Source organism: Leopardus geoffroyi, chromosome D2 (assembly GCF_018350155.1).
Source record: "Leopardus geoffroyi isolate Oge1 chromosome D2, O.geoffroyi_Oge1_pat1.0, whole genome shotgun sequence".
Taxonomy (NCBI): domain Eukaryota; kingdom Metazoa; phylum Chordata; class Mammalia; order Carnivora; family Felidae; genus Leopardus; species Leopardus geoffroyi.
This window is the reverse complement of record NC_059334.1, coordinates 32,031,630-32,173,604: the sequence shown is the minus strand read 5'-3', so window position 1 is coordinate 32,173,604 and position 141,975 is coordinate 32,031,630. Positions and strand designations below refer to the sequence as shown.

The following is a 141,975-nucleotide window of genomic DNA, read 5'->3' as shown; positions in this document are numbered from 1 at the left end:
GAAGTAAAGAGACTTGGAAGCCAAGAGAGAGATAAATGTGGTGTCATCGCTCACTACTTGTCTGTAACCCTTAACAGGCATCCCGTCTATCCTGCCCTGCCCAGCACCCAGAACGCAGTGACCCAGGGCAGGCCCAGTGAATGTTCGTTACATGAAGGGAGGAGAAAAACCATAAAGCAAAGAAAGAACGAGAGGAAGAGGCAAGTAGCGGGGTAGCAGGTCCAGGGAGGGGGTGAATGGAGCTGGGTCCCTCACCCTCCCATGTTATGCTCGTGTGTTTTTGGTGACAGCAGAGGCCGAATTATGCGACCGGCCTGGCCCTTCTAACCCAGGACATCAGGCGTCTCTGGTCAAAGGGAAGCCGGGTGCTGAGCTCCTTGCTCCCCCCCTCCCCAGCCACCCAGGCCACCCCAGCACCCACAGCTCCAGCCACCCTCCGCCCAGTCAGGGAGCCAGGCCGGGAGGCCAGTTCCTCTGGGTGACTCTCCACCAAACACCCATGTGCAGAGCAAACAAAGCATCCACGTGGGCGTGTATGACTTATGGCTTTAATCTCCCTGATAGAAGGCCTTTAAAGATTATTTCAGGGATGAAAAAAAATAATCCTGGGTAATGAATCACGGCCTTAAGAAGCTGATAAGCAGCAGGGAAGCTGGCGGGGCCTGAGTTCCTGATTTAATTAAAGTCTTACGGATGCTCCCTGAAACAAAATCCATTGTAGCCATCAAGGTGATAAAAAGACTGCAGGTTACTTTAAACTAACTCACCTGCCTTGTGAATCTTCTTCCCAGTGAAGAGGACAGATGAGGAGGCGGTGTCCTCAGGACCCAGGGCTGCATTGCTGCAGAAGGCCCCGTCTGGGGCTGCCAGGGACACCTGGGGGATAGCAGGTGAGTGACGGAGCCCAAGAGCTAAAGCTGATCTTTAGGTCTTTAGAGCCTGGAGGACGTAGGATAATAAGCTCAGACAGGGAGTAGGACCCTGTGAGTCCTTAGGTCACCCGCTGGCCCTCTCTGGGACTCAGGTTCCAATCTAACAGCGGGGGAATGAGTCCAGTTGGTCTCTGAGAGGCATCCCCAAGCTGCCTTTCAGGGTCCTAAGCCCCATGTTCCCCAAGGAGGGGAAGAGACACGGGTGGTACCTTCACATGGGAAGGCCCTTTTCTCTGGACCCTGCCCGCAGCGCCAGCCTCCTGCCGCCCTCGTTCCCCCTTCCCTTCCCTGCCTTTCCTGGTCCCCCCCCCCCCCCCCCACCACACGCACATGACGACCTGGTAAAAGTTCAGTTGCCAAAGCTCCTGGTCCGGTGAGGGAGTGAGTGGGGTATATGTGTCCAGCCAGAATGCACCATGGAAAGCAGGACCCTCAAGGCAGGCAGGAGCCGTGGATTCTTTCCAGCTCCTGGTGGGCTGGACCTAGAAGGACAGAAATAGAGCCCATGAGACTGTGAAAACAGCGGCCAGTGGTCTGTACGTCCTCAGACACTAGCCAGTCCACAGGGAGTGAAAGAGACAGGGGGGTGGGCGAGCTCATGGGTGGATGGTTGGATGGGTAAAGAATGGATGATGGATGGATAGACAGGTAAGTGGATCGGTGAGTGAGTAGATGGACGGACAGATGGGCAGATGGACAGACAGATGAACAGCATCCGGGGGAGGCGACCGTGAGCCGAAATCGGGTTTGGTCCCCTTGTGCCAGCTCCCTCTCTGATGGCCCTCAGTCCTGGCAGCCTCTGCCAGTGCCCTGTGCTCAGTGCAGATGTGCGAGTGACCCGCGTTGTCCCCGATGATGGCCAATGCCACAGGGTCAGGGTTGCCGGATAAATTTGAATTTTAGTTTAATTATGAACAATTCTTAGCAAAATCTTGTCCCAGATGCCGTATTTGGTGGCTACCTGTGGCAACCCTACAAAAGAGTGTCCTCTCGGCCCCGTGCCTGGCAAAGAGCTGCTCCGGAGAGAGGCCCCCACGCAGGCAGTGTGCACGGTGACTTTCTCATTCGTGGCCTTCCTCCAGGCCCCAAGGCCCCAGAAGACTCTGGCCAATGAGTGGGTAAGGAGAGAAGATTCCAGCGGGAAACTGCAGGCTGGGATGCGGCAGTGCTAAGCCGGGTACCCTCACCAGGGAAGTCCTCCCCGCCTAGCCTGGGACTACAGGTGGGGCTCCCGGGGACCGGCTGCCACCTAGCGGCCAGCATCAGAAAGGCAGGCCGCGGCTCCCAGAGAAGATGGGCAGGTAAATCAATGCCCCCACGAAACAACATCCTCATACACACTTGACAGAAAAGGAAACTGAAGTCCAACTTCCCCCCAAACCCAAACTCGTGTCCAGACCCTAGTATGAAAGCAGCGCCCCTTCTATTCACAGCCACGAAGTGGGTCCCCAAGGCCCGCCCTGTCAGATACATCTTTCGCTCACCAGCCTTCTCGGTAGCTCTCTGTTGTCGGTGGAGTAAGTCACCCCACCATGCAGGGGCACAGAGCCAAGGGCAGGGGAGGCTCCTGTGCCCACCTGGACCCCTGCACAGACCCCCCGCCCCCCCGCCCCCGCGGGCTGGCTTCCGCACTTCCTCACTCATTGTCTCCTGCAGTCTCATCTCACTGTTCGTTCATTCGTTCACGTAGTCACTCATTCATTCATTCACTGATTCACTCAAGGACAGACAAGACCCCCGCAGTCATGAAGCTTCCACAAGGTGAAGGCAGGGGATAGGGCGGTGGTACAGAAGACAGATGTTAAACAGCCAATGAGACACAGCTCATTATTTCTCTGCAATCAAGATCATTGCTAAGCAGAAGTGGAAGGGGTCACAAAAGCAAAGAGCGGGTGGAACCCACGTGGCCTGAAGCAGGGAAAAGCCTTCCCTGAGGAGGGGCATTAAATCTGGGCTGTCAACAACGGTCTGTGATATGTAGATGAAGAGTGGGGTGGGGCAGGGTGGAGAGAAAAGATGCCAGAGAGGTAGGAGGGAGGCAGAGGCAGGAGGAAGTAGGCCCACAGGTGGGGGTGTGTGTACCCACTGAGGCTGGAGGCCCAACAGCAATTCGACCCTTCTGACCTGTGGGCCTCGGAGGCACTCGGGGTTTTATTCTCGGGGTGGGGGTTCCAGACCCATCCTTCAGGATCCTGGACCCCTCCATACAGGATTGCCCCAGCACCCCCGATTCTGGCCAAATGGGCAATGAGGGGTTAGTGAGACACCAGGAGCAGAAGCACTATGCCGGGCTGGTGACGGAAATCCTGAAGTCTCCTTGTAAGCCCGAGGCCCAGAGTCTTCCTCCCCAGGGTCCCTGGGTGCCTCCCTGTCCCACGCACTTGGTGAGTGCAGAGGCCCCTATGCCAGCCCCAGCTGGTCCAGACGACACGGGCAAAGGGCCCTTGCTGTGGCCTTGATGGCTGTGCTCGCCTTCCTAGAGGCAGGGGTAGACTAAAGGGCGTCAGCTGTCCTGCCGGTTGGGGGTGTTCTCAGGTGCACCCCTTTGGGGGAGGGATCTGGGGTTGCCACAAGAGTGCCCAGGGAGTAAGGAAACCCTTTTCAAGGGGCCTGGGCATACCCACCCCCCCCCCCCCGGGGCTCGCAGGCTGACCTACAGGCACCTGTGTGGGGAGTCAGGGAAGAGTCCCCGGAGGAGGAGACGGGAGAGTCTTGCACGTGGAGGGAGTGGCAGGAGCAGAGCCCAGCGGAATTCAGGAGCAGCAAGTTGCAGGGTCTTGGCACCTGCTGGGCCAGCCGGAGAGAGAGTCGTCCCTGTCACTTGTGCCCCGCGGGTGCGTCACACTATGCTAGACGATGCAGCGACAAGGGCATCACGGCCCCATCCCCATGGGGAAGGTCAGTGCTGACCTGGGGTGCGCAGCACCCTCTCGGGAAGGGCTCAGGAACTAGGGGTGGAAGGATGGACGGAGCGAGCCGGGTCTGGCTGTCAGGGGTGGAGGGAGGTAGGAAGGACATACGTGGCCAGGTGGGGAAGACAGCTGAGGACCGAACCTAATTGAGGGTGTGGGTAGCAGTTCGAGGTCAGCACTGAACTTCCCCGTGGGGATGGGGCAGTGATGCCCTTGTCACTGCATCGTCTAGCATAGCGTGGCCACACCCGCGGGGCACAAGTGACAGGGACGACTCTCTCCCCGGCTGGCCCAGCAGGTGCCAAGAAACCAGGCTCTTGGTCTGGGGCAGAGTGGATGTTCCCAGGGGCCAGGAGCAACGGGGGAGACAGTAATTCTTGCCAAGGCGCCTCTGGGGAGGGACCGATGATGGAGCAAGGACAGAGGGTAGGCTCCTGGACGGGGATTCCGACAGGTGACATGCAGTCTCGGAAGCCCGGGCGTCAGAGCTAGGGGCACCTGCGATTCCAGCCTGGCTCCTCACCTGCCAACTGGACGGATGATCCTCCTTCCGCCAAAACCATGGGTGGATGGGGGTGACACCGCCAGGCACAGAGCTGTGCACGAATGCCAGGCTTTCTTGAGGGGGCTCTTGGCGAAGCTGGGGTGGAGCTGAGACTCACTTGAGGTCCCTGACTTCCTTCTGCAGGAAGAATCAGGAAGGACGGGGAGCTCTCCTATTGTCTGGCCTCCTCCCCAGAACCCACAATGACCCCTTTGTCCCTCACCTGCCCAGCCCAGCCCCGCCTGCCCTGGGCAAGAGCTGGCCGTGTCCTCCTCCACCCCCACGAGCTCAGGGGGAGGCTGGCTCCGGACTCCTGAGGCTGTCCCGGGTGCTTGCTCCTGGAGGAACCCCAAGCTCTTTGGTACTGGTTGTTCTCATCAGAAGGAAAACAGGACAGCTTCCCCACCACTGAAGAACTGAGAGCACTAGGACCAGAGCTCTCTTCCTGGTCCTTATCTCTAGGACAGAGAGAGGCAGCTCCCCCAGATCTTGCAACTTAGCCTGGAACAGGTGCCTAGAGTAGCCCAGAACCTGCAAGCCATCTCTGAACATGTAGCTTAGCCCAGCCTAGCCTGGAACTAGCTCGCAGGCTAGCCCAGCCCCACACATTCGTGCGGGACACACACGTTATCCCAGGTTAGCCCAGAGACACATGCTATCCTAGAACACCCGGGTGGGTTTGGAGCACCTGTGGGCCCAGGATAGCCCAGGACTCAGGGGTCAGCCCAGCACACGCAAGTTAGGCCAGGTTAGTCCCCGACACGTAGGCTTCCTTGGCACACCCAGGATAGATGACGACAAATAAGTTGGTCCAAGAGAACAATTCTTCAAAAAATTTTAAAGCAGTGGAGCTTTCCTTCAAATGAAACCTTCTCACCTAGAGCCCAGTGGTAAAACCGACAAAGTGGGGCTGGCGTGGGTTGGGTCGGGGTGCGGTGGGGGGCTGGGGGGGGGGGAAGGAGGCAGCGGTGCTGGGGGGGTGGGGAGGCCGGCACCGGTGCTCGGAAATACACAACACTCAGCGGCCAGGGAAAGGCCCTGCCTTGGAGCATTTGCTGATGCAAAGGGCTGGTTTGCAGGCTTCCAGGCTCTCGTTAGTGAACTCAGAGCCGGGAAGAGATGCCCATAGTTAACTCCACAAGCCTGTGGACCGGCACCAGCACCCAGAGCTACGCACCGAACCTCCTGGGCTCTTCCCTGGACACCCCAGGACTCAGAGGATCTCAACGCTGGGCAGCCCAGGTCCAAGAAACAGAGGTCGGCCCAAGCCTGAGGGTTTGCTAGGCAGTTTCGGGCTTTCGACGCCTGAGGGCAACCCAGAAAAGCATTTCCGATCCCTGGCAAGGATAGTGGGAGGTGAAGTCAGTGGGGGAGACGTGGCCGCCAAGAATTTCCCGCATGACTTTGACCAAGTCCTCTCTGCTTTCTGGGTCCCGGACTCCCCATCTGTACAGAGGAGAGACCCGAGGGCTGTGACCTCTAAGGGGCCCCACTCCGGCCTCTGCGAGTCAGCGGAGTTTGCCTCTGTGACTTCCGGCCTCTGCTCCCTCCCCGGGTCTGGCCCCCCGCCCCCTGCAGAGCCCCAGGCACTGGGTCACCCTCCCTCCACGCCTCGCACACCTGTCCTCAGCTGGCTGGCATCCAAGGGTGTGTGTCCTCCTCTGTGAGAGGCGACTCCTACGTGCGGTGCTCGCGGCGGCCTTGCATGGGCCAGCCTGATCGACATGTGGTACCTGACGGAGCGACAGGCGGGTGGCGTCTCGGCAGCAGCCCAGGGCACTGGCAGAGCCCAATCTGGGCTTTTGTTTTTCCATTGAAAGATAACGTAAATTATGAAATAGTTTGAACATTCTAAATGTGTGGACACATTTAGCCACGTCTCAGATTTCGATGTCGGTATTAACAAGGGACATGTGTCTCCAGCTCAGAGCACACCCAGCACCCCTCCCGGCTGCAGTGGGGCGGGTGTGCCTGACGCCTCCCTCACAAGCAGGGGCTCCCGTAGGACAGGGGTGGCTTCTCTGTGCCTCTGCACTGGGTTGTGTCACACGCACGCTCCTCTGACATCTCCTTTACCCTCATAACCACCTGGTGAGGCACGGGTGAAGAAAGATGTATTCCCTCCGTTTCACAGAAGAGGAAACTGAGGCACAGAGGGTGAGGCAGCTACCCGAGAGCACGCAGTCCACGGTGGCAGGTCAGCACTAGACCCAGGTCTGTCCCTGAGACGAATGTTCTTTCCCCCCATCAGCCCCTTGGTGCCCTCATCTGCTCCCCCCGCCTCGGAGCCTCCAGGAGGGACTATTAATGCCGTCGTGCTGTGTCCAGGCAAACTGGGCCATGCCTCAACCCTACCTTTGAACACATACCGCAAAAGTGGGTTGGGAACCAGCATTGTGCGAGGTACAGAGCAGCTGTGACAAAGAGAAGGCACCGTCCTGCCCCAGAGGCACACACGGATGCCCAGATGCACCCCCAGCGTACGTGTATTGTATCCAAGGGGCTCCACACTGATGCACACAAAGCACAGGGCTGTGAACCGCGGAGCAGGAAGCAGGAAGGGGCTGACTTCATAGAGGAAGTGGAGTTTGATTCGGGTCTTGGAAAGCAAACGTGGTGAGGAGGAGAAGAGGGGGGAGATCCCACCCGGCAGAGGGCCCCCCACATTCAAACGCTCTGTGGTGGGACAGTGTACTGCCCAAGAAGGCAAAGCGAGGGGTCGTGAGAGGGTGAGAAAGCAGGTGGGAAAGATCGAGAAGCACATCGCCTACACACAGATCCACAGGCAAATCAAATCCGGACCACGTTAAAAAAAAAAAAAAAAAAAAAAAAAAAAAAAAGGAGAAAACCTCCAAATCAAGGGCAAAAAGCAGCCCAGTAAAAAGAGCATCGGCCAAGGACCTGAACGGGCACTGTTCAGGGAGCACGTGTCCAGCTGCCCAGGGAGCATGTGAAAAGCTCCCAACCCCATCAATCACGGGGGCAAAGCAAATTGAAACCACAATGGGATCCCATTATACTCCCACCACCGTGGCTACAATTAAGAAGGAATGCGAGCTTCCAGTGTGGACAAGAATGTGGAGCCACCAGAACTCTCACACGCTGCTCGTGGGCACGTTAATTACCCACTTGGCAGTATTTACGGAAACTAAACACATACCTGGGTTATGATCTGGCAATTCCACTCGCAAGTATTCACCCGAGAGACGCAAAAGCGGATGAGTGCCAAAGGACACGAACAAAATGGTCACCCCAGATTTACCCACGATAGCCGGGAACTGAAAACCAGCCTCAGGCCCATCGGCCGTGGGGTGGTTCAATACGCAAAGGCACATCCGTTCGATGAACTACTACGCAGCTGTGAAAAAGGACAGATTAGGACACACTGAACTGCGCGGATGGATCCCACAGACATAAGGCGGAGTGAAAGAAAGCCGACGGAAACGCATGTATGCTGTGTGACTCCATTTGAATAAGCTCAGGGCTATATGAAGTGAATTTGGGGGATCGAGGTCTGAAGAGGGGTTACCTCCCGGAGATTATTGACTGGAAAGGGGCCCAGGGGAACCTCCTGGGCTGTTGGAATTGTCTGTCCCTTGATCAGTGAGGCATTTACACAGAGTATACCCACGTAGAAATCCATCGAGCTACCCACTTAAGATCTGAGCACTTCGTACTACAAACTCCGCCCCCCCCCGCCCCGCCCCATAAAGCGTTTCTTAATCCCTCGAGTTAAAGTTCAAGAACAGAGTGGAGAGAGCGAGGGAAGGAAGGACGACCTCTTGGGAGACTTGTTGCAACACCGCAGGTGAGAGAGCATGAGTAAGCCAGCAGGAAACAGGTGCCAGGCGTGGGCTCAGCCAGTCATGCTCCAGGAGGCCAGAGGAAGATGTCAGCAGTGTGGGCAGCTAGGGGAGGCCCCGGAAGGAGAAAGAGGGACTCGGCCAGCTGGCAGAGGCGAGGACCCCTTGAGGCACCGACGCATGTCAACATGGCCAGGTGTCGTCTAGACCAGGCACCCCTGCTTCCCGTCTCAGAGGGGGTGAGCTCCCCACACTGGCGGGTTCAACGAGAATAATCAGCCCCCGTTTGTTGGGCCCTTCCGACGTCTGCAAGGCCCTGTGGTGAGAGCTCTCTCATCAAGCCCGGGAAGAAGGCCTTATTCTTCCTATTTCACAGATGGGCAAACTGAGGCTCCGAGGGCTGAGCGGGGGCACCACCTTGCATCCCCATCCCATTTCACAGATGAGGAGCTGGAAGGTCAGAGTGGTCAGCCAGGACACGGCAAAGGCTCCCGCCGTGCAGTCTCCAAGCCCAGCCTGTCACGTTCGCCTGTCACTCCCCGCCACCGCCCCGTGGGTCCTGGGCACCGGGAGGGTCTGGCTCCGCCCAGGGGATGGGGCAGAGATGAGCAATTCTGAGAGACCCAGAGAATGAGAGAGGAGGGCAGAAGACCAGAGACGCAAAGAAACCGAGAGAAGCAGTAGACGGAGCGGGCGGGGCCGGGTGGCGGGGAAGCAGGTGGTGCCGAGGTGGGAGACGGAGCAGATGTCGCCAGCAGCTGTGAACTCACGAGACAGACGTGAGTGCTGCTGACACAGGCTTGCGGGGCAGGTCCCTGCTCCTGCCTACCCCCACCCCCGCCCGCCCTCTGGCCACCCTGGTCCAGGCGGAAATTGGGGCGGAAACTGGGAGAGGATCGGCAGGAGGCCAGGCCAGACTCTCCCAGAGAGACCCCCAGCCAGACCACGTGACCCTGGGCCTCAGCGATCTCATCTGGGCAATGGGCCCCAAAGACCGTGCCAGCGCTGTCAGGCTCTGAGCCACCAAGGCATTTCCCCTGCCCCCTGCCCCCAGCCTCACTCCTGCAGAGATGACACCCTGAAGCTCTCCACCCCCTGTCACCCCCCATCACAGGGAGCCTCCTGGCTCCCTGTGAAGTGTAGCCAACTCAGCACTACCAGCCTGGAGCCCCAGCTTCCTTTCCGAAGGACGGGGTGTGCTCTCTTCGGCAGCACATACACTAACGTTGAACAATATGGACATTAGCACGGCCCAAGGAGGACACACAAAGTCTTGAAGCGTCCCATATAAAAAAGATGAGGCAGGGGCGCCTGGGTGGCCCAGTCAGTTAAGCATCTGACTTCAGCTCAGGTCATGATCTCATGGTTCGTGAGTTCGAGCCCTGCATCGGGTTCTGGGCTGACGGCTCGGAGCCTGGAGCCTGCTTCGGATACTGGGTCTCCCTCTCTCTCTGCCCCTCCCCCACTCATGCTCTGTCTTTCTCTCTCAAAAATAAATAAACATTAAAAAAAAAAAAAAAAAAGATGAGACCAAAGGCTGACTGCAGCACCTCCGTCTCCCCCGTTCCCCCCAGGCAGACCCTTTTCTCATGCTCTGGAGGGAGGGAGGTGCCTTGCGGCTGACTGGAGGGGCCGATGGACAGTAGGGTGTGAGGATGCCAGGGGAAATCCATCAACATCATTGTCACCCCTCCTAGAACTGCCTGGGCTCAAAGCAAGCTTTGCCACCTAACAACTGTGTGACCACAGGCCGGTAACTCAACCTCTCTGAGTTGCTCTCAATAACGTGCAGATGAGGTTGCCCACTTTACAGAGCTGGAGTGAAGACTGACTGACCCTGGAGCTGTGGGAGGCCCCCACCCAGTGCCCAGCACTCCGTGGCATAAGGACATCTCCCAGGCACGGGAGCAAAGACGACCATGGAGTTAGAAGGGACTTCAGACAATGCTGACCCCAATCCTCACTCACATCTAGAGAAGGCAGCTGGGAAGCAGGCACAGAGTCCAAGGTTCTGGCTCCCAGGCCAGTGCTCCCTGGTCTAGAAGGAGGCAGGTCGCCTGAAATCACTCCTCCCTCTTCTATAGACACAGCAAATGCTTGCTCCGTGATGGCATCTGGAGACGCCAGGCAAGTGTGGGCCCTGGAACCGCCGTTCCGTGGCTGAGGACTAAAGAACAGCTTTCCCCGGGGCCCCGAGCAGGGCACCTGCCGGAGAAGAGGTGGCCCAGGTGGGATCCGGGCTGCTGGGGCCGGGCTCCCTCTGTCTGGCTGTCTCCTGGGCCCCCTTTTCCCCGGCTGAGGCTCCGGGCTTGGTTAAGCTGTCACTGCCACTTGCACTGTCCCTCTAGGTAGAGTCCAAAAGGGACAAAGGTTACAGGAATCACAGGTCCTCGAAACAGGCTGCCCCTGACGTCAGCGGCCTCCTTGGCTTTTTCATGCCTGCCAGCTGCCCTGCGGATCCTCGGCCCAGCCTCTGCCCAACCTCACACGGAGGAGGGGCGCTGTTTACAGCCCCCGATTAATTAAACCAATAAACCACCAATGCAAATCTGGCCAAGGGCCAGCTCTTTCGTGCTCCATGCTGAGGGGAGTGCTGCAGGGACTGCTGCAGCAGGAGAACAAGAAACGGGGAGAGAGAGCGGAGGAAAAGAAGGAAGGAGAGAAAGGCCAGAGAGGAAGGGAGCTCGGAAGCAGGTCGAGTGTCCTGGCCCCCAGACCTCCTCTCTGGACCACATCATGACCCATATCTGCAGTATCCCTCCAGGGTCTTGTTCTCGCCTTCAGGCTCTCCTTCCCACTTGCCACCAACATGGCCTCAGGGAAAGTCTGCTATCAGTCATTTACACCATAGTAAGAATTTGAAGCTGGACAAGACCGCAGAGATGCCCTGATGCCACATCATTTGGGTGATGGAGGAGCTGAGGCTAGGAGGGCTAAATGCCCTAGGGCATCGGTGGCCAGGCTGAAAACTTCTGAGCACCAGGCCTGTACCATGGTCGTCATGCTGCACAGCATCCCCACGTCAAGGTCTTTGGTGGGAAGTCAAAGTGTCTGACTTGGGGGAAAATAAAGGCATATACTAGTGCTAACCAAGGCTGGCTACCACAGCAGGAGTCCTGCAGGGTCCCTTGCTTCAGCGTCTCTGGGTCTGGGCATGTGGGACCCTGGCAAAGGCCCGGGCGAGCAGCCCTGCTCACCCTATATTCTGATTTCTCAAGGGACTCGATTGTCAGGAAGCCTGTCTATGAGGGGAGGCCGTGTGGCCTGGGACCAGCCCTGGTCCTCTCTAGGTCTCATTTTCTCCTTCTGGTCACAGGGAACTCGGAATTGACAATCTGTAAGTGACCCTCGAGCTCAGACACTCTTCATCAGGGTCTGTAAGGGGAGAACAACGTCTTTGACGAGCCGGGGGCCTGGCCTGAAAAGAGAGCTTCTGTTTGCAGCCAGAATCACTTTAGACACCACCAAACTGCTGGGTGGGCCCTGGGGTTCAGCCATGAACTCTGAGCGCCCTTCATTTTCCCATCTATAAAATGGGGAAATGACAGGTGTGGATCTCACATGTGGGAGGCCGTGCACTAATGAATGCTTTCAGAGCCTCAGAAGAGAAAAGGGGGAGCCTCTGTGGAGACCAGGGTACATAAGGCAGCAGCCTGGGGGACGCTGACGCCAGGCTGGACGCTGGGCCCTGCCCCACTGGTCCAAGAAACACCAGCAACCCAGCAACCTCCAATCTACTAGAGATTTTCCCAGCATTCATTTCCTCCGGGACCTTGAGGAACATCTTCCCCGCTTTGTGCCCCCTACAGCCCTCCTCTGTAAATGGCTCTGAAGCCTTATGACCCAGGTTCCCAACTCCAGGGAAAGTGACAGCATTTTACTCATGCCCCTCGATCTGACCGTGGTCTGTCGTGTCTTCACACATGCCTACCACTCTGAGGGACCCAGGGGATTCAAAGGGAAAGTGCCAGCCATCAAAAGGCTATGTCTCCCCTGGGTAGACAGAAAGTTACAAAAAAAAAAAAAAAAAAACGAGAGAGGTTTAATGTCAACGCGTGTGAAAATGTTAAAATAAACGGCCACCTGGCCCAGATGCCTCGGCACGGAAAGCAAACAGAAGGCCCTGCAGTCTTCTATTTCCTGACCCTGGCAGACATCACGAATAGATCCCACAACTCTTCCCCGCTGAGCCAGGTTGCAGCCTCCTGGCCCTTCCTTTCTGGTGCTCCAGGCCGCCCCCAGCCTCCTCACTGGAGTTAGCAAGCGAAACAGGGTTCAGCTCTCCCCAGAGGTCTCAGGGTTATAGCTGGGCTAGCTACGGGAGGCTTCCTGGAGGCGGAAGTCTTCCCTAGGCCTTGAAAGAAGACTCTGGAGAGTTGAAGAGAGCAGAGAGGGTGTTCTAGGAGGCAGGAGCCGTGTCAGTCGGGATCTGGAGAGAAAAACCTGCACAGCATATTCAAGGACGGTGGGATCAGCTGCCGGAGGGGAGAGACATCCAGGAGAGGAGAGGGAGGCAGGGAGGGAGGGGGATGGGGCGGCCAAAGTCAGGTCCTCGGCCTGCTTGATTGAACCTGAAGCCTCGTCACCTTCCGTATCCACTCCCAGCCCGGGGAGGCCCTGGAGGAGCCTAGGGTGAGCGACGTGGCGCTGGTCGTGGCTGTCAACCTCCCGGGTGACAAGGAAATTTACAAGCTCATTGGAATGACATGTCGCTGCCCATTCTGAGTTACAGGATAGGTGCCTGAGATGTATAAACCATCTCCTCTAGCTCTGCCCCATGGCTGAGTTGCAGCCACGTCCAGCCCAGTCCAGCCCCTGGTCCAGGGAGAGCGCACCCCACAGGGAGAGCTGTCCTCCATCACTGCACACCAGGGACTGAGTGCAGAACGGCCGCCTCAGACACCAGGGCTTCTAGGGCCAAGGACAGGTGCGCAATGCAACCCCTTCCCCTTCCCCTCCCCCTGGGGCCCCTCCCTAGAAGACCATCCTCTACCCATGCTTTCCTTTAGAACCTATCTTAGCTCTCACCTCCAACAGGGAGCCCACCAGGATTTGTCCGCAAGACCTGCCAACTGCACAGAACAACGGGAAACCTGTTTATAGGTCCGACCCAATGCTAACCTGCTCAGGGTCTCAGGCAAGCCATCCCTCTACCCAGGACTCAGTTTCTCCATCTGTCACCAAGGAAGTCAGACAAGAGAGCCTCTGGGCCTCCAGCAGTGAGACCTCTCCTATCATGTGTGGAGGGGGTCAGGTGCCTGGCTGGCCGAGGGCCACGGGGCCATGTGTAGCCCATGCCCCGTGTCCCGCTGCACCCAGAGCTCGCCCAGGTATGGCCCAGCAACCTGAGAAGGATCAGAGGCCCAGGACCTCGGGTTTCTGTAGCTGGAGGAGACTTCAAGGACACTATGGTCCAAACTCTGCCTTTCCCAGATGGGCAATGGCGGCCCAGAGAGGGCAATGACTTGCCCGAGGCTGCACAGCAAGCCAGCCACAGCCAGGACTCATGCCTTAGTTGAGAACTTGCTTCGTATGTGGCTCATGGGTGCAAAGGCTATGCTTACTGTCCCATCCTTGCCACTCACAGAGAGTCCCCTGGGGTGATGGGGGGTCACTGGACCCTGATTCGGGGGCAGGGAGGTCCACAGAAAAAAGCAGAAGAGATAGCTCCCATCGGCCAAGAACCTACAATTAAGACATAAAGAAGAGATTTTAGTGGAGAGTGTACTCTCTCATCTAAGGCTCTCCCATCAGCTTCCCCTTGCCTGTCATTCCACCGAAAGTGAAGTGTCGCCTTGGGTTAAAAACTGCCCTCTTTACAGAGGAAGTTAGGAAGTAATTTTCTAGCATCTCAGTATAAATGCATTTGTCAGAAGTCCTTCCCTGGGGCAATAGAGGCCCAAGAGCGAATAAAGGACCCGAAGAGAAAGACCTCTGCTTCCTCTTGGGGCGCGGACAAAAGTTCCTAGAATTCTCTCCCTGCCAGTAATCCTGTAGCATCATATGCTGGTTTACAGCTCACCCCAGTGCAGACACACACACACACACACACACACACATACACACCCTACGGCCAACGCCAGAGTGAAAGCATCAACCTAGCAAAGACCTTCTCGGTGTCAGAGCAAGCTTTCTCTGATCAGAGCAGGGGTGGGGAGCTGCCTGACGCTGGAGGCATCCAAGCCGCGGCAGTGGAATGAGGGGACCTTTCCATCCCAGAGATACCCGGACATCTGGTCACTCACGCTCCTTCTCTTCCTCCTCCATGAGCCCTCAAGTCCTACCAGCCTCACCACAAGTCCACAACTGTCCTTCCTGCCCCTCCTCTGCCCTGCCACCGGGGCCCCTGCAGTCCGGGTGTTCCCTGAGTGGGCAGTGCAGGGGTGGCCCCTCCCAGGGGCTGCTCACAACGCTCCCGGGCCCCCAGAGCCCCTACTAATCAGGTCGCCGCCCACTCCTCAGTTGGGCTTCAGGACCCCTCATCAGCACTCACGGGGGCATAAAAAGCCGTGGCCTTTGCCCAGGAAAACGACAGCCCCCAGAAACCCTCACTCGCATGTCAACCTCCCACGTGCCCTGTGGGGAGTCACCCACACGGGGCACAGGGGGGCTGGCCTGCGGCTCTCCTGCACCTACTTCTCTCCACGCGGTGCCTCTCTACACCTTTGTGCCTTCACGTCCTTCTCTGCCAGCCTCCCTCCAGCTCCCCTACCGTGTGTCCCATCTCCTCTCTTTCAGTCTCTCTCCCTCCTTGTCTCTGTGCCTTCTGCCCTTCATCCCCCGCCTCCTGCTCTCCCTGTCTCCCAGCCGGCCCCTGCCCCACGGAGCCTCACACTGGAGCCAGTGCAGCAACGGTGTTTCTGAGCCCTCCGGGGCCGGGATAGCCCTCGAACCGCCCAGCAGAGCCCGCCCGCGGCCTCCTCCCGCCACCTCCCCTCCCCTCCCCACCTCCTGGGTGCCAGGCCCTGAGCCAGGCCTGAAGGCAAGCAGGGGAGGGGAGAGGCGGCCACCGGCCGGCCCAGGCACTCCCCAGACGTTCTTAGGGTCGCCCTTTCCCCGTTTTACATACAAGGAAACTGAAGCCCAGAGACATGAAGAGACCAAGCTGCGGGTCTGCCCGACTCCAAAGCCCATGGACTTTCTTCTCTCCGTTTCAATGAGCCCAGACAGCTGGGCTAATGGTGCAGCCAGGATTTGAACCCCTAGCCCTCACGGCACACAGGGACTCATTCTGAGCCATGAGACGCTCACAAGGGGGTAAAGTACCACAAGGCCCACTGCTGTGGGCCACATGGAGCTGGGGCCCCAAACAAGAAGTCAAGGCTGAGGGCCCGGAGAGGCCCGGAGGCGGGATCCTTGGGCTGGGGCCAGAGAAGCCTTCTCAGAAGTGGCTGTGTTCCAGCAGGGGAGAGAGCCCTGGGGCAGGAGGAAGGCAGGGAGTAAAGGCTGGAGGTGACCCCAGGAGCCGGCAGGGCCAGCTGGGGCTGGGCCGGGGGGTCCCCCACAGCGGCAGACAGGAGAGTCCGGGGCCGTGGGTTGGAGAGGCATGCCGGGCCGCACTGTCCTCCCCAGCTCCGGTCCCCCCAGTGCTGGGCCATTAACGGGGGCAGGAGGGGGCTCCCTGGCTGGGGAGACTGCAGCAGATTCTTAGGGGCAACGGCTGGGAGCCAGTGGCCAGCTGCGTCTCTTGGGGCAGCTTCTCTGGAAGGGAGGCCCGAGTATGGACCTCTACAGTCGCCACACTGACTTCCAGATACGCCCCACACATAGGAAGGGGTCCCCCGCCCTCACCCCAGCCCCTCCCGGGGCAGCCCCAGCCCACGCTCCACACCCCCCTCTCTTTCCCAGGGACGGGACAGCGGTGTTGGCCCAAGAGCAGTGCGGCTGGCTGGGGCTGGGACAGCCGGGTGACCCCAGCCCCACCTTCCCAGGCCTGCCCCGAGCCTCAGGCCGGTGTTCCCACAGGTCCTCGCAGGGGGCCTCGGCCTCCCAGATGCTGTGGGCCACAAGATGGGCTCTAGTCTCTGCCCGCACACCCCCCCCCTCCCCGGTGTGGCTTCCTGCGGTGCACCTGAAGACAGCCTCCTACCTGGGGGGCAGCCACCCGGGGTGGGGGTAGGGATGGGCACTGAGAGTGCCCCGGTTGAATCAAGGTGCTCAGCTGCGGGCTTGGAGATCTGCCCTCTCCTTCTATCGCATGGTTCCCTTTTCCTCCCTGCTGACCTCTTCCTCAGGCGGGTCTTCCCTGACATGGGCCACAGGCCCCGGGCAGCTCTGAGTGGACGTCACGCCTTCCTCCCACCAAGCGGAAAGACCCTCTTTCCTAATCCAGCAAAATGCCCATGGCCTGAAGCCAGGAGGGGGACGGGGCCCACAAGGGCAATAAGGACTGAGGTGAGGTGGGTGGGTGAGGGGGGGGGGGACTCAGGAAAATCCACGGGCTGGAAGCCAAAGACGGTGGAGGGGCGCCCGGAAGTCGTCCCCGCAGCCGCCTGACTCGCTGGCCGACACCAGCAGCCGGTGGCGGGGACGGAGTGGCACCCAGAGGCTCGTCTAGCAAGGTGGGAGGAGAGACCAGAACGAAGTCAGCTTTGCAGCAGGAGGACGTGGTCACCGGGTCAGCTGTGGCCACAAAGCGTCCACAAGATGGGCCACCAGCGGTCACAAGTGACTGACCTGCTGCCATTGAGGGGATGCCATCCTGGACAGGGGTGGGGCCGGGGGTCGGGGGGAGGACTGGGAGGAGGCAGCGGGAGGAGGGGGGCACCATGACGGAGAGCGGGAGGCAGGGAGAGGATGAGTGGAGCCGAGGAGGAAGGACGGCAGGACAGGATGGGGAGGCAGGGGGAGCTGGGGGAGGGCCCAGGGAGCAGAGAGGACCCAGGAGCAAAAGACGAAGGAAAGGAGAGAGGAGAAACCGCTGCCACGGAGCCCTTCCTCCCCTCCCCCAACGCTGAAAGTTAAAAATAGGTTGTGTGGTGCAAGAGAGACAGAATGAGAGCAGGCAGCTGAAGCAGGCCGTCCGGAGCCGGACCAGGAGGAGTGTCCCCGCAGGCCTCAGCCAAGATGAGGCCGTGGCTGCCCACCTCCCGCCCAGGTCCTGACCCAGGGCTCTGGGCGTCCTTCCGCGCAGGTATAACCCACCCGTGCCGCCGCTCGGTTGGCCCGGAGCCAGGGACTGGGCACCCAGGCCTGGCAGGGTGGTAGTTCCAACCCCACTGTACAGATGGGGAAACTGAGACTCAAGAGGCCCATCTCGCAGGCCTGACTCCTGGGCACCACTGAGAGGACCCGGCCCCAGAGAGGACAGACGCCCTGTGGGAGTCCCCAGGCTCGGAATTAAAGATGCGGGGCCCCCCTCCGGCCGAGTGCCCTCCCTGTGGCAGCGCCCAGCTTCAAGGAGGGCAGAGAGACGAGTCGAAGGCGATCTGGCCTTTCTGCACCGGCAGCTCCGGGGGGCAAAACTGAGGCCCGGAAAGGGCCAGCCGTCTGCCCTGGTGCTCACCGCAGCAGCAGAAGCAGGCGCTGAGAACCGGGAGATCTTTCTGTTCCCGGCCCGCCCTGCCCCTGAGCAGCTGGGTGGCCGGGCTGGACCCCCCCGCCCCTTCCCAGAGCTCAAGTTCCCTCCCAGCCCCATGCCCTTCCTGCCTACCTCCTGGGCACGCCCGTGGAGGAACTAATTAGCGGCTGGTTCGCAGAGGCAAAGCCCCACATGAACACAGAGGGTTATTAGCGCTCAGAGCCTGAGAGGAAGACCAGCGAGGAGCTGCTGTGCTGACAGGGCTGGTTTCTCTGCCCAACTTTAGGGCGTCATTACTTTTGTTAGCAGACAGCGTGATTATTGGATGTTGTTAATAATCTCTTAGGTTTATAAACAGTCTTTCTTCCAAGGATCCTCAAGCTCTTCCGCATTTAGCTTCGCCTGTTGCCAGGAGGTCGATACCACAGCGTGGAGAAGCATAGATCGCCGTGCTCTTCTGCGGAGGCACAGAGAGGTTAGGCCACCTGCCTAGGGCCACACAGCAAATCAGCGACAGAGCTAGAATCAGCGCTCCCAGTCTTCTGGGGCCCAGAAAGAACCCACCTTCTGTATACTCACTGATTCTCTCGGTGTCCCTCTAGCCATCTCAGAACAAGCCCACCCCTAATACTTGTCTAGTGTTTCTCCCTGTTCATCTTCCTCCACTTGATCAAGGCAGTGGAATTAATGCTACCATCGTGCAGGGGAGGCTCAGAGAAGCGAAGCAACTTACTAAAGATCACACAGCAATGGGCAGGGAGAGGACTCGAATCCAGGTCTCTGGCCTCCCCATCCAGCACCCTAACCAGGGCGGGAGCTGAGTTGGGGGGGCTCCGGGGGAACAACGAGGTGGGTCCTACGACAGAGAGGGAGACTTGGTCCTGTTAGTTCCTCAGGGCGCAGGGGGGGAGGGCTGTCCAGCCCTCTCCCTTCCTTGGCCCACAGTTGCTTCTGAAGGAGGAAAAGGAAGAGGAATGAGAGGGCCCGGACGGAAGGGGAGCTCCCCAGTGGCCTGACTGAAGGCAGGTAGCTGCCCTCTTTGTGCCTCCATTTCCACAATTGCCATTTGAGGTTGGGGCTGGACAAGGTGAGCCCCCAGGTTCCCTCTGGTTCTGAGGTCTTGAGGAGCCTGAGGTCAGGCGCCAGAGTCGTGCCGGCCAGAGCCCCTCCGGGATGTTTGGGTGGGGGCGGGGCAAGCCTGGCCTGGCCCCAACATGTCTGGGGGGGGGGGTGCCACTGCAGAGGGGAGAACCCAACCAGTGACGCAGGACCCCTGGCTTTCTATCACAGCTGGCAGTGACCTTGGGCAAGTCCCTTACTCTCTGGTCATCTATCTTCTCATCTATCAAATAAGGGACCACACTGCTGCCCCTTCTGGCCCTGGGGAGGCCACGCCTGAGGCTCCCCGGGAAAGCAGCTCGTAGTTGGCTGATTTGGGCATGCAGGAGTCTGAATCAGACATCGATAAACATCGGTCACCCAGCTTTCCTGGGTCACCAGGCAACAGACACAAATGAGGCCCTGTTCATCTTCCTCCAAAGCCACTGTCCCCAGAGCTCTGGCCCAGGGTGCCCAGGCCTTGAAGGCTCCTCCCAGGACCCAGCTCCCCACAGCACTAGTGGCCAAAATCCCTGGTTATTGAAGACAGACGGGCTCATCTGGGCCGCAGGGGAGGTAGGTGTGCAGGGCCGGGACTGTGGCAGCTGTCAGATGGGCAGGGGCTGGAGGGGAGAAGTGATTCACGATCCAGAAAGATGAGGAGAGGGACTAAGGCGGGCAGGACGGTCCCCGGGCCTCCTCCAGAGAAACTGCCCCTGGGGCACGCAGGGCTGCAGCTTTGTAGGCTCTCAGGGTGGGAGGGGCCGCACCCCCTGACTTTGGGGAGGGAAGGAACAGCAGAAATGATCTCAGCCACAAGGTCCAGAAGCGACGGGGAACAAAACTGGCCATGACGCCCTCTTCACCAGGCACAGTCCTTCGGTTTGCCAGAATTCCCCGAGACGGTCTCCTGGAGTCTCCATGAGACAAGACGCTTCATTTCACAGCTGAGACACGGAGGCCCAGGAAGGGCCGGAGACCCCTACCGCGTCACCCAGCATGGGCCTGAACTTGGCTGTGGACTTGCTCCCACCACCTCGGGGCTCCCAATCTGAGCAAGCAGGAGGTCTGTGCTTACCTGCCCCGGACAAAAGGCCGCCCCTCCCCCTGGCTGCTGGCCCTGGGAAGAGGGATGCTTCCCAGAAGAGAAGTGGACAGCCCTCCGTCCCCCGTGTCGATTACAGACGGGAGATTCCGTGGGGTGAAGAATGGGGGGCGGGGAGCACAATCTTCTTCTAAGGATGTGTTACAAGGACAATCAAAAGGGACTCTGTCAGCCCCGGCTTGACCACAGTGTTAAGTTGGATTCTGAGAGATGAGGCCGCCCCCCTCGCCTCATTCACATGGAGAATGGGGATCAGCAGTCCGCTTGGGGGACCGGGAGAGGAAAGCAGGGAAAGGGCAGAGTGGGTTGGGATGCGTGGCGTGTCATTGGTACAGGTCAGCAAAGGGGACCCTTCACCCACCACCAGCACCCGGGCTCTCCACAGGCACCCGTGGGAATTGGAAAAGAGACAGCTCCCTCCCCCACCCCTCACCTGCCAGAGGCTCCGCTGACACCCCTGCACCTGAGCGCCCCCCCACCCCCGGTTCTGTGGCCCCCCACGCCGCAGGAAGGCATTGCCTCCGAGGTGAGGAACCAAGGCTTCGGGAATGATGCTCTCCAATTCAGTCCATCCGAGCCATGGTCTCCAACCTGCAAACGGGAGATAACAAGACGTCCCTCGTGGGCTTTGTGAGGATTAACACGACACGCGTAGCGTCTGGCAGCCGGTAAGCTCTCCACGGCTCCTACCTTTACGGCCTCGCCTTAGCCAAGTTCACGCGCTCATTGCTTTACCCCGGTCTCTCATAAAAGTCTCCTGGCTGATGCCTCGACACCAGCCCCTCGTCCCCCCATTTCGTCCCGCACTCTCCGCCATGGCGAGGATCCTGACACGCTAACCCAAGTCTGGCCATTTCTGGGCTTAAAATTCTGTCAGTCCTGGATAAGGGACGAAATTAAAGAATGACTGGAAACTTTGCTACAGTAGTGCGGTTACGTTTTTGCTTTTAGAGAGTTCTTAACTTTTAGAGATACATACTGAAATATTGGTATATGAACTGATAGTGTGATTTGTCTCAAAATAATCTGAGGGTGTGGGTAGAGCTGAAACGAGCTTGGCAAATCATTCATTGTTGAGCCAGGCAGGTGGTGGTCTATGGGGGTTATTACACCAGCTCCTAGCTTTTCTGTGTATTTGAAATTTCCTACAATAAGAAGCTTTTATTTATTTTTTTTTTTTAATTTATTTTTGAGACAGAGAGAGACCGAGTGTGAGCAGGAGAGGGGCAGAGAGAAAGGGAGACACAGAATCCGAAGCAGGCTCCAGGCTCCGAGCTGTCAGCACAGAGCCCGATGTGGGGCTCGAACTCGCGAAACGCGAGATCATGACCTGGGCCGAAGTCGGACGCTCAACCGACTGAGCCACCCAGGCGCCCCAGGAAGCTTTTAAAACGTGGAGGGAGAGTAGATGAAAACGTGGCAGGATGTGATCATTGGCGGTGGGCACAGGGGAGTCATTATACTACATACTTTGGGGTGTATTTGTACATTTTCACGACGAAAAGTTGTTTTCGATCTTGTGTTCTGAAAGGAAATTCTGTCTGCTCCTCCTTGCTGCCCCAGGACGGGGCTCCTTAGCGCGGCTCCAGGGTCCTTCACGAGCTGTCCCTTCAGCCGCACCTGCCACTGTCCCAGCTCTCTGGCCCCTGTGCCTACCTGTACCTCATGCTCTGGGGTCCAGGATTGCAGTCAGCAGCCAGGCACTCCAGTCTGTGTCTCACCCCCAATGCACCGGGCTCTGTCCCCTCGGTGGCACATCGTGAAACCCTGTGTGCCAAGAGGTCTTGGTTGAGCCAAAGAGTGGCCTTCTCTAGGGAGCAGTTCCTACCTCTCCTCTGGCCTCTACCCTGATGGAACTGATCACTGCTTCCCTGCAGCCCCTACAAGCCCTCAGGGACACGGGCTGCAAGGGGCAGGGTTTGTCTTCGTGCGCCCAGAGCCTAGCACCAAGCCTGAAGCTCGGTAATTGTCCACTGAGTACGGAGAGGTCTCACCTAACGCGGGTCTTCGTCTGGCTGCCCAAAGCCCGAAGAATGGGGATCATTTCCTGAGGTCGCCCTGCCCCCTGTTGGTGGAAAGTAGCTTTGCAAGGATGGCTGGAAGCAAAATTGGATTCCCCAGGCCCTCAAAGCCTAGGGCTGCCGTTCCACAGAGCTCTGAACCAGGCTCGGAGATGGGGAAGCCCGCCACGGAAGCATGCACAGCCCATCACCGTCAGCCTCTCCTAACGCCTCGGGGATCCCAGGTCAGCTCACTGAGGACTCACCTGAGGAACAGGCCATGCCCTCCCTCAGGCCAGCTGACGTTTGCCAGCCACCCCCCCCCCCCACCCCCAACACATACCTTGTCTCTGCCTGGCCAGCTCCCGGGGAATCTTCAAGACCTGCGCCAGTCATGCCTCCATGTGGACGCTACGCTGTCACCCACTTGTAGAGTTACGCTGTGTCACTCTACTACGGCCCCACCACATCCCTCTAGGATAGCACTTGTCACGTGTATTACCGGTATAACTGTCTCCTTCCCTAGACCGGAGGGTCCTTGAGAGAGGACACTGGTCTCAGCATGGCAGAGACCCACTAAGAACTGAATTTGTGGAGCCGCCTGGGTGGCTCGGTCGGTTGAGCTTCCGACTCTTGATTTTGGCTCAGGTCATGATCTCACAGTTCATGGGATCAAGCCCCGCGTCGGGCTCTGTGCTGACAGTGCAGAGCCTGCTTGGGATTTCTCTCTCCGCCCCACGCCCCCACCCCGCCCCGCCCCTGCCCCGCTTGCACACATGTATTCTCTCTCTCAAAACAAATTTAAAAATAGTAATAAACTTAAAAAAAAAAAAAAAACTGAACTGGTGATTTTGGCTTCTACCGCTGTTGCCAAAGCTCCCTGCTGTCCTTTGGAAGGAAGGCTGACTCATCAGCCAGGAGAATGTGGTGGTTTTTCCCTCCCTCAGGGAGAAACTAAGACTTTCTATTTCTGATGTCTAGACCTATGCTGTCCAGGATGGCTGCCACCAGTCCCCAGTCACACGTGGCCTTCAGACAGCGGAAAGCACCTGACCTATGCCTCCCCCATCAGCAAGGACTTCTGCCCAGATGGCTGGAGCCATCCCAGAATGGAGTACGTCTAAGACAGTGAGTGTCCCGTGACTGGAGGCATTGAGCAACCCTAGGGACATCTCTTCTTAAACACCAGTGGCCAACTCCAAGTGTCTCAGGACTCTTGGATGGCTCCTAAGCTGTCTTTCAGACCTCATTTCATTCGACAACATTTAGTGAGTGCCTATCAGAGCCGGGTGCCAAGCTGAGCATCAGACATGTGATGGGGAGGGACCAAATGATCTCGGCGGCGGGGGGGGGGGGGGGGGCGGGGAGGGCAAAATCATCACCGTCACCACCACCCTGATTGAGAACCACTGTTCCAGACCCTTCTGATAGGTAAGCATGCTCCCTGTGAGAGATGAGTGGGAAAGAGCCATTTGTGTTGGGGGTGGAGGCGGGGAGCAGCTGCCCCGCGGGTGGCTCCGTGGGCCTAGGACAGGGCGCAAAGGTGACCGGGTTCAGGATTCCAGCGGGCAGACCGCCGGCAGACCCTGCCGTCCTTGCCTACTGGCTCTGAGGCTCTGCACCCCTGGAGAACTGCTGAGAGAGTCCCTGAGGAGCAGCCTCGTTTGCTGAGAAAGGGGACACCCCCACTTAGGCCTCAGGGAAGGCCAGTTACCGGAACAGAGGCACAGGCAACAGAGCAGGGTCCAGGATGGGACGGCAGCACCCCCTGAGGCAAACGTTGAGGTTCAAAGCCCGGAAGAGGAAGCAAGATTCTTCGCTCATGTGAAAACAGGCACGGCGACCAGAATTATAAACTCAGAGAAGCTTAGAACTGGAAGCGATCTAGAGACCATGAATGGAAAGTTTTGCCCCGGGCAGCCCCACAGGGGTCAGTGCATCCAACCAGGTACAACAGAGACCTCCGCTTTGGAGGGGGGCCTGTCCCATGTGGCACAGGCACGGCTGGTTGAGAGTTGTGCTAACCCACAGGAAAACACTAAAACTAAATAGTGCATTGGTGTGGCTGCAGACAAGCTACTATCAAAATTCACACCCACCTGCACACCCAACCATGGCCAATTAGAAATGTAATGGGAAAAATATCCTATGCACAATGGCCAACCGAGACTATAAAATACCTAAGAGTAAACTTAATGAGAAATGTCCAAGTCCCGTACAAGGAACACAATAAAACTTTACTGAAGGACGTAAAGAAGGCCTGTATAAATGGAGTGGTATATCATACTCTGGACAGGAAGCCTCAATAATATGAAGATGTCAATTCTTCCCAAATTAAATCTATAAATTCAACGCATTTCCAATCAGAACCCTCAGGGGATTTTTATAGAACTTGACAGAGGCTGGTTTTCAAGCTCATCTGGACGAGTAACATTTTGAAAAAAGAAAAAAAAAAAAAAGTGAGATGAGACTCGACCTACCAAATATCAAAACGCGCTGTAAAGCTAGAGTAATTAAAACAGGGCAGAGTTGCTGCATCAAAGGAATTGAACAAAGACTCCAGAAGCCATGCTACGGGGATTATGGGAACTCGGGGAAAATGCGAGAGCAGCATCCAGATTGGGGGAGGGGGGCCGGGAAATAGACTAGTTGAGGTCTGAACAAATAGGGTGGGGTTCTTCCTTATCCATTTGGACAACAAACTGGTAAGTATCGCTGTTTTTGTTGATTTCGTTACTAGTATTATTTATTATGTCTCACACGCCACCCGAAAGTAAATTCCAGAGAGATTAATAATCTGAACACTTTACCAGCTGTCAAATATTTGTTCATCTTGGCGCGAGGAAGCCCTTTCTAAGCTAGACATGAGACCCTGCAACCACAAGGGAAGAGTCAGACAGACTTGACCCTCTAAAAATTTAACATTTCACTGTACCACTAAGCTAAAAGGCAAATGAGATTCCGAGAAAATATTTACAGCCTCTGTAACAAACGAGGGGCTGTTATCCTACAAATCAACAGGAAAAGGACCATCTTGAATTAAGAAAAACAAAAGAGAGCAGGCGGGAAGGTGGGGGAGGAAGGAGAATCAAGGGCATGTGCATTGAAGAGCAGGACAGCACTGAGGGCAATGGGTTGAATCCGCTGGGGACCCTGAGAGACCCTGTAGAACATGCCAGGATTGCTCCCCCAAGGGGCAAGGAAGCGACTGTACCATGTCCTGGTCCACGTTGGTGGGGAACAGGGTATTACCCTCCCTCTACATCTGTCTATACGGAGCTTGTTCTAGGGGCCGAGAATGTCCTCAGGCAGAGGGAGGCAGATAACCTCAGTGGGCAGACGGTGCAGGTGACCTTCGTGTGGGGTTAACAGGACACAGGCACAATGCCAGGCACTTGTCATGGAATAGCCCATTTAGTCGTTGCAAAAACCCTATAAGGCAGCTAATTTTTTTTTTAATGTTGTATTTATTTTTGAGAGAGAGAGAGAGAACAAGGAAGGGGCAGAGAGAGGGAGACAGAGGATCCAAAGCAGGCTCTGAGCTGACAGCAGAGAGCCCAATGCGGGGCTTGAACCCATGAACTACAAGATCATGACCTGAGCTGAGGTCAAGTCAGACGCTTAACTGACTGAGCCACCCAGGTGCCCCTACAAGGCAACTATTATTATTATTATCATTATCATCATCATCATCATCATCATCCCCATTTTACAGTTGAGTACACTGAGGCTCCAAAAGGTTAAGTAACTTGCTCAAGATCCCACAATTAGGCTGGGGGGAGGAGCCAGACCTCAGCACAGATGCCAGCCCAGTTCCTGCGGTTGCCTCTGCGTGGTGACCCTGGGTGGGTACAAAGCAACGCGGAAAGACGGTTTTCACCCAGTTGTAATATCCACAATCTTTTTGTGATTTTTTGTCGTGTTGTTTGTTTTCTTACTATCAGTATGTGTTCCTTCTATAACTTTAAAAAAAAAAAAAAAAAGGCTGTGTGACTTGTTCAATCACCATGTGTACGACCTGAAATTAATGTGGCGTCACCAAATGGCAAGTCTACCTCAGTAAAATTTAAAAAAAAAATTTTTTTCAAAGGTTGTGTGGGTTTGCGTTTGTTTTTTGTTTTAACTTCTAGATCCTTAGCCTCGGATCTGGCAAAAAAAAAAAAAAAAAAAAAATTAGCGGTACGTAAATGTTGGTGACAGAGATGTCACTCCGAGACAGCCCTTCTAGAATAGCTTATATGCTGTTCGGCGGCCATCTCAACCAGCATACGAACAGTACGTGAGCGCGGATCTGGGAAACATTTGTTGAGAGGGTATTAAGTACAGGACGTAGGGTCAGACACCGTGGGGAATTCAGAGATGCCATTTTTCATCCCTCAGAGCAGGGGAAAGAAAGAAAGAAGAAAGAGACCAAATAAAGCTCAGTCCGGAAGTGGGTGAAGTCCGTGGGGAAGGCCACCTGGCAGGGCTGCATTTACTGGAGCAAACAGATTCTGAGTCTCGGGGCCTTCCCCTCCATGGGACCCATCCAAGGACCAACCCAGATGACGTACGTGTTTTTGTGAAAGTTGCAAAAGAAAGGTATTTGGGGGAGCGCCTGGGTAGCTCAGTTGGTTAAGCATCAGACTCTTGATTTTGGCTCAGGTCATGATCTCAAGTTTCACAGGTTCGGGCCCCACGTCGGGCTCTGCGCTACGGTTCCGAGACTGCTTGGGATTCTCTCTCTCTCTCTGCCCCCCCCCCACACACACACCTGCATGCTCTCTCTCTCGCTCGCTCACTCTCTCTCGCTCTCTCTCTCAAAATATATAAATAAACCTTGAATAAAATGTATAAGAAAGATATTTTGGTAGTTTAAACCCAATAGGCTAAGCCCCCTTGTCTTTGGTCTCTCGGACTTTCCCACTTTCCTGGTGTTGCTCACCTCAGGTAGGGTTGTGTTAGACTAGATGTTGCTGTGTTTGCGGATCTGGCTACGGGCAAGCTGAGTTAGGAACGCACTTAATTTGGGTTCAGAGGGATAGATACACGTAAGTAATTCTCAGTCACTGCCGTGTCTGCATTAGCTATTGCTGGCCATTCTCGTTGTAGGAACAGCTTCCAGAAATATTCCCGCCTCCTGCTATGCTAACACATCTGGCCAGGAACAGAAAGGTGCGGGGCAGACACTGCATGTGACCTGCATGTGTCTCTTGGACCCTGGCAAAAGGCAGGTGGGCCATATAGGAGGAAAAAGCCTCCCTAGGTACAGAGCCAGCACCGAACCTCTGGAAAATTCTTCCAGTTGTCAGTTGTGTAACATTTGTAGAACGCGTGTTTTCATTTTCATCAACACCTGGTCAAACAAGACATCTTCTCCTTTGTTAGGGAAATCCTCAATAATGTAACATATTGAGTTATTAATTATTAATTAATTAATATTAACATATTCACTGCTGGTTTTTTTCCGTTTGTAGTGCACAGACAGAATGTATCAGCATTCCATCGTCAGATCCAGATTGCACTGGCAAGCACGTATGTGTGAAGTCAGTTTATGCCTCGAAATTCTCAACAAAATAATCCCTTCTTTCTTCTAGCGTAGTTATCGTAACGAATCTTCCTAGGCTCTCTTTACAAAAGGCTAATGAAAAACTACCATCATAGGAAGAGGTGATCAAAACGTAGATGAAATCGTAGGAAATAAATACTATTATAGGTGGCATGTCAGGCCCCCAATTAAAATATTATATTATTTCTCTGAACTCTGTGATGTTTGTAGCAGTTCGTTTAAATTTGCAATTTGTTGCAACTGCCTTTCTCCTTCTGAGTAAATATTCACGTTTGAGTTTAAATTTGAGGGAGGAGCCTTTTTCTGTACTTTGTGTTCTTTTTCTTAAAGAAAAGAGGGCCGCCCCTGGGGGGGCCTGGGTGGCTCAGTGGGTTAATCCACTGACCCTTGATTTGGGCTCATGTCATGATCTCGCGGCTCATGGGATCAAGCCCCACATCGGGCTCTGTGCTGACAGCATGCGGAGCCTGCCTAGGGTTCTTTCTCTCCCTCTCTCTCTCTTTCTCTGTCTCTGCCCCTCGCCTGCTGCGTGCAGGCTTGTGCATGTGCGCGTGCTCTCTCAAAATAAACCCTAAAAAAAATACATTAGGCTTATACAAAAATTCTGGATCTGTACTTGCTCCTTGGAAGAGGTCATTATTAAGTCATTTAATGGAGGGTGACATTTTAGGGGTAGAATGGGATAATCAGAAGAAGATGGCCCAAACAAATCCAGACATTATGAACCTCTAGACTCACCTAGGGGCCTCCGAAGTTTCCCTTGGGCAGACCGTGCCCCTGGGGCTATGCACATGCCTGACGCCCAGTCCCATGCTGTGCGGCCTAAAGGACAGCCTCTCTTTCCACCGGGGCCGGAATCCAACTTCTCCAGGGGCTCCGTCATAGGGGGACTGGACCCTATGGTCCTTCATGTAACTCATCAGATATTTCCAGCATCCTTTCCCAGGCACGTGGTAGAATTGGGCCCTCTGAATCTGGGCACAGCCCTGTGAGCTAAAACTTAAGATACAACCCTAATCCAGACGCCTGAGTGGCTCAGTCGGTTAAGCCTCCGACTTCCGCCCGCGTCATGATCTCGCGGTTCACGAGTTCGAGCCCCACGTCGGGCTCTGTGCTCACGGCTCAGAGCCTGGAGCCTGCCTCGGATTCGGTGTCTCCCTCTCTCTCTGCCCCTCCCCCCACCTCAAAAATAAAGAAACATTTAAAAAAAATTCTTTGAAAAAAGATCCAATGTTCATCTACCACATCCCCATCCCAGCTTTGTAGTGATTGTGGAAACATGTAGAAGACATGGAATGTCCATTGGCCTAGGTCCCTGTGCAACAACAGTGGGTAGAATTCACCTGTCAACCTGCATTGGAGATGTTGTGAGAAAAAGAAACTCTCGTTATGTTGAGCCACTGAGGTTTGGGGGGTTACTTGTTTCTGCAGCGTAACCCCATCCTGACAGACAGAGGCATTAAATGGAGGAATTGAGGCCGCTTAGCCCGACGTGAGGCCCCCAGACCCCTGGTTAGTTCATCTGTTCATACTCCACCACAGAGAACATGGCTCATGAGTCAAAGCTTGCCCCACTGGGGAGAAAGGGGTGACAGGGAAATGACGCTTCCTATAGGAAGATGATAAGTCCTTTTCCCTTTCACCAGAATATGGTTCTGCTTCAAACTTGCCCTCTTAACACCAGGGTTGTGGGATCGAGCCCCGCATCGGTCTCCACACTGAGCGTGGAGCCTGCTTGAGATTCTGTCTCCCTCTGCCCCTCTCCACTGCTCATGCTCACTTGCGCTCTCTCTCTCTCTCTCTCTCTCTCTCTTTCTCTCTCTCTAAAAATGGTGGTGGTGGGGGAGGGACAGAGAAGGGGCACGTGGTAGTCAGGGGGCCTTAGCAATTCTGAAATCCATCACGGTATGATCATAGATCACATGATCCTGGATCCAGTCCTGCCCCTGGGAGTAAACCTTCATATCTATTGGCGTAGAACACTGAGTTCTTCTCTCTGAAATGAGGCTTTTTCTTCTTGATAAGAAATGCTCCTGTTTGAAGTGCAATAGCTTTTTGTGTCTGAACCCTACTCCTACAAGGTAGGAAGTACAGTAGACTCTTTTCCTTGTGAATTGTCTCTATCTTTTCATTCCAAGTTGGTAGTGCTATTACCAATACAATTCTTTTAAAAAAAATTTTTTTGAGGTTCCTATGAATCTTATGGAGGTTTATTCTATTAGACAAAAATTCCAGCCACAAATGTCCTCGAGAGAGGCCCATCTCTACCTTGGCTGTGAGTCAGGGAACTGCAGAATAATGTCCTTAAGATTGTTAACAGCTCTCCTGCTTGGTAAAGTTGTTCTAAGAGCCACATCCTAAAGATTTTTCTAGAAGACCTGTTGTCTACCTGAAAGTATCTATGAGACGCAGCCCAAATCTAAGGTCATAACAGAGAGTCTTACAATGACAGCCCTGACTTGATCTTTACTGTGAAGGCATTTCTTACTTTGAGAACCTTTTGCTAACTGGAAAGACTGTCCCGACTCCTCTCTGTTTCATCTAAATTCTGCTCAAAAAAACAAACAGCTCAGTGTGCCCGGCTGCCTCAGTTGGTAGAGCACGTGACCCTTGATCTCAGGGTCGTGAGTTCAAGCCCCACACTGGGTGGAGAGATTTCTTAAAACAAACCAACAACCCAACAGCTCACTGCCAGCTCACCATTCCCTCTTTTCTCAATGTCATCATAGACAGCTAGGAGCTAAGCACAAGTTCATTAGGTAGCCCCTTCTCTCTTGCAGGTGACTTGAAGAGACAATCTTCCTAATTGTTCTTGAGTCCTCTTTTTTTTCCAATAAGAATCTCATCACTGTCTTTTAGACGTTTTTTACTGAAGTATAATATACATCTAAAACAGTTTGTAATTCATAGATGTACAGCTTGATGACTTTTCACCGACATACCCACAAAGCCAACACGCAGACTAAGACACAAAGCATTACCAGAAGCCCACTCGCCATCTTTTTGAACCTAACTTTCCAATGGTTATGACTGTCCTGAGACTTCATACCCTAAATTTGTTTTTTAATTCAAGGTTACTGAGTTATAATTTACATTTTCATACTTTTTGGCGAAGGCATCCAGTCATTTGACACATCACAATCAGAATTCAAAATATTTTAATTGCCACCCCCAAAATTCCCTTGCACCCCTCTGGAGCCAGGTCCTTCCCCTCCAGCCTCTTGTAGTCAATCACTAATCTTTTCTCTGCGTAGAATAATGTATTTTTCAGAATATTATATAAATAATAATACAGTACAATTGACATTTGGGCTGCTGTCACTTAGCATAATGGATTTGGGATTCAGCCGTTACATTGAATGAGCCCACAGCCCATTTTTTTACATTGCGGAGTAGTATTCCAATGTATGAATGCATATGTGTTTATTCACTCATCTGTTGAGAGACATTTGGATTATTTCCAGATATAGCTGCTATGCACATTTGCACATAGGTTTTTGCATGGACCTATTTTCATTTCTCTTGGAGTGAGATTGCCGATCTATAAGGCAAGTGTATGTGTAACTTCATAAAAAGTTGCCAAATTGCTTTCCAAAGTGGCTGAATTATTTTGGATTTCCACCGGCAATGTGTGAGAGCTCCAGCGGGCCCACATCCTCATCAACAGGTAGCTGACGTCTAAAAGTGTTGCTATAGGATCTGGGCTCGGAACAGTTTCCTGCACCAAACCTGAGGGGCAGAGGGATTTTTTTTTTTCTCCTACTGGAAATAAAGCCACGGTGGGTCTTTATCTGGGCTCTGGAAGTGAGAGTGTGTGGGTCCTCTCCGAGTGACTGAGGCTTTTGCTCCTTTGGACCAGGGTCTGGAGGAGGGCGGGGTTTGGCACTTTCCCCGCAGTAGCAGCCAATCCCCTCCGGTCCCTGCCCTGCTGAGGGGTCTCCCTCCCATCTTTCACCTCTGTACCTGCTGGAGTTCGGAAGGCAAACTGTCCCCGAGTCTGTGGCCCCAGCTCTTCTGGGCTGCTGTTCCAGCATGCGCCCTGGCTCCCAACTACTCGTTAAGGTTTTAGCCGATTTCTTCTTACCCACTGTTAGGGAAGCTGTGTGTGTCCCCCCTCCCTCCCCGAGTGCCAGAGCCAGTCTGCATTCCTCCCTTGGACTTCAGGCTCCTCGCCCCGAGAGCTCAGCTTCATGGCCAACAGAAGAAAAGTGATGATTTTGTAGTATATCCAGCCTTCCCCATGTTAGTGTGGGAGCAACACTCTTTGTAGCTTTCTACCTCCTGAGTGCGAGGGCACCTTCCTTACTGTCTTTGCAGCCTTCCTTCTGCCTTCTCCCCACCCACCATTCCCAGGCAGCTTGTTTTGAGCACTCCACTTCCAGGTACTAAGTTTTGTTCGGGAATCTATGTGTCCTGTTCCCTGTATTGCTGGATGGCAAGCCACCCCCAAATCTGGTGGCTTAAAATGAAAACGTACTACTAGTTTTCATAATTCCATGCGTTGACTGGTCTCTGCTGGGCAGTGTTCTTACTTGGGGTCTCACCTGGGACTGCAGGCAGATGTCTGCTGGGGCTGAAGTCATCTGAAGGTCTGGACGGCCACGGAGCCCCAGTCCCACACTGGCAGATGATGAGCAGAAGCCACGAGGCATGAACACGGACAGTCAAGGTCCATTGGATGTGGTCTTTGGAGACTAGCTAACATCCTGCCTAACACTGCATATAAAAGGGGACCCTTTACATTTAGGTCTTACATTTATCTAACCATAGAGTTAACAAAAGAAAAGGAAGAATATTGTCATGGCAGAGAAATTATCAGATAAATCTTCAAAGGCACAAAGTTATAAGGCAGAGAAAAAAAAAAGAGATAAGCCTAGTACACCAAAACACAAAATTTCTCCCAACAAAGGACACCACGGAATAAGTTAGTATGCCGATGGCCAAACGGGAGGACATATTTGCAATATCGAAAGTGGACAAAGCGATTAGTGTCTAGATATAAACTCTTGCAAATCAACTTAAAAAAAAAAGAGAGAGAGAGAACACTGTAAACTCTTTTAAAAATGGGAAGACTATTAAAAGGTAATTCCGGGGCGGGGGGGGGGGGGAGCCTGGCTGGCTCAGTCTGTGGAGCATGCGACTCTTGATCTCCGGGTTGTGAGTTCGAGATCCACGTTGGTGTAGAGATTACTTAAAGATAAAAAAAAATCTTTAAAATTAAAAAAAGGTAATTGACAAGCCATAAGCCCCAAGTGGTAACAAACATATGAAGAGGGGCTCAGAATCCTTAGTAATCAGAAAAACACAAAGTAAAGCAGTGAGCTATCAGCTTATACTGATTCACTTGGCAGAAATTAAAAAGCTGGAGAGTGTCCAGTGTAGCCTTAGGTGTGATAGGAACCCTCACACGATGCGTGTGACATAAGGACCAGCATGGCCATTGTCCAGAGCATCGGAAGCTATTTTGCGATACATACCCATGAGGGAATTGCTGGATTTATAGGCTACGTATTTATATATTTGTATTTATATATGTATATATATTTACATATTTATATATTGACATTGATATTTAAGTTGCCTGACTAACTCCCCAGAAGCCGGGGAGCCATAGGGTTGGAAGAGGTGCCGACTGCGACATCATTCTTTGTTGTTTTGCTATGTGTGTGTTGCACACTGACATTCCGGGGGGGGGGGGCGTTGGTAGTGGTGGTGGTGGGAGCAGGGAGCCGGAAGCTACCTGCGTGTCCCTCCCTGGAGGAAGGATAACTTGGGACACTCAGTAGCAGTTAGAAGCTACAGACCAAGTACACAGATAGCAGACATGGGTGAAAGAAACCGAATGAGATATGGCACAGCGATCCATTTACAAAAATTAAAAATACCTACAGTTGGGGGCACCTGGGTGGCTCAGTCGGTTGAGCGTCCGACTGCGGCTCAGGTCACGATCTCACTGTTCGTGGGTTCAAGCCCCGCGTCGGGCTCTGTGCTGACAGCTCAGAGCCTGGAGCCAGCTGCGGATTCTGTGTCTCCCTCTCTCTCTGTTCCTCTCCCACACATACTCAGTGTCTCTGTCTCTCAAAAACGAATAAATGTTAAAAAAAAAAATCATTTTTTTAAAAGATGGACAAACAGATCAATGGAACAGGATAGAGTCCACACGTATAGGTCAGTTATAAGTAAACCACACATATACCTTCAACTGAGTTTTTACAAAGGTATAAAAGCAATTCCGTGGAGAAAGGAAGAATTGAATATTCATATGCAAAAAGTGAATTCGGATTTATAACTCAAAGCACAGGAAAAATCAACTCGAAACGGATCATAGACCTAAATGCAAAACCAAAAACTATAAAACATGGGAGAAAACATCACAAAAAGGAAACATAACAGAAAAATCTTTGTGACATTGGGTTAGGTAAAGATTTCTTAGTTGCAGCACCAAAAAAACTAATCCATAAGAGAAACATTTGATAAATTGGAATTCATCATAATTAAGAGCATTTTCTCTTTGAAAGACAGTGTGGAGCACAAACTAAAAACTGGCATATCCGCAAAACATTCAATATGATTCATCACATCAACAGAGAGGACAAGAACCACACGATCCTTTCAGTAGATGCAGAGAAAGCATTTGACAAAATATAGCATCCCTTCTTGATAAAAACCCTCAAGAAAGTAGGGATAGAAAGATCATACCTCAAGATCATAAAAGTCATATATGAAAGACCCAATGTTAATGTCATCCTCAAAGGAGAAAAACCTGAGAGCTTTCCCCCTAAGGTCAGGAACACGACAGGGATGTCCACTCTCGTCACTGTTATTCAACGTAGTATTGGAAGTCCTAGCCTCAGTAATCAGACAACACAAAGGAATAAAAGGCATCCAAATCGACCAGAAGGAAGTCAGACTTTCACTCTTCACAGATGACATGATACTCTATATGGAAAACCCAAAAAATTCCACCAAAAAACTGCTAGAACTGATCCATGATTTCAGCAAAGTCGCAGGATATAAACTCAATGCACAGAAATTGGTTGCATTCCTATACACCAATAATGAAGCAACAGAAAGAGAAATCAAGGAATCTATCCCATTTACAATTGCACCAAAACCTATCAAATACCTAGGAATAAATCTAACCAACGAGGTGAAAAAATCTATACACTGAAAACTATAGAAAGCTTATGAAAGAATGGAAAAACATTCCATGCTCCTGGATAGGAAGAAGAAATATTGTTAAAATATCAATACTATCCAAAGCAATCTACATATTCAATGCAACACCTATCACAATAACACCAGCATTCTTCACATAACTAGAACAATCCTAAAATTTGTATGGGAACAGAAAAGATCCTGAATAGCCAAAGCAACCTTGAAAAAGAAAACCAAAGCTGGAAGCATCACAATCCCAGACTTCAAGCTGTATTACAAAGCTGTATTCATCAAGACAGTACGGTACTGGCACAAGAACAGCCGCTCAGATCAATGGAACAGAATAGAGAACCCAGAAATGGACCCACAAACGTATGGCCAACTAATCTTTGACAAAGCAGAAAAGAATATTCAGTGGAATAAAGACAGTCTCTTCAGCAAATGGTGCTGGGAAAACTGGACAGCGACATGCAGAAAAATGAACCTGGACCATTTACTTGCACCAGACACAAAAATAAACTCAAAATGGATGAAAGACCTCAATGTAAGACAGGAAGCCATCAAAATCCTCGAGGAGAAAGCAGGCAAAAACCTCTTTGACCTTGGCTGCAGCAACTTCTTACTCAACACGTTTCTGGAGGCAAGGGAAACAAAAGCAAAAATGAACTATTGGGACCTCATCAAGATAAAAAGCTTCTGCACAGCGAAGGAAACAATCAACAAAACTAAAAGGCAACCTACAGAATGGGAGAAGATATTTGCAAATGACATATCAGATAAAGTGTTAGTATCCAAAATCTATAAAGAACTTATCAAACTCAACACCCAAAAAACAAATAATACAGTGAAGAAATGGACAAAAGACATGAATAGACACTTCTCCAAAGAAGACATCCAGATGGCCAACTGACACATGAAAAAATGTTCAACGTCACTCATCATCATGGAAACACAAATCAAAACTACAATGAGATACAACCTCACACCTGTCAGAATGGCTAACCTGAACAACTCAGGCAACAACAGATGTTGGTGAGGATGCAGAGAAAGAGGATCTCTTCTGCACTGCTGATGGGAATGCAAACTGGTGCAGCCACTCTGGAAAACAGTACGGAGGTTCCTCAAAAAATTAAAAATAGAACTACCCTACGACCTGGCAATTGCCCTCCTAGCTATTTACCCAAGAGATACAGGCATGCTGTTTCGAAGGGGCACATGCACCCCAATGTTTATAGCAGCACTATCAACAATAGCCAAAGTATGAAAAAAGCCCAAATGTCCATTGACAGATGAATGGATAAAGAAGATGTGGTATATATATATATACAATGGAGTATTACTCGGCAATTAAAAAGAATGAAATCTTGCCATTTGCAATTATGTGGATGGAACTGGAGGGTATTATGCTAAGTGAAATTAGAGAAAGACAAATATCATATGACTTCACTCATAGGATGACTTTAAGATACAAAACAGATGAACATAAGGGAAGGGAAGCAAAAAGAATACAAAAACAGGGAGGGGGACAAAACATAAGAAACTCTTAAATATGGAGGACAGAGGGTTACTGGAGGGGTCGTGGGAGGGGGGATGGGCTAAATGGGTAGGGGGCATTAAGGAATCTACTCCTGAAATCATTGGTGCACTATATGCTAACATGGATGTAAATTTAAAAATAAATAATTTTTTAAAAAAATATGGTTAGTATATTAGACTGGGCATTTAAAATAATTGAATACACACTATGTTCCCTTAGAAAAAAATTAAAAAGAAAGCACAAAAGTAGGTAGATTAAAATAGTTGTCGTTAGTTCTGGGAACTGGCATATGAACATATACTTGTATTAGTACCATCTCCGTGTTTACATAACATGTTTGTATTATATATATAATAAAAACATATATAACATTTTTAAAAAATGGCAAGGCAGATCTCTGATAAAGTGTTCGTATCCAGAATAAAGAACCCTCAAAACCCAGTAAGAAAACAAACAGCTCAAAAACAAACAAACAAACAAAAAGGGCAAGAAATTTGAACAGGCAATTCACCAGATTTACCAATGGCAAATAAACACATGAAAAGGTGTTCAATATCATTAGCCATTACAGAAACTCAAAGGAAAACCACAATGAGATACCATTACACACCAATTAGAATGACTAAAATTAACAACAATGACCACTGGGGCTCCTGCGTGGCTCAGTCAGTTAAGTGCCTGACTCTTGATGTCGACTCGGGTCAGGATCTTGCAGTCCTGAGGTCGAGCCTCGGGATAGGCTCCACGCTGAGCTTGGGGCCTGCCTGGAATTCTCTCTCTCTCTTTCTCTGCCCCTCCCCCGCTCATGAGTGTGCAAATGCTCTCTCTCCCTCTGTCTCTCTGTAAAAATGAATAAATAAACTTAAAAAAAAAAATGACCATAATAAGCATTGGTGCATCTGCGAGGGTTTGTGAGCAAACAGCTAAGAAAGAATTCTTGAGACATCTTTGGTGCAAAAAGGTGATTTTATTACAGCACAGGGACAGGACCGACAGGACCCGGGGGGCAGAAAGAGCTGCACTGGGGTTGTGAGGAGTGACTGCTTATATACTCTTAGGTTAGTGGGGGTTAGGGATAGTGTAAGTCTCTAAGGAATTTGGAAGCAAGGCTTTCAGGCCCTTGAGGGGCTGGCTGCTATTAAGATAAGGTTACTTTTGGTCTTTAATAAAACAACATCAATGCAGTAAGGCAGCCATGAGTGCCTTGAGCAACGTCACACTCTGCATGTTTCAGGTGTCTATCCGTGGGCTGCAAGCTGTACGCAGATGTAATTTAAGCTGCATTTCTCTTGCCTTTGTTTTCCTCATCATAAGGAAACTAGAACTCTCAGACACTGCTGGTGGGACGTAAAACAGTACAACCGCTTTGGAAAGCAGTCTGGCAGTTTCCTAACAAGCTTATGAACACGTCTGCCATATGACCTAGTCATTCCACTCCTGGACATTTACTCAAGAAAAATGAAAGCATGCACGTATACAGACTTGGATGGAAATGTTCACAGCAGCTTTATTTGTTATAGTGAAAAACTGCCCACAACCCAAATCCCATCAACAAGAGAACGGATGAACAAATTGTGGTATATCCATACGATATCATACGATAAAATAAATTTTACTTGGCCATAGAAAGGAAGAAACTATTGATACACGCAACCACATGGGTGAACCTCAAAGTAATTATGCTGAGAGATAAGAAGCCAGACACAAGTGTATGTAGTGTATGATTTCCATTCACATGAAATTCTAGGAAATGCAACCTAACATATTGTGACCAGAAGCAGATCAATGGCTGAGAAAGGGGGAAACTTGTAGGCATGATGTATATATGTTCATGAACTTGGTTGCAGCGATGCTTGCACGAGAGCACACATACCTCAAAACGCAGCAAACTGTACCCTTTGGTTACGTGCAGTTTCTTGTAGGTCAATACCTCAATCAGTTGTCTTTAAAAAAGGAAAAGGTAATCTCGCGCCCAGAGTGACAGGGCTGGTTAAGTGGCACAGAGCGATCCAAACGCAGAAGTCCGCACCTGGAGCCCCACGTTCTCAGTCCCTGAGCTCCCGGTGACTAGAGCCCTGAAGAAAGTGCTGGAACGGGGCAGAGGCCCAGCGCGGATCTCGGCCGGCCGAGTTAACGATTACCGGTGGGCGGGCCCTCGCGGGCCCGCCCCGCCCGCTGCCCCGAGCACCCGGCGCCGCCCTGTCGCCCCGCCGCCACCTGCCGCTCGGCCGCGTCCGCACCTGCGTCGCGCCCGCCATGGTGAGGGGGTCGCGCGCCCGCCGCCCGTGGGGGCCGGGGCGCGCGGGAGGGCGGAGGAGAGGAAAGGGTCCGACCGCGGGGGCGTGGCGGGGGGCGACGAGGGTGGAGTACGGTGCCTGCTAGCTCTTCGCCCGCTGGCCGCGCGCGGGCTCGGAGAGCCGGGGTCTCCGCCCCGCGGCCACCCGCACCCCTGGTAGTATCCCAGGGTGAGCCGAGACCGGGAGAGGGGCGGTGGCGGGTCCGTGTGACAGCGAGGCGGGAGCCCAGGCCTGGTCCTGCTCCCAGGCCTCTTATAACCCGGCCCCCTCGCTGCCGCGGGCGGGGCGTGGGCGGTGGGCCCAGGGCGGTCGGTGGGGAGTGGGGAGAGGCATCTAGTGAGCCCGCAGACCTCTTCCCCCTCGGTCGCCAGTCCTCTTCCGTACTGAGGGAAGGGGGGCGTCTGAGTGTCTGAGTGTGAGAAGGAGGGAGGCTGGTTCTGTGTTCTGCGCGCCTGTCTACCCCCTTTCTCTCGTGCACTTTTGGCACAGGGTCCGGCCAAGCCCTCTGTGCACCCTGTGCTGCCCCCTGGCCTCAGAGCCAGCCCCTGGTGCCTAGCTCCAGGACTGTGCTCAGCAATAGGAACCTGATTGCTCAGGATCAGCCCTCCTCCAGGCTGGGTTTCCCCCCCAGGAGGGCCCTGGCCCTGTGCTCAGCTCTGCCTCAACACCTCCACCCTTGGGCAGGTGAAGGTGGGCCTAGCCTGGGGAAGCTTTACTAAACAGCCCCTTTGTGGTCCCAAAGCCTCCGGAGCAGGGGGGGCTGTGGTAACAGCTGAGAGGGCATTTGGAAAGCTGTGGCTTGGAGGGAGGGGCGGTGGGGAGTGAGGCTGATTGTGTGGTGCACTGAGGCCCCAAAGATGCAGGGCAGGGCGGGTAATCAGTAACCCGACAGCACACTCCCCCACAAGGCAGAGGCCAGGCCTGACCTGTGATTTACCGAGCAAACACTGCCCCTTCCCCCCACCCGATCCCAGATCTGGGAGGAGCTTGTCATTTCAGCCCCAGGCTGTGACACTTGGGGGTCCCCAGAAGACTCCTCCCAGGGGACAAGGGTACCCATCCACTTATTTCTGGGCCAAAGAACTAAGCAGTGGGTTCTGATGCCTGGGCTGACATCAGTTAATCCAGTTGCCTGGATACGTGGACCAGGCTTATCAGCCACTGAGAAAGGGCCAGCTCTGGGAAGGGAGCAGGGGTGGGGCGCTGGATGCAGATCTCTCAGAGCTGAGGAAAGGAGCCTGACGAAGCCAGGTCAGTCCAGAGAAAACAAGTGTTTTCAGGAGGCAGAGAAAGATGGACCTTGAGGAGGCTGCAATCCTTTTCCGGATCTACCCCCACACCGGAGAGGCCCATCAGGCCTGCCAGCCCCAGGAGCCTCCTTTTGTAAATGCAGGTGCCGTCCCACTGGCTCCTCTTGCCGATCTGACAGTGGAAGTTCTTGGCCCCTTCTGCCCTTGAAGCCAAGGGAGGTGAGGGCCACAGGGTCGCCTGGCTGGAGGATGGCAGGACTGGGGCTTGAACCGGCCCTGCCAACTCGGCCCATGCCTACCGGCTGCTGGCTGCCTCAGGAAAGCTAAACTAACCTCCCTCACGTTCTCTCTCCCCTGATCTCATTGATTCACTTCTCCTTTAGCACTCTGTATTCTGTCCTGGGGGAGTGCTTTTCAGAAGTCTCGATTCTGGGATCCCTGGTGCCAGGCCTGGATCCTCCTAGGGAGTGGAACTGACCTTGGCTTCCTTCTGTCTCTGAGGGTTCCACCCATGGCTGTGCCAGTTTGGGCTGCCTTGAGGGCACTTTGCACAATAGATAAATAGGATGAGGCCCAAGGTTTGCCAGTCGCCCATGGCCAAGTTACTTCCACTTTGGGACTGAGCTCTGTTGGCTCGGGCTCCCCAAGCTGACAGAATAGAAAAGAAGGTGGGAGTCTGAAACCCCTAGGCCCGGCAGCCGGTACTCAGAGGCCACGTGGGACCATGATGAATACTCACTGGGAGGTAGGGCCAGTGGATGTCAACTGTGCTGTGGCTAAGAGTCATCTGGAAGGTGTTTTAGGTGCTGGCTCCTCTGCCCAGCCCCAGGAGGCAGAGTCAGAACCCCTTTGAGAACAATGCCTGTGTTCTCTTGGACTGAGGGGAAAGTAGGGGGAGGAGCACAGTGGTCATTTTGCCTTTCTAGGCCTCAGTTTCCTTGAGTAACAACAGCACTGGCATAGGGTGAACTGGATGAAGTCCAGAACAGAAAAAGGTTGGAGAATCCTGGGTACTCTTTTTCTGAAAGGTGGTGTACATTCGAATCTGGGCTTGATCTGTCTCATTAACTTAAGAGACCTAATGGTGTGTGTGTGGGGGGGGGGAGGGGGGGAATCTGTCAGGCTTTGGGGTGGGGTGAGGGGTACTATTGCTCAACCCTAGGGACTTGCATCACACCTCAGGATTTTCTGTTCTTAGAGAGAAGTGTCCAAATCTAAGAAACAATCAGTGCCTGAGCCAGGGCCCCACCTCCAGGGCAGGGCGCCACCCTCAACACCTCCCTGTCAATTGCTTTAGAACAGCCCTCCCAGGCTGACTACATTTATTTCCCCAGGGATGGGGCACTCTCCTGGATCGCAAAAAGAAATGCCCTTGGGCCTCTGTTGATTTTCTCTCCTAGGCTGGCAAAGCACACAGGCTAAGTGCCGAGGAGAGGGACCAGCTGCTGCCAAACCTGAGGGCCGTGGGGTGGAATGAGCTGGAAGGCCGCGATGCTATCTTCAAGCAGTTCCATTTCAAAGACTTCAATCGGGTATGGCACCGGGTGGGACAGAGTGTCTGAGACTGGGGCGATGGGGTCCCATTCCAGGACTTGTTCTCTCCCTTAAAGCCCTCCTGCCCGGGACCCTCAGACACTACCCTGGTCCGGATGACTTGGGAGTGTCATCCTTGGGGACTGGAGAGGGGGGAGATGGGCCCTCCATACCTGGAACTTTTAGAAACAATCCTTAGAGGAAACGGGTCAAGTAGGAAACAAGACATCTCAGTAGATAACCAAAAGACTGGCCAGGACTAAACATCTCTGTGGTGTTTCCACCTAGTTAGGTAGGGGCCCTAGGAACAAGACTTTCTTCCCACTTCGGAAGGACCGCCTCAAACTCCGGCACAGAACCAGCCGCAGGGTGCCAGGGGGGTGACTAAAGCTGGACGGGTCTCCTTGTGGGGAGCGGGTCCATCCTGCACCTAGGTCTCACGCCAGCTCGAAAAGGGGCCTAGCAGCCCTCTGTCTCTCAGAGCACTAACTCGGGTCTCACTTCACTACATAGGCTTTTGGCTTCATGACGAGGGTGGCCCTACAGGCGGAGAAACTGGACCACCACCCCGAATGGTTTAACGTGTACAACAAGGTGAGCGATGCCTGCCTGCTGGGTCCAGCCCAGCCTGTTCTGAAGGCCCTTCCCTGGGCTTCCCTAGGGGCCTCACCACCCAGGGGCTGCCTGTCCACTCCTCCTGGTCCTTTCAGCTCGTTGCTGGAATCAACGTGAACACCCCTGCAAAACAGTCAGTCTCACTACAAATTAAAGAAGGTGCAAATTAAAACACTCGTGAGAGAACTTGCGGTTGAGGTAGAGAGTAAGGAGACATGAAGGCGGCAAAACCCACAAAAGGCAAGACTGTGGGAATTGGGCGTATTCATTGCTAATAGCTCCAAATGACTTAAATCCTCCTGGAGGTGTGGAGGAATGAAAAAGTAGTAACTCGAGCTAAGAATACCCACGCACAGCAAACAGATCGGCCTGCCTGCGGAACAAATGCTGTCATTCAATGCCGTCCTTGTGCGAGTGGCGGGTTTACACTGTTGCTAGAGACTCTCAGGCAGGCAAGGCAGCCCCCAGGAGAGATTGTAGTGCCTGGCTGCTATTCTGGAATCCTTGGTGTGGCTGAGCCCCGTAGCCGTGACCCTCTCCTGCTCTTGGCGAAGGCAGCGGATGAGCTGGGCCCTAATCGCTGGTTTTGTTTCAGGTCCACATCACCCTGAGCACCCATGAGTGTGCAGGCCTTTCAGAACGGGACATAAACCTGGCCAGCTTCATCGAACAAGTGGCAGTGTCCATGACATAGGCCCTGCCCTTCCTCGTGAAAATCTTTGGGGGAAGTGGAGGGACTGATTTGGGAATCCAGGGAGGGAACCGGGGAGCCCTGAGATGTTCTACAGCCAGAATTGCCAAGTGGACTCCGCTGCCTCCGTTTAGGGGAGAGTCCTTGCTGTGGTAAGAGGAGACGCCAGCCTCACTGCCGACCACTCTTTATCCCCAGCGCTCTGGCACACGTATGCTAATCGAGTACGATCTTCCCCTTCTGTAGGACTTCCCAACAACAGTAATGGTCTTCTTGCCAGGCTGTGTCTTGCTCCTTTCCTGATTCATTTCCCAAGAAGTTGTGTCTAAGATGCACAGTCTTAACTTAGAAGCCAGGACCCTAAAGTCAACCCCATCGTATGTGACAGAAACACGTGTGCTTTTATGCCTCAAATAAAACTACTGTTTCACTCGGCCTCAAGCTCTGGAACATGGTTTTCCACAGGTCAGTCCAAACTGGAGTCAAGAGGCATTTAGAGCACTTATTCAATGAAGGCACCGGAGGAAAAGTAGGACCAAGCCACCCTGTCTGCATGGAGTTCACGGTCACGTAGGGGAATTAAGCAGGAAGCAGTTAATTATCACTAGGCAGGAGGAATGAAGTCAGTGCTAGAGGAGAGGATAAGAAATGAGCTAAGGAGGGGTGCCTGGGTGGCGCAGTCGGTTAAGCGTCCGACTTCAGCCAGGTCACGATCTCGCGGTCCGGGAGTTCGAGCCCCGCGTCGGGCTCTGGGCTGATGGCTCAGAGCCTGGAGCCTGTTTCCCATTCTGTGTCTCCCTCTCTCTCTGCCCCTCCCCCGTTCATGCTCTGTCTCTCTCTGTCCCAAAAATAAATAAACGTTGAAAAAAAAAAAAAAAAAAGAAATGAGCTAAGGAAACATGAGGCGATTGACAAGGGTGACTCTGGAGGCTTCATTTAAATTATGCTTCGAAGACCTGAATGGAGCTCTTGAGGCAGAGATGGCTGAGGGGGCACCATGAATAAAAGTAAAGGTGTATAGGACACTGTATTTATCCGTGGTGGGACCTGTGACTAGGAAGGCAGTCTGCGTGGGGCGCCTGGGTGGCTCAGTTGGTTAAGTGTCCAACTCTTGATCCTGGCTCAGGTCATGCTCTCACCATTTGTGGGATCAAGCCCCATGTCGGGCTCTGTGCTGACCTGAGGCTGCTTGGGATTCTCTCTTTCTCTCTCTCTCTCTCTCTCTCTGCCCCTCCCCCACTCACACTTGCACTAAAATTAAAAAAAAAAAAAAGGTAGTCTTAGGCTGTATGATCTGTCTGGTCTACATCCCATGGGGAGATTTTTTTAAAATATTTTTAATGTTTATTTTTGAGAGCAAGCATGAATGGGGCGGTAGGGGAGAGGGAGGGAGGGAGAGAGAGAGAGAGAGAGAGAGAGAGAGAGAGAAACAGAATCTGGAGCAGGTTCCAGGCTCTGAGCTGTCAGCACAGAGCCCGACACGGGGCTCAAACTCACGAACCGCTAGATCATGACTTGAGCCAAAGTCAGACGCTTAATGAAGCCACCCATGTGCCCCATCCCATGGGGAGATTTCTAATCCTCAAGGATTACTTGCTTTTACTACATAAGGGAGAGGACAAAAATCCTAGCTGAAGGAGGTGATGGGCTATTTTACCACCTGAGCAGCTAAGGAGCCAATTCCTACAGACCAGTCCTCCAACCTAGTGACTCTAGGGTAGAATATTCCCATAATGTGCTGTGTCTGGGAGAAGTGGGAGCCACAGAGCACAGTATCCTCTCTCCCCAGCGCATGCCACATGGGTGTCCTTTTGTGGATGCCATTATGCAAGATCTGGGGAAGCCCTTCTCCCTCACCTATGACCCCCTAGCCTGAAGGTGCCGGCATACTAAGCTGACTTGCAAATGCACAGTCCCTTGGAACAGGGTGTCACAACCCAGTTACCCTGGATGAGTTGGTCCTGCAACAAGGGCCAGAAAAGAGACAGAGGTTGGTGGCTGAGAAATCAGCATACTGTTGGTAAGAGGTACTAGCAGGATCTAAAGATAACAATACCTAGGTCAAGAGCACGTTCTTAGCAAAGCTTAATATCAAAACCAATGAGATTCAGATGCTCTCCCGTCTGCCCCACTTCTGACTTAACTTTTCCTAAGTGGGCTCTGATCTGATGACTGCGGATTAGGGGACAGAAGCCACCAGACATGGAAGTATGGAGCACACGTTACGTCACCTTCCTGCCTCTGCTTACTCAGGGGTCAGGGGTTGAAAACACCATCCTGGAGGACACTACAGTCATATGAAGGACTTTTCTGTGGGACAAAGACCTATAAGCAATACTTTTTCCGAAATAAATGTTTGTTCTAAAATTCATGCAAATAACTGAAGTTATATGGGAAGATGTTAAGGAGAGATTAGGAAAAAGCAAGGCCAAGAAAAAGGCAATTAAGACTCACAACTCAAGAAAGGTTCTCAAACAGCTGACTCTTGCTTACCCAGGCTGTAGCTGGTGGCTATCAAAACCGGCCTCCATCATCACTTCTGTCACTGCCAGGTCTAGTGAAAAGTGGCTCGTTGCTACCAAGAACCCACAGGGAAGGCAAAAGGGTTCAGAGTAAGTAGCAGGAGTAAGCATTCAAACAGCAACTCTTGGATGGGCCAGGTCCCCTAACCAAGCATATCCTGGCCTCTTATTCTCTAGGGTTTACCCAGAGCAAGTAGGTGCTCAGGAAACCAAGTCATTTAGCAGAAAACTGTAGCAAAGACCGCATTCCTTGGCTTGATTCTGACAAAGTCCAAATGGAATCGAGAAACTGGGTTACCTGAAGGACAGCCTCCAAGACCCGAATAACCCTTTGGAAAGACTGCTCACTTGTTATTTGTAACGGAACAAGGTGTCCAGTGGTTACATGTGCAGAGCTATTCTGAGGGGTTCCACCAACTCCCAAATCAAATGCGGGCCTCGAAGCCAGTGCCCAGCTGGCTGGGGCCCACCTCAGAGGGCTCAATCCGTCATTAAGGTATCAGCAGAAGTAATGATGAAGATGATAGAAAACACAAGGCAGGGCCCAGGTCCTGGGGAGCTAAAGACCTAAGTTCTAGAACTCCTTAAAACCGGTATGACCACCACTCTTGGAGAAGCTACCCGCAAAGGTGCTCTCGCCCAGGGCTACGGCCCTGAGTATCAGCGGCCACACACAACCGTTTCACCACAAGGGGGCGATGTCCCACCAGCAGCCAGTTCTAGAACTGCCCCAGCCCGACCCCCTCCCCCTGGGTCAACCACCTGCATCCAAATCATTGAATACAACCATCCACATTAGTTAAGATTTGGGACATTTAATTAATTGCTTTTTAAGATATTATTGCTGCAGTTAGGAAGGGAGCACTGAGATGGGAAGAAGGAGGTTAAATACAGAAAAGATTTAGAAGAGGCAAGTACCATTTTCCAAGTATAAAACTGGTAATATTAAAAGTGACACGGCAGTATATTCACGCGAGTACTTAATGTAGAAACAAGACAGTACAGTTTCTGCAGAGGCCAATGTGACATCTGCTAGCAACATGACATCGTGAAGACTTCTGCCCACCTCTGCCAGACTAGGTGTTAGTTACTATGTGCACAGATACACAGAGAATGGAAAGCCCACAAGTGTTGAGTCAAACTAAGGCTCATGATCATAAAGTGGCTACAGTAGGTCCCTTTAAAAAATGCCACTGCCCCCGGGGCAGCAGTGCCGTCATGGAAGAGGGGGGCCTGCAGACACTGGAAGCAACAGCTTGCTCTGTAGGGCATGTGCTTCTCCAGTTTAGCAGCTAACAGACCACAGTGGTGCCTGCTGGGTGGTTTGTCCAGCGCCACGAATGCACCGGAGACCCAAGAGACAGTTCACACAGAGCTCCTCTCTTGGGGGGGTGCCCACCAGTTCGGTAACTGGAGGGAACGCGACCCCCGGGTCCAAAGGATCCTAGCCTCTCCCTCTAACACACACACACACACACACACACACACACACACACACGCCCCAACCTCTCCTGGAACCCACAATGGACAGGAGGAACACATACCACACCAGCCCTGCAGTGACACAGCCAGCTAATCACAGTTATTGTGGAGGAAGTACAGTGCTAAAGGCCTGGGGGTGGGGGAAGTCTGGTCGTCTTGGCTCTCCTGGCCAGCATTCCCAGTGAGGGAGGCCAGAGGATACCAGCCTCAAGAGGCTGAATGGTTCAGGAGTCCCTGAGAAGGGTAATGGAACAGAGAAGATTTTCTCCTGACTCATCCTAAAGTACTCCCCTACCCAAACAAAAATCTCAAAGACTGCCGCACCTCCCCCAGGGCCTGGGTCAGGAATAGCCCACCACTGCTCACTGTGAGGAAAAAGGCACACAATATGTCGTCTTCAGAGGAAGACAGTGGCTCCACCTAGATCAGGGCCCCATGCAAGGGAGAAGGGGGTAGGAAGTGGGTGCAGGGTTTGGTCCTGTCCCTGCACCACCCTGAGCAACTAGTCTTAGGAAGGAATCCCAGGCCCTAGGCCGCAACTGACGGTTGCCGTCATGCTTTCCTATCCTAACAAGTTTGTCTCATTCTAGCCAGGGCTGAGAAGTGTCCAGTACCTGAGGCTAAACTGCCATAGTACCTTTGCGAGATGAATATAGGGAAAGAGGCAGGACAAACACACTAATGGGGAGAAAATCTTCCTTGCCGTGGGGGCTCTCTCTCACACCCTACTGGCACCCACCTAGGGTAAGTCAAGGCAACTCGTGAAGGTGCTCTGAGCTGTTCCTTCAAGTGAACATACTCCTACATGATGGCTTACAACGGTGGGGGGTGGGGAGGGGAGGACCACCAACTCTGGCGACAGAGATGTGACTCTGGGCACTCATCCTGCTCTGACACTCAGAGACGCAGGGAAAGGGCCCTGGTTTCCGATCATCACCAGCCTGGGAGAGGGTACAGGTGTGCTCCGAACACTGCCAATTCAGACAGGCAGCACGAGGGCCAGAAAGTCCTGGGTTCTCTAGAAACCACGTTCTCTTCTTAATCCAGGGGAACAATAGCAAACCAATGAGAGCATGACTTCAAACACGTATCTCCAAAGACGGCAGCAACCAAGTATCAGACCAGGGACTGGAGCACGAACGAGGGTCGTTCAGAGCCTGCCTTGATAGACTGAGCAGATCTGCTTGGCCACTCCAATCCTGCAAACCAGGAACAGCGGCCTGTCCAGCTGTGTCCTGGAAAAATAAAGTGAGGTGTGCTAAAAGTGACTCTAAGAGGGACGACTCACCTACTCAAAGAGGAGGGCCGAGAAGGCCGCGTGCTTAGAGTACACCTAACACCACCCGGGGAGACGCGTGTCACACGGATGCTTCCGAGCTGCCTCGCCCATCTGCCTGAGAGAACAAAGAAAACCCTCTCGTATCGCATAAACCATACCCCAGCCTCCCTAAGGAATCAGGACAGGTCGGAGCTGTCACACAATGATGAAGTGAAGTGGAAAGCTAGAAGGTTAGAGAAGGAAATGGCTAAAACGATTCCTAGGGTAACATTTGAGAGCAAGGGCAAAATAATTAGGTAATGGACTCCTTTGGGATCTCCACATTCAAAACCACAAAAGGATGATAGGAGGAACAAGAATCCTGAGGATCAAGCCGTCTCGTCGTGATCTACGGAGCAAGACCAGATGTTCGAACTGTGCGCGGCCTGTTCCACACCCCCAGAACCTTCTGAAGGCCAGGAGCCCCTCGGGGCAACGAAGGGTCCAGACTCAGCGGGGTTTCGAAGAACCGTTCATCTGGCTGCTCGGAGTTACAGCGTCAGTGCTGAAAAGGCTGTCCAAGAAGACTGAGGTCAATTCTGCCACCAGGTTCCTGTCAACGGTCGTCTGGGCCATGCCGTAGATCGCACCCTACAAATCCAGTCAGAGATCATTACTGGCAATGAGGGGGACAGGGATGGAGATGAAGCTGTGGCTCTGATCTCCCCCTCCTCCCATCCCTGACTTCCATGTCCCTCTTCTCCCCACTCCATGCCCACCCAGACAGTTTTTCACAGGTACTTGCCAGTCTGCCTTTCTGCCCAAAGGAACCAGCCTATGGGATTTGCTGTAGAAAATTCCAGAAAAGGCAGGCTATTGCCTTTCCTGTGTCAAAACTTTCTTTTCAAAGGGACAGGACCACCACCCGCCTTTGTATGGCACTTTTAAATTTATAAGGTGCTTTCTACATAGCATACTTCATTTGAGACCAAACACCTTGGACACGGGTGAGGCAGAGATTATCAGCTTGGAGTAATAAGGTTTGTGGAGACATAACAGAGGCAGGAACAGACTCGAGGTCATTTGGTTCTTCCAACCCGCCCCCCCCCCCCCCCCCCCCCGGATACCTAAACTTCCACAGGAAGGAAAAAATCCCAAGTGTCCCTACCATTCCTGTGGTCTTTGCTTTAGGATTCTTCATGATCTGAGTGACAGACTCCCGGATGTCCTTTAGGAACTGTATGGCTACTCGCTTCCGAGTGTGTACCAGCGTGATGCAGAAATGAATACTACGGGAGAAGACAGACACAGACAGAGATGAACCTCGGGGGAGAAAAGTTCTAAAATGAAGCAGCCCCCCACACAGGAATTTATCGCTTGCTTCTTCATGTGATTTGTGACGAGTGTTCCCAGTCCTGGGAATCAGGGAGATCAAATACACGGGCTGTCGAGCTTGGGCTGACACGAGGGCTTCATGCCTCAGCATGATCGAGAACATCCTGACAGAATGAATACAGCTGCCAGCTCTGTCCCACCCCTCCCCTCCAAAACGGTCAACTGCTAGGCCTTGAGCCACGTGACCACCAAGGGGATGCTTTCATCTTAGATGATACACCTTCATGGGGACAGGGCCACAGGGCTGGGGTCTTGAAGGACTTCAAGGCAAAGAAGCAACTCTAACTCCCCCTGGAGGGAGACTGAGGAACAGAGGGATAGTGAAAAGGAATAAACTGAGTCCACACAGGACTGGCAATGGCACCACGAAGTCAAAGGGATCGGGGTACGTAGAAGACACAGGAGAGACCTCTGCCGTTGGGGTGGAGTGTTTATTTATTTATAAGCATCATGGAAGGTTAGATTACAAAGGCATATTAAAGGAGAGAGCAGCGGGCCTGAACAATTAGAGGCCCTAAGGGAGGTTTTGAGGGAAGCAGTCAGTTTGTAGGCACCATGTGATGGCAGTGCACAAGACGGGTAGAGAGAGCACAGCCTAGAAAGACGGCAGGGGCGGTGGGGAGGCGTCTCATGACCGGCCACTGGTCTCAAGAGGCTGCCACCTAATTTTGCTAGTTTTAAAGCTAATCGTCTTGTTCTGGATACAGAGTAATTCCAGATGGCAAGACGCAATCCTACAGCTACTACAGTTGCCACTGCGGTGCCCGGCCTCATAGCCGATCTCTACGCTTCGGGTCACCTTGCCACCCGAGTTCTTTGGGAGCCACGGCGCGCAGGAAGGGAAGAGGCTCCTCCAGCTTACCTGGGTGGGAACTGCAGGTGGTTCAGGTTCCATCCCTTGGCAGTCATCAGGTTAAACAGTCGGTAGATGTCAAAATCTCGGGAGCCCAGAGCTATGACTGACAACTGAGGATTCCCAAAAACAAAGATGCCTTTGATATTTTCCAGCCTGAAAACAAAAAAAGGAATAGAAAGGAAGTTCAGCCACATACACTCCTCAGGCCATCACCTCTCTAATCATTCAATGTCTCCCCTATAACACAATCTAATCTTTTAGGGCCTCAGCTCTCTCACCTTCTAAAATCAGGTGGCTAGACTGAGAGCAGTGGTCCCCAAACATTACAAGTATTCAAAGGCCCAAATCCCACCAAGCTCCAATGAGTCAGAATCATCGGCTCTTACCCTATCTGCCCAACTCCCAAATTCTGATATGCCTGAGAGGCATCTGAGGCATAAAAGATGCACATTAAGGGGCGCCTGGGTGGTTCAGTCAGTTAAGTGTCCGATAGCTCAGGTGATGATCTCGGGCCTCGTGGGTTCGAGCCCCACATCAGGCTCTGTGCTGATAGCTCAGAGCCTGGAGCCTACTTCGGATTCTGTCTCCCTCTCTCTGCCCCTCCCCCACTCGCATTTTTTTTCTCTCTCTCTCTCAACAGTAAGTAAACATTTAAAAAATTAAAAAAAAAAAAAAAAAGATGCACAGTAAAAAAAAAAAAAAAATCCTGGCAAAATCATCTATCTCCACAGTTTAAAGTCCTACATGTCATGCCTAATGCATGAAATGGTACAGCAGCTCTCAACACACAGGTCTACCAGCTGGGTATATGCAGGCTTCTTTCAAATGAGACAGGCCTAACTGGCCACTTTCATTCACCTTCAGGACTCTGCAAAAGCCTCCCCAGCCCGGGTGAGCCACAGAGACAGGCGGGTAATATGTGCACAGGTAAGTCAGCCAGCACGCAGCCTAGTTCCAGCCTTAGCTCAGCCCTGGATTTCCTCACTTGCCCCGCCCCCACTCATTCCGCCGCATCCCCAATTCTTTTCCTACACTAGCGATTCTCCACGTGTGATTCCTAGACTGGCAGCTTCAGTTCCCACTGGGAACTTCCTAGAGACGCACACCCTCAGACTCCCTTTCCAGATCTACTGAATGAGAATTCTGCATTTTAAACACATCCTCCGGATGGTTAGGACACATGCTCAAGTTCGCACTGAACTGTCTATCAGCCCTTGGTAAGAGCTGCCGGTTGCTGACACGTCCTTTGAGACACGATGGCTCAAGACGAAGCCTGGATCTGACCCTCCAAGTCACAGCAGAGCAAGGGAACTTATCCTCTCGGGCCAGCACCACACTCCTGAGCTGCTGTCCTAAACCCCTGGTCTCCAGAGGACGGTAAACGGGCTGGGAGTACGGGTGCTTGGCCAGGCAGACGCCTCGAACCTACGAGCAGACAAAGCAAGAGACAAGGCAGAATCCCGATCTTGCACACATACTCTGACTTGAGGAAGCGAGTGGTTTTGATGATCTGTTTGGTAGCTTCAACATAGCCACTCTCACCGAAGTACATCAAGGCAGCCCAACAGGCCGCGCTAATGCCTCCAGGCCGTGAGCCCGCGATGGTCGGGGAAGCGTAGATACCACCCTGCCAATCGGTAGCAACGAAGAACTGATGGCTCCTGTACTTCTTGTCACTGTACAACACCACGGACGAGCCTTTGGGGGCATAGCCATACTGAGGGGGAGAAGCACAGGTGAGTCCATGGTTCTGCCAGGCACGCCTGCCCCACAAACTCAGCCCGCAAACCTCTCTCTCATGCGCCCGCTTCTCTCTGCTTCCCGCCCACGTGAAACATTCAAAGTCAGGAGGCGCCCAGGTGGCTCAGTCGGGTGAGTGTCCGACTGCAGCTCAGGCCACCACCTCACGGTTCGGGAGTCCAAGCCCCGCCGTGGGCTCGCCGCTGTCAGTGCAGAGCCCACGTCGCAGCCTCTGTCTCCCTCTCTCTCTGCTCTCACCCTCTCTCTCAAAAATAAAGAAACTTAAAAAATTTAAAAAAAGAATTCAAAGTCAGGAGGTTAAAGGCTGGAGGGAACTCTCTTTGAGGGGAGAAGGGTGGAATTCGTGTCACTTGGAACAACTCAAATCACGAGCTGACTCCCTTCCCGTTATTTTTATTAGTATTATACTTCCTTTTAAAAAAATCACAGTGCTCAGAATCCAGAAGCTACTTGATGCAGCTGAAAAATAAACTGTGTGCTTGGTTTCCTTATAGAAAATGTGCCCTCCTAACGAACTGTCCCTGCAGCTCACGTGAAGCTAAGTTCACTCCCTGACAGACACCGGGAGAGATGGTAAGGAAGGGGGCACAGGGGTTGCTGGGGGCCGAGGTGAAATCGGATCAGATCCTGACGGAAGATCCGTACACATTATTTAGAGTCTGAGAACCAGGTCCCCACTACACTGGATATTAAAAAGAACTCTGCCAGTGCAGCCAAGACAAAGCACGCATCCCGAGGCCGCTATTCCGTCTCCACATCTGGATGCCGTTTAAAAGCGTTCCTGACCAGGGGCGCCTGGGTGGCGCAGTCGGTTAAGCGTCCGACTTCAGCCAGGTCACGATCTCGCGGTCCGTGAGTTCGAGCCCCGCGTCGGGCTCTGGGCTGATGGCTCAGAGCCTGGAGCCTGTTTCCGATTCTGTGTCTCCCTCTCTCTCTGCCCCTCCCCCGTTCATGCTCTGTCTCTCTCTGTCCCAAAAATAAATAAACGTTGAAAAAAAAAAAATTTTTAAAAAAAAGCGTTCCTGACCAACCTACACTTGGTCTCGGTCCCCCAGGGGCGGCAGCATCCGAACATTCCCAAGCACCTAAGCTCTTCCCTTTTTCCACAGGACTCTCCCGTTAGCCCGCACCGGTCGCTCAGGGCAGGAGCCCCAGCAGTGCGGCGCTACAGCACTAACATACACCCTCTTAGGAGTTCTACCATCGACCTCACCCCAAAGGATCCGAAAGCTTCAGGGAACTTTGTTCTGTAGGCCACATGCCTAGGTACTAGCATGTCCCAGCCACATGCCGTCAGCGGGCACAGAAATTCTCTTAGCCACATGCCGCCAAGATAATGGGTCTCTTTTCACTATTACTTGTCACCTGAACCAGCTACCCTGGTGAGAGCAAAGAGCCGGATTTAATTTTACATTTCTGGCAGACGCTAACGCTCTAACCAATTTATTTTGTTGATAGTAGTCGAAATAATCAAATGGCTACTTTAACATTCGGTCCTTCCCCGCCTCACCTTGTGGGTATCAGCTGAAATGCTGGTCACGCCTTTCACCCGGAAATCAAACGGCTGCTCCAGCGGGTATCCTGCTTTCTCCATAAAGACGATGAGGAAGCCCCCCAGACAAGCGTCTACATGAAGAGGTATTTTGTATCTGACAGCCAGCTAGTTCCAAAAGAGACCGCAAGAGAATTTCATTTATAGCCATATAACAGAAACTTTGTAAGACACAGGTGGAGAGTGTGCTGTAATCCCAAGGCCGTTATGCACGATGGCTTTCATGTTTTAAAAAACTGGCTAGTTTTGACGTTCCTAATAAAGCTCATCTTCCAAATGTATTTAGCCTTCAAAATAATTCATCTGAAATGTGGCATTTTATATCTAAATACTGCAGGGCCCAAACGCAATGCAAAGCCGAACAGGACACAAGCGGTGCTCTGATTTAGGGGGGGAAAGGTGCTGCTTTAGTAACGGCGGGGTGGGGAGCCTGTGGGACACCGCCCCCTGCGAGGCACACCCTTAACAAGCAGCCCATCTCCCGGCTGAATGGAAACAGCGGCGCTCTTTCAGAGCATCCAGAGTATCCAGCTTCAACAAAGGCTCTACCTTGTGTCATCCCTCCCCCACAGCAGAGGCTCCGAAGGGAGCTGGAAGGCTTCCTCTGGGGCTCCTGGGATTTGTGCACAAATCTGAACTCGCACTTGCTTCTCCTTGCCAAGTCCCGCACCATTAGATTCTATTATAAAATCTCAACCTGACTGCCCAGCAAGCGGCCCATTTCTCCCGCGTACCTTGGCCACTTCAGGGACAGGATCTAGGATACCGTGAGGAAACTGGGGGGCAGAGCAGACGAGCATGGCAGTGTTCCTGGAGATGGCTCTCCTCATCGCCTAGGGGTTAAAGTCGAAAGGAAAATGAGAAGCCACGTCAACATTACTCTCCTCTGTTGCTATTGGCTCAGGGTCTGCGCTCCTCCAGCGCCGCTGCCTCCACCTCTCCAACCCGAGACAAGACCGCCCCTGCCATGGGGGCAGCACAGAAAACCAGGCCAGAGGGGTCCATCTGGGAAAAACAGTCTGAGGCCACAATACAGCAAGTCACTGTGGGAGGAAACAGCATCGGGCAAAGATGCCGTGGAGCATGTCCCGGCCCCACTTACTAGCGCTGAAACCGGAGGTAAACTACTTAACCACCCCGGTCTGTTTCCTCACCTGTGCACTGCAAAAATACTAACAGCTTCTACAACTTCCCTGGGCTGTCATAAAGCTCAGATGCAATTTGTATAGCACTCTAGAAACTAGAAAGTTCTCCACAAAGGCAAGGCATAAAAATAAAGGACTACAATTCAGTCTTAAAAAAAGAAAGCCTGCCATTTATGACAACAGGGATGAATCTGGAAGGCATACTGCTAAGCAGGCCAGGAACAGAAAGATAAATACTGCATGATCTCACATACATGGCAGGTACAGCAGTCAATCTCAGAAGCAGAGAGTGGAATGCTGCTTGCTGGGGGCTGGGGGATGAGGGGCACCGAGTTTCAGTGATGTCTAACAGCAAGTTCTGGACGGCTAGTGGATGGCCATGTGACCACGAAACAACAATACTGCACTGTATGCTTGAAATCAGCTGGAGGTCGAAGAGGGAGTCTTAAGTATGCCAACCAAGGAGGGAAAAAAAAAAGAAAGAAAACAGTAACTATTTGAGGAGATGGGTATGTTCAATAGTATGACTGTGGGGATTATTTTGCAGTGTATACACATCTCAAAACATCAAGCTGGCACCTTAAATATATTTTTTATTTGTCAACTCATTAATTTGTCAGTTAATAAATCAGTAAAGATGGCAGGCAGAAATAACGCCAGTGCTAATAACTTGGGTAGTTTGGTTCTGAATAAATATTGTTACTATTCTGTTGGCAAGGATACCGATTCAGGCCAATAAAAACCACAAGAAGAGTCTGGGGGCAGGTGAGTCCGTGCTCATGGTACAAAGACAAAGGGGAAAGTGATGTTGCTGAAGCAAAATCAAGGTCTGCGAAGTCTCAAGTCAGGGACTAGATAGATCATCTTGCTATCAGACCTCTGAATTTATGAAAACACTCAATCACCACTACCAGCAGCAGCTCGTCGGCTCTGGCCGCTACAGTCCAAGGCCTCTGGAGCCCATGTGTGCACGACGTTGGAAAAGGTCAGCCGGTCGGGTACATTCCTGCACCTCACAGTCCCCAGCAGGAAATGGCCCTTCAGGGGAACTCACCCGAACATCCACCTCCATCATTTTGTTCAGTGGAACTCGTATAATCTTCATCCCAAAATAATTGGCTGCTTTGTCAAATGCAGCATGGGCACTCTGGGGGGCCACACTAAATGATAGAGAAGAGGAAAATAATGAAATTCAGATAAAAGCAGGGTTCAAGAGAGAGCCTCATTAGCAGCTCATCTAAATCCCCAAGAGCAAACTTCTAATTATTTTTCCTCACATTTTTACAAGTGTTGATGTTGTTTTTCTTTATAACCACAAATAAAAAGAGGTCAAATGATTTTCTATAGAAAATTTCTCCCTATGATTTAGCAAATCCGAAGCATAAATGAGGGCTGACAGGTAAAAGACGAGGGATTGGGAATTTGGATCAGACCAGCATCAGGCAGAGCCTTTTTGTGTTGGCCATCCAAAGCCGGGAGACCCTGGTGGGAACATGCTGCCTGACACAATACACAGCCAAGCAGGAACCCAAGACCGCTTGGCTGGGGTGTTCTACCAAGTCAGTGGTTCCTTCCATCTCTGAAAGCCCACAGCCTGTGAGAAACGAAAATTCCCATTGTTCCTGTAAACTTGGAAGCAGCATTTCAAATAGCACTGAAATGGGGGGCGCCTGGCTGGCTGGCTCCGTTGGTAGAGTATGTGACTCTTGATCTCACGGTCATGAGTTCAAGCCCCACGCTGGGCACAGAGCTTACTTAAAAAGAAAAAAAAAAAAAAAAAAAAGACAAATAGCACTGAAAAGGAGACTGAGCCATGGTTATGTATTTGCTTTCAGACTTCTCTCAATTACTACACTCTCAAAATCAATCGGTTCCCCTTAAGGAAGGAAAGTCTCGATTACTGAGTTAAGTACCAGGCACTAAGATTTATGTGTGAGAAAGATGGCACCGTGATTTATTCTCTCAGGCATGAGATCACCTGCAACAAAACCCTTAGTGACATTTGCAGGAAAACAGTAACCCAGAGGATGCAGTATAAACACACTGGATAAGGAGAGGGTCTAGAGAAAAAAATGCAGCCAAATATCAAAATTATGCCCATGGGGTGCCATTATGGATGAATCTCAAAAAAATTTTTTAAAGTTTTCCTCCCAAAAAACAGCCCTCAGGCTGAAATCTTCTCAGGAAGCACCCCGAGGCAGCCTATTGTATTTAAGTAACTTTCACTGAACTAGGTAATTAGAGTTTTCCTTAGGCTCCAGATTACTTATAATAAAATCACAGAATTCAAAGATGTAGTCCCGTCACTCTGTCACTTTTAGAAAAAGGATCTCATTCTTGCTATCGGGATATGCTGTGTACAAACTTGCGAGCTGGGAAAGGGAATGGCCTTTAAAATTAACTGGCTGATCCACCCAGGACGTTGCAGAATGTGAAGGGATGAGGGTCAAGCGCAAAGGAAAGGAAGAATGAGGACTGGAACTGCCAGAGGAAGAGGGAAGAGAAGAAGCAGAAAACAGATGGTCAGGCTGTTTGCAACAGCGGTACTCCAAACATCTAAAGGCCACACATACATACATTTCTGGAGTTCTGATGCCGTTCGCAAAGGCCAGGTCCCGATAAGCTTTGCAGGCCATCAGTATGCTTTCTGTCCCCCCAGAGGTCACCTGTAATAAAGAAGAGATGACATCCATGGAGTGGAGTGAGGGACAACGATCAGCAAGCACATCGATGCCACCCTGATCTTGATGGCAGTCTGATGCAGAAGCAGATAAGGTCTCGAATGCATTCTGCAGAGCAGACACTGCTATGTCTTCCAGAAGGAAATCTGGCTTTATCAGCTAAGCCCAATCTTGGTTCCCAACACTCAGAGGGCCTGTCATGAGCCCGATCTCCCTCACTGGACTACAAACTCATGAAGGTGGGGACCGATCTGCTCATGACAATATTCTGAGCACTTAGCCTAACAGCTGACACCTAATACAACCTCAACTGACACTTTTCAAAGCCTGACGTGACTCTCATAAACCATGACCAACACAGGCATGTCATAGCCATCAGGCTATCTTCTTAGATAGCATCTAAGAATGAATCATTTCAAAACAAACAAACAAACAATCAAACAAAAAGCCACAGCACTGAGCTAGGTGGTTATTTTCTTAGACTTCTCATCTCCGAAGATTCATACAAGCTTAGATAACTTCCTCATTGTACAGCTGAGAAGCCCCGAAGACTAAAATAATTCACCCAATGCCATCCATTAGTATCTGTTGCTGAGAAGTAAAACTTTCTACATTTGTTCATTTAGTACAGCTTAACAGGAGATGGAATGAGAGACGGCGATTTCTGGAATTTCCTAAAGTAACCACATATAGGACAAAAATACCACTGGCTACAAAATCCCAGTGGTCAGCAGTTACATGGAAGATTAGCTGAGAGAAGTCAGTCACATTTTGATTCAGGAAGTCTTCGTGAAACATGTGACCATCACCCACAAGGTAATGCACTGAACTTGGGCAAGGGAGACCGGTTTTCAAATCCCGGCACTTCTGTGCTGGAGACAATGAAAATGCTTACAGAGGAGGTCAGCTCTGCAAACCAGCAGCACGTCCTGTGGTCTAGCATAAAACCTTAGAATGTCACATGAGGAGCCAAACCAGCTGTGAAGAAAGTCAGGAAAGGACCAGCAACGTCCAAGTCTCCAGTGCGTCAGTCTCTTACAAAGGTCCCGTGATGACCTGAGCAAAAGTATTTCCAAACCCCTAGTCACCCAGCGGACACGCCCTATTTTTAGTCCAATAACGAATCAAATCAACATCATTATTTGTTGGGCAAACAACAGTGCACTTTGACTGTAAAGGCAGGAATATCTACATTCTACTTCTGATTTTTATTGCTGATCCCCCAATTTCTATGTTTATTTATTTTTGTTTAATTTTTATTCGGTAGGCTCCATGCCCAACATGGGGCTTGAACTCACAACCCTGAGATCAAGAGTAGCATGCTCTTCCAACTGAGCCAGTCAGGCACTCCAATTCTGCATTTAACTATGCTGCTAATCTCCCACTGTGTGGAGAGATTTGCCCTGTGTGCCCAAAGAAAAAAATGGAAATTTAATCGTGAAGTGAGAAAAGCCTCAATAACTACTTGTAATGTCAGTCAACTTCTTCCAACATTATAAAAACTCTCGCTGTTAATATGTAAGTACATCAGAGAACAAGAGTAGAACATGGCCCACTTGGAGAATTTTCTTTCAGATGCTGTTTGTAGCCAAAGGCATTTGCACAAGCCAAGACTGTTCTCCGTGGCAACAGAATTTCTTTTAGCATACGAGATAACCTCTCATCCGTTCTGAGGCAAATGAAGTTAATAAAAGGAAAAACAGCTTAAGTTGAAGAACAAAGAACAAAAAGAGCTAAGATCTTAGTTGGGAGCATGCTACAGATAGCCCAGCCATGAGGCTCTGTCGTCTTCTTTCCCATCTCTGAACCCCAAACTGTTTTCACCAAAAGCAGCAGAGACAGAGACATGTGAGAGAGAGAGAGACAGAGAGATGTGAGAGAGAGACAGAAAGATATAAGAGAGAGACAGAAATAGAGAAGGGTGAGAGAAACAGAGAAACTGAAATAATCCCAGAGGTAATTAGTTCTCTTATAAAATTTTATGGAATAGAAAAGACTGGAGATCTCAGACTCCATCCTTCTCCTGATCCCTGACACAGCCACTAAAAAAGATCAAAACGGAAGAGGCATGGTTTAACTGTAGCAATGCAAAAACAAAACACAAAACAAAAACCAAAACCAGGGCTGGACTTCTGGATTAAGATGGAAGGCTGAAACCGCTCCACAACTACCTTCTCTCCCCCAGGACCTAGAAGAAGGAAGAAAAGAAGAAACAGAAACCTGCAGTAACAATCACCAAACAAAGAAACAGATACTCGGAAGCAATATACTTCAAATAGTAGCAAGGAAAAAGGAGAAGTTTCTAAAGTATAGCAGACAGCAGAATACAGTTCCTAATCCCCCCTCCAGACCCTGAAAATTGTCCTGTGGGCTAGCAAAAGCCTGAGAATTCTCATTAAAGCCCCCAAATCTTCAGAGAAACAATGGAGGGGGTGTCCTTATCTTCAGATCAGTGAGTGGTAGCCCTGGCGGCTAAGGAGAAACCAGCAAAATGAGAAGAGAATGTGGGCATCGGCCCCTGAAGTCAGGGCTTCAGGGATATAGAACGGGTTAAAGAAACAATCAAAGCCCAAGGGTGTTATTCTCTTCCAACTAGGCAGAGTGAACTCTAAGAGATAACTCTTAACAAAATCTCAGAAGAGACCCACCGAACCTAACACAGGTGCAACAAAGCAGCCCTCAACCAAATGCTCTCACATGAGAGATCGGCCACCATGCAGCAGAACAAACTCGAATGTTCTGAGGAGCATGAGCCATGATGAAAGAAAATGGCACGGTAACCATGCAAATATTCAAAAAGAAAAAAAAAAAAAAAAAGCAGCACGCAAAACAAAAGCCAAACTCAAAAAATGGTAACAGCCTAAGGAGAAGGGAAATCCACACACCTGCTGGTCACTATAGGACAATATGATAAGAACGTGGATTCAAAAAAAAAAAAAAAGAACGTGGATTCAAGAGAACAAGCGCTGAATGACTGGACACCAAAAACAAGATCATGAGACCACAGACCCCAAAGCACAAAGTACCAAACGATCCCAACACAGAATTAAGGCACAGGAAACAGAATAAGCCCTGCTGAGAACAAAAACAATGACTTGGAGGAAAGGTTGAGGCAAGTGTAGCGAACCAGATTAGCAAAAGACAGACTGAAAGACGGACGCCGCTCCGCACGTGGAGAGCTGCGTCCTCCTGGCTAGACACGGGGAACCAAACGGGGTTCCAACAAGAAACACAGGGACGGTCGCAAATCTGGGAAATCCTATTCTCCAAGGAAGAGCTGAGCAGCCTAGGGCAAAGCGGGGAAGAGAAAATCCAGAGGGAAAGAGGCTGCGAAGTGTGCACGGTCACGTGGGAAAACAACCACCCCGGAACCCCATCTCCGGCAACACTGACCGTATAGCCGGGCCTCCCGCGAGAGACGACCAAAAGCCTGAGGAAACATAACAGTTTTTTACACCCGCCACTGAGCTAACACGAAGGAGTAAACTGAACCCGGACAAAGCGACATCGAGAATCCTACAGATACGGGAGGGCCAGAGCCGGCCTCGGCCGTGAGGGCTGCTGCCGCCCCCGGACACCAAACTCCCGTTGTGACAACTGACAGGAGATCAACTCAGGGCCTGCCCCCGGTAAGGACTCTGACAGCACACGGCTCAAGACCTGGGACCCGCACCCACATTCTCAGGGGAACAAGAAATACCCCAGTGGTGCAGAAGAGGGCAGCAAGAAAACTGCTTTCTCGGCTCTGACGGGCAGGTGAAGGAAAACAAAGAACTCTCAGGAACGGATAACGAGACCGCTTTCACATGAGTCTGTGCTGTGAACTCAGGCCACCGCCGTAGCACGAAACTGCAAGCTGAGCATCGGACGCAGATCGCTTCCCAGCGACTCCCCGGCATCTGGCAGGAGCTGCTGCACATCTTCTCTGCCAGACCTTCATTTCCATCTAGGCCTCAAAGATAGGTTCCCGGGAAGACGAGTGGCTCACAGTTGAAACAACAACAAAGTCACAAATAAGACAACACAAGACTACATGAGTGAAACCAGCACAGACAGGTTGAGGCTCAGAAGTGGTGGAATTAGACACAGAATAGAAAATAAACACGTGCAATATATTTAAAGAAACAAAATATACGCCAAGCAAAGGAACGATAAAGAACTGCCACGCAGGGGTGCCTAGCTGGCTCAGTGCGTACAGCATGTGACGCTTGACCTCAGGGTTGGGAGTTCAAGACCCACACTGGGCACAGAGCTTACTTTAAAAATTAATTCATTGATCAATTACTTGAATCAATGAAAGCTCTGTAATTATCTCCTGGCTCCAACGATTATCACCTCACAGCCCATCTTCCCTCTACCCACAGCCACCCCAGCCACTGCTGCTACGGAGAACATCGCTGCTCTAACGGCTACTCCTGTCCAAGTTCCCCATGTCTCCTGGCTAATTAACCACCTGTCGGATGTGTGTCAGCCCTTCTCACTCTAGCCTCATGGCTCTCAACCTCTTCTGTGCCTTCTATTTGTCTCTCTGGATTTTATTCTGGCTGAGTTTTTATCTGTCTTGTTCCATAAGTTTGACTCACGAACCACGTAAGTATTTTACAGAGTTCTAAATGAGACCGGGCTCTTTGGACAAGTGGCTGAATCAGGGTCTGGAAGCATGCAAGGTCAACCTGGAATATTTCATCAAATAAAATTATTTTCTCAAAAAAAGGGAAAAAGAAAGGAAGCTTTCAAAGACTACATGAGTCACACAAAAGGACCCAAGAGCCAAAACTAAGAGGCTCCCACTGGTCAAAATGGGCCAATTTGAGCATTAATCGGAGCAGCATCTCCAATGGACTGAAGCAAATTACTCTACAATGTTCCACCGCACTATTGACAGCCACTGGTTACTGCCAGTTTGCAGCTACCATGGAGTGCTGCTATGAGTATACATCCATCCCGACACACACATTACCAGTTTTCCTAGGGTACGCCCTGAGTAGTGACATTTCAGGGTCATGAGATACGTGTATCCTTGACTTGACCAGACGAGGCCAAACTATGTTCTGGTTGTCTTCACTGATGGCCTCTTAGAAGTCCACAGAGTCTGTGGCACAGGAGAATACCCACATACTCTGAGTATACTGGCCTCTCCCACCATGCCATCTGTTCATATAAATGCCATAAAGGAACCCATTGCTGGATTATGGTTGGCTCAGTTTTTAACAGCTTTGGAATTCTGGGGGGGAATGAATGCCAGGAATACCATTCTGTTAGATACAGAATATACAAATGTGTTGATTTTTCATGGTGCCAACATAAAGTAAAACAACTACTGCCTATTGGAAAAAACAAAAAACTATAAAATGTTCTTGCCTTTGGACAGGCCCTTCAATAGTTAAATTTGCAGAGGGGCGCCTGGGTGGCTCAGTCGGTTAAGTGACCGACTTCGGCTCAGGTCACGATCTCACGATCCGTGAGTTCAAGCCCCACGTCGGGCTCTGTGCTGACAGCTCGGAGCCTGGAGCCCGTTTCAGATTCTGTGTCTCCCTCTCTCTCTGCCCCTCCCCCATTCATGCTCTGTCTCTGTCTCAAAAATAAATGAACGTTAAAAAAAAATTTTTTTTTAATAAAAAAAAACAGTTAAATTTGCAGATATTATAATGATTCTAAAAGTATCTGATAGGCTTAGTGCCTCTAGGTTACCACTACAGCATGCTGAGTTAAATCTAACTACCCTGCATAAGCAGAGATTGAGAGACCTGAGTTTCTTCTAGAGAAAGCAAGTATCAGTCGGTAGGAACAAATCTAAACAGAAGTTTATCAATCACAGTTTAGGAAAATTAACAAACATCTACTAGAAAGAACAGCTGAAACAAAAAATCCTTACGTGTGTCTTTAAATATAATGATAACTTCCCCTTTCTTTATTCCTAAGCCAACTAAAAGAGATTTGATTTATAGCAAAATAATAAACTTCCAGCTCGAGTAAAATGAGAAGTATATCAAAAACACTATGATGGCTTGACAAAATTATATAGACCAATGGGTAGGCAGTGGGTGTGTCAGTGGATGGAGGAAAGAGGGAGGGAGAAAAAGAAAAGAATAGACAGAGCAGATGTGCAAAACATTTAAATTTAGCGAATCCACTGTGTTCTCTAAACTGTTATAGGAACTCATATAAAGTTTAAAATTTTTCAAAATAAAAACCTGAAAAGAAAAAAAATCTTTAAAAATGTACCATAAGGGGTGCCTGGGTAGCTCAGTCGGTTAACTGTCTGACTTTGGCTCAGGTCATGATCTCACAGTTTGTGAGTTCAATCCCCACGTCGGGCTCTGTGCTGACAGCTCAGAGCCTGGAGCCTGCTTTGGATTCTATGTCTCCCTCTCTCTCTGCCCCTTCCCTGCTCACACTCTGTCTCTCTCTCTCTCTCTCAAAAATAAATAAACATGAAAAAATTTTTTTAAAAAATGTACAATAAAATGTCGATGCTCTAAAAACTGTAAAAGTTGGGGTACCTGGGTGTCTCGGTGAGTTAAGCTCCTGACTCTTGGTTTCGGCTCAGGTCATGATCTCACAGGTTGTGAGATCGAGCCCCATGTGGGGCTCTGTGCTGACAGTGTGAAGCCAGCTTGGGAATTCTCTCCCTCCCTCTCTCTCTGCCCCTCCCCTGCTCCTGCTCTCTTTCTCTCTCAAAATAAATAAACTTAAAAACAAAGTTTTTTTTATTGCAAAAGTTAACATTTTTACATTGCTATTAATCTGGATCTTCCTACAATAATCACATATTATCTGTATAATAAAATGTTTTCAACAAACTCTTCTATTTTAAGCTAACACAATAAGATAGTTGGAGGCCCCTGCATATACTTACACATCCACAGGAATCCGGTCCCCCATTGAACAGGGAACAAGCTATTCTTACAATCTCTGCCTCGATCTTTCGCAGTCCTGGGAAGATATCTGGATGCAATGGATTACTCCACGCAAAATTTCCGTAAGCCTGCAAAGGAATGCAAGCAGATATGAAGTATGATAAATACACCGCATGGCACAAAGAACCATGCACTACACAAAAGTTTCTAAGTATCAGGCACAACACTAGAAACCGGAAAAACGGTAAGATGTGTTCTCCAACATAAAGAAGATCAACATAGAGTGGAGGAAACAGACATGCAAATAAATTATTTTACAGCATGGTGAGAAAGGAAGCGTAGATGTGGTTAAAATCACATACTAAAACACCAAACAGGAGTGCCAGGGTGGCTCAGTCGGTTAAGCGTCCGACTTCGGCTCAGGTCATGATCTCGCGGTCCGTGGGTTCGAGCCCCACGTCGGGCTCTGTGCTGACAGCTCAGAGCCTGGAGCCTGTTTCAGATTCTGTGTCCCTCTCTCTCTGCCCCTCCCCTATTCACACTCTGTCTCTCTCTGTCTCAAAAATAAATAAACGTTAAAAAAAAATTAATTAAAAAAAATAAATAAGAAATAAAATAAAACACCAAACAGACCCATTTTGCAATCTTAGCTTTGCCTGTTACCTCTAGTTGTGTAATCTTAGGTCAAATAACCTCTCTGAGGCTGTTTCCTCATATGCTCAAGGGGATAATTATGGTCCCTACCTGCTAGGGTTCTAGCGATGAGTAAATAACATAACACGCATGCAAAGCACTTAGGAGGGCATCCAGCACAAACCAGCTATTGTGGTCAGTGCAGTACCAGAAGCATGCAAGCGATGGAAGGGGCCCTAAGGAGGGAATAACAAACATCCCCAGGGGTCTGAGGTGTCTGTAGAGTGGAATCACTAGGAATGTGACAGATCAATAGGAATTCATCACTTAGAACAGGCGGAGTGAAGGGGAGGAAAACATGGTATGAGTGGGCTATGTGCCGCGAAGAGAAAAGGTGAAAGTTTTAGTTTACGTGGGAAAGTAACAAAGTGGTTAAAAATACAGGTAGGAAGCTGGCTCCTGACGGGGTTTACATCTTCTGCTACAAAAGCAGCTTGGGTTTTATCCTGTAGGTAGTGGGAAGCCACTGAAAGGTTGTTTTTTTTTTTTTTCCTGGTTTTGTTTTTGTTTTGTTTGTTTTGGGGAGAGGGAGGAAGGGAGGGAGGGAGGGAGGGAGGGAGAGAGAGAGAGAGGGAGAGAGAGAGAGAGAGAGAGAGAGAGAGGGAGAGAGAGAGAGAGAGAGAGAGAGAGACAAAATCCCGAGTAGGCTCCACATTCAGTGTGGAGCCCAAAGTAGGGCTTGGTCTCATGGTGGTGAGATCATGACCTGAGCCAAAACTAAGAGTCAGACACTTAATTGACTGAGCCACGCAGGCACCTCGCCACTGAAAGGTTTTTAAGCAGAGAATAAGATCAGAGCACTATGTCAAGACATAGCAGAGCAAAACCTGTAATATTTAGTAAGGTATGAGCAGTTTCATCGTTATTATAATCAAACACAAAGACCTTAGAGACTATAAGGCCCATGCCAATTTTACATGACAAAGTAGGGTTTAAGAAATAAATTTGATTAGAAAAGGAAGAAGCTATAGGCAACTCTAAAGTCAACAGAAAACAAGAATTATCTCAATTATGAGTGAGCCTACTGCTCATTCTCAGATCATCTGATTTGAGATGTGGGTAGTATAGGAAATGATGACCAAATTTCTGGTCCTTATCCCTTCTTAGCAAACAAAATATGTCTGGTCATTAATAACCTCAAATGATGGGGGACTACCTTCCCTAGTAATCTGCCTTCTACACAGGGCATGTATAAAGCCTAAAAACATAGGTCATATTGTACTTTTTTATAGACTGAAGAGATCTCTAACAGTACGATTCATATTCACCTATGTGTGGGTAAAGAGAGACTCTCTGAAGTTATTTTTAACAATACGCTTTCCTTAAGTAATTTTTTTATGTTTATTTTTCAGAGAGAGAGAGAGAGAGACAAACAGCATAAGCATGGGAGGGGCAGAGAGAGAGGCAGACACAGAATCCGAAGCAGGCTCCAGGCTCTGAGCTGTCAGCACAGAGCCCCAACGCAAGGCTCAAACCCACGAACCATGAGATCATAACCCGAGCGGATGTCGGATGCTTAGCCAACTGAGCCACCCAGGCGCCTCTACATAATATTTTATTTTAATTACCCAACTAAGGAGAAAAACTGACTGGCACTCACCTTCACGAGGAGTTCGGTGAGCTCTTCCTCCCCACTGTACACAGCTCCGGACGCCTTCCCTTCTTGCCAGAAGACATCTGTAGAGAAAGTTAAGACCAGTGAGTCAGTAAACAGGAACTTTCGGGAAGACACTTAGGTTCTTTTTTTTTTTTATTTAAAAAAAATTTTTTTTAATATTTATTTATTTTTGACAGAGAGAGACAGAGCACAAGCGGGGTAGGGGCAGAGAGAGAGGGAGACACAGAATCTGAAGCAGGCTCCAGGCTCTGAACAAGAGGTCAGCACAGAGCCCGACGCGGGGCTTGAACTCACAGACCACGAGATCATGACCTGAGCCGAAGTCCGATGCTCAACCGACTGAGCCACCCAGGCGCCCCTACACTTAGGTTCTAATAAGGAAGAAATAAGAAGTTAACCCCACTGGTAGAAAAGAAACCCCAAAGTCTGAGTGGAAACTCAAAGGTGTTCTTATAATAAATCAAGAAAAAGCATTCCAATAAAGAGCTATTGCAGCAAAATAAAGATGAAAGATCTTCCGTTACTATCAACAACGGTGTGAAAAGATATTCACAGCACCCAGGTATAATACAGATAGTCCAGGGGCGCCTGGGTGGCTCGGTCGGTTGAGCATCTGACTATGGCCCAGGTCATGATATCAGTTTGTGGGTTCGAGTCCTGCATCCAGCTCTGTGCTGACAGCTCAGAGTGTGGAACCTGCTTCGAGTTCTGTGTCTCCCTTCTCTTTGCCCCTCCCCTTGTGCATGCTCTCTCTTAAACATAAACAAACATTAAAAAAATATATAGTGCAACGAAGACGCTGTCATCATCCCCAACTATCTTCTAAAGGAGAAAAACTTTCCTTTACTTCTACTCATTTTCTGGTCTCTGTATGACTAACCGGACTTTTTTCTGCAAGAGGTTCCTTCTTCTCTCCCTTCCTACCCAAAGAAGTGTGAGGAGCGTTACGAGCAGAGTTGGCAGAAAGTATGAACTGGCAGTACACTCTCATCAGAGTTGGAGTCCGGGAACTGAATCCCTGACCAGACAAACCATGATGATGCACGTCCCATCGGCCCCTGGTCTCAGTGTGCCCTCCTTCGCACGAGCCTGGAACCCACTCCCCCGACAATTAGCCACATCCTTCTAGCAACACATGTAGTAGCACTCAGCATCAGGAACGCGGTCAACACTGGGATCAAGCTCAGAAGAAAGGTTCCTGACCAGAACGTGAGGTCTAACTTTCCACTTCCTGTCTGACGTGCTTCTCCAAAGGCAGTCTCCATTGTTATCAACAAATCTGCCGGCGTGGCTATCCCAGGTCCTTTCGCTACAGGACGGCTGTGCCCTACTGAAAGTGCACAGTGAGAAGGCAATTACAGAGACGCACGGACTGAAAACTGTAGCCACGGGCTCTATCAAGCCAAGATCTTCAGCTCCAACAAGAGAGAAGACTGAGCAGTGAACGTCCTCACTCTCAGCTCATCTGCCAAACGCTGGCTTGCTGCCAGTGTGACTTTCCCTCTTCCTTAAAGGACACTGGACTGACTGTATCATTCATGTCTTCAGATTAGAGGCCACCAGCCTTTCGAAAATAGGATACATGGTTTCATTTCCTGTCATTTTACCTGTGCTACAGAATATGGCAATGGACAATGAGTTAAAAATGGAAAGGAAGGAAATATAGCGGCAGCAATCTGCCCTCATAATCATGGAAACTTTTAATACAAAGGTCTCAGAGTGCCGATCCCTGCTTTCCATCACCTATAAATCCTGGACTGCATCTAATTTTATACAATCTGATGTCAAAAACTCAACACGTCAAGTAGAAAATTTTAAGTGTGTTTGTTGAAATGCAATGTGGTATCCTGGACACTAGAGGAAAAGCTGGTGAAACAGGAACAGAATTTGCAGTTTAGTTAACTACTGTTTTAACCAGTGTTAACATGGTTAGTTTAGGTGTTAACATCAGGAGAAGCAGGGTGAGGGGCGTATGGGAAATCTCTGTATGTATGACATTTGCAAGTTCTCTTCTAATCTAAAATGATGACAAACCAGAAAGCTTATTTTTTAAAATATTTGTAATATGATCTTAATCTGCAACAAACATGTATTTGTATTCCTAAGTTAACATTTATTGAGTACTTACTGTATGCCAGTTATTATACATTTACCTGTATCATCCTGTTTGATCTCTATGATTATTCAAGTAAGTTCTATTATCATGATCCCTACTGTAGAAAGACAGAGACTGAGACACAGGTCAGGTAACTCACCCAAGATCATATTTAAGTGGCCTAACCACTTAATAGTGGGAGTGGGAATACAGGCTGACTCCGTGGGCTACACTCTTAAACATTGAGCTACTCGGTATATTCATCCTTCCCTTATACACTCGTGCATGTACCTGTATGTGTACGTGTGTTTGTGTTACACAAAAACACTGACACCTCTGACTTATATGTGGATCTCATCTGTGTTTATCTTGGATGATAGAATTAGAGTCACTTTTTATTTTCTTTTGTGCCTTTGTGCAGATTTCACAATTTCTATAATGAATCCGTATTTCATTTCCATTGTTTTTTTTTTTTTTTTTTTTTTTAATTTTTTTTTCAACGTTTATTTATTTCTGGGACAGAGAGAGACAGAGTATGAACGGGGGAGGGGCAGAGAGAGAGGGAGACACAGAATCGGAAACAGGCTCCAGGCTCCGAGCCATCAGCCCAGAGCCCGACGCGGGGCTCGAACCCACGGACTGCGAGATCGTGACCTGGCTGAAGTCGGACGCTTAACCGACTGCGCCACCCAGGCGCCCCTCCATTGTTTTTTTAAAAGACAAATGTACCTATTTTATTCAGGCTTACCAAAGGAAATGGGACCAAGTTCCACTGTCTCAGGAGACTGTTTTGCTTTATGGATGAAGGATGAATTTACGTATAATTTTTTAAAAAAAGAAATTCAGGGGCACCTGGGTGGCTCAGTCAGTTGAGTGTCTGACTCCGGCTCAGGTCATGATCTCGCGGTCCGTGAGTTCGAGCCCTGCATCGGGCTCTGCGCTGACAGCTCAGAGCCTGGAGCCTGGAGCCTGCTTTGGATTCTGTGTCTCCCTCTCTCTCTCTCTACCCCTCCCCCACTCATGCTCTGTCTCTCTCTCTCTCCGTCAAAAAAAAATAAATAAACTTTAAAAAAAAAAAAAAAAGAAAGAAAGAAATTCAGCCTCTGAGACGGGATGGGCTCTCACGAGCATCTAAGTTCCAAGGGTGAACTGTTCTTAACCTGTACAATCATGAAACGATGACCAGACCAGCCACGTTAAGGAAGTCAACAGCTCGCATTTGCCGAGAATCATACCCATAGAGCTGTATTCCTTGAGTTTCTCCAGAACCGCCGACGAGCTCAGACCTTGAACGGGCAGGGCTTTCACGTATTCTTTGTCCACTTTCAGGAACGACATATTCTTGCTAATATCATCCTTGGTCTTGTTCAAGCTATCTTGGATCTCCAAAGGTAAGAGAGAAAGTTAACACGGAGATGGAAGCATACAGTGTGGTGAGCAGAGACCAAGTCAGCCGCTCAAGGCCGGGCATGACACGAGCGTGCAAAACGGGGACGACGACATCTTGTTCTTAACAAGATGTGGTGCCACTCTGACTACCTGCTGTTTTCTGGAATGTCTCTCAGAAGACTAAACGTCATCTTTCTCTCTGAAAGTCAAAGATGCATCCAGTTCCCCACACCTTTCCTCTGCCGTGCTCACCTCACCACTGCTTTATGTGGTGAGCGCGTAAACGTGAACGCTTCGCGTTTGCCAGGGTCGGCACCTCTCTGAGAGCAGTCCTTGGACCTTATTCCTGTCCTGGCAACAGCTACAATGTGTGTGCTAAAGAAACAGAGGTAGAGTCACAAACAGCCACCAGAAAATAAGCCAAGCGGTAAGAGGGATCCTAGTACTCGACGGGGTGATGAGCTCCTTGAACAGACAGACACACGTGGGGCACACCCAGAACCTGGGGGCCCTCTACAACTTCTCACGTGCGTGCACAAGACATCCCTGGTAGAATGCCAGGGGGACTGCGCTCTACCTCCTCAGGTTGTCCACTGCCTGTCCTGTTTGGCCCTCAAGTGCTAGGAGGGGCTGGGGTCCTTTCTGCTACAGTTCATCAACTATGGCTATTTTCTCTTCATCCTCACCGCAACAGCCTGTGAACTACTTTGTTGAACTACTACTATGGGCCAGGGGTACGCAGTGGACAAAATAAGGGAGGCAGTACAAGTGAAAACAACCCCTGTTCTCATGAGTCTTATCTTTAGCAGCAGAGACCGAAAATGAAGGTCAGGTAGTGAAAAGTGCTGGGGGAGTGCTGAGGGGTGGGGAGGAGAAACAGGGTTTAAAAAAACAAAACAAAACAGAGCAGGGGCTGCTATCTGTGCTAAGAGACTGTCGGGCGCTAGATCTGGAAAAAGGGCTACATGTCACAATTTGTGTCTGTGACAGCGAGAAGGTTTCAGCAACACACTGGTGAAAGTGTCAGGCCCACGATCTGACTGCAAACATTTAGATTTTCCCATCTGTAGCCTCGGATGATTCCAACACAAGAGCACCTCCTTAGACGTGGCCCCCAGTGAAACCACAGGGAAAGCCGCACCTTTGAAACACGCCTGCGACAGCCTCGCGAGCGAGCGCCGGCAGACAGCAGAGGCCACGCTCTCGGGCACGTGATGGACGCAAGGCGTGTGACGGAAGCGAAAATATTTTTGAAGATGTACGCGAAGAATTATGCCACATAAATAGAGAGCGTGCAACAGGAGCAAACTATGAAAGCTGGGCCTTGGGGGTGCTTGGGCGGCTCAGTCGGTTCCGTGTCTGACTCTTGATTTCAACTCAGGTCATGATCTCACAGCTCGTGAGTTCGAGCCCTGAGTCGGGCTCTTGTGCTGACAGCGTGGAGCCTGCCTGAGATTCTGTCTCCCTCTCTCTCTGCCCCTCCCCCACTTGTTTTCTCTAAATAAATAAATAAACATTAAAAAAAAAAAGCTGAGTTTCCACGCACAGACTATGCTGCTGTAATAAGAGACAAAAAAAATGATAATGAGTTATATCAGAAAGCACCCCCCCCCAATTCCTGCCTCAGAACCTCTATTACATTTTAATTTCTTCACAACATTTATTTCAAAATGAAATTCTTGGGGTGCCTAGCTGGCTCAGTTGGTTAAGCATCTGACTCTTGGTTTCGGCTCAGGTCGTAATGTCGAGGTTTCGTGAGCTCGAGTCCTGTGTTGGGCTCTGTGCTGACAGCATCGAGCCTGCCTGGAATCCTCTGTCTGTCTGTCTGTCTGTCTCTCTCTCTCTCTGCGCCTCCCGCACTTGCACTGTCTCTTTCAAAATAAATAAACTTTTAAAAAAAATGAAATTCTTATGTGTTTACCTATTTTCTGATTTTCCTACAAAAATATAAGCTCCACAGAGCAAGGACTTGGTCTTGCTCCCCTCTATATCCCCAGCATCCAGAGTAGTATCTGACAGAGCATGTGCTCGCTAATTGTATGTTGAGTAAGTGAATTTACGGGAGTGAATGACACAAGGATACACACGCTCACTCGAAACAAAGAACTTTTGCCTCTGAGCCTCAAAATCTGGTTCTAAAAAACGAACGGTGATTATATGGGTTTTAAGTGCCTTCCAATTGTTATTCTATGAATCTAATAATAGCGTCTGGAATTTATTTGTCTCAAAATCTGAAACTGAAGGAGAAATGTGTGAAGAAAAAGAGCAGAAAAATCCAAGGAGTGAGAAGGGAAAATGCTAGTATCCTTCGAGATCCAGTCCACCCTCCCCCTATCCCTTAACTCTAGCAGGACTCAAGGAGATTTCCTTTTAGGGCTTACGGTGATTTGGAGTCAAATCAAAGCCTATCCACTCCCATTCCCCTTTTCTACCTCCAATAACTGCTTCTACTTCCCCTATAGGAAATGCACCTGAAAATAAATACACAGTTATGGGAGAGTTAGCACAGGGGTCTGAATGAATTTTGGTCAAACGTTAAAGATGACTGACATCTTTTCTGGTTTGGTCAGGAGAGGGGAAAAGGGAAAGAGAACTGAGAGCCAAAAGTGAAAGGAAGCTTGAAGGAAAGCTGAGGGGCAGACAGGACCCTGGGAGAGATGACGACATTAGGGACTCATGTGCCTTCTTCCGAGCATGCCCAGGGCCTGCACTGTTATCTTCTTCTGTGATAAGGAGCCTGAGGGAAGGGTACAGAGGTGACAGTCTTTATCCTCAGCGTGGGTGAGGGGAGAGAGGACACAGTGAAGGGAACATACTATATCGCAGACAGGTACAAAGAGCAAGAGAACAGTGCTAAGTTTCTAACCCTGTCAGCAAATTACAGCCCAAATCTGACCCCGGCCTATTTCGTCAAGATAGTTTCAGTGGAACACAGCCAAGCTCATCCCTTTACCCATCACCCTGTCCTGCTTTCCCGCTGCAGGGGCGAACTTGAAGAGTTCGGAAAGACACGGGATGGCCTGCGAAGTCTAGACCTCTCCTATCTATCTAGTCCTTTACGGAGAAAGTCTGCCAACCCTGGTCTAAACCAAGTAAGCACCCAACCCCAGATATATACCTAAAGTCAGCACGGCCAGATATTGCTCTAAAGCCACTTCTGTCAGGTTTTCTAAGTTCAAGTTCTTCCTTAACAGACATGGCCTTTCGCCTTTGGTCAAATATGCTCGAGAAAGGGTTAAGTCGGATTTCTGAACCTTGGCACTTCTGACATTTGGAGCAGATAATTTTCTGTGGGGGACTGTAGGATATTTAGCAGCACCCCCGGCCACTATCCACTACATGCCAATAGCACTCCCCTCCAGCTGTGATAACCAGAAAGGTCTTCAAACATTGTCAGATGTTCTTTGGAGGTGGGGAACGAAATCACCCTCACCCTTGGGAATTCGCACTAGGTTCGGTAAATAGAAGAAAGAGGAAATGATTATGGGGGTGGCGGTAGGGGAGAAGATCTGTACAGATTCCACTTACCTTGCGACCAATAATAGGCATCTTCCTGATGAGCTTAAAACATCTCTTTTTAAACCTTGACCATAAACCTAAAAGATACAATTGGCTCCGTTACCCACCTAAGTTTGCATGGATACGACCCGCTAGCCATAATATATGAACTGTTCGGCGTGCCTTCTGCAATCTCACCTGCCTTCCGATTGTAAACGTAGTTTCTTTCCTTTGTAAAAAAAAAAAAAAGCTCTGACATTTAAATTTTCAAATAAGTAATATATTTTACATGGTTCAAAAAGTTATTTAAATTAACAAACACACACAGAGTTAAAAGTTTCCCTCTTATCGGTTCCCTAGACTTTCATTCTACCCTCAGGGAAACACTATTACTATTCATTTCTACAATACCTACCTAGAGTTTTTTTTCTTTTTTTTCTTTATGCTTCTACAAGCAATAATAAAAATAAAATCTTATTTGTCTCACCTTTTAAACAGAAGGTAGCACGCTCTAGTAACTGTATTAGACCTTGTTTTTCTACTTAGGAATATTCTCTTAAAGCTCAGAGCTTCCTCACTCATTTTTGTAGCTCTAAAATATTCCACCGTATGGATGCATCATAACTGATTCAACCTGCTCCTTCCTGGTGGACAGTTAGGTTATTTCTAGTGTTTCTTATTACCAACAACAGTGAAACAAGAACTTTGCAACAGGTACTGCACACGTCAGCGCGTGCCTAGAGCATAAATTCCCAGAAACAGAATGCTGGGTCGAATAACATCATTTCAGAGCTGGTGACCTTCCCGAGGTTTCAGATGCCCAAAAGCTCTCTTCCCTTCCCCAAAACAAATGACCAAGCCACGCTTTTTCTTCAGGATCTATGCTCCAGTCTCTCATTCAACATACACCCTGACAGCATTTCAACATATTTTGGACCGAAAAAGGGCTTCAGTATCACGGACACCAATCGGACTCCCTGTCAGGCAGAGTACAGGACAAATAGGGAATTCTGATCCTGTCCGTTATAATAATTGTAAGTGCATGGCATCTAAACAGACCATCATAACTTTTAATGAATTCAGATTCAATACAGAAAGCATTACGTACCATCCAAAGGCAACTAAGGATCAAGCATTAATAACTTGCTCAAGGCCACAGATCACATCAGTGATGGAGCACGGACTTCAACTGAAGCAAGGGGCATGTGGGTGGCTTAGTCGATTAAGTGTCCAACTTTGGCTCAGGTCATGATCTCACGTTTCGTGACTTCGAGCCCCACATCGGGCTCTGTGCTGACAGCTCAGAGCCTGGAGCCTGCTTCAGATTCTGGGTCTCCCTCTCTCTCTGCCCCTCCCCTGCTCACACTCTGCCTCTGTCTCTCTCTCTTTCAAAAATAAACATTAAAAAATAAATAAATACACCGAAGCCTCAATTTTCCTAGCCCTAGACACCCAGGACTCTATGCACAGCAGGAATTCTCAGTTATCCCAAATGAGTCTATAAGGAACCTAGACCTAGCTTCTGTGCAGGCAGGAAATGAATATGAACTTCTGCTACATTTCTAGATGTGGGCATTCCAACTTCCCCGGCCAGTGGAACACTCTCCGACAAGCATAGACTACATCTGTGCCTTCTGTTAGCACTGATTACAGGACACCTTGCATCTTTACTAGTTGTTTTGCTCGGGTTGCAGGCCTGTCTTTCCACCTTGCCCTCTGTGGCCCAGCACTGGAGCCAATACTCTGTCAATGCCTGGAGCAAAGCAGGTAACTGAGTCTGAGACTGAATAAGAAGACAAAGGGATTGAAATCACTTGTTTGTAGTCGCTATTTTGTTTACACTTTGGAAGACAGTAAAACCTTGGATTGCAAGTAACTTGTTCTGCGAGTGTTCCACAAGACGAGCAAACATTTCTAATCAATTTTAACTTGATAAACAAGCGATGTCTTGCAATATGAGCAGTACATGACGCCCAACGTCACATGATCACAACTGAACCAATGGTTCTTTCCTCTCTCTTTCTCTCTCTGCAGGATTGCGGGTAATCATCTCCCATGCTCGGATGCACGGTCTCAGGCCGCAGTGTTTGGCAGAAATCAGTGATTTTTCAGACCATTCAAAGGTGCCCACAACTGGCACTAGTGTATTTTTTGTCACTTCAAAGCACCTATGGACGGCCCTTTGCTTTTCCCTACAAGAGTGAGCTGAGGAATGCTCTGCTTTATTCTAGGTCATTGGATAGGTTCCTTGTTAAAATTGCACAAAAAGAAAGATTCCATTGAGTCAACAGATAGCAGTGATTCTGTTAGTGATAGTGAAAGCTGTCCTACACAGTAACCCTCCTCTCTCGTCTCCCGCACACCAGTCACAAAGGTTTTCTAACGTGCAGGCTGCTTATTTTTCTATTTTGTATTATATTACAGTACTATACTCATTTTTCTATGAATATTTTTGGATTGTGGAACGAATCATCTGAGCTTCCGTTATTTCTTATGGGGAAATTCACTTTGATATACAAGTGCTTTGGATTACAAGCATGCTTCTGGAACAAATTATGCTCGCACACCAAGGTTTTACTGTACTTCCTTCCACTCTTAAGTTCTACACACTGAAGTACACAGCTGTGATCCTAGAGCATGTACAATGCCGTGCCCTCTTCTCGATTACAGAATTTTCTACGTGAAGAACGCTTCCTAAACATAGTTTTAAATACTACCATAACAGCCCATCAAATGCATGTAATTTAGCGTTGGACGTTTAAGCTGCTTGTTATTTGATATTTCTAACTGTATTAAAGCTGTAAAAATTCAGAACAATATCCTTATTTAACAGATGAAATAAGTAACTAATGGGGCAGAAAGAGGTCTAAAACTCAGCAAGAAGGAGACCCTTGAGAAGTACAGTAATGTGGCTGGGTCGGGGAGGACAGAGTCAACTCTGCATGCGATTTAACAGTACAGGTAGAAAGAACAGAAATGTAAGATCGGAGATGGACAAATTAGAAATGAAAAGATCATGTGGTCATGACCTGAAAAGATAATCTCAAAAGTAAAAGTCCCCAGAGGTCCATAAAGAAAAGTAATTATAGTGTTTTAAGGTAATAAAATAGTAAGTGCCAATGCAAGGACAACAATGTATGGCTCCTTGCAGCTTACAGATTCCTTTCAAATTATGCCTCTCGATACTCATATTACCCTATGACTTAAGTAAGGCGGGTAGTACTTCTGCCCATTTTACTGCGAGGAAACAGGCTGAGAGAGCTTATGGGTGTTAGTTGAGGTGCCAAGGCTAGAAACTGGGAGTGTTATGACCTCCTCCCACCACATAACTCTGATTCCTATTCATGAACTATGGACAACCCCACAGTTAAATCAACATCAAGTTATAGCGATATGAGCTGATAATCACAGAGCAGAATTAGGGAAGAGATAACACCGTAGAGGGCTGCTGACCCCTGCCCACACTCCCACCCCCATCTTCCTACAGCCTCCTGTTCTTATCTGTAGCAGCGTCCATCCTGTGTTGCAGAATTATCCTCTCCTCTCAGAAGTGTATTCAGAGTTTGAAGATCAGCAGAATTTATCACTAGTCCAGACTTTAGACTCCTCTGGGGCAATATGCTAAAAATAACTCGACTGTTCAGTGGTAAGCACAATTCCCCTACGTGAGCAAGGTACTGAAAAAACGGCAATTTTATCAAGACTATCTCCAACCTCTAGAGAGAAGACATTTTGATCTGTGTCTAAAATTCAAGTTAGAAGTTACAAAATAAAAAGTGTGTTGTGTGTGAAGCTATATGAAATTGTTGACATTCAAAACTTTTGACCTACAAAAGATATTTTGTATGGTTCAACTGGATTTAAATGTAGAAAAAGACATATGTAAATAGTGGTTAGCTCTAGGTAGCAAGATTTTCATTTTGTTCTTATGGCTTATCGGTACTGCCTAGTTTTCTGCAGTGGACATGTACTACTTTCGTAATGAGAAAAACATGTTATTAAAAACGACTTATGGGGTGCCTGAGTGGCTCAGTCGGGTAAGTGTCTGACTTCAGCTCAAGTCATGATCTCATGGTCTGTGAGTTCGAGCCCCACGTCGGGCTCTGTGCTGACGGCTCAGAGCCTGGAGCCTGCTTCCATTGTGTCTCCCTCTCTCTCTGCCCCTCCCCCACTCATGCTCGCTCCCTCACTCTCTCTCTCTGTCAAAAATAAACATTAAAAAAAATTCAAATAAATAAATAAATATTAAAAAATATATAAATAAAGTTAAAAAAATGACTTAAGGGGTACCTGGGTATCTTGGTCAGTGGAGCATGTGACTCTTGATCTCAGGGTCATGAGTTCAAGCCCCACATTGCGCATGGAGCCTACTTAAATTTTTTAAAAAATAAATAATGTGGAGTTGGGCTTACAAAGATTTACATGGCACATACCACATACACGCCGCTACTGGTAGTTTTCTCACAGAGTGCACAGAAGCCAGCATATTCTGTTTGCGACATTAAAGGCAGGTAAGTACCAGGACCTAAGACGGCCATGCTTCTACCACCAGGTAAGCAAAATGCAAGCAGGCACCGTGGCCAGAAGAAGTAAAGCCAGAAGTCAATGCCCGAAGCTCATACTCATCAGAGCAAAGAAATATAAATCTCAAAGAAATATAAATCTCAAGACTTCTAACCTTATGTTGCTTTATACAAATGCACCACCTTAAAAGGAGAAGTACTGGGGCGCCTGGGTGGCGCAGTCGGTTAAGCGTCCGACTTCAGCCAGGTCACGATCTCGCGGTCTGTGAGTTCGAGCCCCGCGTCAGGCTCTGGGCTGATGGCTCAGAGCCTGGAGCCTGTTTCAGATTCTGTGTCTCCCTCTCTCTCTGCCCCTCCCCCGTTCATGCTCTGTCTCTCTCTGTCCCAAAAATAAATAAACGTTGAAAAAAAAGAAATTTAACAAAAAAAAAAAAAAAAAAAAAAAAAAAGGAGAAGTACTTAGAGTGGCGGCTGGTACGAGGTGGGGGGAAATATGCTAATGGGGGCTTATCATTTAATGGGGCCAGGGTTTCAGTTCAGGGTACTGAGAAAGTTTTGGAGATGGATGGTAGGAGCGGTTGTGCCACAAACTGAATGTACTTGAAAATGCACAGAATAGGGGCGCCTGGGTGGCGCAGTCGGTTAAGCGTCCGACTTCGGCCAGGTCACGATCTCACGGTCCGTGAGTTCGAGCCCCGCGTCGGGCTCTGGGCTGATGGCTCAGAGCCTGGAGCCTGTTTCCGATTCTGTGTCTCCCTTTCTCTCTGCCCCTCCCCCGTTCGTGCTCTGTCTCTCTCTGTCCCCAAAAAAATAAATAAACATTGAAAAAAAAAAATTTAAAAAAAGAAAATGCACAGAATAGTAAATTTTATGTTACATACATTTTAATCACAATAAAAAAGAAAGAAAGGGAAGTATATTTATTGCTACTCCTTAGAGTCCTCTGCAACAGACTGCTTCACCTGGAAGGACAAGATGGTGGGCACCACTGAACAGAATGCTTCCCTGGACAGGCTAAGCCTGAGCAGAAAGACACAGGGGCTTGTGTCTCTGTGTGTCCCCTTCCAAACCATGGAGCAGATGTGGCAGAAGGGTTAGCCAGTCCCATACATCAGAGTTTAAGGGAAGATCTTACAAGGACCAGGAGCCGAAACTGAGGGCAGGGTTTTTAAAGCTGGAGTGAACTACAATTGAGACAGGGCATCAACTCTCGTTTCCACTTTAAGTGCAATGTTTACTACGCCATAACCCTTCACTGTTACTAGAACAGCTCAGTCGCTCTCTGCAGGGTAAGCGGGTAAAACAGAATGTGGCTTCTACGTTAACTCTCCTGGGGAAAGAAGAGGAAAGCAGAAAAAGTACAGTGGAGGAGCCCCTTGAAACAGATGTTATCAGGGAAGCAAAGGGTCCTGGAAATTTTAAACAAGTGAGAAATGACAAGCAGTCCTCTTCAATGTTATTGGGTTTTTTAATCCCATTAATTCAGGCATCCGCTGCTACGGGTGGGGACGGGGTGCAGAGGAGTGTTACAGAAACACCCACCACTCCTACTTCACTCACCAAGCACAACCTGCAGGAGGAAACAATCCACAAGGAGGGAAAGTGCAACCAGGTTTGGCAGGGGAGGAAGGGTGGGTGCGACCCTGGGAAGGACGGCGGATCTGCAAACACATCACTTCTCACCTTTCCTGCACTCCCGGAGAAGGGACCTCCTCTTCACTATGTCCCTTAGGCTCCCTGAGTCACTACTCAGGAAGCTCAAAGTGTGCTGTCTGTCCCCTGACATCAGAAGTTCAACTCCAAGAGGACAGGGACCCTGTATAACCTGTGTCGCTATCCCCGGACTCTAGCACGGTGCCTGGCACACAGCAGACATTCAAATGGTCACTGCAACAGTGCTGTCCCAATTTCACACAATCTGTAGTGAAAGGATGGCCTAAAATGAAAGTAATAAATTCCTGCTTGGGGAACTCTGGGCAATACAATTATGTTCCAGGCAAGAAACTAAACATGAGAAAGGCTTAAGCCATACTTTGAGATACCTGTGGATCCTTACAGCAACTAATTTCTCAGGACTTTTTATGTAAGCTGCAGATCCAGAAAAATCAACAAAAGTAGTAATAGTTACATTCGAGTAGCTATTATAACTTTATGTAGACAACCTTATTATAATTTTACAGTCAGAAGACAATGCCCCACTTCCTATCTAAACAGATTTTAAAAATCAGAACCAAACCAAAGGCAAGAAATTAGTCCAATCCATCAGCCATGAGTTCTAAAGCTGGTGAAACTCCACGCTACCTTTCCAGACGGGAGGGGGCGGTATACTTACTCTCTGGCTGGAAGACGAAGCCATATACCCAGACTATCAGCAGGGTGCTCACGACACTGCAGGCAATCAGCTGCCAGGGCTCATACTTAGTACAATGTCCATTTACATAATTCTTGGCCTTTGTGGAATATACTTCCAAGATCTCAAGGTAGGGCTCAAAAGCCTTCTAGAAATACAAGGGAAAAAAAAGGAACATTACATTCAGAGAGAGAAGGGACTTCTGTTCTGCGGCCCTCCTTTTTCAAGGGCAAAGCCATTCGTGACCTGGCCCCACCCCGGCAATACTCTTATCATGCTCTACAGTCCTCAAAGCTCTGCTTCCGAGTCAGGTGGACTTTGACAAGGGTTTTGATCTTCTGCCTTGTCTATAAAATAAATGGTTCAGCTGCATCATTTCAGCTCTAAAGCTTCACTATGACTGCAGTGCTCATTGCCCCACTCTCTTGACTCAAACGAATCCGCTGGATACGAAGGGCTCTCTCTTCCTCTCTACTTTATTGGAATCTCTCCCATCTGCTAACGCAGGGGGTGGGCAGACCGTTCTGTAAAAGGCCAGAGAGGAAACAGTTCGGGCGTCACAGGTCAGCCAGTCTCTGTTACAACTACTCTATTCTGCCGTTGGTAGCACAGACACCACCACGGAGGGCGGGAAATGAGTGACCACGGCTGTTCCAGCAAGAGTTCGTTACAGATGCTAAAACTGGAATTGCATATCCTTTCACAGATCACAAAATATTCTTTTTGTAAAAACAATTTTAAAAATGTAAAATGTCATTCTTAGCTCACGGACTGTACCAAAACAGGTGGCAGGCCCGATTTGGCCCACAGGCCACAGTCTGCCAATCTCTGCTCTCAAGCCCAACTTGACTACAAAAGTCTCTTTTCGTAACTTTTTAAAAAAATTTTTTAAAGGTTTAGTTACTTCGAGAAAGAGATAGAGGGGGTGGGGAGGGAGAATCTCAAGCAGGCTCTGTGCTATCAGCATGGAGCCCAACGTGGGACTCGATCCGACAAACCATGAGATCATGACCTGAGCTGAAATCAAGAGTCAGACATTTAACTGACAGAGCCACCCAGGTGCCCCTTGACTACGAAACTCTTAAATTCTTATCATTATGTGTATCCCTCACAATATCTGGCACAAGCAAGAATAAAGTCCTCTCATCTGGACTCCTGAAAATTTCATGACCCACTCATGAAAATTCATCTCTCCCATTAAATTCTCCTCAGGTAGTCACTTGCGACTCCACACAGAGCTTATCACAATGTGCCCTGCAGTCAGTCTACTCATCTGTTTTTTATCTCCCTGACTACGTGGTTGGGTCCTTGAAGGCTGATCAGATCTTAATCATATTTATAAGCCCCCACAGTGCCCTGTACAAAACAAGTTCATCTGATAGTTTGTTATTCATTCACTTACTCAACATTTGCAAAGGATCATCAGTATTTAAGGCATTAAGCTGGGGAAGCATTATGGTAACCATCGCAAGGTCTTGCCCTCACTAAGCTTACAATCTAATGGGAAAGAGGTGTGTGTGTGTGTGTGTGTGTGTGTGTGTGTGCGTGTGTGTGTGTGTGTGCGTGTGTGTGTGTGCATATATATGTACACACACGCAAACATACACAGGCTGACGCATACATGAACAAATCATTCAAACTCATTAGGATCAATACTACAGAAAGGATGTAAGTAAAGTGCTAAGAGAGCCCACTAAGGAAGGCCTTTCGAACTCACCTAAGAGGAGGTGGGGAACATGTGGTTCAAAGGGTTTAAAAGATCTATCAAAGAAAATTCTCTTGGCAAAAAAGTTAAAAGGAAAAAAAAAAAAGAAGTCATACCAGGAAGAGAGAGCGACAGCTGCAAAAGCATTAAAAAAAAAGTCTAGAGATGGCAAAAAACATTCGGCATGGTCTAAGAGCAGAGATGAGGACAGGGACCCATCTGTCTTCAGCACGTCTAGGTCCGCAACACAGAGCAGAGTGCCCAGCACACAGGCCACACCACACAGCACTTGGATAGTGACTGACCGGGACCAAGTGCATGAGTGAACATGTCAGTTGGAGAACAGAGACTGGGAGAAGTACACTGGGTCCAGATTAGAAAGATTAGAAATGGTCTTAAAAACAAAAGACAAACAAACAAACAAACAAAAAACCATGTACAGTGGGAATATAAACTGACAGGCAATTTTTGTAAAGTGATTTGTCACTGCCTATTAACGTTTTAAACATACTTACTTTGACCCAGATACTCCCCTTTTTGATATCTACATATCAAAGAGACAGGTTCAAGGACATTCACTTCAGTATTCTTTATAACAATGAAATTTAATATCCCAAATGTCCATTCATGGAGGAATGTTTAAATAATCTATAATACACACACTTTATGTATTCATAGTATGCAGTATTTAAAAAAAAGATCTGAATAAACCACATTAAAAATTTTCCAGAACATAATGTTGAGTGTAAAAAAAAGGCAAATTGCAGAACAGCAGCAAACAAAAGGCATGGGTTGGTAATCAGGAGAGCAATTTTTTTTTTTTTTTTTTAAACAACCTGATGGGAGACGAGGAGAAGGAAGCCAGAGGTCAGAGACACAAATTTTCGTTAAGATGAGCTGAAGCAGTCTAGGGGAGAAATAAACTGAGTTTGCAGTCATGACATTGGGGCTAAAAAGCAGCACAAATTTAAAAATGCTTTTTGGAGGTAGTACAAACAGGGTTTTCTAATTTCACAGATACAGGAAGTAAGTAGGGCATATAGAAGTAAGGAGTGGGAAGAATATAGGTAATTCCAATTTTTCAAGTTCATGTTTGAGAGACTGGGCAAGTGGTGTCACCATTAAACCATGGTAGACTAGAAGAGAAAGGGAAGCTGAAGAAGGTAAAGGAGATTTTGAGATAAAGATAATGATACTAGTTTGAGTTACGCGCCTGTTAGAGATCTACATGCAATGTTCTAGTAGGAGTGTGAAAGCTTAGGAGGAGGACAAATGTTTACTGAAAACACTTCTATCCTTGGCAATTAGATTTCGGTATAAGGTCATTAACATCAGGCAAGTGCTGGCTTCCCTAGAGGGCTATCCATGGAAACACAGCTTATCTGCAACTCCTTCATAGCTCCTGGCCATTCCCCAGAGCCCACTGTTGCTATCAACAACCTCAATCCTGCACAGCAGTGACCGTGCTGGTCAGGACCTGAGGAGGACCAGAGGACTCTACCATCATCAAAGATGTATCGTGATTTCCATCATCATAAAGAATCTTCTGGTGTTAAGGCTATGATCTAACCAGATGGCTAAATAGTTATATGGGACACCTGGCTGGCTTATGCGGAAGTGCCTGCAACTGTTTTAGGGTCAGGAGTTCAAGCCCCACATTGGGCATGGGTCCTACTCAAAAAATAAAAAATAAATAGAGTGATAGATAGTGTGTATGAATGGGATGATGGAAGAAATAATCATACAGATCAGCTTTTCCTCTGGTGATACTAGTTCCTAATTAACCCAGAAAATAGAGGTTACCCATGTCAAAAGATGCCCGTAGATATTCTCAACTTTTCTTAGCACTGAACAAAGAGTAATATAATTAGCATTAGGGAGAGAGCAAAGAATCAGCAAATACAAACTATGTCAATTTTTAAAAAGCCTATTAAGATATGAAGGCATTCCTCGCTAATATTTATAAAATTACTTTCAGCAAGAATGTATGTTCTTGCCAACTGCTAGAAGAAGATAATGGGAGTCCTTAGATTCCAAGTCCTTAAACACATCTCCTTAAGGAGAGATATATTTCTATATTCTCCTACTCCAAAGACAGAATGATACTGTATTTGGATAGGTCCTAGTGAGCTTTTTGAGTAGGCAACTAGTTGGTCACGGAAATTACATCTCCTGGCCTCGGTCCCAGGTCCTTCTAGGTTACTACAAACAACCTAGGCTCAGTCCCCAACGAATAAGCACCTCACAGCACTAATGGCTCACTGCTCTATAGGGCTCTGTGGGCTAAGGTGTGCTATCTCCTTGGAAAAAAGGATGAGGCAGTCCCTTGGGGCCTTGCAAACAGCACAAACCCCAGGCTGGATCCTGATGCAATACTCCAGCCCTAGGGAAGAATACAATCTAAATGCTGAAGGGAACTTTAGAGATAAAGCCTACAATTGCACTTTATAAAACAGAAGCCCCCAAGTGAAACAGCATGCCCAGGCCCATCCAGACAGGCTTGTCAGAACCCAAGCCTCCTGACTCAGTGTTCAGTATTCCTTCAATTCCTCATTCTAAGTGTTCACGGACAGAGGATCTCTTAACACATTACCCTCCAGTGCTATCCCTAGGGTTTCCTTCTCCTAATTTATGTTCTTGGCAGAATCTACCTTGGATGTACTGCACAGATCATAACAAACTAAAATTGTATGCATGGGTCATGACTACAGGTAAACAGGTCTACATAGAAACAGCACAGAAACTTAATATAGTTATAATTACTATTTCCCACCGTGTCTTTTTGCTTACAGAAGTACATTTTTTTGTCTATATACACCTGCATATATATTAATGATTACAATACTCAAGCTTTTGTTTATGTCAATTTAACCTACACACTGTCTCTGGAAACACAAGAACTCTGAATGGTCATCCACGAAGGCCACTAGCTTGCTGTGCAACGCCAGGCAAATTATTTCACCAAGCTGTGCCTCTACTCTTTATCTAGAAAAAGGGACACAGAATAACAGTCACAGAATAAATAAATTGTGTTTGTGTCTATGCGTATCTGTGGGGGTGTGTGGGGGGGTGTGGGCATTTATCTCCGACCCCTAAGAGAACGGTGGTTTTGGTAAAAACTCCCCAAGTACGGTACTCCTTCCTTTCCAGTCTGTCATCAAATTGGGAATGTATTCCTCTAGAGGATAAAAACAAACAGAACACTTTGCCCACCGAATATATGTAAAATGGTGACAAAGAATACCGTAAATTTTTGTAAAGCATAATATTAAAGAAGAAAAGACAAACCTTCGTGGTAGGAGGATTCAAAATATTAACTCTTTTAAGAAGCTACTGTCAAATAAGGACGAGTAAACTACACGGCCTTTCTCATCTTACTCATTCCATGTCTAATCAAATGGTTTAGGTTTTAGCTGATGCGTGGAAGACATCGAAATAGTACTCAATCATCCTAGTCATTGTTAGACAAAAGGCAGCTGCAAGAATTCATGGGAGCTTGGTGGCGTGCTATTCCCAATCATGTGTGAACTCTTTCAACCCCCAAATCACTTCAAGGGAGCAAGACACTTTCCTAAAAGTAACACAGCAATGGAAGTCTACAAATTCTGAAAATCTGAGACATGTTATTTGTTAGACCATGGGGTTTCAAACTTTTCCAATACAGACACACAGAAACCATTTTACAACCATCTACACACATAGCAACAGAAAGATATGGAACCAAAACAAAAGTTTCCAGAATACTGTACCTAACACCTTATTACTTGTGATGCACTTTTTTTTTCCTATGTCTACTTTCTTTTTTTTAGATGTTTGACCCATTGAATTGATTCTGCATCCCTCTAAATGGATCCTGACATTCAGGTTTAAAAGCAGTGCCTCAGCGATGGTATTCCCGGCATCTTTAATTAGAGAAGGCGGTTGTGTAATGCAGTGAAGGCTGTTAACACAGAGGTATTGTGCAGCGCACAAGGTCTCAGCGCTTTTTACACTTAAGATTTATTCTCTTCACATTTCTGTGAGGCCAGGATTATGATATGATGAAACAAGTCAGTCAAAGAGATGCAGAAGTTTCTTCCTTACTGGTACCAGCCCAAGGTGATTCCCAACAACTGCTAACTCTTCCCGTCCCTAAATGACTTCAAGAGCACAAGATTCCACAAGCAAGTTCCCACCGTGGCACTACCCACACCTCTTCCCCCAAAAAACTCCTTCGAGAACTAGCACTGAACTTGATCAACTGCCAATGAGGCAGGGGTATTTTTTCCACGTCGAATTTCTTCATTGCCGATTTATACCAGAAGAAACACTGAATAGGACCAAGAGAGAAAAACCATCTGGCAGACGTTTCCAGGCCCACAGCGGACGGTGCTTCCCTCCTCGCAGCTAACACAAATAACAACAATCCTCTCTCCAGCACCTCCCAGGGCAGACCGTCTGTACTCGTTTTATTCACGAGCAATGGCATCTGGGCGGCTGCGGCGGCCCCAGGGCTGCCTCCCACACCCCCACCCGTAAGAGGAGGTCTCTCGGCAGCACATGCCCACGGCTACTGAAGCTCCCCGCCACTCGACAATGATTTTCCGAGCACCTACTGTACACGTGGTGCTATTTTATAAGGATCAGAGATCACTTGTTTGCTTCACTTAGAACTTTCTCTCCCCTGCCAAACTCAAAGATTACGTGACCACCTGATCACAGAGGGACTAAAATTGAGAGAAGGCTAGAGGGGCCATGACATACATGCAGAAGAAAGAGCGAAGCACTCAGGAGCATTAATTTACTTGTAGAGAATACTTAGTAATATTTATGTAACTTAAAGTTTTCAATGGCTTTCATATTATTTTATTCATACTTTATAATCTCACATGGTCCTCAGGTTAAGAATGAACAGTTTCGGGGCTCCTGGGCGGCTCAGTCCGTGAAATGCCCGACTCTTGATTTCGGCTCAGGTCACGATCTCACGGGTCCATGAGACCAAACCCCGCACAGGGCTCTGCGCTGACAGCGTGTAGCCTGCTTGGGATTCTCTCTCTCCCTGCCCCTCCCCAACTCACGCGTGTGTGTGTGTGAGTGCATGCTTTCTCACTCTCTCAAAAATAAACATTCAAAAAAATAATAAATGTAAAATAAATAAAATAGCAATAAAAACTTTAAAAACAATAGAATAAACAGTTTCACTTCCTAGGTGGTGCAAAGTGAAATCAGAAAGGTTAAGTTTGCTCTACAGCAAAGTATTCAGTAGCAGAGTCAGAACTAAAACACAGGACTTCACGAGCAGAGTTGAATTCCAAGATGTCTGGAACCATCTCTCAGGGCTCCACAATATTACACACGTCTAAACATTTGCTGGAGGAGTCAGACCTAAAAGAAGAGAACTCAAGAAAACGAAATGCTGTGAGGCCCAGCAGAGGAAGCAACAAGTTATTCCAACATAGGTTCCCCTTCCTGCCCCTCCCACCTCAAAGAAAAGCAGGTTAAAGATCAAAGAAAAACATTCCCACTGTCAGGCTGACGGACTCTACTAATAATTTCCGAACTGCCACAGCGACACAGATTCCTTGCCAAAGAAAATGTGGCAACCGTGTTCAGTTGATTATTACCCAGCACAGAGTCGGCTAAGGTTTTCTGGTCAAAATCAAAGCGCCCGGGAGCTAGTTTCCCCAGCTTCCTTTGGCTCCAGTAACACCCTGCGCCACTCGAAATGCTCGCTTGTGCAAATGAGGGCTGCTGGCCACACGCAGACCTGAGTCCAAGCGTTGAGTCCGTCTCTCACGGGAGGAGAAAGGAGAAACTCACAACAGTGACGCCTCACGGTATCACCGTGGAGTCACTGTGAAATTGGGATTCTGGGAAAGCCACTTTTCTGCTAAAGGTTCACCTTCCTATCACAGCACAATGACTTCTTTGCATTTCTACTATGCCAGATATCCAGTATGCCTCCATTCGGGCTATTTCTCAAGAGTCAGTCAGGGCCAAACTGCACTGGCCAACTGCACTGTGAGTTCATCTGTCCCAGCAGCAAAGCATTCAACCCTGGTGGGGGAGAATAGCCAAGTAACTGTTTTCACACATGACCTCTCGTATGGTACCAAGTGCGGATTAGAATACAAACAACACAATTTTTGTATGTCCTACACTACTTTTAATGTGGTAAGAACCCAACGATTACTCAACTGAAAGGAAGTAATTACAGCACCGCATCTACTCAGCACTGCTCTGTAAGACCCCAGGGAGGATTCGGCCTCCCCTCTCCCGCATCTCTCCCACCGACCTGAACCTGCGGAGCAGAATCGCTGGTATTTGTAACCAGACTGCACACACCAGCACCGTTCTGATGAGCTCACAAGATACATCATCTCACAGCCACCAGGGCCGACAGGTTAAAGACCAGTACATGACCACTCTCCATCCCTCACAGAGGAAGACGCTGAAACCCAAAGGTCACACAGCCTCCCCACCCCTTCTTTTGTAGAAGACTCGCTCAATAATTGACTTAACATTTTACGAAGACTCAGTCACCAAACTCGGCGGCTATCCATCTTTTAGATGAGGGTAAAAAGACGTCCCCAAGCATCCCTGGAAGTGTGAGGGCCCAGCCATGTCAATCCATAAGACCGCTTCACTGCTCCTGGCTAATAACTATTCTTAAGCCAAACACTAATGAAAATCAAAACTTGCCACCCTGCAATGCTGCAGAGAAAAAGGGACTTGTTTTTCCTCTTCCGTCCACTTTCTTTATGTCTAGTACAACTACACACTTCACCACTCAATAGTTCTTCCAGAAGAGCCAGAAATCCAAGCTTTAAAGCAGGAATGGGCTGCTAAGGAAAAGAAAAACCTGTTTTACCCAGTTCACCCACTGTCTTAATGTCTTGCGATCAGATGGTACTCTAAAGCCCGGGACTAAGGTTAAGGAGTAAAGTTCAAGGACAGGAGACCCCGAAGAGTTAGTGTAGTCATTCTTACTTCCCTTCTGCCCTAAAAACACAGAAAACAAAGCTAATTAAATGGTTCTCTTTCATATCACATTCTGCAGAATTTCAAAGCGCAAACAGGTAAGAAAACACTATTGTTTTTAGAGCCTTCAAAGGCATTAATGTTTATCAGCAAAACCAGATCACAAGCCCGAAGAAAAAACTCCCTTGGGTCATTAAAGAAGTAAGAACCGAGCAATGAAACCAAATACAGAAATGTTTGAAGGGACTGAATCATCATTTCTTAGGAGGTAAAGAGCAAACCATATACTTCCTCCAAAACTCCACTATGTGAAACAAGAGATCCGGTATCTGAGAAGTTCACCTCAACAAGCTTAACAGTCCACGTTTTCCCTTCCAGCCATGCCTCAAGAGTCAGAGGTACACGCTTGGTACTATTCCACAAACATTTACCAAGTCTAATTGCCCTACACTTAGCCCTAGATTATTCAGGCAAAGCACCTTACCATCACGGAGACACAATCTTGGCCTCAGAAAAGAGACTGACATGCCATGTTCTCAAGTCATTAGAAGCGTACTCATGGATGGGGCACCTGGGTGGCTCAGTCGGTTGAGCGTCCGACTTCAGCTCAGGTCATGATCTCACAGTCTGTGAATTCAAGCCCCGCATCAGGCTCTGTGCTGACAGCTCAGAGCCTGGAGCCTGCTTCAGACTCTGTGTCTCCCTCTCTCTCTGCCCCTCCCCTGCTCATGCTCTGTCTCTGTCTCAAAAATAAATAAAAACATTAAAAAAAAAATTTTTTTTTTTAAAGTGTACTCATGGAAAATCAAAGCTTCTGAGCTCGTAAAAGCTGACAGCCCTAAACCTGCCAAGCGGGTGGATCAGTTTTTGATTTATCTACTCATGGTCAGGACAAGGCATCAAGTGAAGACTGGTGTGGTTTCTGTCAACTAAGGATTCTGAGCCCCTGTTTTCTGTAATGCATCAAGAAAGGCACCATGGGGAGCTTAAACTAGGAGCGAATGCTAAATGCAGAAAACCAAGTTCAATAAGCAGAGGAACAGGCTGAGGGATGTTGAGGTAAGAGCAATTACGGGTTTCCTTGCTAAATAGATGGTCACCCAAAGGCAAGCCGGTAAGATGTGGGCAGAAGGTACTACTCAAACTTAACTCCCAGTCTCTCATGGTAAGTAGCCCAGTGTGCACATACACAGAAGTCATCTTCGAATTACAAAAGTTCACTATCCTCTGAGCACTACAAATGGTAACTCCTTAGATTGCAAGCAAGGACCAGCAGAAATAATCCCGTATTCTACACACATAAAGGGGAAGTCTTGACTTCCCTGAGTATACCACAGTTGGGGAAGAAGTCAGAGGGCTTCTCCCTTCCCAGACTTAGTTTACTAAAAGGATTATCTACCTTTGTCCCTGAGTGAAGATACCTAGACTTTCCACATTATATTTATAGAAATCTCCATTGTCAATAGTCCTGCTGCTGTCAGAGATAAGAAACACCGAGTGTATGCCCAGAAGTAGAACCTAAGTCAGTTGCAAAGTCTACCTCTCTGGAGATTTCGAACATGTAATCTTATTCAAAAGCACAAACCAGAGACCAATCCCTGGGTCTCTGACTGGCCCTCAATTGATGTAAAACACCCTTTGGCAAGTCGGCCTTTAAAATCCAGTCACAAAGGAGCTATTTTTTTAAACTGAGGTAAGACACTCAATTTAAAATTAACATTTGAAAGAGTTTTAAACTTTTTTGATCAAAAGTGCAGAAGACAATGTGTGATTTCGATGGAAAATTATACATTATCTAGGACGTCCCTCTACGCTACCAGGGTCTGATTCTAAGGAAGCTATTTTACAACTCTGGAAGCTGGAAACGATTACAGCAATGCAAACCACTCTTCATCTATAAACACGTAAAACCTGCCACATGGTAAAGGTTCAAGTGACTTCCCTCTCCACTATGGAAGAAAATAGTTTGGGTGAGCATTTGTGTACTCATTTTAATGTTCTTAATCTATAAATGTGTCTGTTCTTCAGGCACATGAAAAGATGCTCAACGTCGCTCCTCATCAGGGAAATACAAATCAAAACCACACTCAGATATCACCTCACGCCAGTCAGAGTGGCCAAAATGAACAAATCAGGAGACTATAGGTGCTGGAGAGGATGTGGAGACACGGGAACCCTCTTGCACTGTTGGTGGGAATGCAAATTGGTGCAGCCACTCTGGAAAACAGTGTGGAGGTTCCTCAAAAAATTAAAAATAGATCTACCCTATGACCCAGCAATAGCACTGCTAGGAATTTACCCAAGGGATACAGGAGTACTGATGCATAGGGGCACTTGTACCCCAATGTTTATAGCAGCACTCTCAACAATAGCCAAATTATGGAAACAGCCTATATGTCCATCAACTGATGAATGGATAAAAAAAAACTGTGGTTTATATACACAATGGAGTACTATGTGGCAATGAGAAAGAACGAAATATGGCCCTTTGTAGCAACATGGATGGAACTGGAGAGTGTTATGCTAAGTGAAATAAGCCATACAGAGAAAGACAGATATCATATGGTTTCACTCTTATGTGGATCCTGAGAAACTTAACAGAAACCCATGGGAGAGGGGAAGGAAAAAAAAAAAAAGAGGTTAGAGTGGAAGAGAGCCAAAGCATAAGAGACTCTTAAAAACTGAGAACAAACTGAGGGTTGATGGGGGGTGGGAGGGAGGGGAGGGTGGGTGATGGGTATTGAGGAGGGCACCTTTTGGGATGAGCACTGGGTGTTGTATGGAAACCAATTTGACAATAAACTTCATATATTGAAAAAAATAAAAAATAAATAAATAAATAAAAATGTGTCTGTTCTTTAGACCTTTCTTTCAAACCGGTTAGAACATCTGCCTGGTTTCCTCTTTATAAGCAAAGTAAAATTTTAATGTGTGCTCATTTTATCTTTGTTTAAGTGTCATGATTTTACCTTTTGTGATTTTTTTTTTTTTTTTTTTTTAAGTAGGCTGCCTGCTTAGCATAGGGCCCAACGTGGGGCTTGAACTCATGATCCTGAGATCAAGACCTGAGCTGAGGGGCGCCTGGGTGGCTCAGTCGGTTAAGCACCTGACTTCAGGTCAGGTCATGATCTCACAACTCGTGAGTTCGAGCCCTGCATCGGGCGCTGTGCTGACAGCTCGGAGCCTGGGGCCTGCTTCACATTCTGAGTCTCCCTCGCTGTCTGCCCCTCCCCAGCTCACACACACTCTCTCTCTCTCAAAATTAAATAAAACATTAAAAAAAAAATTTAACAACAACAAAAAAAGGACCTAGGTTGAGATCAAGAGTCAAAGGCTTAGCCAACTGAATCACCCAGACACCCTTTGAAAATTATCTTTTAACAAAAGCTAAAAACTCTCAGTCCCCAAACTTCCCCACAAAAAAAATGCTTGGGAACATGAAACCTGAAGATAATTACAAAGGGCTCAGGACATCCTAAAAGCCATCACTGGGGTCCATCTTCCCCAGGTTAATGACCCCCTCTCTAAAACGAATCTTAGAAGTATTCTATTATATGTAAAGTAAACCCAAGACTCCTGTGTTCCCTGTAGGAGAACTAGCATCCATTACTTCAAATTCTCCAGGAAAAGCCTCAGCACTATAATAAAAAGGAACAACATTCTGATCCATGTTACAACAGGATGACCCCTCAAAACACCATGCTAAGGAAAACAGCTGATCACGAAAGACCAGACATTGTAGAATTCTGTGTGTATGCGGCACTCGGAATAAGGATATGTGCAGACAACAAGCAGGGTGGCGGCTTCCAGGCCCGGGGACTGCAGCCACATAAGGGAGTAAGTGCTACAACTGGGGGGTTTCTTCTGAAAATGTTCTGAGATTGTGGGGATGGCTGCACAACTATGAGAACACGATACAAAATTGATGAACTGTACACTTTAAAAAAAAAAGGGGAGGGGGGGCATTATGACCCAGCAATTTCATCTCTGTCTACCAAATGTAGCTAAGACCAACCACCTAAGATCCACAAGCTTTCTTTAAAAACAAAAACAAAAAAACCCACAAAAAACCCCCCAAAAACCCAAAAGCCTTTCTGAAAACAAGTTGCCATATGGGCCAAAAACCAGCAGAAACTCTGCAATTCCAGAAACACAGAATAAAGCTTTGGACTCCAAATGAAATCAACCCTAGGTATCTAAAACTAACTTAGAAATTATATACAAACTAGACAAAGAGGATCACTATTGTCTTACGGTATGTATTTTTAAGAGTTTATAAACAGAATTATTAACTGCTACATTTTTAGATGAGGTTTTTAAAAAACACCTTCTCCTTTGGCAGCTCATAAACACACACTCCAGCCACTACCCGGGGTATGTGAAAGGGACAGCCACCTCTGAGTGCCGTGCTGAACTGACACTCGTCACGACTTCTGTGGGATCGCCGAGTGGCCTGTTACTAGTGTTCTATAGGCAGCCGTGGTGCCCTGGAAAGTCTGGAATGGTAATCAAAAGCTTCTACTCTAATTTTAGCTCTGTGTGGCCTCTGGCACATTACTAAGTCTCGATGCAGCAGGATTTTGCTCATCTGCAAAAACAGATGTCATTGCTATAATTCAAGAAAAAGTTCACCGGACAAAAAGATACCCCCATCTATCTACTCTCAGGGCTGCTGTGAGTATTCAGTGCAGTAAGGTAATAAGAAAGCAACCGCAGATAATAAACACTAAGTATTTGAGGAATCGGAATCTCTGTGAGGAAACATTCCCCTTTCCTTTTCAGTAAGCAGCAAGGACAAGTAACCTTTGCAAGGTCTCAAGCAAAGTCCCACAGATAGAGCTGGGAGAGGCTGTAAGTGGCTTGATTCCCATGCCTACATCGTGTTTTCTTTTTTTCTTTTTTTAATTTTTTTAAGGTTTATTCATTTTTCAGAGACAGAGTGTGAGTGGGGAAGGGGCAGAGACAGAGGGAGACACAGAATCTGAAACAGGCTCCAGGCTCTGAGCTGTCAGCACAGAGCCGGACGCAGGGCCCCGAACTCACGGACAGTGAGACCATGACCCAAGCGGAAGTAGGACGCTTAACCAATTGAGCCACCCAGGCGCCCCTACACTGTGTTTTCTTATGGTAGTAAGACGCCGGCGACTAGTGAGCTGCTCCTCCATTTAATAAGACACATGTTACATCAACTCTCAGCCTTCCACTATTTAATTCGATCAGAAGATTACAAGTGTCCTCTTACTTACAAAACAAGACTAAACTGGTTACCCACTTATGTTTACAGATCATAAGGCTGATTTCAGGCATCTGGACAGATTGCTGTTGACTGCTATAGTTATGAGTCTTGGGAAAGCATCTGAAATCACAAGCTTATCAAAAAGGGCTGGGCAATATAACCTTAGGCCTTCGTCTGCCCTGGCTGCAATGCAGCTAGCCAAGGAGCAGGTCTCCCATGGCATTCTTGTTTTTGTCCTCTGGTCCTTCCTGTTAGAGTTTGCAAACAGAATCTTCTATTTGCCTCACCTGTCCCAGCACCAGTAAGACTGGAACTCAAGACAGAACTGATGTATCCCTTTTTAGATCCATCAGCCAAAATGCATTTCAAAGGAGTGCATTTAAATGCCTTCAGAAAAAGCCTCCAGAAAAAAAGGTCTCCCCAATATGGAGCACAAAGTGTAAACCTACTATAACAGCTACTTAGACTCCAAAGAGTTCCAGAGCACTATGATTTTACCTTCAAATTATCTGCTACAAATGGGGTTTTGCAAATCTAAACGTCTGCCCTTAACAGAAAACTCTGCTCTCTTTACGTCAAATGTTTATTAATAGTGATGGACGAGGTAAATAAGAATGCAGTAGGCTTTTACTTTCCGGGGAAATGACAGAAACGGAAGGGTGTTTCACACTTTAGAAGTGCCTAACCTGCTTCAGGAAAGAGTTTTCCATGCTGTCTCCCACATGTAGTGGGAAATTTAAGATTTGTTGCTGGAAAGCGAAATGCAAAAGTTACATATTAAGAAAACCTTGTGGGAGTGTAAATCGGACAACCACTCGGGAAACCTGTCTGGCAGTACGCCTCATGACCTGGCAATTCTGTGCTTACCAAAAGACATGTTCAATCAAGAATGTAGAAGTGTCATTCAAAACAGCCAACACCAGAAACAGAAATGTTCGTCAACTATAGAATGAATAAATGGTGGGATTTTATACATTGTGCAACTACACAGCCATGAGTTTTAAAACTACTGCTACCCAGGGGCGCCTGGGTGGCTCAGTCAGTTAAGCGTCCAACTTCAGCTCAGATCATGATCTCGTGGCTCGTGAGTTCAAGCCCCGCGTCGGACTCTGCTGACAGCTCAGAGCCTGGAATCTGCTTCGGATTCTGTGACTCCCTCTCTCTCTCTGCCCCTCCCCTGCTCATGCTCTGTCTCGGCATCTCAAAAAATAAACGTTAAAAAATTAAAAAAAAAAAATACTGCTATATAAGGGCATGGCTGAATCTCACAGATTCAGCAAAAAGGATACTCAGAAAATAACGTGAACTGTATGTTTCCATTTATGCAAAGTTCAAAAATCAGCAAAACTAACCTACAGTGAGAAGAAAGATAACCTTTGGTGGGTACCAAATGCGAGGGAACTTGTTGGGATGCTGGCCATTCTTTGTACCTGGGCAGCGAGTACAGCATACTCATATGCAAATATAACTGACCTGTACCATTAAGATTTGTGCCCTTTACTGGAAGATATACCTCAAAAAAAAGAACCTCTTTTTTTTACGTTTTTTTAAGTTGACTTATTTTGAGACAGAGAGGGAAAGAGAGAGTGCACGAATGGGGGAGGAGCAGAGACAGAGGGAGAAAGAAAATTCTAAGCAGGCTCCGTGCTGTCAGTGCATAGCCCAACACGGAGCTTGAACTCAAGAACCGAGAGACCACGACCTGAGGCGAGATCAAGAGTCGGGCGCTTAACCAACTGAGCCACCCAGGCACCCGAAAACTCTACTTCTTTTGTAATTATTTTTTTTTAATGTTTCTTTATTTTTGAGAGAGAGAGACATCGCATGAGCCGAGGAGGGGCAGAGACAGGAGACACAGAATCAGAAGCAGGCTCCAGGCTCTGAGCTGTCAGCATAGAGCCTGATGGGGGACTTGAACCCACGAACCGTGAGATCATGACCTGAGCCAAAGTTGGATGCTTAACTGACTGAGCCACTCAGGCACCCCTCTACTTCCTTTTAAATTCAAAAGTGATTTATGGGAAAGCAAGCTGGTGCACTCTGGAAAACAGTATGGAGGTTCCTCAAAAAACTAAAAATAGAACTACCCTATGACCCAGCAATTGCACTCCTAGGCATTTATCCAAGGGACACAGGTGTGCTGTTTTGAAGGGACACATGCATCCCCATGTTTATAGCAGCACTATCAACAATAGCCAAAGTATGGAAAGAGCCCAAATGTCCATCGATGGATGAATGGATAAAGAAGATATGGTATATATATATACAATGGAGTATTACTCGGCAATCAAAAAGAATGAAATCTTGCCATCTGCAACTACGTGGATGGAACTGGAGGGTATTATGCTAAGCAAAATTAGTCAGAGAAAGACAAGTATCATATGACTTCACTCATAGGAGGGCTTTACGAGATACAACAGATGAACATAAGGGAAGGAAAGCAAAAATAATATAAAAAGAGGGAGGGGGACAAAACAGAAGAGACTCTTAAATATGGAGAACTGAGGGTTACTGGAGGGGGTTTGGGGGGGGATGGGCTACATGGGTAAGGGGCATTAAGGAATCTACTCCTGAAATCATTGTTGCACCATATGCTATTTGGATGTAAATTAAAAAAATAAAATAAAATAAAATAAAGGTGATTTATCCACTTCATGGGATAATAGGACACATAAATAACAATGTGCCAGAAGAATGGACTAGGAGGAAGACTGTTCCACAGTTTCTGACTATACAACAGGCAAGCCATTCCTTCAAACATTTACAATCTGCCCATTTCATGACAAAAAGCTCACACAGCTGTATTATATGAACTCAAAAAAGCACTGTCAGATAAAAAGCACAACCTCCTGGGTAAGATATAACAATTTTAAATCTGTATGCACCTGGTAACAAAATCTCAAAACACAGACAGCAAAATCTAATAGAACTACAAAGAGAAACAAATAATTGATAAAGCATAAGGCTGGAAGAGGCCCGCACAAAACAGGAGCTCCAAAGAGTCAACAGACCTTGAAAGGACACTCACCCTCACTAGTAATTAGGGGAATTCACCTGGAAATCAATTAGACTTCACACCTACTGGACTGGCAAAAAGTAAAAAAGCCTTGTAAATACCAGTTTTGCCAAGCTGTGTAGGAACAAGAACTCTCATATACTGTTGCTAGAAGTATAAACTGTTGCAGCTTCTTCTGAAAAGTCTGCCATTATCTAGGGAAGTCATAATGCAGCAGTTCCACCAGGACTAAATCCCAGAAAAACTTGCAATTCTGACCCCCTGTCACATACAAGAAAGTTCCTAACAGTAATGTTCAAAAAAGCCTCAAACTGGAAGCCACCCAAGTGCCCATCATGGAACGGATAATCTGTGACGGTCATACAATGAAATATTATGCAACAGTGAAAATCAAGGACCTAAAACCAATAAACTGCACAGACCAACATGGATGAGTCTCACAAACACCGAGCAACATGGGAAAACCACAAAAAATACATATAAATCAATTTACAGCAAGTGAAAAAGCAAACAAAACTGAACTTAGGGAACGTATACATGGGGGTAACACTTTTTTTCTTTTTTTTTTTTTCCTTTAACACAGCAAGAGAATAATTATTCCCAAAATCAGGATAGTTCTCCCTAGAGGGAAGGAAAGGAGATGTCATCAGGGATTGGAGGTAAATGTTCTAAAGGGTTTTGTAAATGTTTATTTATTTTTGAGGGAGAAAGAGAGTGAGCGTGAGTGGGGGAGGGTCAGAGAGAGAGGGGGACAGAGGATCGGAAGCAGGCTATGCACCGACAGCACAGAGCCCGGTAAAGGGCTCAAACTCACTAACCGTGAGATCATGACCTGGGCTGAAGTCAGACGCTTAACCGACTGAGCCACCCAGGCACCCCAAATGTTCTATTTTTTAGCCTGGGGGATAGATGTTATGACTGTTTTATTAAAACACAGCGATGTGCTTTATACAGTCTTGTGCATGTATGCTAAGTTCCACGTGAAAACACCTTCAACCCAAAAGCAGGGCAAGCCCTTCTTCCTGCCCTTCCTCTTCCTACCTGAGAAAACATGAACCTGACAGCTCAAGCTCAGCACCGCTATCCTGGACCAGGAGGGGACACACCGTGTGCGGGGGAACCTCCTCAAAGACCTAGGAATGGCCACATCAGCCACGAATTGCCTACTCTGGGTTCCTCTTCCTTTAGGGAAGTCTTTTTCTACCTTTTAAAAATTGCCATGACTTTAGTTTTTCTCTCATAAGCAGCCAAACCTAACCCGAATGGATGTGTTCAGTGATCTGGACAAACGAAAACCTTTCTGACAATTCAAGCTGTCCAACAATGGCAAGAGCTCCCTGAGAAAGCATCCCACACCCACCCCTGGCAGGGCACTGGGGGAAGGATTTCCACAGAGCAAAGGGAAGCTGGACTGCAGGATTTCTAAAGGCCCTTGAGGCAATTAAGATTCTGAGGCTACCTCTGGAAAAAAGCAGCTCTGGCCTTGCCAAAGCCGTGGCGACACTTTGCCTCTGAATCTATCCTTCTGTTATCGGCGAGAACATTCCTTCTCTAGAACATTCCATCTCCTATCCATTTTACCAGACTCTGCTAACAAGCTGTCTTCTCGCTTGTGCCTTTCAAAACTAACTTGACCTCAACTTTAGCACACTGGCTATCCTCCCTTGGTTCCTCCACGCCCTCAGCCCAACCTTCCACCTCTATGTGCCTCAACAGGCTGCCCTCCATGAAGTAAATCACCCAGGCTCCCTTTCCGGTTGGGTTTGGCCAGCGAAAGGCTCCAGCATGAGATCAGAGGGTGGGAAAACTTTGACCGAGTCTGAGGTATTTATTCCCCTGGATTCCCTTCCTGCAAGGCTACCGGCTGGCAGTGGCAGAAATCCTATGGGTCACTCTCGCCTACAGCTAACCTCTCAAGGTTCCAGAAACTACTGCACCTTTGCCCCTTCAAGCCTAACAATGCTAACGGCTCTTGGCCTCGAGGTGTTTCGCCAACCCCTACTGGTCTTCCTCGACTCTGCCCAGTTTGTAAATAGTCCTCTCATCTCCTCAGTCCCACTACTGGAGGCTCCCAGGAGATAATCGATATATCCAACCGATGACTCAGCCTGTACTACTCTATCTTCCCAGATGCCTCGTATTTCCTCTTACCCCACAGCATGGTTTTTCTCCCAGTAATTCTGTTCTGCATGTTTCCTGATTCACTATAAATCAATTCCCATAGAAAATTCTTAATCCCACGATGACGGCCAATTGTGCCACCAATGTATACAAACTATGTAACAGGACATTGGGCAAAGCCCAGTTAAGAAGGCAAACGTTACTAAAAGTTCCTGACACCCAGACAGCAAAGCCAAGCCAAAAACTGGGATCTGAGGTTTTTCTATTTATAACCCCTCCTTCCTTTAGACCAACAGCTGGAAAAATGATCAAACTTGCCGTTAAAGTTTTACTTTACTAATAAGGCTGGAACAATGCCAAATACAGTACTTATCTTATGAGGGCCATTCAAATTGTCAACAAAATTTTAAAGGTCCTACCAGTCCCAATGAATTTTCCCTTTCTTCTAGACAATCCTACAAATAAGACACCAGATTCAAATACTACAAATGAGCTTTTAGTGTCGATTTTTTGGTTTATTGCTCAAATCCTATCAGACATTCAGAAAGAAAGCATGCCTGAAAAAGATTCAAGGCTCAAAGATAAAGCTCTAAGGTCTAGAAACATTCCATCTGAACCCAAAACACAAAACGGAGACAGGCTTACTGGTTCCAAATCAAGAGAGTGCTGCAGAAATGTTGCAAAGGAAAACATTTCTTACAATTTTACTGTGTTATGGAAGATTATGCTGTATATTGTCCAATATCCATATCCCAAAGCAGGACTTCATCCATGGGCAAAACAACCCTAAGTAACACTGTAACGGGTCCATTAAACTCTAAGACAAGACTCAGTCCCCTACCTGTATGAATGCAAGGGCTACCCAGATGCCATTACCTATGGTAAGGAACCCTAGACCAGGGTTTCTCAACCCAAGCACTACGGACATCTTAGGCCAGATAATTCTTGAGAGTGGACGACTGTGTGCATACTAGGGCCTTTAGTTGCATCCCTGACCACTAGCACCCAAGTATGACAACCAAGAATGTCTCCAGACATTGCCAAATGTTCCGAGGTTGGGGGGGGGGGGGGGGGGGGGGGGGGGGGGAGGGGCGGGGAGGGGCAAAATCACACTTATCTGAGAACGTTGGCCCTAGATAAACTATCTCAAACGCCACCCAGCACTGTCATGGTGCATACGATTCACCGCACCATTCACAAGAGAAAAGCCACCTAAGGAGAAGACTTAGCTTCATAAAGTATTCTTTTCTTAAAAACCAGAAGTATCTGACAACTTGCAAAGCGATACCATTCCCTAGCACTAGGAAGGAGGAGAACTTGGATGAAAAGAATGGTTGCCAATGTGGAGAAAAATTCCTAAAAAAATTTCTGGACTTGACATTCTTCTGAAAGCATCGCAAGTGTCCGATGGATACTCTCACCCCTCTTACTCTCTGTGAGACACAGGTGGAAAGTATTACAGGCCGTGACATGCCGTAAGTAAGCAAGTGGAAGAAGGCAGGCAAACCACCTTATCAAAAGAGGACAAAATTAAGGGCAAGAAAGCGCTGAGGGCTGTTAGCCCAAGCTCTGTAGTCTGGAATACAAGGTCTGTCATGGACAGACCCCAGTTCATCTTCATGCTTTGGGTTCACAGTATCCTGTCCACACAATAGTTTCCAACCCTATCAAACCCAACGCCCTCTCTTTATAACAAATATGTGGTATGCCCCTTAATTATTCTGGAATGAAATTCAAAGGCTGCAGCATTACACTTATATGAATATAACTCTTAAGTTTGCAATACAGTGCCCTAACTGCAAGGTGAGAGAAAATAAACAAGACCTGTATAAAAAAATATGTAGGGGTGCCTGGGTGGTTCAGCTGATTGAGCATCTGACTTCGGCTCAGGTCATGATCTCACGGTTCATGAGTTCGAGCCCTGTGTCAGGCTCTGTGCTGACAGCTCGGAACCTGGAGCCTGCTTCAGATTCTGTATCTCCCTCTCTCTCTGCCCCTCCCTCGCTCGCACTCTGTCTCTCTCTATCTCTCTCAAAAATAAACATTTAAAAACATTTTTTTAAAAATACGGATTTTCAGACAAGATCGTACTAGAAAACAAAAGCACCCCACACACTCGCTTCCAAAGTGCTCCCTTAGAGGGCACAGCTATCCTACTCAGCCTGCCCCAGTCCCGGTCCACACAAACCCCCTCCCATCAGTCACAAAGCTCACCAACATCTTCTGTCCCTTATGGGGAACGTGGCCCAGAGACAGCACTGCAAAGCAGATAAGGAGGGATTCGGAGTAAGACTTAAGTGTGGTTAAAACTTCATCACTGTGGTACCCTCTCTAAGCCTAGTTTTCCATCTACAAAAGGAGGATGCCAGGATACTTTTCCACGGGTCATTGTGAAAATTAAATAAATATGTAGAGTATCTATTTCTGCACCTAACATGTAATACCTGTTCAATAAATATTAACTATCAGACTTCTATTATTCCTGGATCCATTGTGTACCATCTCCTAGCTTATGTCTATCTTATTCCCCCAGCAGAAAGGAGGGATGACTAGACATCATTTATCAGAGATGCTCAAAAAAGGATTCCTATACAACGTAAGTAAGAAGTTGCATCATACGGCCTCCGAGATTACTTCTAATTCTGAGGTTCTAAGATTCTACAATACGCTGCCCTGCATGCAGGCTATTTTTTATTAACTAGGGTCCTTTCTTCCCAGTTAAAGGGCCCAGAACAAGTCTCCTGCTTCATACAAAGTAACTAAAGAACAGAGATAATGATGGTTTAATGCCCCCATTGAACACCGGGCCCTGGCCATTGATTCTTTAGCACAGCACAGGCAAAGAATGAATAAAAGACAGACAGACAGACAGACAGAAAGAAAGAAAGAAAGAAAGAGAAAGAGAGAGAGAGAGAGAGAGAGAAAGAAAGAAAGAGAAAGAGAGAGAGAGAAAGGAAGGAAGGAAGGAAGGAAGGAAGGAAGGAAGGAAGGAAGGAAGGAAGGAAAGAAAGTAGGAAGGGGCGCCTGGGTGGCTCGGATGGTTAAGCGTCTGACTTCGGCTCAGGTCATGATCTCGCAGTCCGTGAGTTCGGGCCCCGGGTCAGGCTCTGTGCTGACTGCTCAGAGCCTGGAGCCTGTTTCAGATTCTGTGTCTCCCTCTCTCTCTGCCCCTCCCCTGTTCATGCTCTGTCTCTCTCTGTCTCAAAAATAAATAAATGTTAAAAAAAAAAAAATTTTATAAAAAAAAAAAAATTTTTTTTAATAAAAAATTAAAAAAAAAAAGAAAAGTAGGAATAACAACTTTTGCAGAGAAAGCACCTCAAGGAACAAGTGCCATATCTTTAGAGCATGAGGATTCTTGAGGGCCAGTCATTATCCGTGTGAATTAATTCTCTACACCAACAAGCAAATCAACACCCTAAATATTCTAGATCATCAAATGAGAAAATGAAAAGTAGTGGTGATTGCTACAGAAATGTTTCAAAACAAAACTGATTCCAAAGTTAACATTCTGAATAAAAGCACTGCTACAGAGAGCCCACGGGCCCTAGAAGTAATAAGCACATCTCTGGGCACGAGGGTATATCCTACTCACACACAGAAATCCTAATTTACATAAAGATACTGATCTGTAAGCAAATTGTCAATAGTTACAAATCATTCTGCATTAACCCTGTAAGGTACTAACGGTAGTTATTTCCGACTAGTGGAATTATTGGGGGTTGCTTCCTTTTACTTATTTACAGCTCCCAATTTTCCTAACATGTGGCTCTTGCAATAAGAATTTAAAATCACATAAGGCTATTTATTATCCACTGACAATCCATGACATTTGAGGCAAGAAACTATTTTAGGGGAACTCTTCACCAGGATCTGTGGATAAACCAAGTATTTACCTGTCTTTAAAATCATCCTTGCTCTCTGCCTCACACCTGAACTAATCACAACTTAGTTTCCCTCTTTACCCTTCCCACAGACCTTATAGGTTTTGCCACTACAGAAAGTCAGCACCGGGTACAAAAAACACCCTCACTACTCACTTTTGCCAAATTCCCAGTGATGGCTACCAATTCTCTGCGATAGTGAGATTAAAAAAAAAAAAAAAGGGAAAGGAATGGTTTTTAAATCAATGCTTTCGCACAAAGAGACCTCAGACTCAGAGAAATAGCTTATTAAAAATAAAATGCTTGGGGCGCATGGGTGGCTCAGGCGGTTGGCCGACCGACTTCAGCTCAGGTCATGATCTCATGCTCTGTGGGTCTGAGCCCCGCGTGGGCTCTGTGCTGACAGCTCAGAGCCTGGAGCCTGCTTCAGATTCTGTGTCTCCCTCTCTCTCTGCCCCTTCCCCACTCATGCTCTCTGTCTCTGTCTCTGTCTCTCTCTCTGTCTCTCTCTCTCTCAAAAATGAATAAATGTAAAACAACTAAAAAAAAACAACTTTAAAAAAAAATGAAACGCTCTTTTTCTATATAGCTACTGAAAAACCATAGGCTCCCTGCAATTCTGACAATAAAGAGCCTCTATGGAATCATAAAGGTCCCAAGAATAAAACTTCATATTGGTAAACATGCATTTGGCAATGCTATTCTCCCTGCTCAGTTATTTAAAAACAAAAAACAAAACAAAACAAAACAAAACAAAAAAAAGGCACAGAAAATCTCAAGAGGGAAAAACAGCTTCTACCAAAGCAGTCATATTCCTCAGTCCAACAAAATAACTCAAATTCAAACCAGTTTAACTCAACAAGCATTTGTTAAGCACTTACTATACAGAGCACCATGACAGCTGTTTATTCCTCTTTATTTTTTTTTTAATTTTTTTTTAACGTTTTTAAACGTTAAAACAGGGGAGAGTCAGAGAGAGGGAGACACAGAATCTGAAACAGGCTCCAGGCTCTGAGCTGTCAGCACAGAGCCCGACGCGGGGCTCCAACTCACGGACCGTGAGATCATGACCTGAGCCGAAGTCGGCCGCTTAACCGACTGAGCCACCCAGGCGCCCCTGTTTATTCCTCTTTACACAAGTAAGACAGGATATCTGCTTTCTGAGGAATCATAACTCTAGTCTGGGAGACACACGCTTATAAACGAATATACGGCAGACCCAAACAAAATTAAATACAAGTTTTAATACTGCTCCGGTAGTACGGGAAGGGAGAGATTAAAATAAGTTGCAAAAATTCTGTAAAAGATTCTTCACATTCATTAAATACAAATATATTCATATGTTTAATTCAGTCACTTACCCATCTCAAACATTAAACCCAAAATAAAGGTAGCAGGAAGGCTCAGCTACGAAAAGCAAGCATCAGAAGTGAGAGTTACACACTCAGATCCTTTGGACTAAAAATAAAACTTAAGGGACAAGCGCCTTATGACAAAGGGGATGTTTGGGAAAGCTCACCAACATCAGAAGGTCCGTACTCGGCATCTTCCTCTTCCAGCTGTCCTTACGGAGCCTCCCCTCTGCAAAAGGGAACCAGGTTTGTTTACTTCCAAAGCTTTAAACTGTCGCGTCTGCCCGCCCAGAGTCGCTAGAGCAGTCAAGAAATGGTTCTCTCCCTCCTTTGAGAGCTCAGATTTCACTCCCAGATAGGACACTCCACCCCCAGCACCCGGGCCAGCGAATGAGAACCCTGCTGGCACCGGCCTTCCCTCCCACAGCTGAGCAAACGAATCCAGGCCCAGCCTCCCACGAAGCAAGCCCCCCAGGTAGACACCCGGGGGAAACGCCCAGCCCGCCGCCAACCGGAGCCCGGGGCCCAGCCCACAAACGCAGCGGGGCGAAGAGTCGGACGGGCGCCGGGGGCAGCCCGTCCCAGCGTCCAGCCTCCTGGCCTCCTCCGCGACCCCATCCCTCCCACCCCGGAGCCCTTCCTCTCTTCGCAAGGAGCCGCAGATCCGGGCTGCCCGACGTCCGCTCCTACCTCCGCGGGACTGGGGTTTCGGAGCCCGCTCCCTATCGGCCCCGGCGCTCTCCCGCACCCACTCACGGGCCCCCCGCGCCCAGGCTCAGAACGCGCCCGCGGGCATCCGCCAGCCCCTCGCTCTGCCCGACCCTCCCTCCTCCCCCGCGCTGCCCGGCTCTGCCCTGCCCAGCCCACCCGAGAGCCCTCGGCCCCAGCTCGACCGTCCCTTTTCCGGAGCCGCAACGGCCTCCCTGCACTCCTTTGCCCCGAGTCCGCCTCCCCGCTCCTCCCCTCAGCCTCTCCCTTTCGCCGGCCCGGCTCCTCCTCACCACGCGACAGACTCGCGGGGCGGCGGAGCGCGGGCTCCCCCTGCAGCCGCTGCCGCCGAGATTGGAGGTCCCACCGCCGGCGGCCCCGCCCCTCCCCGCCCCTCCCCGCCCGGAAATGGCTCCCCAGCCCCGGCGTGCGCGGCGCCGGCGTCGGGCGCGCGCACGTCCCGGCCCGGGCCAGAGACCCGCCTCCCCTCCGGGCACCCCGCCCCGCGCGCCGCCTGCTGGCCAGACAGAGGCCAGCACCAGGGCCCTGGGCGGGGGAGGTGCGACCCGCTGGAGGCAGAGGGTCCGCAATTTCTCCTTAAGGCTAGACATTAGTTATGAAAACGAACTTCCTGGTCACATTTGGTCATTTGGAGGCCCTGGAGAGTCAGCCTGCCGAGCACTGTACAGGTTGATCCAAGGCAACCACTCAAAATGTGTCTTTAGACAGACCTTTGGGATTTTAATAGGTGACTCAGAGATTTGCCCCTTCTCCCTTCATTTCCAGGTGAAATAGCTAAGTCTCAAATACATTTTGCATGACTTACCCACGACACTAATACAGCAGAATCAAAGGCACCACAGTTACATGTAACTGACAGTGATCAGCATATGGTATTTTTCTGCAACCGATTTTTAGAATGACCCCTAGGCGGAATCTTGAAATTTTAACAAAGATGACACCAATCGAGGGTACCCAATTCCATCCCCTTGCAAATGTCTTCCTGACGCTAACTTAGGCTGGCATCACCGCCATCGTTACTCCTCCAGTGCTCTCAAGGATGAAATCCCTTATCGCCCGGCCCTGCTCTGCACACCCCCTCAGCATTTCCCAAACTCCCAGCCAGAATGGTGAAGCCTCTGAAAGAGTCAAGCAAGTTATCCCTGGGCTTCCTTGCCCTCAGCCCCACCCCATCAGAAGTCCGAGGTACGTCTGCCTTTCAGAGCTCCTGCATCAGGCACTGACACCCCCAGACCCTTACCGCTCCTGCTGCTGTCTCCCAGCAGACTCGCATTCTCAGCGTCGGAGGGTCAGAAAAATGTCCTGGGACCTCCAGCCGATGCCTACTCATCAAGAGTTACTTTGGGATTCCAGGCACGTTCTCCCCACACCCCCACTTCCGCCCCTGTGTTTTATTTCTTCTTCACATCCCAGGATCTGCTCTCCCTAGTCTCTTTCTTAGCTGCCACCTCTCATCCTTTACTCTAAAATCTCTGTGCCAGCTGACTGGAGGACAGGGTCCATCTCTGGTTCCTCCCCACACCTCTGTGGTGCGACTTCACTGCTCCTCACGCATCGTGAACGGTCTGTTCATTCTTCCCAGATGAACCAACCAATTCGGCCTCATTGACTAATTCTTATTGTTGTGGACTAAATGTTTGTTCCCCCCCCCCAAAAAAAATTCGTATGTTGAAGCCCTAACCCCCAATGTGGTGGTGAGGCTTCTGGGAAGTCATTGGGTTTAGATGAGATCATGAGGGCAGAGCCCCAGCAAGGGGATTAGTGTCCTTCCGAGGAAAGGAAGAGACACCAGAGCTCTCTCGCTCTCCAATCACATACAAAGAGGTCACTTGAGCACATGAGGCCATGGCAGCAGTTTGCAAGCCAGAAAGAGGCTTCTCACCCAAAACTGAATCTGCCAGCACCTTTATCTTGCGTTGTGTTATAACAGCCCGAGCTGAGTAAGAAACTTATTTTGCCAAGAACTATGATAGGCACCTTCACATCCGGGGCCCTGTTTGTGTCCTAACTTGCCCAGATCAGGTGACTGTCATCATCTCCCAACTTGTAAACAAGGGTGCAAAGGCTCAGAGAAGATCAGTGATCACTCAGAAGACACACAGAAGCATGGGGTAGAGTTGGATGGAAAGTTAAAGCCCCCGATTTTGTAGAGAGAAACTAAAATATGCTGGTTGATTTATTAAGCTCAAAGAATGTTAGAGGGAGAGGAACCTTCCCCTATTTGCCAGCACAACCCCATAGTATATGTATGAAGAAACCAAGGACCAGAAAGGAACTTGACTCTTGGAAGTTCCTTGCAGAGCACAGAAGTTGTATCTGTGTGTGTGTGTGTGTGTGTGTGTGTGTGTGTGTGTGTGTGAGAGTGTGTGTGTGTGTGAGAGAGAGAGAGAGACAGAGAGAGACAGAGAGAGACGGAGAGAGACGGAGAGAGAGACAGAGAGAGAGAGACTTCAGGCCCCCTTCTCCTCTACCCCGCACTTCCCTTAACTATACAATAACATCAGGGATTACAAGAGAAACATCAAGTAGAAAGCTGCCAAAGATAAAAGATGCATGGGGATTAAGGGAGATAATTTCAGCTTTCACAGGGGAATCACATTATACCAAAATGGAACAAAATCCCCACTGCCTATCGACCTCACATGTCCTAGCTATACTGATGGGCCCTTGGGAGAAAGCAAGAGGAATGAGAACAAAGAAGATATAAATAAAAAAGAGAATTACAGTGCCGAGGGAAGAGGGATATGAAAAAAGAAGAGGGGGCTCAAGAAGGGACACAGGCAGTTTTGCTTCCCCTCTGCCCCCATCAGACACTCCCACAGTAGGGGCTTCGCTAGGAGAGGCTTTGCTGGCTGGTGGGAGACAGAGGTGGGGTGACTTCCACACCCAGAGTGTGGTTTCCCAAAGAGCACCACTGGCATCACCTGAAAGCTTGCTAGAAATGCTGGATCTTGGAACCCCACTCCAGAAGACTGAATCCGAGGGTACGTTTAAACAAGACCCCCTGGTGATAGACATACACCATAAAGTTTGAGAAGTACTTCCCAGGATGCTCTGCTTGCAGAGAAAGCATGGTGTTTTTATTAAGACCGTATGTTTGGGATGGTTTAAGGGGGGTAGTGAATATTTAGAGGGGTGAGGAGGAGAACTAATGCTCCCCACGTTGGCCTTTGGTGGCATCATGGTGCTTTCCAGGATAACAAACACTTGGGAGGGACTGGGAATACCTAGGGGGAACCAGGTGAGGGACTGAAATTCATGCTGATGACAGAGGGCTTGGGGTGCCAGGGGGCAGAGTGAGAAGGAATATGGTCTGGGATTTTTTTTTCCCTACACGGCCTCTTTCAAAACCATTCTTGCCAGCAAATCTGGTTCTCTTAAAATGACAGCTATCCATGGCCAAGTTAGTGACAGCCTTCCCCCCATCCATGAGGACACATGCCCCACTCCAAAACGCAGGAACATGCTACCCATGACTCCATTCCTGTCCCTGACACCTCCCCTCCCAACTGGGGACCTTCTGTGGAAGCTCACCTCAAGACAGGGCTGTGGGCAGATGTCCTCGTAGCTTCTGAACCCCTCCTGGAAAGGAAGGGCCCACAGGAAAACCCCCCGCAGGACCTCTGTTCATGGAGTCTAAAATGCCCTCCCCAAGGAGAGGTGGGAAACTAGGCAACAGCAGCAGATTGGGGTGACACAACGGAACCAGCCAACACAAACAGAAGTGGCCTTGAGAAGAAGGAGAGCTAAGGGCCAGCCAGACATGGGAGCACCTGAGGCCGGGAGCATGTGCCCAGAGGCTGCCGCTCTGGGATAGACTGCAAGGTGCAGTGGGCCACTGAGGTACATGTCCCAGGTGCCAAAAGTCGGAGCGGCCGAGCCCTGAGAAACAAGAGTCATTTCCCAAGGAAGCCCGCTTTTCCTGAGGAAGCCACCCATTGCCGTCTAGGCTGCGTGATCACTCCTAGCAAAGCATCAAAACCAGAGTGGCTGCTTATCAGAAAGCAAACAAATACAAACTTCCTGGGGCAGAAGGAAACCAGCTGGGGCTGTGCTGACAAAATGGCTTTGAAGGCAGGCAGAGCGGCTTCCACCCAGAGATTACTGCTTGGCCTCAGACAATTCAGTCTACTGGGCTGAGCCTGGGCTTCCTCGGCTGTCAAACAAGGGTTAATAGCATCTACCCCAGGGCTGTGGTGGTACCTCGGGAGGGGAACATGTGTACCCAACACAGGCCCAGACCCACAAGAGGGACCCAAGAACATCAGTTTAATCTGAACCACGCATGTCTAGGATGAGCTCAGTTGAGATCCAAATCTGGGCTCTGTGACTGGCTAAACCAAGCCCAGACCCCTCACCGTGTTGCTCTTGGCCTTGCTTCCTTCCCCACCGGGACCCCATCCTCATGGTTGGTCAGTCTTTCTAAAGTTCCCCTTGCCCCATATGGGCACCCTAGGCCTTATCAAGGCTTGTCCAAGAGCCTCAGATCTATTTGTTCCTACAGGTTTTGTTCTTGGTAGACCAGTACGTCTCAAATCAACCAGACCTCACACTCTCTGGTTATGGGGGTTACAAAATATATTTGTTACAATCAGGGGGTGTACCGACCTACGCATATAATTCTCTCACAAAGCAGTACAGTGACCTACTTTTAAAAGTGAAAGCCAGGGGCGCCTGGGTGGCTCAGTCGGTTGAGCGGCCGACTTCGGCTCAGGTCATGATCTCACGGTCCGTGGGTTCGAGCCCCGCATCAGGCTCTGTGCTGAAAGCTCGGAGCCTGGAGCCTGTTTCAGATTCTGTGTCTCCCTCTCTCTGACCCTCCCCCGTTCATGCTCTGTCTCTCTCTGTCTCAAAAATAAATAAATGTTAAAAAAAAAATTTTTTTTTTTTTTAAATTGAAAGCCAGGATCATGAAATCATACATGAAGTTGGCAGATACGTGGACTTACAATGGATAAGCAGGTTTTTAAGAGAAAAGAGTAATTGTTTGAATATTGCCGCGTTTCCTTTGTTGACATTTGAAAAAAAAAAAAAAAAGGGGCTAAATCAGGATCCTTGTAGAACTACCTACAATCATTGTGACCTGGAAAGCTACAAATGCACACCAGTACGGAGGTGTTGTCTCAGGGACTCAAACACTATGTTAGTAGCCCTGCCATGGGTGATGTGATTTTCCAAAATGGTGGATTAGGAGTTGTAAAGTTTCAGGCAAGGTAGGACAACTCACATGCAACTTTCCACATGGTGGCTGCACTTTAGGAAGCATGTATAATAAAATCATGGGGGTTTTTTTTTGGGGGGGAGGGAGAGAGAGCATGAGAGAGAGAGAGAGAGAGAGCATGCATGAGCAAGGGAGGGGCAGAGAAAGAGGAAGAGAGAGAATCCCAAGCAGGCTCCATGCTGTCAGAGTAGAACCCAACATGGGGCTCGATCTCGCGAACCATGAAATCATGACCTGAGGCGAAATCAAGAGTCGGACACTCAACTGAATGAGCCACCCAGGTGCCCCTAATAAAACCGTGTTTTCAAAGAAATCTACTCCTCGCATGAAAGTGACATTGGGTTTTTGGCTCATGTGACCATGACCTGATTTTTTACCTACATGAACATTCTGGCAAAATGTCAAAACGATGTGCAGGACCCAGGGGCAAGTCTTCACTGTGAGGGGCTGCCCTTGCGATGTCTGTATGGCAAGATCGCTATCCTCATCATGTGACAAGCAAAATTTTTAAATTTGCAGGATGCCCCCTTGGAAGCTGAGCCGACCCACTGAAACCTGCTACAGTGGACTGAGGCCAGGAATGCACTTGAGCACAAGCCTCATTTTATTATCTGCGGCTGAGTATCTGTCAAGCTAAAAGGGACTTGAGCACCAACCAGGCCCAGCCTCCCCAGGTAGCATCGCATGGCAGAATCTCCAAGAACCTTTTCCAAATCCACATGTCAGGGCTTTCCTACAGACCCAGTGAATGGGGAGTGGGGCCCAGACATCTCTTTTTTGAACACTCCCAGGTGAGAGGTGCCACGTTCTACCCATTCTCATCGGCTTCTATGCCTTGGTCCCACAGCTAGTGGAGACTGAACCTAGAATTCCTGACATTTCAGCTTCAGGAGCCCAGGCTCTGGAAATGTAATGAAATGTATGGGTTCTTGTGCCAGCTTTGGGACTCGGGCACTGTGTGGCCTTGGATGAACCGTCTACCCTCTCTGGGTCTCAATGTTCTCACCTCAACATTGGGTACCGAGGGGAAGCTACAGTCCAACTCTGGCAGTCTAGAATTCTCTATGCCTCACTTTGGTTATACTTCCCAGAGGCCTCTGTGTGGAAACTCCACCTCTCTGTCCCCAGGTTCCCGGCAAGGGCCCTCCATCATGCAGTGACTTGGTTGGGGTGGGTGTCTGTCCCAGTCCTGAGCTCAGGGTGAGCAGTGTGGCCAGAATGCCCAAGGAGGCCAGGCCCCCTCCCCCTCTCCCAGCAGTGTTGACACAGATAGGGTGCAATGAAGAGGTCCAGGTAATACAAGTCCGGTGTAAACAGAGGACTAAGGGGGTAATTATGAGCGTTGGCCCATGGTTACTCCTTTCCTGGCCCCGCAGAACCAGCTCCCAGGCTGACTCACTCAGAGGAGCTCTGGATTTACACTGAGCTCAGGGTCAGCGGAGGAGGGGAGAACGTCCATCCCCACCAGCAAATAAAAACCTTGGGGGTTAGAAACAGAGTTAAAGTAATTTTCTCTAGTAGGTTTAAAAAAAAAACTTTATATTTATATTTGAGAGAGAGAGAGAGAGAGAGAGAGCACAAGCAGGGGCGGAGCAGAGAGGGAGGGAGACAGAGAATCCAAAGCCGGCTCCAGGTTCCAAGCTGTCGGCACAAAGCCCTACATGGGGCTCAAACTCACAAACCAAGAAATCCCGACCTGAGCCGAAGTCGGATGCTTACCGACTGAGCCACGCGAGCGCCCCTCTCTAGCAGGCTTTTAAAAAACTAAGGGCAGTCATTCTCCATGCCCAGGGGGGTTGACCTGGCTGAGGGATCAAGGAGAGCTTGAGCTGAGTGCACAGGATGAACGGGAGTTAACCAGACAGAGAGGAAGAGACAGAGTGTTCTGGCCGAGGACACTGTATGTGCCAAGGCCCAGTGGCAGGGACAAAAAGGCCGGTGTGGCCAGAGAGACAAGAGAAAGAGGGAGGAGAGGGAGAGGCCGGGGTGCAGGTCAGTAGGGACAGTTGTGTAGGGCAAGTGCACAGCCGCACCTTCAGGGACCCAAGCAGGTGAAGTGACTGCCTCTGGCTCATTCATTCACTCATTCATTCACTCAAATGCTAGGTGACAGTATCCTGGGCAGGGGATGTTTCACCGAATGGAACAAAGATCTCTTTCCTAGCATGACTCAGAGTCTAGTGGAAGGAGTCAGACAAACAAATGTAATAAGTAAACTACAACAGTTCGGTAGAAAGTGCCCAGGACGGAGCAAGGAAAATAAATAAAATAAAAGCGGAGTGTGGGAAACCGAAACTGTGGGGCAATGAGGCAGGGTGTCATGGGCGCCACAGTTGTAAGCAGAATGGGAGAATAGGCCCAACATTTCCATTTTTCAAGGTAAGTTATAAATCCAGACTTTTTTGGTAAAATCTCTCAATGTTAAAATCGCGATGTCCTGGGAGCCTGCTAGAGTCAGCAGTTACTTTCTTCTCTTTGCTAGGACTCTTGTAGTGCCTTTAGCACCCAGAGAGACAGAGCCCAGTTACAGGGCCGGTCACTGCCCCAAAGAAGCCACATTCAGAGACTACCAGTGACGCCTTCAGCCTTGTGTGGAGAGCTCTTCCTGTTTTCTCAGGTGCCCAAGCGATTTCGAAGTCCCTGTCCCTTGGGGCAGACACGGAGGAGCTGGCCACAACCCGCTGCTCGCCCAAGTTCTGCCGGGAAGACTGTTGCTCCGGAGAAGCCGCCCTCCCTAGAGCAGAAAGGACGCGCGGTGCTGACACCCAAGCACACTCCTGACCCCTCTGGGCACTGGGGAGACAGACGCAACATACAGATCACTCTTTATTCTCCGTTAGCAACAGGAAACAGCATGAATTCCGGACAAAAGGGGCTCAAAAACGCTGAAGGACCATGTCGTTTTTTCTTGTTGCAATTTCCATAATTCATCTTGTGACCATGATGTAACTTGCTGAATCACCCCGGTTTGTTAATTCCCGCTTTCCTCCCCCTGAGAGAGAGAGAGAGAGAGAGAGAGAGAATCTGTAGTTGTATGGTGGTTGTCAAGAGATCTAAAAGGCCTTTATAAAGGGGAATGTGACCAAGGAACTCCCAGAACGTTGGGCAACTTATCCAAACGTCTTGAAGTTTTGTCTTTTAATTGAAATATACCCCATGGACACACAAGTCCACAAATCAAAGTCAAGCTTCATGAATCTTCAGGGAGTCAACAGCCGTATTCAGCACCTCTACTAAGGAACAGGGCGTTGCCAATTCGATTGTTTTTTATTTTTATTTATTTAATTAATTATTTATTTAATGTTTCTCTCTTTCTTTTTTTTTATGGGCAGATATACAGTATTTATTGGTGGTAATATTCCAAGTTCAAAATACGGTAATTATATCCATATTAACCTACAAATTTAATGAAATTCTAAAAAAAAATTCCAGCATGTAATGTTGATTTATTTCTGAGACAGAGAGAGACAGAGCATGAGCAGAGGAGAGGCAGAGACAGAGGGAGACACAGAATCCGAAGCAGGCTCCAGGCTCTGAGCTGTCAGCACAGAGCCCGACGCGAGGCTCAAACCCACAGACCGCGAGTCCACGACCTGAGCCGAAGTCAGCCGCCCAACTGACTGAGCCACCCAGGCGCTCCTCGATTGTTTCTTAAATGAAAGCAACTGAGGCTGGGGGCGAAAGTTCAGCTTTCTGTCTGAGGCCACAGGGCCCCCGTAGGATGAAGCACTTTTATCTTTATCTAAATATTAGCAAGCAGACATTGAAGTCATTTTAATCAGGGGGCTGGTTGTATCACATTTGGGTCTTAAATCAGTCCCTCTGGATTCTGTGGAGAATGGCTAGCTGCAGGTACAAACGGACAGACTAGTTCCAAGGCTTCTGCGTTCATCTAGGCAAGGAGTAGAGCTGGTTGGTTCCAGGGGAGGACAAGGGTTGCTGGGGCCATAGCCAAGGCTATGTGGAAAGCACTTACCTGGTAAGTCTTCCATAAATGGCAGCCCATCGCAATAATCATCTATCAGTAGATGTACTGATCTATCTGTGAGGTTAGATTGTATCTGGAGAAGATGACCTCTTCTAGAGAAGATGGGTGCTTGGGCTGATGAGATCGTACTGGAGTAGGGTGGGCCCCTAAGCCAGTGTAACAGAGGTCTTTCGAAAGGAGGAGATTTGGACACAGACACACACATAGAGAGAATGCCATGAAGAAGAAGGAGACAGAGGTCGAGATGATGCTTTTCCAACCCAAAGAACACCAAAGATTGCCAGCAAACCACTAGCCGAGGGGAGAGGCATGGGCCAGATTCCTCCTCCCAGCACTCAGAAGGCACCAGTGCTGCTGACAGCTTGATCTCAGATTTCTAAGTCTCCAGAACTACGAGAAGGGTCTGTCATTCATGCCACCCAGTTTCTGGTCCCGTGGTGCAGCAGCCCTAGCAAATTAATACACTGAGATTCCCAAACTCAACTCAAACTTCGGTGGGTTGACACGGGCAGCATGGGAAGGGCGGGGTGACCTATCCATTCCTAGTAACCTCATGTCCCGTCTGAGCCAAGTGTCAGAACAATGGTCGGAGACGGGGAGCCCCCAGTAGCCCTCGGGTCCACTGCTGGCTGGTGGGCAAAAGCAGCCAGAAGCTAATCCTTGAGGCGACTGCTACATTTCGCCTTGGGGGCATACACCAACACCTGCCACTTCCGAATGTTCCAGGAGGTGCTGCAAAGGAAACCGCTCGCTCGGACATAGTTCAGATGCCCACTCTGACTGTCCACTCCTCGTGTATCTCAAGAATTGCAAAAATTTAAACTATGTCCATTGGCTGCCCTTCAAACATCTAAGTCAAGGCTCCCTGGGTATTGCATCATGGTAGACCCAATTAAGCTCATTTCATTGGAATATTCTTACAAGTCTCTCCAGTACACAAATCATTCCAGTCCTTTGAAGCGAGTTGTTTATCGCTAATAAGCCTACTCTCCGCTGGAGTTCGCCCCCTCCAGGGAAGCCTTACAAAGTTTCTAGCTGGGAACAGAAAGCCCTGATGGGATTTCCCAGTGTTGTCTCAGGACACAACCTTACAACCATAAAAAACAAGTCCAAACCAAGGTCTCCCGGCAGAGAATCAGTTACAGTATAGGCGCGAACAAGGGTCCGCGAAGGCTGCCGGGGCCATAGCCCAGGCTGTGTGGAAAGCACCTGCCCGGTAAGTCTTCCATGAATGGCAGCCCATCGCAATAATCAGCTGTCAATAGATGCACTGATCTGCGAGTTAGCTTACCTCTGGAGAAGATGACTTCAAAGGGAAGACACCATACAAAGTTCAGTCAACGGAATGCTTTTCTTGGACTTGGCCCACCAGGCCCCTTATGATCAGTCTCTGCCTCTCTTCACCGTCATCTCCCTCACTTCTACCCCACACTGAGACTTTATTTCCCAGACATCGAGTGCCCACATAGCTTATCATCCAACCCAGGACGCTTTTGAGGCCGAGGACACATGAAGTTTTCTGGGACAACAGGTGGAAACTGAACTGTTTGGCCCAATCTGGGCCTTCTGGTCTCATCAGCGGTGTGGAACTACTTAAGAGTTCCTGCGACATGCCTCCGGCTCTCGTATCCCCAGACTTTTGCACACGCTCTCCTCTTCTCGGAACATCTCTCCTCCCTGCTCTACTGTCTATAACCCATCCCTCCGTGGAGCCTTCCCCAAGACCCCTAGGTGGGCTTGGGCTCTCCTTCCCTGTGTCTCCACTGTCCCCAGCACTTACCACATTCTATCTCCACTTCCCTGACTCCCCACAAGACCTGTAGCCTCCATTTTTTTTAAAGTTTATTTATTTTGAGAGAGAGACAGAGAGAGAGTGTGTGCAAGTGGCACATGCATGAGCATGAGCAGGGGGAGGGCAGAGAGAGAGGGTGAGAGAGAATCTCAAGTAGGCTCTGTGCTGTCAGTGCGGGGCCAGATGCGGGGCTCGAACTCATGAACCGTGAGATCATGACCTGAGCTGAAATCGAGAGACGGACGCTTAATCGACTGAGCCACCCAGGTGCCCCCAAGACCTATAACCTCTTGAAGACATCTTTGTACGCTCTAGTCTATTCCATGCTGTAGGTACTCAATGGGTATCTAGTCCATGATTTTATAATTAGCCTGGACAAGAGGTAGATGTGTCCACTAGCTTCATTTGTCTGGAGGGTTGTGATCACAAGGGAGACCTACGTTTGCTTTATGAGACCCTAAGGGAAGAACAAGAATACCAACGGGAAGCCTCATGGAAATATATTTCAGCTCAGTATTAAGAGGAGCTTTGCCGCCCAACAGGACTACACAACATAAACAGGGAGCCTCGAGCAGTAGAGAGCTTTCTGTCACCAGAGCTGTCTTATTGACAAATTCTGGCACACATTTGGTAGGAATCTTGAGGCAAGGATTCGGGCACGTAGTGGGTGAATGGCCTAAATAACTACGTTATGCTCCATGATTCATCCATTCATTTATTCAACTAGTATTTACGGGGTACCAGGGATGGCACCAGGAACCCAATGAATTCACACAGAACAAACACACCCAAGTAACCACCGTGCAGAGTGGCGGCCTATGCGAGCCAATGAACAAGGCAGATTTGGCCTCCGACCCGGCGGCGAAGAAATAGACGTAATTGAATGAACTATTGGGTGTCAAAAGGGAGTGTGAGGGGACAACTTGGGGTGGGAGTCGGAGAGACACTTAGCTTGCAAAAGGATGAATATAGGAAGCTTGTGTGGTTCCATGACCTTAGATGTCTCTAGAGGGCTCAGGCTTCTTTTCTCATCTGTGATGCCTGCTCTTCCAGTTGGGTGACCTTCCTGAGCGCTGGCTTAGGCCAGTCTATACCTGTCAGCTCCAGAGCTGTGAGTCCTGCTCAGCTGACAGGTAACCAGGTAACTTTGATCATCCCAGGGGAACCATGTGTGGTCTTTAGTTACACCCCTTCTTCTCTCCTCCCCTCTTCTCTAAAAGACCACCAGAAGGCTAGTCACACAGACTTGGAGACAACAGAGGCACAAGCAATGCCATGGCGGGTGTACCCCAAGAGCCTGGCCGACTCTCCGTTTTCAGGGCAGCCATCAAAGCACCCAGTGGTACTGGCCACAATCCAGAGCTCCACATACAAAACAGAAAAGACACAGCAGGTGAGCCAAGAGGCATGTGACCCCGGGACTTTCTCCCGCACTGATGGGGGACAGCACTGGGGTAACACAGCAGCTATTCATGAAATGTTCACATGATTTGGGTAAACAATAATCTAAAAAAAATACCATGCCCCAAGTCTTCACTATGGGCCAGGCGCTGTGCTGAGTGATTATAGATGCATTATCTTATTTAGGGATTGAACGGCCCCATAAGGGGCAGAATTATTATGTTTACATTACAGAAGAGGAACCTGAGGTCTACAGGTTGTCAAAACTTATCTGAGATCACATAGCCAGGAGATGGCAGGCCCAAGGGTCTCTGGAGCCTGTGTTTGTGGCCTCTGTTCTGTGGACCTTGCGTGGCGATAAATGAGAGCCCAACAAGACAGAAAGGGTCAAAATGAGCTCTCCTGTTTGAACTCCAGAAGTCAGTGAGTAAGCCCTCAGCAGGACGGGGATCCAAAACGGAGTTCAAGGCCTAGGCAACGTCAAAAGAAAAATAATGAACCAGAAAAAAAAATGTTTTCTTACTTATGTTACAAAGGGATAACTTCTAATATATAAATGCATATATTCATATAAGGACTAACAAACAGAAGAAGTGGATAAAAGATATGAACAGAAATCACACAAAAGAAGTATTCAAATAGCATTTAGGCCTAGGAAAAGATGCTCAATCTGACTAGAGAAAATGCAAATTAAAGCCGAACTAAGGCAGCATTCATCTCCTGCAAACTTGAAAAATGTGTGGGATGCAGCTATTGTGGCCTTAAATGTAGCATGGATTTGAAAAGAAGGAAACCGAAGGTCAATGACGTAAGTATCCCTATCAAGAAATTATAAAAGGAACACAAGGCCCAAAGAAAGGAACACAAGGCCCAAAGAAACTCCCTAAAAAATGGAGTTTTTTAAGGAAAAAAAAAACTCACAAAAATAATAACCCTTGGCCGGATGAATCAAGGAAAAACAAAAGAGAAAGAGAGAGAGAATGAACAAATCCTGTCCAATATCAGGAATGAAAAAGCAGGCCTCACCATACCTCCTGGAGACAATGCAAAGGTACGGCCTATGCTCCAAACTTGAAAATTTCTGGAGAAATTCCTCACAAAACACAATGGAAGCCAACACCAAAATGACAGAGATGTTAGAATGATCCGATGAAGATTTTATAGCAGCCATGATAAAAAATATTGTTTCATGGGGCGCCTGGGTGGCGCAGCCGGTTAAGCGTCCGACTTCAGCCAGGTCACGATCTCGCGGTCCGTGAGTTCGAGCCCCGCGTCGGGCTCTGGGCTGATGGCTCAGAGCCTGGAGCCTGTTTCCGATTCTGTGTCTCCCTCTCTCTCTGCCCCTCCCCCGTTCATGCTCTGTCTCTCTCTGTCCCAAAAATAAATAAACGTTGAAAAAAAAAATATTGTTTCAGTGAGCACTTAGAAACACGTTTACAATAAAGGCGGGTGGGGATAGAAAGCTGTGGCAAAGAAATAGAAGCTATAAAGAACAAAGTGGCAATTTTAGAAATCGTATAAACGTTTGTAACACCTGTCACTAAAGACTTCTCTGATCATTAATGTCCTCAGCTACGGGGCTAACTGAGATAACCCATCTGAAAGGATGAGCACAGGGCCTGGCACATAGCAAGTGCTCTATAAAAGTTTATATTGCTCCTCATATAACTGAGGCATCCAGGCAGGAGGGCTAAACTTCAAAGCATTTCCAGGCAGACAGATCTTCCTGTGTTGGATGCTCTAAAAAGAAGCGACTAGAAGCAAGTTTGGTAACAACCTTACCAAACAGTGTATTCCCTGAGGTATTCCCTCCACAGCAGGCAGCTGCAATCTGCCTGCAGGCCTGGTGTTTGGTCCTGAAGAATACAATGGAAGGGGTGGAAGGGGAAGGGGGGCTTTAGATCCCCCCAAGTGAGCTGGAAGCAGCAGGGAGGGGCTGGGCAGGAGGGAAGAAAGCTTTGTCTTTTTTTCAAACACAGTATTGTTTATCGCAATAGTAGCCAGGATTCCCAGGAGGGTGGAAGAGGGGGCTTGCAGAATGGTTTCAAAGGGGTCCCCTCATTCCTGCAGAGACAGGCCCCGGAAAAGCCATACTTATAAGGAGACCATCGTGACCTGTATGGATGGAGAAGCACTGGGGGCAAGGAACAGATCAGGGACTACCCCACCAGTGGTCAGCACCCTCAGCTGGGAGGGGCAGAACTTTTGAAACAGTCGGGTCTGTCTCTAGCTTTCCTCCTTCCTTTTTTTCTTGGAAGAAGACGACACAGCATCAGGTACTTTCCCTTAGTTTACAGAACCTGTTTGCCCCTGCCACAGTGTCTGATCTCCTCACACCCATATAGACTGAGGGATAGCCTCGTCTCATTTTACGGACGTCCAAGTTGAGCCTCAGAGCAATCAAGTGAATGACCCAAGGTAGTCCTCAGACTAAGGACCCATCCCACCTATATACTATCCCTAGGGGCGTCCGGGTGGCTCAGTCAGTTAAGCATCTGCCTCTGGCTCAGGTCACGATCTCACAGTTCATGAGTTCGGGCCCCGCATCGGGCTCTCTGCTGTCTGTGCGGAGCCCGCTTCAGATCCTCTGACCCCCTCTCTCTGCCCCTGCCCCACTCACATACGCGTGTTTTTTTGTCTCCCTCAAAAAAAATTCCTATCTCCATCAAGACATAATGAGTATTATTTCTACCATTTTAGAGCACCTCTTGTGTGTCAGGCATAAGCCTCGATGCTTTGCTTCCCTAATCGCGGGAACAGGGGAGGCCACCCCGCCTTACAGGCAAGGAGGTAGGAGTTCTTACTTAGTGCCTAACACTGTCGGAAACACTTCAGTATGCATTGAGTCACTCAGTCTTCCCGACCATCCCATGAGAGGGAGTGGAAGAAGCATCTCCATTTCAGAGATATGGGAAATCGCGGGTCAGAGACATCAGGTAATCTGTCTGAGGCCACACAGCTGAGAAGGAGCACAACCGGTATTCGAACCGAGCCTTCTCACCACCGTTCTGTGTCCCCGGCAGCACAGGCGACTTACCTAAGGTGGGACATCTGACAGAATCAGTCAAAACCCCAGCCCAACTGAAGACCAGTCTTTCCACCCAGCTATCCTGCCTAGAGCGGGGCTGGAGGGATGCTCTGGGTCACTTGGGCAGCCTCCTTCCCTCCGGCTAAGAGACAGCTGGTTGCCAGTCAATCCCCAGAAACGGCCCGGCACGTGTGGAGGCAGAGCCCGCTATGGTGGCATCAGACCGGGTCGGGCTGGCAGAGCAGGGCCCCAGCTCCATCAACCTTCTCTGCCAGCTTCTCTCTCCCTGCCTGCTGCTTGCTGGCTGAAAGCAACCCCAGACTCTCATCGTCTCCCTGGGCCCCCACTGAAAACACTGTGCCAGGGAGAAAGGGAACTTGGAGGGGTAAGAGGAGCCGGGGTGGTGAGGAGAGGGGCGCTGGGGAGCTTGGTTCTGGAGTTGTGGGGAAGGGGTAACCTAGCAACCACTGGCTCACGTAGTCACAAAGCCGGACAGGCTTGCCCGCAGAATCAGCGGAGCTTCCCTATTGATGTGCCCTCTTGCTCCTTTCTGCTCAGGCACCAGGGACTTCTCACCCACATGCTGTAGCAGACACTTACCTCGGTGAGTCCACGGATCTCTCCAGGGGAGGAAGTGGACACCAGAGCCAGACAGGGGCCCAGGGGGAGCTGAGACAGGAAAGGGATGTTCAGTCTCAGGCTTGGTGTGAGCATTCAGACCCCTTGGACTCAGCTGGTTGGGGCCCCAGGCAGAGAGGGAAGCGAGGGCAGAGGCAGACACAGTGGGGCCCGTCCCATCCCGCTCTGGAAAAGCAGGCCTGGCCTGCTCGAGTCCCTGGTGACCTTTCCACAGCAGCTGTGGGTTGTGACCCATCAGTGGCTTATAAAATCAATTTAATGGGTCACAGCTAACATTTACAAAATAAAACCAAAAAGTGAGATGAAAATATCACTGTGCATCAGATGTAGCAAGGATAAGTGTTGCTTCGGGATGTTCCTGCTTCCGTTTCACATACACAAAAGCGTGTGCACACGCACATGTGAATCAGGTCACAATGTAACAATGAGTTTCTTACTATGAGCGCAGTCAAGAGCGTTTGAAAGTCTCCGTTCTAACAAGTACTTTCTCCTGTAGGCAGATGGGTTTGGGGCTTCCAAATGGCCTGTTCTCAAGCCTGCAGCATGTAAGTGCTGTAGATCGCAACCCCCGTCATCGAGAACATCCACAGCTTCTCTCGAAGGAAGTTCTGCCAACTTTTTCTCCTTAAAGGCGTCAAGTCAGGATGTTTGGGTCCTTGCTCTGGGACCTCAAGTCTCTCCTTCCCCAGTCTCAGGCAGTGCTGCCCGCCCCCCCCCCCCCCCCAGTTCCACCCTAGCCTGATAAGCCTTTGGCCCTGGGGATTTCTGGGGTCCCTTGCAGATCGTGTGACCAAGAGTTAATTTTCAGAATGCACTTCCTGTCCCAGCCCCCTTCCTAGCACCCGCAATCCCTGCACTTTGGGGACAGATAAATAGATACATCTATGTAAATGTATTGCAATTGTATTTGTGAGATTCACCCATGTCATTCCGTGTGGCTGTGGTTCGTTTTCACTTCAAGGTGATGTTCCGCCATGGGATGTTTGGTGTTTGCCAATTTGAACAATGTTAATCTGAACAGTCTCACAAATGGCCCCGGTTGCCCTTCTCTTGGCCGAATGTCTGGGAAGGGAATTGCTGAGCGGTACAGCATACGCAAGTATTCGGTTTTATGAGATGCTGTCCATTCCTCTCCCCCAAGGGTCTGCGCCGGTTTACAACTCCAGGAACCGCCAGTCTGTGAGAGTTCCTGTTATCCAACTTCAACGCTAGGGTTAAGGGCGCCGGCCTTTATCCGTTAGAAAGCCTACGATGGCTACAGAGGCGAAGACCCCGTTGGCTGAACATCCACCGATCAGGTAGGACCCCAAGCGCCTGCCCTCCTGACCAAAGGGGTGGGGGGGTGGGGCAGGAGGGGCAGGCGTGGCCTGGGGAACTCACCTGACCCAGGGGCCAAGAGACGCAGTCCTTCCCTCACCCTCCCTCTGCTGCCATCCGCCAGCCCCCCCCCCCCGGGGTTCTCAGGCCTGAGTTAGCACAGGTCACAGACTGGGTCCCTCCCTGGGGAGGGACAGGACACGGTGGCAGGGGGTAGAGGCACCGAGTGCAAGAATTCCTGGGGTTTTTAAGGGGCGACTCCCTCTGTCAGTTGGGGTAGGAGAGACCAAGTAACTGCACCTTTCAGAGAAGGTTTGCTTTATTTCTTTAAGTCCCAGATCCCTTAGAGGCCGATGGAGGACGGCACCGAAAACTCAGGGGCCTGGTCAGCGAAATCCTCAGAGGGTCCTGGGGCAGAGCGTCTTGCTTAGCATATCCAGAGTCCGTCTCTTCTCCAGAGGGACTCCCTTCAGCCAGGGCCACCGGGAGAAGGGAATGCAGACAGCGAGAAGGCAGGTGGTCTCACCAGGCCCCAGGCGGAGAGCAACCCCCCTTTGGATCCTTGCTGGACTGACCTCGAGCTCCTCCTCCAGAGGCAGGGCCCAGCATCGTCAGGAGAGGGAAGGGGTGCAGGGTGGAGGACAGACAACCTGAGAAGCTTGTCTCCAGCGAAGCCAAGCAAGAGCTTGACGCTTCCCCGAAGCGTTGCAACTCTGATAGCTGCCCCGTCAGCTCGGCATCTCCTGGGAGCGGCCCCCACCGCAAAGGACTTGCTGACATGGTCTGGCCTTGTTGTTCCAGCTTTGGCCCTTGGACGCTGAGTCTGGGCCAAGTCTGCCCGGAGGGTACAGGGACGGGGTGGGCGTGGGGTGGGGGGTGGGGGGGAGTGTTGCCTATAGCTGGCTTCTCCTGGGCTGCCAGTAGTTGGCTTGGGGAGAGGCTCTTTGTCTGCCCCCTGCCCCTGGAGGTGTATATGATGCACCTTTGCTCCAACCCACGTATTTGGATGAGTAGGTGGGTCTATGTCCTTTTTCCGGCTTTAGAGATGGTTTCCAGGAGAAAACGGAGATCTTGGGAGATTCATCTGCGTTTTCTCAAGTAGATCCTAGCTCCCTGTGAAAGCACCTTAGGAAGACAGAAGGCTCCCTGGGACTGGATTGCGCCAGTTGGGAAAGGACCCCGGGGGAGGCCTGGCTTTGGGTGCCATGGGGGTGGAAGTGAAATCCTGGAAAGCGACTTCAGCGTGTCTCGGGACTAGACTCCATATAAGCACTGAGCTCTGAGCTTGGGTGGGCACTGCAGCCAGGAGGCTCCATTAGCTTCTCCTTGACCTTCTCCTTCAGTCCAAGGGCTCAGCTGAAGCCTGAAAAGAAGTTAGGGCACAGCCCAAGGAGCCACGGGAACGGCAGACCACGGAAAGAACTGATGATCCCAGGGATCGTGGATTTCCAGCTGATCCAAGCGGCGCTGAGGACCCCCAAGCCCCAAAGCCCCGGGGCCTACCGCTTTGGCCGCCTCAGCCACCACTCCTTCTTCTCCCGGCACCACCCCCACCCACAACACGTGACCCACATCCAAGGTAGGCCTGGGGGAGGTCAGGGCCTGGCTGAGGGTGGTGGGCCAGTCTTGAGAACTGGAAAGGGAGGACACAGCCCCTGTTTCGGAGCTGAGGCCCAGAGAGGATGGAGATTTGGGTCACAGAGCTGCCTGGCCACTGGCAAGCACTTGGTCAAGGGAAAACTGGACTTGTGGAGCAGACTTCAAGGGCAGACTGTGTAGCCCTACAGGATTTCCCTCATTGCCGATTCTGCCATTTTAAAAATCAGAGAAACGGATGAATGTTCGGCCCCGGAACTGTACTCTGTTCTCTAATGCAGGCCAATTCATCCACTTAGCCATCCATTCATCAGGTATCTTATTCAGTGGGAACTCTGGGTCAGGCACTTTTTTTAGGCCCTGGGGATACAGCAGGATGAGACAGTCCTTGCCATCATGGAGCTGACTCTGACGGGGAAAGATAGGAAATAGATAGGTGTCAGAGTGTGGTAAGTGCCAAGGCTCTAGAGGGGAGGAGACCTGATTAATAGCATGGGATTTGAGCAAGGAACTAAAGCAGAGAGGGCGTGAACCATGTGGATACTGGGGGAAGAACATCCCAGCTGGGAACAGCAAGTTCAAAGGCCCTGGGGCAGGTATCCTGGTTCTGCTGGAGGAACAGCAAGGAAGCCAGTGCAGCTGGAACAGAGTAAGGAGGAGTAGAAGGGAGATACACCAGAAAGGAGGTGGGGGGGGGGGTCCAGATTGTGTGGGCCTTAGAGGTCACCCCAGTTACCATTAAACCATCTCACTGAGTCAGTGGGAGCCACTGGAAGGTTGAAGACAAAGAAGTGACAGGAGTGACTCTCTTGGCCTGCCTGGATGGTGGTGTAGACAAAGGAGGTAGCAGCAGAAGAATTAGTGGCCCTGCTCTAGAGATAATCAGAGGTAAGGCCCAGGCCCTCCTTCCCACAGCCTCTAACCCTTCACAGATTTCACCGGGAAGCCCGTCTGTGTCGTCAGAGACAAGTTCTCTCTGGCCCCCTTGCCTCAAGCCACACTCTTATCCCGCTGTCTGATGGCGATGCCCACCATCCCTGTCCCCATCGGAGACCCGCAGTCCAATCGGGACCCCTGGCTTCCTTATGGTGGGTACTTCGGCAGGTGCCTGGGAAGGAAAGGACCAGTGCTCTTAGGTCAGTGGGGTTCCGTGGGGCACCCTAGGGTTTTCCACATTTCCTCAGACAGCAGAATCTGCGTTTTTCCCCACTGCCCAGGTCCTCAGAAATGTGGCCCCTACTCAGATTTGAGGTGTTTGAGGCGTTATCACAGAGGACGGGCAGACAGTCACGTGATTGACAGCTACAGGCAGGAATGATATTGGAAATATTGAGCAGCTTGTACGTTCAGGCACCAGTCAGTGAGAGCCATCCAGCCAGAGACGGGGCTGGAGCAAAAGCTTTCTGGAGGCCACTGCCCTGCCCTGCCCTGCCCAGTCTGACCCTTCTGGAAGGGCCAAGGGAAAGCCCGCCGGCGGGGGTGGGGGTGGGGAGAGCCCCCAAGGAGGAGGAACCAGGACAGCCCTGCAGCGCAGAGAGGCTTGGGAGGCTTCGCCGGGAACAGTCCAGTATCTGAGTGACTGGCACAGCACAGCAACTGAGGCAACCTCGGTGCCAGCCTCCGGCTCCTAAAAGAGGCAAAGCTAGATTAAACCACAGGCATCTCGGCCCCTGTAGCCAAGCATCTCCAGCACCTCCCCGGGGAAGCCACAGGCTGGGATATGAACTTCAGCCCCCTCCGAGAGCGACCGCACTCACCTACCAATGGGGGCATTGCCGCTCCTTCCCTCAAGGGCACCGCCTCCCCCTCTCCCTGTAGGACACAGGGCAGAAGGCTGGGGAGGTGAGCAGGCTCTTCCCACCCCCCACAGCCCTCCCAGTGCCGGGTGCCGCAGGGAGGGCAAAGAGGAGGACCCCGGGTATCAGCTGGCAACGTCTTGTCCCCTCATCCCAGAGGCCTGGAAAAAGGAACTGAAGAACCTGGCTTCTCGGGTGGCCGTCTTCACCGAGAACGAGCTGAAGAGCAAAGAGGTGGGTGCGGAACACAGGAGCTGTCTGGGAAGGGGTGCGACGGGGCCGTCCCTTGGAATCCCTCCCGAGTGGATTCCACCTAATGGGGTGCAGACACAGCGCTCACGAGGGGCGCTCTGTTGGCCCGGGAGGAGGGGCTGCGCGGCACCAGCGGAAGGGGGAGGGTCCATCGTGGCTAGGTGGAGAAGTCCAAGAAGGGTTCATAACAGAGGTGGGATGTTTAGAACCTGACAGGGGAGGCATTCCTTGTGGGGGCAGGCGGCTCAAACGCTCAGAAGCTGGGAAATGCAGGACATCTTTAGAGACCGGGGCTGAGGTCCAGGGAATTGAAGTGGGCAGCCATCGGGGGGAGGGTGGGAAGGGGCCGACTTTGAATGTGGTCAAGAAGAGGCGTTTGTTCTTAGTTTCTCAACTTAGTGTAGTGTCAGATCTCCTAAGGAGCGGAGGACCACTGAAGGATTTCAAACAGGATGGGGTGGCCTCACGGGTGCTATTTGCTGGTAAGCCAGTAAAGGCAATTGGGAGGCAGCTTGAAGGTAGTTGGAATTGGACTTAGGACAGGCCTGGCTCTTGGGGACAGAGTCTGGTCCTGCCCTTGTCTTTTTTTTTTTTTTTTTTAAATGTTTATTTACTTATTTTGAGAGAGAGAGAGAGCACAACAGTGGGGAAGGGGCAGAGAGAGAGGGAGGAAGAGAATCCCAAGCAGGCTCCATACCACCAGCGCAGAGCCCAACATGGGGCGCAGTCTCACGAACCATGAGATCATGACCTGAGCTGAAAGCAACCGACTGAGTCACCCAGACACCCCCCGCCCTTGTCTTGGGCAGCAGAGTTCTCATCCCTGCTTTGCAGCTAACTCACTGCAATGCTCGCTGCAACTCAGCTAAACTGTCTGGGTCTCACTTTTCCTACCTTTAAAATGGGAAGAAAGATACTACCAGTCTCAACTGGGGTTGCAGGGGTAGGAGGTCCCAGGCCTTGTACCCACAGGCCTGGCTCAGAAGGGTTTTCCCAGAGCAAAGAAAGGATGCCAAGTTCTGGGGGAAAGACCTGGGGGCAGCTGAGCTAGGAATTAAGGTAGGCGACGGGGGCCTTGGCCCAGGATACTGCTTTCAAATCTCTGATGGGCTTGGGGGGGTTGGGCAGGGAGGGTCTACCCAGGAGGAAGTATGAGGACTTCAGAGGACCACCAGGGGCTCCAGCATTCAAGAAGTTCCAGGAGGAAGAACTTTGGCTTTAACTGATGGGCTCCCGGCTGGGGAGAGGGGTCCAGAACAGGGTGGGGCTGGCCCGGTCATCCTCCCAGGTCCCTGCAACGCTGTGACGCTGGGATTCCAGGAGGTGATGGTGCCCTGGAGGGGTGACTGGGCCTCCTTCTCTTCTGCTCTGGCTTCTTCCTTGAGCCTGTCTCTCTTTCTCTGTCTCTCACTGCCTGGAGTCTCTAGCTACTTTGCTCCCAGCAGAAGGAGGAGCCTCCGCGGGAGCAGGGAGCAAAATACTCAGCTGAGACCGGCAGGCTCATCCCCACTGGCACCAGAGCCATTGGCCACCGTCACTCCCGCCAGGACCCACGGATCTATCCCTCTGGTAAAGATGGAGGAGTCCAGACCTTCAAGCTGCCGGATCAGGAGCTGCTGGTGAGGCCCTGGGAAGGCTGGGGGCCACAGGCCCAACCGAGGCCTCGTCTTGAGGGCTGAGAGCGTGGTGGTTGCTGCTCCCAGGCTCACAGTAATCCCAACGAGGTGCTTACAAACTGCTTTCGAGTGTGGCCTCTCCCAGGGCCGCTTGTACCCGAGGCTGTGAGACCTGGGAGTCAGGAGCCTGGATCCAATCCCCTGCCGCCTCCAGGTTTCTGTGTGAGCCTTCCCCACCCCCCCTCTTTGAAGGCCTTTCCCCTCGGGGCTTTAGTGCCAGGATCTACCCAAGCTGGGAGCAGGAACATGTCTCGAGGGGCTGCTCCAGCCGTGGCACTGGATGCGTTCAGGGAGGGAGTGACGCGCGTGGAGAGCAGGGTCCTGCCGGCCGTGTCCCCAGCCCACGCCCTGGTGTGCTGCAGCCTACAGGCTGCAAGACCAGTCCCAGCCCGGTCCCCGCACACTCTGGGGGGGTTTGGTCTGTACCACATGAAGCAGAAACCCACCTCCTCCGCGTGCAAGTTTCCCATCGCGGCCTGGCATGAGTCCGTGACTGATTCCGCTGGGCTGAGGCGACTTGAGGGTCCCCTGTGACAACGCATACGTATTCTCCAGGAAAGGTTAGACACTGAGCCAGCATCTGGACACCCTCCCCGTGATCAGCACTTCCGAGCACGCAGTCCCTTTGGAGACTTACAACAGTCCCGTGAAGTGGGTAGAGCAGACAGGGCCCAGGATCCCCGTTCCACGGATAGGGAGGCTAAGGCCCTGCCAGGTGACATTTTGTGGCCCAGGTCCCCAGAGAGGGAGCAGCATAGCTGGGACTAGAGTGGTACTTTCTCCACCATAGGGCGGCCTCATCTTGCCTGGAATTAGGTTCTCAGGTCCCGTGGGGAGGGGGCACAGGGCAGGTAAGTTGGATGCGGAGAACGGAGCAGGGCCCAGGGGCACACCCGGGGTGGGGGTCACGACAGCAGGCGGGTATCTGGGGATAAGGGGGCACCCTAGCAGGCATAGGCCTGGGAAGAGCCTTGGCCTAGTTCCCACTCTGCCAAGAATGAGGCCGACCTGCTGGGGACTGACGGGGCCCCTTCAGGTCATGGGAAGACTGACCACCAAGCACTAAGGGGACCCCACTTTCCCAGGACTGCAGGGGCTCCGCCTCCCACCGCAGGCCCCAACTCCGGCCGACCATAGGCACAGCCGCCCCCTTAGCCCATCTGACACAGAGCTGGATCTTCCCCCGATGACCCATGACTGGAGAACACGGGGGAAAGAGGGCCCTGAAGTGGCAAAGGTGCCAGAGGCTGAGGAACCGGCTGACAGCGAAGTGTGCACGCTGCTCGGCGGGACGGAGCCCCACGCTGGGCGATCTGCGGCATCAGCCAGCCCTGGCCCTCAGCCCGCCCATTGGGATCACCCCACCTCTTTGCTGGCATCTCCAGACCCTGGGAACTCCAGGGCGGGGAGGCCTGTGTGGTCCCTGAAACCCCCACACCAAGGATTCGGTGCGTCTCCGAGGAGCTGACTGGCCAGCTCTGCCTTTGCCTCCCCAGTGAGGGACTTTGGGGGTAAAATCAGCCCACGCAGGCTTCACAAATGAGGGGCCCACGTACCTGATTCAGAGGCTGCGTTCTGCCACACTCTCCCTGCTAGGTGTCCTTTCAAGGCCTCAGATTCCTCATCTGGCCAGTGAGGAGGTTAGGAATCTCCCTCCAGGACTGGCGGGAGAGAAAGCACTCCATGAAGTGTGAAGTCACAAGGAAGGGGACCATTGGGGGGGCAGGGTCCATCGCGGGGACCATTTTAGCCAAGCGTGTGGCTGCGGGAGCGGGAGGGGGGTCTGTGCTGCTGGCTGGCACACGCCATCCGGGCACCCTGACCCAAGGCCTGTCCTCCTGCCCACAGATCCTGGAGCTCCTCTGCCAAATCCTGCAGACAGACTCCTTGAGCGCTATCCAGTTCTGGCTACTATACGCTCCCCCGAAGGGTGAGGACGCAGCCGGTGCCCACGCCTTTCTCGAAGTGGAGGGCCTCGTTCTCTGCTTCTGCAGGACTTGGGTGTCATTCGGCTCCCGCCCAGGGCCTTCCACCTGAGCCCCCTCTCCTTTTCTGGAGCCCCAAACTAACCTTTCCCAGCTGCACCACGCCCCTGCACCCTCCTCCTCCGTCCTCAGCGGGATGGCCCCGACCCTGCTTCTCGGAGGCGCCTCTGCGCTGACCACTGGCCATGGCGCCTGGGAGGGAGGGGTCCAAAGGTGTACTCAGCAGACACACCCCCTCACCCACCGCCGTGGGGCACACGACGCACACACAGACGCAACACGTGCACATAAGCACACAGGCGCATGCTCGCGAACACGGGAATGACGTGCGCGCGCGCACACTGGGACACGGGTCGGAAGGTGTATCCGAGCAGGGGCCGAGCAGAGAGAGGGGAGGCGGGGCGGGGGAGGGGCAGAAGGCAGGGGAGGAGGCAGGACCGGTGGGCTGGTGGGCGGGCCAGAGGGGGCCAAGAACAAGGTGTACACAAATGAGAGAGTAGTGACAGAAAGGGGGGGGGGGGGAGGGCCGCGTGCCCACAGGGGCCACGACAGAAGAGGGAGCTGGAGGCAGAAAGCTGCCTGGACCAGGCTGGGCAGGAGAGCTGCCCGTCCCTTGTGGGGACAGGACAGGGTGGGTGTAGCCACTGAGGACTGCGCCCCCTGGCTGTGCTTGCAGAGAAAGATTTGGCCCTGGGGCTCCTGCAGACAGCGGTGGCGCAGCTCCTTCCTCAGCCCCTAGACTCCATCCCAGTAGAAAAACTTCTGGATCAGCTCCAGGAAGGCCAAGAGCCATCTCAAGAGAGGAAACAGCCACCCTGCAGGTGAGCTTTGCACCCCTCCCCGCAGTTCCCAGCACCGTTCCCTCGCATTCAGCCTCCTGTCCTCCCAGGTGAGGCCAAGGGTGGTCCAGAAAAGGCGTCCTGGCGCTGGCCACCGCCTGGGCTGCGGGAGCCGACGCTGGGGGAGCGGGAGCGGGCCCGGGCCCTTCCCCAGGGACCCTCCAGTCCAGCCGGTGCTGCATGAAGGCCCCTCTGCCAGACCGGACCTTGGCGGCTGGCTGTGGGGGATGCCCAAGGGGTGACCTGTGTCAGCTATAAACAAGACAGGGCTGGAGAAGCCGCATCTACCCCTCCAGACGCTCTTGGTCTTTGAGAAGACAAGTAGAGGAGGAAAGTTAACACAGGCAAGCAGAAATACCTTAATGCCGGGGTTAAGCGCCTTGGATGGCTGGAGGAGAGGGGGAAAGGGAAGCCCTCACCAAGCAGGTGAGGAGGGCCTGGGTGTCAGCAACGGAACTAGCAATAGCGGGTGCCCACCGTGCCTGCCTGGCACGTCCAGACAGACAGTTTACACGTTTGTGGTCCATACAACCGCCTGCATTTTACAGATGAGACACCTAAGGCTCGGGAACAGTTGATTCGGCCTTGTGCTGGTCTAGCTTCTGAGCCCAGCCGCACGCAGATTTGCCGGAGACCTTGTTAAAAATGAGAATACCGAGGGATTCCAACACAGCAGGTTGGGGACGAACCAGGGGATGCGTGATTTTGACAATCTCCGGAGCTTTTCTGATAGAGCTTGGGAAACACTACTGGGGTAGGGAGGATTTGCAGGAGCAGATGAGAGCATGGGGGCAGTCAGGAAGGGAAGGCAGGAACGTGCTCGCTCCAGGGGACACGTGTGGGGTGGCTGCAGCCTGGGCAGGGGGGAAGGAGGCAGGTGTTCGTGCTCATTAACCAGAAGGCCTGGGTTCTTGCTCTGGCCCGGAACGGGGTGCTCTTTTCCACTTTGAGAGACCAGGGGAGGCACAGAAGGAAGGCAGGCTTCACTATGACCTGGGGCAAGCCACCGCCCATCTGGTGGCCTCCATTTCATGTCTCAAAACCCCTCTCCCAGACCCCTAGGGAAGAAAATTACACTGGGCGCGTAAAAAGGTTTGCTTTGGTGCAAAGCTGAAGTCCTCTATCAGGGCAGCAGAAATTCTATTTTCTCCACTCACGGGGGAAGGCTTCCTCTCTGCGAGGAAGCAGGGACCAAGCGAGGGCTGGGGTGGGCTGGTGCGGGGGCCTCCCTTACCGCTCCTGGGGCAGAAGGGCCTTGGCTCCTTGGGGCCACAGCAGGCAATGGAGTCACAGTTGTCTGTCAGGGTCCCGCTTGGGTGGTGCCAGGGACAGATACTTTGGGGTTCTCCAGGAGGGGGGGCTCTTGTGTCTCTCCCTGGAGCACTTCCCTGCCTCCACTCTGCAGCAGAGGGCTCAGGCCTCGCCTTCCCAGATTTGTCTTTGTGTCGGTTATAGCCAATCCTTGAAGAAGATGAAGACACCGCCTCTACCCAAAGGCGACAAACCGGGTAAGATTCCACGCAGCGGATCATCCTGGGGGCTCCCCGAGGCCCACCCTGGCTGTACTCCTCGGGTGTGGGGGGGTCAAGGACCCCACAGATGAGTCCCTGTCCTAGGGAAGCTGCCCATTCCATCCATTCATCTATTCACTCATTCATTTGAGAGAGGCTTGCTTAGCGGCTGTGAGCGGGGCTCTGGGGAAGATTCCAGACAAGTTCCTGCTGCTATAGAGCTTCTAGCCCCGTGAGGAGGAGTGCAGACAACAAATAAAAACACCTGAGGGGACAGGTGCCAGAGGAAAATAAAGCAGGGTAAAATGAGGGACAGTAAGAAGGACTGGCAGGGTTGGGGGAGGGCTCCTTGGGCTGAACGACAGGCAGGATCCAGCCCTGTGCAGGTCTGGGGAGAGCCCAGAAGTAGGGCCCTCACCTGCCTGGTGTGTGCGTGAGAGCACGAGCAGGCATAAGCAGGCCAGGGTGGCCGGGGCCTTGTGGGGCAGGACAGTAGTAAGAAAGGAAATGGGCCAGGTGGGCAGGGCTGGCCCATGGTCTCATGCAGAGGGCATAGGCGTGCACTGGAGGGTTAGATTCAGGGCATGGGGGACCCCTCTGTCTGCTGAGTAGAAAATGGACTGTTGGGGGCAGGCAGGGATGAGGGGAGACCGGGGAGGAGGCTGCTACATGGTTCTGGTGCCTTAGGCCAGGGCAGGGGGAGAGAAGAGGACAGATACCCAGCATGTACACGATTCTCCCTCACCCGACTGTAAGGGGTCCCAAGGGCCCGACTGAGTGTTTGGCACAGAGTAGGCACTCCTTGGGTATTTGTTCCCTGGGTGTAGACAGAAGAGGCAGTGGTGAAGCTCAGGGAGGGGAGTCGGCCCCTCCCGAGTCACCAGCGGAGCCCAGAGCAGAAGCGGGGCTTGACCCACGTCTTGGTCCACCTGGGTCTCCCGAGCAGCTCCCAAGTTGGGGCCTGTCCCCTCCCTGTCCTCTCCTGACCGATGTCTTCCCTTCTCCCAGAGTATGTCGGGAAAGCCCAAGTCCTCCGAATGCATTCAAGCCAGAACGCAGCAGAGAAACCGTCAAAGCCAGAGGCAGAATGCTGAGGAGTCCGAGCCACTTTGCCCGCCCTGCTCAAGAGCAGCCCCCAGGTTCAAGGTTGTTCCCAGCCCTAGGGCCTCAACAGCAACCCCGACTTTCCTATCACAGGGAGCCTATTAAAAACCTGCCTTCCCTTTAAGAGGACAATTCCATGCCTACTCTCGGTAGTAGGTCTGTGCCCCACTCCCTTGAAGAAGGCCCAAGTGGAATCACTCACGCGGGGCTCAGGTGGTTCTGTGTTCCTGAGAGCTAAAAGGCAGCCTGAGAATGAGGCTCTGTCCTTCCCGAGCCAACACACACAGGACTCTGGGTCGGTCAGAGCGGAGGTCAAGAACGCACAGCCCTCCATAAAGTAATACCAATACCTCCATCAGTACCAACTGTTGAGTTCTACCAGGCTCTGTGGGGGCGGGCTCTAGACAATAGATCGTGGTGAGCACTGTGTTACATAGTTCACATGTGGTGCCATATTTGCTTCTCCTAGAAGCCCTCCTAATATCATCGTTCCCATTTGCTAGATGAATAAATCAGGGCTCAAACCATCTGTCCAAATCCACACTGTAAGTGGCGGATCCAGGACCCAAATCCATCACGTCTGGCTCGGGAACCCCCGCTCTTCCCCGCTGTGCTCTACTGCCTTGCGGACAGCAACCCTCACCAAAGGTTGTGGCTGCAATGCAAAAAGCCTGAGCGTTAACAAAAACGGTGGTCGGCAAGATCAAGGAGGGGACGTGGCGGAAATGTGACCCAGCTGGGGTTTCGCTCCCCTTTACGATCTAGAGAAGATGGCCTTTGACCCTCTGGGGAGTCCAGCGTGAGCCTTGGGATTTCTGCAGATTCCCTGGAAAGCCGGGGCGCGGAGATATGGGAGGCGCTGAGGATCTACAGTGTCATTGTCGCCTGTGGTTCTGAGCTCCTGCTTCCACTGAATTAGGTCCGTGGATCACCAGTCCGTCCTCTTCTGGCCACTCGATTCGGCCCCACCTCACGGCAACTCAGACCGATTGCGTCCCTCCGGGTTTCCTCAAATACCCAGTTCACGCAAACCTTGTGTGTGCCGCAGGCTTCGGTCCAGATCAGGGGCTGGACGGGGATTGGCTGTGGATCCAGCCAACAGCTTCACGTCCGTATGAGATCGCCTTGTTTTTTTAAAGTCCCCTCTCCCACGGAGGACGTCCCCCTGGCGGCAGCATCTTTTATAACCACGCCCCTTGCCATCTTGCTGGCTTCGTCCTCCCCCATCTGCACCTCTACCACGCGTTCGCCTCCAGAAAGCCCACGTTCATTGTATTTTCATTGGTTTCCATTTTTTTAATCTTGGTAAAATCCACATAGCATAGACCTTACCACTCTACCCACATTTCAGGTGTATACAGTTCGGTGATTAAGTACACTCACGTTGTTGTACAAACATCACCAACCATCTGTCCACAGAACTCTCTTCACCTTGCAAAACTGAATGTCTGTGCCCATCAAACACTTGTTCCGCGTTCCCCCTCCTTGCCCCCAGCACCCCCCTAGGAACTGGACTGCTCTAGGTACCTCGTATCAGTGGAGTCACAAAGTATTTATCCTTTGGTGACTGGCTTATTTCACTTAGTACGATGACCTCCAGGCTCATCCATGTTGTAGCCTGTGTAGGAATTTTCTCTCATTTAATAGTTTTGCCGATGCAATAGTTCAGCTTCCCCCCCCCCCCCGCCCCCGGCCCAGTCCCTGTTCCCTGGCTCTCCAGCCCCTCCCTTGGGCTGTCCAGCCCCGTCAACGGGCTGACCTAGAGGTTTGTTCCTGGACTAGGGCCCTTGCCCTTTGGCAATTGTAGTTATGACAATCTCTCCCTCCTCCCTTAGGAATAATTTTTAGCCATCCACACAGTAGAACATCCTAGAAGGTATCTGCTTCCAGAATAAATCATACTTGTTGGCACAGAACACCTGGCTCTTTCGGTAAGCCTCCTACTTCCCCTTTAACTGTTCGGGAAGTATTACCAAGAGGTTAATATTTGCCACTACAGATTCTCGTCCTTGTCTTATTCCAGAGAGTATCCCTCTCTCCAGAGCTGCTGAGCTGGTCCTTGAGATTTATTTCTCTATTTTGCTTTTGCAACTCCCTGCAAAATGCCTGTGTCACCGCCTGGCCTTTGCACCCTTTATCACTGTGCTTAAAAGACAGGGTGTTCCGGGCCTGGCTTCTTATACATATATTTGGAGGGTAGATGGCCAACAGATCTTTCTCTGCAGCTCTGCGGTCTATCGGGAGAAAGAAAGATAAAGGGTCTGAGCTGAACCACGCACACAGAAAAACACTGTGGAAGAGAACACTAATCTCTACCAATGGGAAACTGTTACCTTGCAGGGACGTGGAGGACCGAGCTGGGCTCGTACGGATGCCCTGACCCCATTGGGCGCTCGACAACCTGTAAGGCAGGCGTCATGACCACATTTTACAGGTGGAAAATCCGAGGCTTAGAGCATAAGCAGCAGTAACACGTCAAGAGTTCACACAGCCAATAAATAGTGGATCAGACGCAGGGCTGCGGGGCTCCTCAGTCAGTGTTCTTTCCTTCTATGCCGCCTTCTTGCGGGCCACCCACCCTTGGCCTGCTGCTTTCTCACTCCCAGCCACTTCGCCTACCTTCCTCTTGCTTCCTCTTCCCCCATCCCTCAGATATGGAGCAAGTCGGGCTTTGTTGTCACTCCCTGACTCTCTTCAAAGTCCCTCAACCGGCCCGTGTCCTATCTCCAGGTTTTAAGGGAATCACTGCTAACCCCCACCGGGAGAGGCAGCAGAGGGCACTCGGAGGTTCCAGACACATCACAAAGCACTGGTCCGAGTTGTCGCTGGCCTTCTTGGAAATGCCAGTGGCATCCAGCCTGCCTTCCTCGTCACCTGTGCCCTCAGATCCTATGTGGTTTGGAGGCCGGGCTGGTTCCAGGGCTGGGGCTCCTAAGGGCTCTGCAGAGTCTCTATGCTTAGCAGCGCCCCCTGTCTGCGGTGACTCTGCACCCACTTGGACATCATGGTGCCAGGACACTGGCCACTTCTAGGTCACTCTTAGGTTTCCCCTGGCTCCAGACCCTGAAGTTTCTCCCTACCGTTTGCCTCTCTGCCTGAAGCATGAAGATAGACTGTCCTTTCCAACCTTCTCCCCTATGGCTCTGGGTCCTTCTTGGGATCCTGTCTCCTTAGCCACTGTGGTAGCCGCTGCTTGTGCCTGCCCAAGGTGTCCCTCACCCTCCTTCCAGGGTGGGACTGAAACTAGTTCCATCCAACCACAGCCCACAATCCCTGGGCACAGGGACTGGTTCAGGGGTAGGATGAGCATGTGACCTAAGCTGGGCCAATCACAGACTGTCCTTGGATTTGGGGGGAGGAGGGGAATATTGGCTTTTGAGGGGATGCCATCACTGGAAAGCATCAGTCACACCTGAAGCCCCTGACTGTCCCCCATCGTTCTCCATTATATGAGTCCATAAAATTACTTCTTATAGTTGATTTCTATGCATTTTTAACGTAAAACTTACCACCTTACCCATCGTCAAGTGTATAGTCCAGTAATAACACGTGCATGTTGTGTGACCATCACCACATCTACCCCCAGAACTCTCTCCATCTTGCAGAACTGAAACTCTGCACCCGTTGAACACGAACTCCCCTTCCCGTCCCCACAGCCCTGGGCAACTATCCTTCTACTTTCTGTCTCTATAGATTTGACCCTTCCAGGTCCCTCGAGTAAGTGGAGCCATTCAATATCTGTCCTTTTTGTGACTGGTTGATTTCACTCAGCGTGGCGCCCTCAAGATTTGTCCGTGTTGCAGCCCACGTCAGAATTCCTTTCCTTTTTTAAGCTGAATAACATTCCGTTGAATGTGCGCATCACGTTTTGTTGCTCCATTCATCCATCGATGGACCTCTGGGTTGTGAACAGGGTTGCTAAGGAGATGAGTGTGCAAAAGTATTGATTTTTATGCCACATGATGAAAGAGATCCTGGATAACCTAAGGCCATGCAACTGGTAAGTGAAGCCTCCAGAATTAGAATCCAGGTTTGTCAGACTCCGGAGTCACTGACAAGAGCCCTGGGTTCCCAAACTTGAGCCCTTCTGATGCCCCCATCGCGAATGTGTTATGATGCTTCACTCTCTGTACTATTCCTAAGGTTTCTTTAAAGGTACTTTTCTTAGTTTTTTTACTTAAATATTGTTTTGATCTAAGCAATAATGCCCATGGCATCATTTCGATGCGAAATGAACGTTTTCGATGCGTTCTTTATAAAAGTTCCTCAAACACATGAAGATAAATAGCAGTGTATCAACACTCCTCCTCCTTGTGCCACCTAAGTTCATCATCGCACCCCCAGAGTTATGTCGCCCACACCTCGGGTGACATTGACTAGAACATATTGCAGTTTAAAGATGAGACACTTGGGACTCTAGCTGAAGGACACGTGGGGGGTCAGCTTCTCCCGGCCCAGTTTGCTGGCTCAACAAGCGCCCCTCCCCCACCCCACTCCCCATAAATAGAGGAGAATAGGCGGGAGACCCATTTGCAGCAAAGGCAGGGGAGGTTGTATCCTCACTGGTAGCACCTTAGAATCCCATGGCTGGATACCGCTCAGAAGCTCTCTAACAACCTTCCCAGCCCATGGGTAACCTTCACTGGACCACCCATGACGTGGTATCCGACTTCACCTTGGAGCTATAGTAACAGAGATGTCACTACCTTTTCTGGCTTCCCAAACCTTCGTTCTGTCCCCAGCCACCGAGATCAAGTCTTTCCTTCTTCCTCTGGCTACCTAATTTTGTGCTTGTCAATACTCTTTTGTAAGTCTCAATCAGACCACACCTACCTCCCTTCTAATACTTATACTTTTTTTCTGGTCTGATTCCACTAGCTAATACTTCCAGGGACTAATGTTAAATAGGAATGATGACAGTGAGCATTTTAATATTATTTAATGGGGATGCTTCTCATTTGTCATCAGTACGCACGTTTACTTCTGAAGTACACGTGAGCTGAAACAATCACATACTCATTAAGTTATGTCAAGAAGTATCCGTCGGTTCTTGAGTGTTTAATCCACACTGGAAACTTACAAAGTCTGTATTACTGCTGTTATGACAATTTTACAGATAAGGGGCTGAAGAAAGAAGTAAGTTGGTCAAGGTTATACACGTAATAAGAATGAGACTCAGGATTTAAATCCTGAGCAGCTTGAATGGGCAGAGCCCATCCTCTTGAGCCTGTACACCCCAGAACTTTGTGTAGCAGATATTGTTATTAGCACGACTTCATGGATGAGAAATCAGAGGAGAGGTTAAACAGCTTGCTGGTGTATCTTTCCCATGGGAGGATTGGAGGTCTCCGAGTTTACCTCTACTGCGCATTGGGTTAATTTCTGCCCCAGGCTGTGTGACTTTTCTCAAATCTGTCTTCCATTTTGCTACCATGTCAATTATACACTTGATCTGACTCTACTATAACCATTCGCAGTGCGGTGTTATTTTTGTTCTTGGTTTCTTTTCTTAGTCCCCACGACGTCCTTGTCAACTCATTCTATTGCCTCGTCTTGACTTGAATGTCTCGTTTCAAATAATTCAAGTCATCTCTAATTTCTTGAGAACGCAAAACATTTCTTGTCTGTTTTCTCCAATTCCTGGGGGTGTCTTCTTCCAGAATGGATACTTCATCTTTCCCTTGTAGGCTCTCCTTCCTCTCTCTCGTTTCTTTCTTCTTTGATTCCTTCCTCCCTTTTTTCCTGTGGAAGTCTTGTCTAGGCACCACGTCCGTTTTTTGCCTTTGCTTACATTGGATCTGGAACGTTTATAGCCAACCCTCCCATTTGCCTTTGTTTATCTGGGCCCTGCATGCATCCTCCCCTCTGAACATTAGCTTGAGGGCTGAGTGTCACTGGTTTATATGTTCCCTATTGCCCTCTTCAAGCTGCCTGGGATAGAGGGATTGGAAAAGACTGGGTCCTGGGAAGCCAGGAAATCAGTCTGGTCTCTGTTCACTTCATCTGTACGTTTTTAAAAATAAGAGATTAATCTTAGAACTGTTTCAGGTTTACAGACAATTTGTGAAAATAGTTCAGAGAGTTCCCTCACCCAGTTTCCCCCACTATTACTTTTATATGACAGCTTTATTGAAATCCAATTCACAAACTACAAAATCCACCCGTTTAAAGTACAAAATTCAACGGTTTTTAGAATTCACAGAGTCGTGCAATATAGCCCATTCCAGAACATCTTCATCACTCCAAAGAGAAACTCCTGTACTCTCCTTTTCCCTCAGCACTCCCTCTGCCCTAGGCCGCCACCACACACACACACACACACACACACACACACACACACACACACACACAGCTTATTCTGGACTTTTCATGTAAATGGAATCATATAACATGTGCTTTTGTGCCTGACTTCTTTCACTTCAGCATAACATTTTCAAGATTCATCCATGTTGTAACGTGTGTCAGTATTTCATTCTTTTTATGGCCAAATAATATTCCATTCTATGGACACAGCACGTTTGTTTATCCATTCATCAGCTGATGGACACTTGGATTGCGTCTACCTTTTGGCTTTTGTGAATAATATTGCTAGGAACCGTCATGTACAAGTTTTTGTGTGCGTACATGTTTCAACTCTGCGGGGTAGCTCTCTAGGAGCGGAATTGCTGGGTCATAGGATTACTCCCTTTGAGGACAGTTTTCCAAAGCAAGTGCACCATCTTGCATTCCCACCAGCAGCGTATGAGGGTGTGAATTTCTCCACATCCTGTCAACACTTGATATCTGTCTTTTTAAAAATTATAACCATCTTAGTGAGCATGAAGTGATATCTTACTGCGGTACTTATTCTTTTATTTAAACATTTTTTAATGTTTATTTTTGAGAGAGAGAGAGAGAGCAGGGGAGGGGCAGAGAGAGGGAGTCACAGAATCTGAAGCAGTCTCTAGGCTCTGTGCGGACAGCTCGGGGCTCGAACTCACGAACAGCAAGATCATGACCTGAGCTGAAGTCGGACACTTAACGGACTGAGCCACCCAGGCACCCCTCTTACTGTGGTTTTTAATGTGAGTTTCCCTGATGCCTCATGATTTTGGGCATCTTTTCGTGTGCTTATCCTGTTTGTGCATCTGCTTTGGAAAAAAAATGTCTGTTCAGATGTAATGTTGTTTGTAAGACAGCAAAGGTCCTATTTTGTGTATGGGGATACTCCATCCTGTCTGGGACTTTCCTAGTTCTACGGGGATTGCCCTGCAGAAGCCCACCAGCCCCCTAGGTTCGCGGGGCTCAAGTTTTTGTATGCTCTTGGGCTGGCCCAGCATTTGGTTAATTCCACCCAGCTAAGCCTTTTTTTGCCATCAGAGATTATTAACACAGGGTACTCACTGTTTGCATATTTTCTCCCTCCCATCTGGGAGGGGAAAGTGCCTGGGAAAGTGCCATCCTTCCATCTCTATCTGGGATGCTCTTTATCCTTCACGGGAGACAAATAGCAGGTGTTTTGACGCCATCTGGGCACCTACAAATCCACAGTCCATTTTCCACCAAACTGGGGGAACCATGAGTTTTTGAGACTTCTCTTTGCCCAACCCCTATCATTGCACCACTTTCACAAAACAAGGCACGAATCTATTCCTGGAATGTTCGTTCACTCTGGCCCAAATCATGGCATAGTCTCTAGGGTAATCTTCATGAGGCATGTGGTTTTGGTCGAGACCCTTGCTGAGTGCCCAGTGACCCATTCCTTACTATTTGTTTTCCCTTCGGGCCATTTCAATATGCAAAAGGACATTAAAATAGCAACAGAGATGCCGTGGTGCTAATTGTGTTTTAATTTTCGCTGACTTGGCCAAGGAATAAAACCCCCCCGAATAGGATTAAAAGTGTGAATATCACCTCAGACTGAAAACAAAAGCAGTCCTGCCATGCATCAGGCTGGGGGACAGACACAGATGAAACCAAGCTGCAACATTAACAGGAAATGCTGGTTTGCCCAAGGCCAAGCAACGGTTGTAAAATGCCGTACTCACCCCCTCTTTGAGTGACGATCACTCTCTTACCAATGAGCCCCCCAGATCTGTGTTGCTATTTTGATTTATTCCTGGGGATACTCAGTTGTTAAGTCACCCTTGCCTCCAGAGAGCACCCTGTCCCCCTGGTTAATCCCTCATCCTGCCTCAGAAACAGTCACCAATCCAGAAATGACCCCTACTTCCCTTGGATGCTTCCAGAACTCTCCAGTAGAAACCCAAACCTTAGAAAAGGCACTCCCTCTGCCTCTTGTCATATAGCATTCCACACTTGCTCACTGCACCAAGTCAATAAATTTGATTTTATCGGACCACAGCCTTGTCCTGTGCAATCTGTGGCTGCTTAGACTATAAGAGTTGGTATTAAATTGCTATAGCCCAGCTCTGGTTTTTTCCATTCAGCTCATCTTTTATTTGCCATTGGAGATGATTGACCCAGGGTAATGGTGGCTTAAATTCTTTCTTCCTGCCAGTAGAAAGGGGGAAAATGGTGCCTATTAGCTGCTCTCCTAGATCTGTTCACTTCTGCTAAGATGGGGGTGGGCCCCCAAACATGGCTGCCCACGCAGAAAGGTGGGC

General features: G+C 49.6%; 3 protein-coding genes across 13 annotated transcripts; 2 read left to right on the top strand and 1 right to left on the bottom strand.

Annotated features, from left to right (window-relative positions):
- Positions 1 to 38,290: 38,290 nt before the first annotated feature.
- Positions 38,291 to 42,978, top strand: PCBD1 (pterin-4 alpha-carbinolamine dehydratase 1). Of its 2 annotated transcripts, none has more exons than XM_045439525.1 (4): positions 38,291 to 38,416; positions 41,105 to 41,236; positions 41,751 to 41,831; positions 42,448 to 42,978. In XM_045439525.1, the coding sequence occupies exons 1-4, from the start codon at positions 38,414 to 38,416 to the stop codon at positions 42,544 to 42,546; spliced, it is 315 nt and encodes a 104-aa protein (XP_045295481.1). In that variant the 5' UTR covers positions 38,291 to 38,413; the 3' UTR covers positions 42,547 to 42,978. The 2 variants fall into 2 exon arrangements, with proteins under 2 accessions (XP_045295481.1, XP_045295483.1); XM_045439527.1 differs by lacking the exon at positions 38,291 to 38,416 and adding an exon at positions 38,518 to 38,622.
- A 2,886-nt stretch (positions 42,979 to 45,864) lies between these two features.
- SGPL1 (sphingosine-1-phosphate lyase 1) lies at positions 45,865 to 121,543 on the bottom strand. 5 transcript variants are annotated; one of them, XM_045439514.1, is made up of 15 exons: positions 121,255 to 121,543; positions 104,663 to 104,724; positions 80,204 to 80,369; positions 73,379 to 73,446; positions 69,697 to 69,844; positions 66,349 to 66,425; positions 64,055 to 64,183; positions 57,092 to 57,180; positions 55,569 to 55,674; positions 54,104 to 54,202; positions 53,328 to 53,477; positions 51,535 to 51,773; positions 50,063 to 50,209; positions 48,974 to 49,094; positions 45,865 to 48,456 (listed from the first exon to the last, which is right to left on the bottom strand). In XM_045439514.1, the coding sequence occupies exons 1-15, from the start codon at positions 121,526 to 121,528 to the stop codon at positions 48,316 to 48,318; spliced, it is 2,016 nt and encodes a 671-aa protein (XP_045295470.1). In that variant the 5' UTR covers positions 121,529 to 121,543; the 3' UTR covers positions 45,865 to 48,315. The 5 variants fall into 5 exon arrangements, with proteins under 5 accessions (XP_045295470.1, XP_045295473.1, XP_045295472.1 ...); XM_045439517.1 differs by lacking the exon at positions 121,255 to 121,543 and adding an exon at positions 105,497 to 105,592; XM_045439516.1 differs by lacking the exon at positions 121,255 to 121,543 and adding an exon at positions 105,500 to 105,587.
- On the top strand, positions 121,130 to 135,285 carry TBATA (thymus, brain and testes associated). 6 transcript variants are annotated; one of them, XM_045439520.1, is made up of 13 exons: positions 121,221 to 121,258; positions 121,790 to 121,838; positions 122,435 to 122,591; positions 122,943 to 123,122; positions 123,954 to 124,189; positions 125,139 to 125,294; positions 126,025 to 126,236; positions 127,700 to 127,873; positions 129,779 to 129,860; positions 130,592 to 130,736; positions 132,210 to 132,262; positions 133,274 to 133,582; positions 133,627 to 135,285. In XM_045439520.1, exons 3-12 carry the CDS (start codon positions 122,545 to 122,547, stop codon positions 133,357 to 133,359), a joined length of 1,371 nt encoding a protein of 456 aa, XP_045295476.1. In that variant the 5' UTR covers positions 121,221 to 121,258; positions 121,790 to 121,838; positions 122,435 to 122,544; the 3' UTR covers positions 133,360 to 133,582; positions 133,627 to 135,285. The 6 variants fall into 6 exon arrangements, with proteins under 6 accessions (XP_045295479.1, XP_045295475.1, XP_045295477.1 ...); XM_045439519.1 differs by lacking the exon at positions 121,790 to 121,838 and having other exon boundaries at positions 121,132 to 121,258; XM_045439521.1 differs by lacking the exons at positions 121,790 to 121,838; positions 122,943 to 123,122 and having other exon boundaries at positions 121,132 to 121,258.
- Positions 135,286 to 141,975: the final 6,690 nt, after the last annotated feature.

Excerpts from the sequence above, each read along its gene's own strand:
- PCBD1 (XM_045439525.1), top strand. Across the intron at positions 41,237-41,750 it reads ATTTCAAAGACTTCAATCGG|GCTTTTGGCTTCATGACGAG; the intron begins GTATGGCACCGG and ends TTCACTACATAG. Across the intron at positions 41,832-42,447 it reads GGTTTAACGTGTACAACAAG|GTCCACATCACCCTGAGCAC; the intron begins GTGAGCGATGCC and ends GTTTTGTTTCAG.
- TBATA (XM_045439519.1), top strand. The coding sequence starts at position 122,545 with ATGGCTACAGAGGCGAAGACCCCGTTGGCTGAACATCCACCGATCAG. Across the intron at positions 124,190-125,138 it reads ACACGTGACCCACATCCAAG|ATTTCACCGGGAAGCCCGTC; the intron begins GTAGGCCTGGGG and ends AACCCTTCACAG. Across the intron at positions 130,737-132,209 it reads AGGAAACAGCCACCCTGCAG|CCAATCCTTGAAGAAGATGA; the intron begins GTGAGCTTTGCA and ends TGTCGGTTATAG.
- SGPL1 (XM_045439514.1), bottom strand. The coding sequence starts at position 121,528 with ATGGGTCACAACCCACAGCTGCTGTGGAAAGGTCACCAGGGACTCGAG. Across the intron at positions 80,370-104,662 it reads GTACGGACCTTCTGATGTTG|AAGGCTTTTGAGCCCTACCT; the intron begins GTGAGCTTTCCC and ends TTGTATTTCTAG. Across the intron at positions 66,426-69,696 it reads CAAGGAATACAGCTCTATGG|ATGTCTTCTGGCAAGAAGGG; the intron begins GTATGATTCTCG and ends CTTTCTCTACAG.